The sequence below is a fragment of the Prionailurus viverrinus genome, chromosome C1 (genome assembly GCF_022837055.1).
Source record: "Prionailurus viverrinus isolate Anna chromosome C1, UM_Priviv_1.0, whole genome shotgun sequence".
NCBI classification, from domain to species: Eukaryota; Metazoa; Chordata; class Mammalia; order Carnivora; family Felidae; genus Prionailurus; species Prionailurus viverrinus.
Window position 1 is genome coordinate 112,305,965 of NC_062568.1, and position 144,179 is coordinate 112,450,143.

Here is a 144,179-nt window from a genome sequence, read left to right on the forward strand (position 1 = left end):
TTTTATCTTCTCTGTTCAGCACCCGTTGCGTTTCACCCCCGGGAAAGACCAGATGGAGCTCCTTTTATCTCCTTGCTCACAGGGTTGCTGCGCTCAGGCTGGGAAGGCCTTCTGTGTGCATTTCAGATGGGGTGGGCTTTTTTCTACCTCTGTAAGCCAACTCCATCGGTGCCGTCTTCCCCACCCCTGCCCCCTTAGCCGGGGTCACTTCACCGCAGAGACAAACTGGGTGTGTGAATTGCACCCAGAGAGGCTGTGGGTATAGGGATTAAGCATTCAGGCTCTAAAGCTATAATACCTGCACTGAAAGCTGTGAGACCCAGGCCAAGTTATTTAATCCCTTTGTGCCTCAGTTTTCTCCCCTGTAAAATGGGCCTGGTAACACTAGTTCTTGGTTCACAGAACTTGAAGTGGGTGGAATAGGTTAGTTTATGTAACACGCTTAGCACAGGGCCTGCCACAAAGTAAAAAAGGCTCAGTTAATATTAGTCCTTCGTACGTGGTGCAGAATAGAAAGAGAGGAGATACAAAAATGAGACGTGATGGCGTGAGAGGAAGACTATGGAAATACATGCTTCTTATCTTTTCTCTCTGATTTTCCTGGAAGCAGGGGCCTCTGGATGGCAATGCCTCTGCTGTTTTTCGAGTTGGGTCAGAGGTTCTCATTTCCTGTGAAAGCAATCTCGAGAACAGCAACACTGGGGGCAGGTGTCAGTGGTGCCATGGCCCACCCTGGTGCCACTGCTCTCTGCTGTTGCCCCGCCGAATCTCCAAACCTCTTGGGCCTTTGGTGCTGCAGACACAACTGAGCTCTAGGAGACTATGGACGCACCCGTTTGTTCTGCCCCGGCAGCGCCTTCATTTGCCTGGATCTGTGGGCTGTCCTGTGAAGTGTTTGGAAAGTATGTAAAGTTAAGCAAATATTTTTCCTGATTAGGGATAGATAGCTTTCCTTGCCCCTGGCTTTTTGGGGTACTTGGCTGTGAGCCAGAGTGCAATGCCTCCTGCTGCTGTTTGAATGCCTCCAGCGTGGGACCGCCTCCCCCATCCCCAGCGGTAGGCCCTGTAACGGGCAGTGTTGGCCTCTCCACAGACACCCATCGTGTGTCTTTGCTCTGAAAGACCACTGGAATAGACAACTATATATATAGTAGAACATATAGTAGAGCATATCATATATATATATATATATAGAGAGAGAGAGAGAGAGAGAACTATATATATGCATGTATTTGTAATTAGTCTTATATGCTATGGTATATGTTTTATATGTAATCATAACATATATAATAATACATATGTGTGTATGTATGTGTATACATATATACACATACATACACATATCTTTTCAAGGCTCCTTTGCTGGGACAATGGGGCTCCCCGTGTTGGTAATCTCCCTATGCCAGCTCGTTTCCAAGTCACCAGGGATGTGATGCACATCACTCATGAGTTCTGGATATTTTTCCACCCCTTTTGATTTGGTTTCACTCAAGAAGGGTGGAAGGAGGCGGCTTATGAATTATGGACCAACACGAATAAAAAGCCTCCCGTGACCTAGCTCACACGCCTCTCCCCAGCTCCTGCTTCCCCAGCTGGAGGGCAGAAGCAAGCGTAGGTCTGGCCCTACCTCTGCAGGATTTAATTCCCCAACCGCTCCTTGGAGCTGTGCGGTCAGAGAGCTGTTTTTCCACTCTTTGTGTAATGGACAATTCGTTCCTCACTCCTGAAGAGAGAGAGATTGATCCGTAAGGAGGCTGTAAAAATCTACTTGTCAGCTTAGCCGGTGCCGGCTCAGGCCCAGCCGGCTTGCCTAGTTCTACCAAGGACGTTTTGCTCCTGGGTGGCCAATTTTTATTAGTGACAAGTGAAATCCAAACACACTTCTGGCAAAAAAAAAAAAAAAAAAAAAAAAAAAAAGCCTTTAGCTGGTGGTTGTCGTGGGCGGGCCCCATTTCGGTGCCCTCCTCGCTCAGTCCCCAACTGGGAGCCCAGGAACCCCTGGTATCCTCTTTAGGTTTCAGGGCTCTGGCCCACTGTGTTCGACTGTAGAGCCTGGGGCTTCTCCCCCCTTCGCCCCCATAAGCTTTAGATAATCCTTCCTCTCAGTGGAAAAACCAAAGTGAAGTCTTAACCTTGCTCAGCCATGCACCTGCAAAAACCAGCAGGAAGAGAGAGATGGGGTCACATTTAGGGGCAAACCTGGAAGAGCAGGGAGACCATGGATCAGAAAGAACTCAAAAGAATCTTCTGCCTGGGAAGCATCTGGCTCCTGGGGTTTGGCGTTCTGGTCGAGGCAAGCTGGCTGAAGGGTCAAAGGGGCTGCATGCGATTAAAAACAAAACTCGACAAAACACTGCTATCCCTGCTAGGTGCCATTTCTCACTGACCCATCTTTCGGTCCCTGTTGGGTCTCCAGGGCTTTGGGGACCCCCTGGTCTCTCCCGGGCACTGGGTAGGTTTCCCAAGGGTTGAGGCCTCGAGGCTGGGTGCTCATCATTTTCCCCTTCTTTTGGCCCCTAAGTGATCTTCACCACAGATGAAGCTCCACGCAGATGAAGGAGGAGGTTGTGGGGACAGCCGCGTGGGTTAAGCTTCTGGAGGCCGGGGAGAGCTCAAGGGAGCTGTGGAGTTGGGAAGGAGAGGCAGAATCCCGGTAGATTTCTGCAGACTTCGGGGGTAGCTGAGTGTGTGGCCCAAATGCTTCCCCATATGGCTGTGCGTGATGCTGCGTTTCTACGTGCATGTTGGATTCTAGAAAGGCATGTGCGTACATGCATGCAGCGGCACTCCGTGACAGATATAACCATGGCTCCGTACAGTCATGATGGTGCAAACTAGATGCACGAACCTTGTGCTTACAAACTTCCTATACAAGTACATAGCAGTTACTGATGTACCCACGTTTACTTGGGGGTGCGTGCCGGTGTCCTCAAAATCTGCTAACCTTGGGTTGGTTGCCTCAGGTAGCCAAGCGGCCCTGAGCTCAGGAGGGTGCTGGGATGTTGCCTTGCAGCCCAGGCCGAGCAGGGCAAAGGCCAGGGGCAGGAGGGCCTTCAGGGAAGCCCCCTAGCCTCACGCCCCGAGCTTGCCTTTCCTAGCGCCTAGGTACCCGGAGGCTGGCTCCTCCCTCACCCTCCGTGGGCTCAGCGCAGGCTCCAGGTTTCGCTTCCTGCGAAGGCTGGCAGGGCAGGAGCCGGCTGCCCCCACGGCGGGGGCAAGCTCAAGGCGAAGGTCCGGCGGCCGGGTTGCGCGACTCGCCCGGGGAAAAGAGGCGCTGGGCCTGGGGGAACAGGATTTCCTCGCCTCCTGGGCGCGGCCGCTCCGGGCAAGGCCACACAAGGCCCCCTTTGTGGAGGGGCCCAGCTCCTGCGCAGACCGAAGGCGGCGAACAATAGCGCAATGTTGCCGCTCGCCGGGCCAGGCTCTCCCGGTTACACCACGGCCGCCGAAGGCGAGGAAACCGGGTGGCGCTTTTTTATAGTCACGAGTATAAAATCGGGGCTTTCTCCCCTTTCGCTCGCCCCCTACCCCAACGCCGATAGAAAGCAGATAAATTTATGAAGGGCGAGCTAAGAGAATAATTACAGGGTGAAGGCCGTTAAATTTTATTTCCAGTCCCAAAGGCAAAACCTGCGATTTTATTGCAAACATCTGGAAGGACCAAGAGGTGGGCACGCTGCTGGTTTAAAATAAAAACAAAAGATTTTATTTCGTGAAAACAAAAAAACATCATTAAAGACCCTTTCGCCCCCACGGACATTTATTTTAAAAAGTGTGAGGGGGTTGTTGAACAGTCAACGACGCACGCCGGTCCCGAAGCTCCTGGCAACCTGAACCAACCCAGAGACTCGAGATGCGGTCTACCGGAGCGGGCCTGCCAGTGGGCAGGCGTTTCCAGAAATCGACCCCCTCCCACGTCCTCCCCGAGGGCTCCAGGCCAGTTTTGCCACCCTGTAACTGGGCGCCAATTTGGAAGAAGTGAAAAGTGGGTACGTTGGCCTCATATTCCCCGAAGAGGCGGTCACAGCAACCATAAGACCTCAGGTCTGTTCCGCCTCCCACCGATTATCTTGCCTGCTTTGCCTAATTGTAAAGTATTTAGGACTCCTTCACTCTGCCCACAGGGAAACTGAGGCACCGGTCATTCATCAGCTTGCCTGAGGTCACAGTTTAGAGCTGAAGGGGACTTTCAGCTAGGCTTCACCTGCCTTGGAGTCCGGAGGGTCACCTCCCACCCCATAGTCGCCTCATAATGTTTTATATCTAGTGCCTAGACAGGCTCAATTCATTGTAATTGCCTCCCCCCAACAGAGTGTCCTGCCCAGTGTTTAAGGGCACACTAACATGTCCTGCTGGTAACCGTTTTTAACATTGTTTTCAATTACTCAAGACTGCAACATCACACAGATCACCTTGTATTGAGGCATTAGCAGGGGTGGGACTTAGGGTGGTATTTAGTGGGGAGAAACCCCAGGAAGACTGATTCGTGGTGGGGGGGGGAGGGTGCAGGAGCTGTGTTTCCAGGACTCCGGTTTTTACACTGCAGAACTCTGGTGTTCCTTTGAAAAATCAAAATATCCGGACATGGTCGATTATAGGTGAGCAGTCATCACGCTGCCTTTTCCTTCTTGGCTTTCCTCCTGTCAAGGCTAGGACCAGGCACCCATTTCCCATCTGTCCCTACCGGTAGTCAGTGAGCTTCTCTTCCCCATTCCCCCTCGATCCCCTCTGACTCCTCCAGTGCTCAATAACCTCTGCCTCTTGGGGACCCTGCAGGGGATGGGGGCGGGGGGGAGTTCCAGCTTGTTCCTTTGCCGTCAGCTTCAGGCCTGAAATCTACCCGTAGACTCCACCCAAGACCCAAGGTTGTTGGCTGGGAAATCTGGGGACTGCCTCAGGAGTTAGCCTCAGACGCTGGGTGCCCCACTTCTATTCCTAAAGGTTGAAGAAGAGAGAAACTGGGTAATGAGATTTTGAAAACATTGATATAATGAGGGGAGGAAAATGCACACTCCCAGATTTTTGCATTCAATCCCCCCAAACCTCTTTTTCTTCTTCTCCCCAATCACATAAATTTATACACTTCAGTCATAGACATTAAACCATCCTGCTTAAGATTGTCCCAGGCCTTCTTCCCCATCAGTACGGGTAGTGAACCAAAGACTGCATGCCCCTGGGGGTGGGGTGGGGGGCGTGGAGGAAACCACAAAGCACCTTAGATTGACCCCTACTGTCACAAAAAGGAAATATTCCTGCCCCTCCCTTTTACCTAGAGGAAAATTCCTGTTTTCCTGACAGATCCAAAACAAGCTGGCTTCATTACCACCTGATTTATTTTAATGGCCTAACCCACAATTCTAGGATATATGAATATATAATAGAGGTGTGGCCACATACGTGTGGGGGGTCCTCTAAGAACTCTATGCGGAGCGAAGGCTTTGGGGTGAGGTGTAGATGCATGCCATTGAAGCCATTGCTCCCTTCTCCATGCATGTCTCTCCCACGTGTGTGTATGGGCACCTACGTTGTGCAGGCTTTCTGGGCCTGCACGTCAGTATGTGAGTAAACCAAAAGTTCTTTTTTTGAGAAACTTTCACAGCCTCGGGGAGAGTGTATGGCCTAGGGTGCAGCTACTTCTCAATCCAAACTAGGTCTGTGAGAGAAGGTCAAGGCAAGAGGCTGCCAGAGGGATGGAGAAGAGGAAAACGCTGGGAAGGAATAGAGTTTGGCCCCATCGACCCCACAGGGCCTGGTCCCATCAGACCCCAGCCAGGGGCAGTCACACCAGAATCGGGAGCCTTAAGAGAGGTCTGAGCTGCCAGGAGAAGGTAACTGCGTGCTTGGGGCCTGCCCTTGTCTCCAGCTCTGTTGCTGAGGCCCGGTAGTGGTGATTGTGTTGTCACCGGAGGCCAAGCGTGGCTGAATCGCACACATCCCATGGCTTTTCCATTTTTCTTCCTGGATTTGCTGCGCCACTAGCTTCCTCTAGTCTGGCTGGAGCCCAATTTGAGGGGGCTCCAAAAGTGTTCTTTTCTGTTTTCCTCTGAAGAGGCCCGAGGTACATTCATGACACTGCCGATGACTCCAGCACCGGAGCGCTTCTAAGTGTAATATCAAGGACTAGATTCACCCTTCGGTCAGGAGGGGGAATGTGGCATTTCAGAGGCCCACAGGCCCTCCCTTCTCGCCCCAAGGTGGAAAGACAGATGGGCGCTTGTTCTTGGGGGGCCGGTGGTACGCAATGGGCCCCCCTGCCCTAAGCTTGCTGACTGTACTCAGGGCCTGGCTGTCCTCGAGACCTATCTGCTGAGCCTCTCTCTTCCGTCTGTCGCTCGAACCCGAGAGCTGGCTCTTTCCTGCCTCTTCGCCCTGGGACAGAAGCGTCTCCACCAGGGCATTGGGACGGGAAGATCGGGCTGTGGCTAGGCCATCGCCCGCGAAATCCGAGACCTTTTTTTTCTGCTTGGCAGGATCAACTTCTCGGCCCTCTGAAACGGCTGTGCGTTGGGATCCGCTTGGGGTCTCCGGCGGCCCGCGACCAGCAGCGTAACCCAGGAGGGCGGGTGTGGGAAATGAGAATGGCCTCAGTGCTGGATTGTAAGTTCCGTAGAAATCCCTGACGACCGCACTATCCTGAAAGATTTTTTTTTTTTTAAGGGTGGAGGGAAGATCAGCTGGCGGGCAGAGTCTGGTTCCCGAGATGATCAGATTTGAAGGGTATTCTGAAAAAGCTCCTCCGCTGTCAAAGTTACTGGCTGCCCTCGCCCAGCCCCTCTCCGTGGGTTCTCCAGAACAAGCGCCCCGAGCCGGCGAAGCTCAGATCAGCATCCACGCCGAAGCGAAGGCGAGCATTTGCTGCGTGCGGGCCCAGTCGGGATAAGTCTTCGCAGCGCGCGGTAAGCCGGGCGCCCCACGGCTGGCCTTTTGCTTTGAGCGAGCATACGTCTTCTTCTCCGCCAGGTAGCACTGGAAGGAGGAAGCGATCTCTAGATTTCCAATTACAAGACCCTGGATAGTAACGGGCGTCTTTGTTTGTTTCTTTCGTTTTGCCTTAGCCAGAGTTGATTGGAAATCGTACGACAGGAAAATAACCTGTGTGGCGAAATCCGGGCAGAACCAGGAAAGCTAATAGCATCTAGGAGCAGGAGCGAGATTATCAGAGGCGTTTTCTGGTGTTTTTGGACAGGTTGAGAGCCCCCGAAATCCAGATTGGTAATTTAAATGACTCTGAGCTTGCAGCATCTATGAGACCTATCAGATTTGGAAGGAAAAGATACGGATTTGGGACTTGCAGGAGTTTGGACCGGCACAGATCAGACCTCGACTTCCAGCTCTCCTCCCTCCCCCACGAAGAACCCGTGGGGGACCGGGAAGCCAGGGGTTAAAGTGGGCCCTGGAGCATCCCCGGGACTACCGGCGCGGAGCCTTGGCCCGAGCCTCAGTCTCTCCCCTCCTCTCATTGGCCCGCGCTCTCAGGGTTTCTCCTGTTCCCTCCTCGCCATTGGTCGGGGGCTGGCTTTTTTTCCCCTCAGTCTTTCTCTTCCTCCCCCTCCCTCTCCCTCGCCCCTCGGACAGGAGCGCACCGCCTGCCCCCAGCTCCTCGGGAAGGGAGGAATTTAGAAAAAAAGTTTCCCAGAAGTTTGGATCAGAGGGAGGACGGGAAGACCAAGAGAGGAAGAGGGAGAGGGAGGAGAGAGGGAGAGGGAGGAGAGAGAGAGAGAGAGAGAGAGAGAGAGAATAAAAAAAAGATGAAGTCCAGTCTGCACAGCCTGTGAGCGCCTGCCCGGGTAGGGTGGGAAGCAGGACTCGGGCGCTCATGCTGCGAGCGGGCGGCGCTCCGGGCGCTCGTTCCTAGCGGCTGGGGCAGCTAGGGGCGCCGGTCCGACCCGCGGCGGCGGAGGGCGGGGGAGGACGCAGGGGGAGGGTGCCGGGGACCCGCAGGGCCGCCGCCTCAGTCTCGGCCGCCGCGCCGCCGCCTCTCCCGGGCCCGGCCCGGCGGGCGCTCGGAGCGTGAGGGCGCGGGCTGCTCCCTCAGTAGCGGGGGCGAGCGGAGGCCGGGGTGCGGGCGGCTAAGATGAGTGAAAGGAGAAGATCTGCAGTCGCCCTGAGCTCGCGAGCACATGCCTTCTCCGTTGAAGCCTTGATCGGCTCAAATAAAAAGCGGAAACTGCGAGACTGGGAGGAGAAGGGGTTGGACCTGTCCATGGAGGCGCTGAGCCCCGCGGGCCCACTCGGAGACGCGGAGGACGCGGCCGCGCACGGCCTGGAGCCTCACCCGGGTGAGTGCGCAGGACCGGACCGAGGGAGGCGGGCGGAGAGCGGACGCCGGGCGGCCGGCGGGCGGGCGGAGCGGTGTGGAGGGAGGCCCTGCTCGCTGACGCCCTGCCTTGCTCCAACGCGGGTTTCCTTTTCTTCGCGCAAACGCCTTGAGCCTTCCCCAAATTCGCCGCAAGTAATTTGAGGGAACTGAGCCTTGCATTTTCGTCGCCAACCTCAAGCAAGGAGGCCTCACTCGCATCCCTTTCTCTTCTGGGAGCGGAGCGCAGTGTTCTGGTGTGCGCGGCTGAGCGGCCGCAGGCCCTTGGGGTTAAGGAGGGTCGCAGATCGAAGGCGACGGCGGGAGCGGAGAGGGCCTGGGACTGTCTTTTGAGAGCCCCAGAGAACTGGCGCGGAGCTGTCGGGCTCCATACCCAGTCTCGGGAAATGCCCGGTTTGCCCCATTTAGCTTTCGACCTCGGTCCTCGCCCTTCCCCCACCAACTTTCCGGGGACTCAAGTTGTTGTGTTTCCCCTACCCCGGCGACAACGGAGCATAATTATATTTCTACTTCGTTGGCGTTTATGGAAAGAGAATGTATGTTAGACCTCTCACCCTGCGCCCTGGGCCACTCTTCAGGGCCCACACCTCTGTGTATTGCGGGGGGAGCGGTGCGATTAATTTCTGTGCACATTATATGTACACAACACGTAAAACTCAGAGCGGATGTCGGTGTCTGTATTTTAGCAGAAACCTGGGCGGGTGGTTGAGGGGGGAGACAACTTAAAGTTCTGTATTAAGTGCCAAGATTTCAACTGTGCAAAACAGCCCCGGGGAACAGCTGTTGTCGGAAGAATCTTGCGCGCGCGCGCGCGCGCACACACACACACACACACACACACGCACACACACACACACACCCGCTCGCAGCTTAGGTTTAGCGGTTTCAGAAACTTTCCAGCCAGGACTTATGTAGCCATTCTGGAGGTGCTCCTGCTGACCAGCTAGGGCTGGGGAGTAAACCTGGGTCAGCGCGCCGGAAAGCGGAAAGCCAGGGTGGGGGCGGCGGCCCGCAAAGGGATGGGGGTGGCCACGGGTCGAAGAGCTCTGGGACGGAGCTTGGGGCCCAGGGGCTTGGGGGCTGGAAAGCTGGCCGACCCAGGGAGGGACAGCTGTCGCTTACATTTTCTCTTTCGGCAGTGACAGTTCAATTTCCATGCTCCTGAGGCTAATAATAACGCGATTAGCGTGTGACTTGCAGAGACAGGGTTTTATGAATTCTCCGTGTTCTTGTGGCCCGTTACGGTATTTGAGTTTAGTGCTGGGGAATTATTTTTATTAGTCGATGAAAAGAAAATTAAAAGGGAGATTTATTTCGTCCGCTCAAGTCTTTCCCTGTATTTGGATGCGGGTGCTTGCCCACGCGGACCCCTGTGTGGGCAATCCAGAAAAGAACGCGTGGCTAATGTGTGTTTCCCATCTCTGGCCAGACCCTACTTCCTCACCGCATTTATATGTTGTCAAAGTCTCACTCGGGCCTTCGCACAGTTTAGTGGAAGTTCTTTCAGGCTTCATGACAATTCACGAGTTGGGAGGTTAGTTTATTTTACTTTCCTGACGGTGGGAAGGCAGAAGTTACTTAACTGCGTGTGGCAGACGCCTTGTCCGCGGGAGTTTTCTTTAAGGAGGGGGGCCAGGTCGGCCAGAGCTGATCTTGGGTCGCACGTTCAAAAGGACCAACACGTGGGGTCATAATCAGAGGCTCAACTCGCAGTTTTCTCTTATCGCCGTTCTTTTCAGCCATAGTGAGGAGAGAAAAGGTTGGAGCAAGGTGAGACCAGTCCGGAGACATAAACGCGAGGGCCTGTTGTCCAGAATGCGGTTCCCTCGCTCCCACAGTATGGGGGCCAGAGGGTGAGGACCTAATCTAGAACTTTGTGGCACACAGAGCTCAGTTGACCGTTTTCCTTTCCTGTATCATTCTTTTTTTAAAGAAAAAAAAACATGTGCTTTTGTATTAGAGCAAACGAAATATGTTTGTGGGGCTATGGTCTGGGAGGAAGGAAGAAGCTGAAAGCGGAGAGCACTCCCGGGCCTTATGCGGGGCCGGCTACCAACCGGGCCTCGCTGCGAGGTGCGCCGAGGGGATCTCCAAGCTGGAGCCCCTTTAGTGGCCAAAGCTTTCTGACGAACCGGACGTACGAAGAGAAAAAAGATCTTTCAGAAAAACTGCGCGGTGTCGTGGAGCCTAGGCAGCCCCCGGAGTGGAGGAGGCGGGGCTGCAGGCTCTGGGCCCGGATGGTGGTGGAAGGCAAGGCCAGGGCTTGGGGTCCCCTGTAGGCCTTTCTTTCTTTTTCCTCTAATAGAGCGCCCTAACGAACACATACAGACTGGGCCACCGTTAAGGTGTGTGTATGGTGGTGGAGGTGGGAGGGGGCACAGGCGACTCCGTTTGTGCCCAGGGCCGTGTCTATGCCGGTCTTAGCCTCCAATTGTTTAAACTCTCTTCCCGGATTAGGACAGAGAGCAGGCTGGACCCGCTGCGTGGCTCAACTGCGCTAGGCCGGTGATAAGTCAGGAACTGGTATAAAAACGACAACAACAAAACCAAAATTGCCACGGAGCTTGGGGAAGGATTAAACAAACAGGCAAACATACACAGGACACCCGCCTAGAGCAACTCTTATTTATCATTTTCCCCCTCCCCCTCCCCCCGCCCCCCTGACTGGGACCTCCGTTTCCAGCCTTCTCTGTCCGTGCCTTTAAATCCGAGGATCCTCAGACAACCCAAGGGTCAGATTTTAATGTTTAACTTTTATTCAAAGACGTGGCCTTTTGCTTTTTCACAGCCCGTTTTTCTTTTCGCGTCCGGACAGAGCTGGCTTTAGTTGGCGCCGAGCGCCCCGCAGCCTGGGGCGCCAACCTGCAGCAGCGGGGGACCAGCCCGGCCTGCGCGCCGTGGGCGCTCACACATCAGAGGACACACAGTATGTATTTCAAACGTTTCCACCGAGTCTGCTGGTCCTGAAAGACCCTGAGGCCCTAAGGGCCTTGGAGAAGGGCCTGTGAGATGCCCTCATTATTGCCAGAACTCCGCGTCTTTGGAGAAGCCGCCAGGACGCAGCCGCCGCGGGCTCGGGAGGGTCTCCCAGGAGCCTGACTCTCCGGCCTGCTTGCCTCCGCCTCTCACCGAGCAGCAACAGGGAAAACTTTTGAGCCAGGATCGCCCGGAACAGCTGCTCCGGCTGCGGCCTTAGAAGTATATTTCAGGCACGCGGCGGCGCCATCTGCGCTCGGACCCCAGCCCCGGCTCCACCCGGCTTCCCAGCTCGAGTTTGGGCCTTTTCCCGCCCAAATCCACAGCCGAGTGCTGCCGAGGTCCGGTCTCCCGCGGAGCGAAATAATTCAAACCTTCTGCGAAAGGATTTCCCCCTTCAGGGCCTGCGGCCCTATGCCTTGCAGCCGTGGCGCTCCAGAGGCCTAAGAAGGTGGCGGAGTACGCGGGTGGGCACACAGAGCAGGCACACTCAAGAACGTGCGTGCAGAGCCGCACTCCGCGCGCACGTGCACATGCATCAGGCTCGCGGGGTCCCTGCACCCATCTACGCAATCCCTAGAGGAATGAGACGGGAACAGCCCGGGCGGTGCCCCAGGGCCCTTTCTTCTTCCGAATTACCGAGATCAGCTGTTCACGCGAATTAAGTTGCCAGTTTATGGCTTGTTTGCTCAGAGTAAAACTCCCAAGATTTAAATCCTGACATCACCCCTCCACCCACCCCCAATCCCCAATAGGGAAACACAGGGTCAAAACGGAGGAAGTGACTCTTCACTGACGTTTAAGTAATGGAGAAAACGCGATGCGTTTGAAGCCAGTGGGGAGAGTATGCTTGTGCTGGGCAAGAACCAGACAGGGCGCACGCCGGGGCTTGGACCGCAGGGCAAGGGTGTGGGGTGCGCCGGGCCGGACGCCAAAGCGTATGCCTGAGGTAGAGTCCGGGGCGAGGAACACTGGTTCCTCAGCGGTGCGTTCGCCCCATCGCCGGTGCAGGCCTCAAAGATGCCAGGCCTGGGCCCGGAGGATGAGCCAAGCGTGGTGCCTGCTGGACATGCGCAACGCTCTCTCCTGCCAAGTCAAAACGGCCTTCCGCGGTGGCCGCGCCTTTGGTGAGTGACCTTGCGTGAACGGGAGTGAGGGGGTAGGCGAGATCTGAATTCGTCCCAGGCTGGTGAGGACGGGTGTGTTCGAGGAGGGCCGCCGACGCCCTTTGGTCGAGCTGGTCGGACGCTGGCTAGGTCGCGGGGCTGGGAGAGCGCGCTGCACGGGCTCGCGGGAGGTGGGCAGGGTTCTGGAGCCTTCTGTGTAAAACACCAGCCCTGGTGCAGTGGCACAACAGAAGCCCCCCACCCTCACCCCCACCCCCAGGAAGAAGGAAACAGTTCTAACCCCCAGCATTCCGTGGATGGAACAAACTGCTGGAGGGCAGTGGGGAGGACGGGGAATGGGGGAAACACCCTAATGCCCAGCGTTTGGAATGTGATGGAAGGGGGGCAGACGGAGTGTGCTGTGCTTTGCACCCCCCGCCAGGTCGACCGGTGTCCCCCGAGCGCTTCACCGGTCCTTGTGATGAGGGTAACAGGCAAGTGCGGGGGAACGGTCTCTCGAGGACCGGCGGTGCGGGACCCCTCGCCCGGCCCCGCCGCCCACCTCTGCCGCTCGGAGACTGGTACGCCGCAAGCGTAACGCCGGGAGCAGGCTTTTCTGGACGTGACAGATCAGCTCACAGCCTAGGGGCGCAGCGCTTCTGAATTCGTGTTTTCCTTCCACGCCCCACCCAACGCTGTTTCTTATCGAACATTTTTCTTTGGGTTCAGAGCTGGACACATTTATGTTTCCTGATTTTATAGGTTAAACTCCCGGAAAGGAAAGTTCGCGGGGTGACGTTCATGCAGGGGGAAGGGGGAATTAAATTTCTAATAATGGAATTCGTATTGCAATTATATTGACACATAGCCGCTACGGTTTTTCTGGCCCCCCACTATCACTTCAAATGGTCTCACGACCATCTTTTAAATATTAAAGAAAAATTAGTTTAAAATCTAATTAATACGCCCGGCACGTGAAGAATGGTGTGAAATGCCTAACCCAGGGGCCCAAACTAAAGCGATCGGTTTGTGTTCCCCCATTTATTTGTATAATTTCCTTTGTGTGTGCAGACAGGAGTTTAATGGGAACAAGTCCCTCATCGTTAATCCTTCATGTTGGACCACAAGGAGAGAGAGACAAATAGGTTTTGGTTCAGAAGACCTGAGACGTTTTGTTCATCCAAGCCTCTCCAAGGGCAACGCTAGTATTAAAGAGTGAAATATTCCAGGTCTGTCACAATCGTTCTCTCTATTGCCAAAAAAATGTAATATTAATAAGACGAGAGAACTTTTTTGAGATCCCGATTATGGACTCTGTTAGAAGTTTATTTCCCACACCCAGGAGTAAAATCATTGCTTCTTAAATCTGTAAGTTCCTTCTCTAGGTGACTGTAGAGTTAAAAACAAAAACAAGACTGAACTGAGCAGATTCCACAGGGATAAAGAGCAGAGAGCAGATTGGCATTCCACTTTCCTTTCTGGAAATGCAGAAATCCATCTAATGATTGTTCTGGGGGTGGGTAGCTGGTTATTGCTTTTTTACTCCCCAAAGACAAAGACAAAGTAGTTCAGCAGGAGAGAATATTTAAGTGGTTTTCTAGTTTTGACCTTATGGGATATTTTTCCACAGGGGGGAAAAAAAAAAACTAGGGAACTGGTGGAATGTGAAATCTTCCCCCCTTCTTTCTCTCATCCATGTGGTTTATTTTTGCCTTGCCTTTTCTGGTTTCTAGTGAGCTTTGAATTTTATACGTGTATGACTGAGATACTCAGGGGTCTGCGCTGGGAACGGCAATTAGCAAATTTATAAATTAGGGTCTGTTTACACGTCTTTGGGCAAGGATAATCATTACTTAATTTAAGTGAGGCCTTTGCTCTAAGTGTCAGGATGGAAAATGAGACTCAGTAGGGAGGACAGGAGGTGAAATGGGAAGAGGTGGGGAATTAAGCAACTGGTGACGACAAATCAACATTTATGCAGTGCCATTAATGGCTTCACTTTGAGGCAGGACATTTTGCTGACTACAAACTGATGATGAGCTTTTGATACCAGAAATGAAAATAGACCTTGCAATTGATACTCTATTCTATACTCTTTTTACCAGCCAATGTTTAGCTATGCCCTTCATACAGAAGTGTATAAAATGTATTAAAGAGTATATAAACAACTGTATGTGATTATACACAAGTTTATGTGTGAACTTGACAGCTCGAATGGCACATAGATAACATCTCAGGAAATATTAGAAAAACATTAGAGAAAATAAACTGCTCTTGTTTTTTTGTGGAGCCAGTTAAAAAATCGGGAATACCTAAAATTCGGGGAGGCCAGAAATTTTGTCATCTGTACGTATCACTTGCCAGTTCAAGAGAATCCCAGACTGGAAGCTCCTGGGCACTGGCATTTTCACTTAACTGCCAGATTCAGTGAACATTTTGACCAAAGTCTAAGAGAAAACAGCAGAAAATGAGGCTGTACAGATGCAATTTTTAAAAGATCGGGAAGAGTGGAAGTTTTTTTCTAACTCACTTTGGCATTTAATTTTGTGAAGAATGCTACCTTCATTTCAGACGGGCAGAATGCTGACTTCTATTGAATAATCTCATGTTCTTCCATGCAGAGAGCTAACGGAATCACCAAGGGAAATCTGGTTAATAGAAATAACGAGAGAAACTGTGATTTGGGGGAAATCACTTAAGAACATAGGAGATACGTGCAAAAATCTTCTCCCTATGTGTCTGTCCTCTTGTATTTTCTTCAGAATAGTTGCCGAGGCTAAATGAGCCGGTTCCAGATTGCCACACAGCCCCTAAGTCTGAACTGCACCCGTAATATCCTAATACAGCCTTCTTTTAAAAACCGGAATACTGCAGATGAGAGCAGAGTTCTCTTGAAAGGTATCATTAGGGGTCATTACCTAGCCGGTGCCTTGGTGTTGCAGCGCGTGGTTCTCAACAGGGTGACCCGAAATGCTTGCTTCCAACACCCACCCGCTGCCTTCTCGGCTGTCCCACAGCCCCGAAGATATGATCGAAGCCCCAGTAAACCCCCGTAGTCCCCCCGCACCCCTCCCCCCACATCCTGTTCCCCTCCCCCCACTTCCTATACGTATGCTGAAACGCCCATATTTTCCCTCTCTCTTTCTCGAAAAAAAAAAAAAAAATTCAGATGAAGTTCCAGCGAGGACTGACTGGGGATGGCCAGCTCTTCCCGCGAAACCATCCCGGGGAAATTGGGGCGGCTCGGGGGACCTTTCCGACTCAGAGAGCGGGGCCGCGGCGGCGCCCTGGGGCGGGAGCGGCGGCCGGGTCAAGAGCGTCCGGTCCGGGCCTCGGTGCGCGCGCCCCGGCTCGGGCCCCGGCGCTCCGGGCTCCGTCCCCGCGGGCGGGTGCGCGCCGCCGCTGGCAGTCCCGAGGGGTGTCCCTACCCTTCTTAGCTCCCGCTACATCCTGGAGAAATGCGGGTCTCTGGGGCAATCGGGAAGGCCCCCTTCTCCCCGCAAAAAATCAAGGGGGAAAAAACCCTAAACAAAAACCCCAAACGGAACCCAAGAATCTTCCACCTCGCGCCCCGAGGGGAGTTTGAGCCTTGGCTTTCATCAGGCTCAGCAAATTTCCAAGGAATCAAACTGACTTCAAACATCAGCAATTAGAAACCAAGAATCCTTCGACCCGAAGAACTTTTAATCCCTAACCATTTCCAAATGGGTAATAATAGGGTCAGTAAATATCATAGCTAGTCTGTTAAAAAGGAAAGGCATTCTGTCGGTTGGAGGAGCGCAGGGTCCCCGGGTGCCTCAGAGGGTCATGAGGGTAGAGATGCCCCCTGCTCTCTGGGGAGCGGGCATTGCCCGGCCGAGACAAAATGACAGCAAACAATTGTCCTTTACGCTATTCTTGGAGATTAAAAACAGTGAGGTAATTATTTTTTCTAAAAAAACAAAACAAAACAAGAAACAACAAAAAACAACAATAACGACAAACCCCCGCCCATCTCTCCAAAGTGGATTGAGAAATGCCTATTAGTCACTCGGGGACTATGTTCGCAGGAATAGCTTCCCTGCTACAGCTCCGTGTGAGCTGAGAGGGAAGTCTTCCCTTGAGGCGCCAAAGTGTCAATCACACCAGGTCCCAAGGCCCAGAATTGTAACCTAGGGGCTAGGGGACTTGGGTGGTTCGGGGATTGTGTTCTTACTCCTGAAAAGTACAGAATTGGTTTTTACCATAGGGAGGGGCAAGCATTTGTGCCAATAAGTGATTGTGAGCATAGCAGTACTTTCTTTCTCTGGATTTGACAAAGCTTCCTCCATTTAGAAGCCTTACACACACACACACACACACACACACACACACACACACACACAATTTTTTTATTTATTTTATTTATTTATGTATTTATTTATTTGCAGGAAAGCTGAGGGAGGGTTTATATACCTATGCACTATTTAGAATTAAAAGGACTTATGAGAAGATTAATCGTATGAGCAAGTTTGCAGAAAAATACTGACTTGCAAAACTTTTCAGAAACCTTAATTGCTTATGTGGCTATCCATGAGTCTTCACTATACTACAAAGCTTTCAACATAGGCTCTCATAATCTAGATTATATCCATGCATTATGGTAGGAAGAGGGCTCGACTAGCTTACATTAGATCTAGAGTCTAGTGCTAGCTTTATCATTATTTTTTTGGAACCAGGAATATTTGTTCTAAAGGCAGACATACAGATGTGGCAAAAAGCGTTTCAAAGTTGTTTGATAGCCACTGATGAGGACTCAGTTCCTGGTTTGTGAAATGAGGCTCAAAGGCCCCTAAGGCCCCTTTAGCTAGAAGATTCTGTGATCCTGTTAACTTTAAAAAAAAAAATACTAATATTTTCTCCTAATGTACGTTGGCTATCACTGGACTCATCCCTTTGTTGGAACAAGGGGAGTATTACTGCAGTTGTAGAAAGTAATAGTGGGGCGCCTGGGTGGCGCAGTCCGGTTAAGCGTCCGACTTCAGCCAGGTCACAATCTCGTGGTCCGTGAGTTCGAGCCCCACGTCAGGCTCTGGGCTGAGTCAGGCTCTGGGCTGATGGCTCGGAGTCTGGAGCCTGCTTCCGATTCTGTGTCTCTTTCTCTCTCTGCCCCTCCCCCGTTCATGCTCTGTCTCTCTCTGTCCCAAAAATAAATAAAAAAACGTTGAAAAAAAAATTAAAAAAAAGAAAGTAATAGTAATAGCAACACAAGGAACCCCGTCCCAACCAGAAAAGGATTTTTACAGCTAGAATTGAGAGCTTCCATAAGGCTCTTGAAAAGTTTTTAGATTAATATCACATGTTCAGAAGTTCTGGATCTAGTCCTTTCTGTTTGATGTAACCTATTGTTGCTTGTGTGACTGCCCAGGACCCTCCTGCTGGGAGAGTTCTATGGCATTAGTGTATTTAAAGGAAATATAAGTTATTTATGCTTTGGACATTTTTTTTGTGCCATTCCCAGAAATAGCTGGAAAAACTGTGGATTTGAAAAATGCAGACTGAGAAGAGCAACTTCACTAGTAAATTGAGTTAGTGGGACCTCCACTCCCCCCAAGGAAATCAGTTGCCCCTCATTACTCTCTGAGCCTGATGGAAAGCACTAGTAACTATTTTCCATGTCTAGCCTGCTAAGCCGAGGTCTTGATCTGGCAGAGATGTGAGAATGCTAAAAGGATGACTTAGTAACGGGCAAAACGCTTGTCAACAAGATGGATCAGAAGACAGCTTAGCGTTGGAGACCTCTATTCATAGCTGCTGAACTTGAGGGCAGGGTCAGACAAAAAACTGGGCCCAGCATACACCTAGGAGGGTTTCTTGTATTTCTCTCTGTGGGACTGTCTCTCCCCTTAGACTTATATGGCTGGGCTAGTGACAGCTCCCCACTTAAAAAAATTTTTTTAATGTTTATTTATTTTTGAGACACAGACCGTGAGCAGGGGAGAGGCAGAGAGAGGGAGACACAGAATCTGAAACAGCCTCCAGGCTCTGAGCTGCCAGCACAGAGCCAGACGTGGGGCTCGAACCCACGAACTATGAGATCATGACCTGAGCCAAAGTCGGACGCCCAACCGACGGAGCCACCCAGGCGCCCCAACAGCTCCCCACTTTTATTTGCTGTCCCCATTCTCTGCAGCCCCAGACCTTAGGTAGACTGGAGTCATCAAGGAGCTTATGGATTTACTGGTCATCCTGTCTCACTGCCACCCTGTAATATACTGCTGAAGGGCAGGAACCTTGTTTTCTTTGCTTTTGTATGTCTAGAGCCTAGCACAAGTGGCTGGCACAGAGCAACACTTAATATATATATATATAATGATAATGAATAGCATTATTTGTTGAACACTATGTACCGTCTGGCTTCCTATGTTATTATATATTATATATAAAGTAATAAAATATAATGTATACCTATATATAATACATATAATAATTCATACAGTATGGCTGTATGTTATTATATGATATATGTATTCCGAATCACAGTATGTAACAGTCATATATTCCAGATAAATACAACTATATATATGGAATGTGTGTGTGTGTGTGTGTGTGTGTGTGTGTGTGTGTGTGTGTTATTCCATACAGATTTTGAGCTCTCGTTTCTGAGCCCTGATTCCAACACTTGCTAGTTGTATGACCTTGGACAAGTTTCTTAATCTCTCCCAACCGCAGTTTCTGCACCTATGAAGTTGTAATGATAAACATACTCATCAAAAGGTGGTTGTGAGGATTAAATTAGTGCACATAGAGGAACAAAGGGTTTAGCAGTGTCTATATTCCTATCAAGTGAATTGATAGTAATTACCTCAGTGACCAGCTTGGATAATAAATAGTTGCAAATTGTGAATCTAGCAGGCACCACCTCTCTCCCCCAGTCTTTGGCTTTAAATGGGATGTTTGGGACTTGGAGGGGATCAGCACTTGGTGCATAGCCTATGGTTAGAAACAGTGGAGAATCTGAGTACGAATGGCTGGCTAATGAAGTCAAATAGAACTTTGAGGGCTGTTGCTGTTTAGGGTTCCGCTGGGGCAGAAAGCCAGCATCCGAGTGAATATTTGAGGGAGGGAGAAAGGGCCTCAAGGGTGAGGACCAGCTGTCTGGCATGCGGTAGGAAGAGAGGGTAGGTGGAAGGGGGGGCGCCGGGGAACCTCAGCTTTACCAGCTCCCCAGGAATTGGGCTCTGGCAGAGGACAGAGGGGCCTTTCTGGATGTGGGGAAGTGAAAAAACACAAGCATGTTTCTCTGGTTAGTTTCTGATATTTCTACCTGGAGCCCAGAAATCCCCAAATGGTCAGGTTTTATCAGATGGGAAATAAGGAAGATTCATTTTCATAAGGCTTTTGTTTGTAAAGCCTGTGTTCCTCAAGGTTTTTTTGGGTTAAATGAGCTAGTTGTATCAATTAATTGAGACTGCATTTGAGTTACAAACCAAAAGAGTAAAGGGACTAAACTTAAGGAAAATCTGTAATAACTAAGCTGACTGTCAGGAAGAGGAGACTGAGGAGTCTTTTTTTAGAAAAACAGCAGAAGCCCCAGCCGTTGTGTTAGAACTTACATCTGGCGGCACGGTTTCGCAGTTTTCTTCCTTCCAGAAAACAGAAGCCTGGGTTTGAGCGTTTACTTTTTTTTTTTTTAAACTAGTTACACCCCAGACTTTGTTTATATTGATTCCTGGTAGCAGAGGGGGAAAGTGCATTCCCAGGGGAAGAGGAACAGAGGGAAGATCCCTCCCAAGGCCTCCTTCAAGGAGCCCAGTCCCCTTTGGGCACTGCCTGGCCATACATAGGAAGAGGGAGTTGCTCTGTCCTGGCTGGAATTCAGGTCTCAGTCTTCCAAACGGATCTGCGCACCACATTTCATCTCCAAGACAGCTGTTTCTGTACTTCCCCAGTCTTACAAACATCCTCTTATCTCAGAGTGCCCCCAGTGCTAATAACCAAGAAGCACTTTTATGGATCAAGGGCACACTTTGTACCAGGCACTGTGCTTATGGTTTTATTCGCATTTTCTCATTGCATTCACCCAATGGTCCTCAGAGGGCGGTACATGTTTCCCCATTTTATAGATGCAGAAATTGAGGCCCAATGAGATTAAATAACTTGCAGTGCCCTTAGCCACCAGACAACATTGACTTCTCCTGTAGATGACTCTTCAGTGCTCTGGGGAGATGGAAATTTATGCTTGCTGCCTGTGCTCCCCCCCCCCCCCCCAACAGAAATTATTAAATCATAAATGAGAAAGAGCTCATTTACAGTTTCTGGGTCTCTGTCTAAAGCTGCCTTCTCCATACAGGCTGGAGGAAGCCTCTGTGTCACAGTGATATGGGGCAGAGTTTCTGAACCATGGTCTTTGGAATAGGGCATGTGCTGCTACCCCAACCTGACTTGCTTTTCTTTGACTTTCATGCCCAGAAATCTCAGGGTCTGAAATGTGGCTACATATTGAACTTGATCTAGACACTCTTCAACCTAAATCCCCTCATGCAGTGAAATTCAGGGGAAACTTTAACTGCCCTGTTTTACCCATATCCTTCTCCATTCACAATGGGTTGGATGGAATCTTATTGGTAATTGATTCAAAATGGAACAGCTTAGACACATATCAGTTGCAGTGACGAGCAATTTGTGCATTTCTAAGTACTGTTGATTTTTTCAAACTCAGCAATCACAGCTGAAATCCCTTTGCCATGGATTGAATTTACAAAGGAAGAGATTCTGATTTCCACAGTGGCTTCTTTTTAATGCCCAAGGATTTGGTAACTGCCTTGAGGACCCACAGCAAGTACGCCTGCTCTCAGAGCCACAGCTTTAACTTTAACCTCTGAGTGACTGCTCTGATTCATTTATTTTGTAACAGCTCTATTTAGAGCAGCCTCGTTTGGTATGGGATCGGTTATTTGTAGAGATCTCTCAGCCCTGTACACACTTCTACCCCGTGCTCTTTCACTCTTCTAGCATGCTCTACGTGGACGCACCCCCAGCAGTGAGCTTAACAATGGGCCTCAGGATTTCTGGTCCACCTGTTCCCTGTCTTTCCATCACTTTCCCTCCCACTCCAAGTAACCTTCCTCTCTTGGAAGTCTGATGTCTCTAACAGGGATTTGGAGAAAAAACTACTCCTGCTCATTTCAGGGTGCAGACTGTAGCATTCATGTGGTTCTTGGCTGTGTAACTGTAAGGTCTATCAGATTCCTGCTTGTTGTGCCCAGTGACAGAAAAGTGGCTCTTAGACAGTAAAATGAGAGGGATGTAAAGTCTGTCTCTGTTTTAAAGCTTTGCTTTTTCCTACTGCCAGCCCCACTCTGTGCAGGCAGAAATTGATGGGTTTCAAGATGCTCTCGCATCAACAGAAGCATATGAATCTCCGGGCCCATTTCCTTTACCAAGGAACCCATGTGGAGCCAGACTCTTGAAATACAGAGTGTGGCAGAAGGTGAGGTGAGGGCTGCAGTCTTGGATGGTTTGCTGGGCCTCACTCAAGAGGCCTGTCCAATTAGAAAGGTAGATTCTGCAAGGCAGGAAACCGGCCAGCCTTGGCCACCTCCTTTTTCCTCCAGCATTCAGAGCACTGGTTGCATGGCCAGCACTCATCCTGGGAATGTTAGATTCCATCTGGTGCAACTGTGCATTACCCAGATTAGACTGTGACATCACAGAGATTTAAGGCATCTTTGTGATATTCTGACTGGGTGGTAGGTACTGCAGGAGACGCTTCCTGCGGACACAGGATGATGTGAGTGCTGTAGGAATGAGCAAATACTGAACAAATCCCTGGTGAGTGTGTGCGTGCATGTGTGTGTACGTGTGTGTGTGTGTGTGTGTGTGTGTGTGTGTCGGGGAGGGCTGACAGGGGTGCTGAGGGGGTGTTATGGAGAGCTGGGAGTAACGGTTCCCCCAGCCTGCGTGGGTGAATTGGTTCCGGATGTTAACATTTTTTCCTTGGGGCTTGACTACATTCTTCTTTTTCTTTGCCTGTCTGTTTTCCTGCCCAAACTGTTGGGCCTCCACAGCTGTGTGGCTCATTGCTGGTGAGTGTTGGGAATGACAGATCTGGCTTTATTGCAAGGGCAATTTGGGGGCATGCATATAGGTAAACTTTTGAGAGGTTTTCATCCAGCATCTTTCATAAATTTTGAGGGTTTGCTTTTTTGGCCATCATCTTGTCGGCTGAGTACCAACCTGTAGTGCATTGGGGAATGAATATGAAATGCTTTGGAAAGCAGAGGGTCCTTCGTATCCTAGAAGCAGAAGAAACTCCATCCAAATAGATGGAAGCCAAGGAATCAGCAGAACATAGTGAAGAGCATGGGGTGTGGGTCAGGGCACATAGTTCTGGTTTTGGGCAAGTGCCTTAACTCTGCCTCAGTTGAATACATGTAAGCAGAGAGTAATATCGCCTGCTGCAGGGCTGGTGTGAGAATTCAGTGGGATAGCAAATGCAAAGCACTTGGCACAGTGCCAGGCTCATGGACCGTGCCCAGCATTAGCCTTTGCCTCCCTTGCTCATAATTAGACTTCTAGTCAATTGCAAAAGCTCAGAAGCTCTTCGGGGTTCTTATGAGGAACGTTTTGGTGAGGGTCAGACACAGGACCACCCCAAGCTACCCTTCTTAGCTTGTCTCCACTGCTGCCCCATTCATAGCACCTCCCTTCCCATAAGCTGTTGTTTTCATTTATTTTTTTTTAATTTTTTTTAACGTTTTATTTATTTATTTATTTATTTATTTATTTATTTTTTAATTTTTTTTTTTTAAGTTTATTTATTTTTGGGACAGAGAGAGACAGAGCATGAACGGGGGAGGGGCAGAGAGAGAGGGACACACAGAATCGGAAACAGGCTCCAGGCTCTGAGCCATCAACCCAGAGCCTGACGCGGGGCTCGAACTCCCAGACCGCGAGATCGTGACCTGGCTGAAGTCGGACGCTTAACCGACTGCGCCACCCAGGCGCCCCAACGTTTTATTTATTTTTGAGACTAGGGAGAGACAGAGCATGAATGGGGGAGGGTCAGAGAGAGAGGGAGACCCAGAATCTGAAACAGGCTCCAGGTTCTGAGCAGCAAGCACAGAGGCCGACGCGGGGCTCAAACTCATGGACAGTGAGATCGTGACCTGAGCCGAAGTCGGACGCCTAACCGACTGAGCCACCCAGGCACCCCAAGCTGTTGTTTTTAAATGGATGCATATTTGACACATACATCGTGTAAGTTTAAAGTGTATAGTGTGTTGGTTCGATATGTTTATATATTTGCAATATGATTGCCACCTTTTGTGGTGAGAAAATTTCAGATCTAGTCTCTTAGCAACTTTAAAGTATGTAATACAGTGCTGTCAACTCTAATCACAGTGCTTTGCCTTCGATCTCTAGAGTGTGTTTATCTTCTCACTGCGAGTTTTGTACTCTTTGACTAACATTACCCTGATTCCCCCACCCGTAGCCCCTGGTAACCACCGTTCTAGTCAGCTTTTTAAGATTCCATGTAGAAGTGAGATCATACAGGATTTGTCTTCCTCTGACTTACTTCACTCAGTATAGTGCCCTCAAAATCCATTCATACTGTGGCAAATGTCTGCCTATCTCTCTCTCTCTCTCTCTCTCTCTCTCTCTCTCTCTCTGTCTATCAAGTATCTATCTGTCTTTATCCATTGATGGACACTTAGGTTGTTTCCATATCTTAGCTATTGTGAAGAATGCTTCAGTGGACATGTGAGGGCTGACATCTTTTTTGAGCTCCTGTTTTCATTTCCTTTGCTCACAGGCTTCTTATCATCCTTCATGCACTTGCTCCTGCTTCTGTTTGGAACACTTTTTCCCTTCTCTTCTCCTAAAATTCCTCCTGAAGAAAGTTTATCCTGCTTTCGAGACTCATTGTAAGCACCTAGTAGGACAGAAACATTTTAAGATGTAAAGGGCGATTTGATACAAATGTGAATTGGCATGATGTACAGATTCAAACGTGATGAGCTCCATAGGAAACTACATGTGTCCGTGTGGAGCTCACATACATTTTGGGCATTATGGTAATGGAAGAAAGTTCTTGAATGCCACCAGCTTTACCTTCACTTGGAGTCTGTTTTAGAGCTCCTCTTTCAGGGGACTCATTGTGGTTTCCTCTCAAAATGGTGCTATGCACTTCTGTCATTTTATAGTCACAAAGGAGTCTCAGTTAGGTGATCTTCAGCTGAGCAGCCAAGGTGGTAAAAATACAGGCGACCCCCATTGGCTCCATTGGCTGCCATCATCAGCGAGCTCCCCTGGAGAGGAAGTCTTCACCGAGGATCTGATTAGACCATTTCTGAGCAAGGCTTCTGTCGTACTTTTGACTTCGTATTACCAACAGGCCAGTAATTTGACTTTAGTCTTTCTTTCCTTGGCAGGATATATGCCTGCTACCTTCTTATTGTCCTATTAGATGGGCCTGTACCTTTAGACTCTTGAGTAACCAATGACCACAGTCAAGGAGACCGTGCCTGAATGTCTCTTTGTTCTGTAGTTATCTTTGCTTATATGGACACACACACACACACACACACACACACACACTGACGTACTGCTTGTGATTGCTCTTCTCTGCATTTTAAAACTGGGCACCGAAGAAGAGGTAAAGTAGAAGTCTCTAAAAATCAATGCTTGGTGCCTTTCTTATGACACTGAACACATTTCTGCCTTGACTGATAACATTTTGGAGGACCTATTTGTTTGATAAGTGCAATACAGTGGAAACCCCAGGGGAAGCACTGTGGCTTACTCATCTCTGAATCCCTGTTAGCTCTCCATGAACGCTTGTAAAATGGAACTGGTACTTGTCAAACTTTAGTGATGGGTTTTGTAACCACTGTAGCCACTTTGCAGATGATTTGGCTTCAAGATGGTCCTGGACACCCAGCATGACGTGTCTGCCAGTTGCCCGTAGGTGTGATCCTGGACGTGTCAACTGATGTCTCTATACTCTGGAGTCTCTCTATCTCTAAGGGACTTTAGTAAGGAGACTGTGTCTAACTGTACTATTAACAAGGCATTTTTGTAGCTAATTGCTGAATGCTTTCTGCACGGAGCCTATTTTGGAAGCTCTCTCCTGATGAAGCATTAGCATTCAGAAGCACGGTTAGTCTGTGGGAGTAACTTTGCCCCATCTCACCCGATTTGTTTCAGGCCTTATGTCCATGGCAGCCTCTGTTTTCTGCCCAGCATGGGAGAAAAAGAAATAGAATAAAAGGCAGTCTGAAAATCCCCCGTGCTACACAGAAGTGCAAAAATATATCCAAATGAAAGACAGATTGCATGAGTTTGCCCGAGAAAGCAGCATAGAGTTAGACCGAGCTAGAGCAGAATGATAGTCTTCTGGCGGTTGTTTTCCATGAGCAGTAGGGATATGCGAGTGAACCGACAGGAGGTCCCAGCTCAGGGCTCGGCCCCATGATGCGGGAGAAGCCAGAGTGTCAGGAGGAGAAAGAAGACCATCCTCTGAAACATAAGGTAAGTTTTGAGCGGGGTGGGGGCCCGAGGAATGTAAGGCAGGTCTGTGAAAATGTATTTCACATTTCAGAACCAGCACGTTCATAAAGAAGAGTCAGGAACTGAGACGTACAAAGTGCCAAGTACTTTTTGGTGCCTGTCAAATTACATATGAAATCCTTAGTACTGTCCCGGGTCTGACTCAGATCATCAAGGGGAAAAACAGCCTCACTTTGCTATCTCCCCTCATCCTACATGCCTTCACCATTACATGCCTTACAGCTGGGAGTAGCTGGAACTTGCTTTAGAGGAAAAGGCTTCCCAAACTTGTCTTTGTTTGGGCTCTCAGCCACCATGCCCATAGTGGCGGCCGATCGTTGGGACCAACCCACTGTCGTTACGGATTTTTCAGGGATTTTTCAGGGCTCGTGGCTTCTGAGCCATTGTTACATTGTGAACGCAGCCAAGTGGAGACGAGCTTACATGGCAGTCAATAGACCTGGAGCTCCAAGTTATGGGAAAGAAAGCTTTTCTGCACTTTATATGTAAACAAGTAGGATGATTCTGAGTCTCTTTCTCTGGTTGAATATCCTTGATCCTGAATCCTGAGGATGCTTCTTCAAGATGAGTCTAGTGGCCTCTGAATGTTCACTGCCAGCGGATTTTAGCAATTGTCCAGTGTCCCGGTGTCTTTTGGGAGTCCACCATTCCAACATAGGTGCTTATTCTAGATCCTCTTAGAAAGAGAATGTGCTTCAGAAACTCAGACTTGGGAATGGGGCACATGGCAACTAACCCCGATCTAGTTATGGGTCACGAAGGGCCCTATTTGCACACCTCTGAAGGACAACAGGGCTCTTCCAATGCTGTAGTGCAGCCTACGGAGTATATATTGTCCACAAGAGGTTTAAAAGTTCATTGTTTGTTCATTGACATCCTAATTCTTAATAGTATGACAGGCTTCCCTTAAGGTCTCTCATGGTCTTGAAGGTCAGGAGCAAATAACCACAGATAGTAACCCCAGGAGGCCACTGCCCTCTGGCCCTTGTACTAATCACACAGATGGAGCTCCTTCTTTTCTGTTTCACAAAGATGTGATATGAAGGACCGTGAGCTATCGATGAGGGGAGGGGCCTTTCCTTTGAGCTGCACTAGGTACAGGGAGTAAGTATATTCGTCCAGGGTGCTAAGGAACTTGGCATAGATACTCTGGGGAAAGACATGCTCTGACCATTGTGTCAGTTTCCTTTCATGGCTTGCAAACCCCTTTAACCCAGTTCTTGTTAATAGTCCCTGGTAGATGATGCAGTGATTATGATACCTGGGTTATTCTGTCTTAGGAAAACCCCCAGATTGACTTTCTAATGTCACCCATGTTTATACTTAAAAAAAAAAAAACCCACAAAACCTTGAGGCACCGGGTACTCAAGATTGAGTTTGAGGTCTTGTATCTTTACCTGGAAGGTGCTCTGGACAGAGAAGCTCCCCAAGTGTGGTCCAGGGGCTGGGTTCATTGCAAACTGGAATTCAACAGCCACGTCACATGCTTCTCTTTAGATGGGAGTGGTGGCACCAGCATCCTCTTTCAGAAGCCCAAGCCAGAGCCACCAGCCCCTCAAACTATGTGTGTTAAGAGCTTCTGGGTCCTTCCTTCCTCATGGGGCGGCATCAACAAAGCAGCCTGATTACCTACAGGTGCGAGGTATTATCAGCGCCAACTCTTCTACTGTCTGAGTAAACCCTGTAAATAAACTTACACTTAACTTTAACCAGTGGGACTTAACAGTTAGGGGCTGCTGTATCTTACCCTTTGAAGTATGTGAATTTTCACCACATGGGCACATAGAAGTTTGGGATGATAAACCCACTTTTCAACATACAAAGTTGTTTGCTGTTTTTAAGTATTCTAGAGTGAAATAATATGTGGGACGATAAAAGGACTCATTGATAAAATGAGTACAGATTTCTATCACTTCGGTAATGCCAGATCTTCACGTGTCAAATATGCCAAAAAGTAAGTCTCATCTTCCTGGAACAGACTCTGTGTTTTTTTGCTGGGGCTTGAAAATGGACTCATTCTGTACATTTGATGACTTGGATTTCACCTCCTGCATTTACCAGACTCACTGATTCTGTGTATTACTGCTTGAAAATGAAAGTGTCTTGTTTCAGGGAATTTCAAAATACTTTACAAGGGTCAAGGGCACAAACATGACTCAGGTTACGGTTAGGGCGAGGGCGCTCATCCTATTTTTGGGGTAGAATATTGCCTGGAAAGTCCTCTTCCAAGGGAAAAATGCCGAACACCTCCTAGTAGCGGGCTCCTGGCTGTCCAGGCAGATCACGTGCCCTCTCCGCATGCATATGTGTCCGTGTCAGTGGGGGATAATGCCACGTGCTGTCTTTCGGAGGTAGTGGAAAATAGCCTTGTGTGGCAGAAACAGGCTCTGGTTATTATGATTGTTCTCTTCCAGACAACTAAACGTTTTATTATGAAAATTTCTCATCACAGAAGTACCAGAAGCCCCCATGAGCCCTTCCTTCACCTTCAAAGTCATCATGATGTTTGCTGCACTTGTCCTCCATCTTCTTTTTGCCGGAGCATTTTGAAGCAAACCTCCGGCTTTATGGCATTTTACTGCTAAGTACTTTAGTACTTGAGTAGACTTCCAAAGAGGATCATCCGCTGACCTAGATACAATGACAACATCACACATACCATGGTCAATACGGATTCCTACATATCATCTTAGTCAAGCCCTCAGGGCCAACTTTTCTCCTCTGATTTGCCTACCTGTTTTTTGTTTGTTTTTTTAAAGGATGTCACACACCAAACAAAGGCCTGTAGTAGGCTGACTGCCCATTGTACCTGAAGGGTGCCTTTCCGGGATAGATTCTGGGGTCCCCAACGTGGCTGACTTCTTTCAGGAGATCTGAACAGGTGGTGAAGCCTGTGTTTTGGAAAATTCCTCAGATGATTTTTATGGGCAACCAGGTCTGGAAAGCACTGTTCTCTACCACTGTGTTCTCCTTAGGAATGCCCGGGAGACAAAGGACTGGTCAGTGCGTGTTTGGCATGTGACAAGAATGCTCTGGAACCTGTAGTTTTAAAACTATTGTTCTGCCAGCACCCAAATAAATGTCATATCTGAGAACATTTGTTATTGTAACAACATCAGAAATTTACTTTTTGTTTTAATAGGAATGACTAGTGGACATTGAAATAATGTGGGCCAGTAAGTAATATCTGATTACAGAGTCCCCAGGCAAATAAAACTCAGGATGTTTTTCTGGTTGTGGCAAATACAACTTGTCTTATAGAGGTCATGGAAAACGAAACTCCTTCAGGGTTTTCGTATTGGCAACAGAATACTATTCTGGAAGTGAATTAAATTAGAATTAAATTTAATTTTATGCAGGTTAATTCAAGGAGCTCAGCCCAACATTTGCAACTCTTCGACTGATATTTAGACCTGAATGAAATACAAAGTTGAATAAAACACAGGTTTAAAAGTGAAACATTTGGTAACCTTTCCTTTTGTCCACATGGCTCCAGACAGCTGCTTGGGGGACTTTATCTTTTATGTATTCGTCTCCTCCTCTTTTAAAAATTTTTTTTTGCATTTATTTATTTTTGATAGACAGAGAGAGACAGAACATAAGTGGCGGAGGGGCAGAGAGAGAAGGAGACACAGAATCCGATACAGGCTCCATGCTCTGAGCTGTCAGCACAGAGCCCGATTCGGGGCTCGAGCTCACAAACCATGAGATCATCATGTGAGCCAAAGTCGGATGCTTAACCGGTGGAGCCACCCAGGCACCCCTATTAGTCTCCTCCTCTTAACTGATGCATGGGATCCACTGAGTTGGAGGAAGGAATACAGCTATATTTTTCAGGCACATGGAGAACATCAAACCTGAGCTTGGTGGTGAACGTATTATTTGAAGTTATCTTGATTGAAATATTGCCTAATGATGCGGCTGTTTGCAGGCGATTTCTTTAATTTTTACCCAGGGTTCCTGTGATTGCGAAATCTGCAATGACCCCTCGTGGGAGGGTCATGTTTAGTCATTTAGTTTTGAGGTTGTTCAATGAGAACATTGATTAAATCAAAACAATACTGAAGAAATATGTTGATTACTATTGTTACAAAAATTGTTACTGATCACTTACAGACTTCTTACCAAATACATGTGCATTTTACTGAACAACTGTTATTAGTCTGTGTACCATGCATGGTATTTGGTGAGTCTGTGAGGATCACAGGGTCAATCCTTCTGTTTTTCTCCTGTGGCCCTCTGCTTGTACCTCTAATAAAATATACTAGTAGCGATGATATTGGAGTACAATTATTTGCTCATGTGTTTCCTTGACTAGACATGGCATTTTCTAGAAGTTAGGAGTCTGGCTTCTCTCTCTGTATCTCCAGTCCTGGCTTGCCACGAGTGCTTAATTTGCACGTGTGGCAGTTAGTGAGTGAATCGTAACCTCGATTTTTGTGTGTGTGATTGACTGTTTTGACTGAACCAGCTGACCGCACAATGGGGTCCAGTTGCTGTCTTTTCACCGAAAACATCGCTTGTGTAATGCTGCTAATATTTTACGTTGGTGTATTCTACGTTGCTTTATTTTTCTCCAAAAGTAGTGTCTGGCCTAGGATGGAAAATCATGAGGATCTCATTTGATTTTCTCAAAAACCACCCAAAACAGAGCCACTGGACATCTTAGGTTAGAGGTGGGAGAACAAAGGAAGACAAGTTGCCTCAAATCATAGCCAGGTATGAGTAGAGCGCTGAGATTTCTGTGGCTTTCCCATGAGCATTGTCCCCGCCCCATCCCCGCCCCCCCCCCCCCCCCACCTCAGTACACTATACTTTCCTTACGCTGGCAGTCCGGTGAGGGGTTAGAGGATGTGCTGGAGGCAGGTGGAACACTGTGTGAGGGTGTCTGTGCAATGGGTTTTCCTCTAGTTCTACAGGGGTTTGGCTGAGCTGAGCCTCAGGCAGGTGGTAGTGATGTGGAAGGTTTTCTTCACTCTTTTTGAAGAGCCAGTGTTTTTGGCCCCAAATACTTTTTTTCTTAATGTTCGTTTATTTTTGAGAGAGAGAGAGAGAGAGAGAGAGACAGATTGCGAGCAGGGGAGGCCCAGAGAGAGAGAGAGGAAGACATAGAATCTGAAGCAGGCTCCAGGCTCTGAGCTGTCAGCACAGAGCCCGACATGGGGCTCGAACCCATGAGCCGTGAGATCATGACCTGAACCCAAGTCAGATACTTAACGGACTGAGCCACCCAAGAGTCCCCCAAGTACTTACCTGTGTGTTTCCTCGGCTGCTGCCCAGTGGGCCCAGGAGCACCTGCTCTGCTATTTGTTATATCCCTACTGAATGACAGACATCGTCATGTACCTCCTTCTGAGGATGGGCCTCTGGTTACCTCTCTGCCTGTTGAATCTCTTTCTGCTCAGCAAGTGTGTTTGTAGGTTTTCCCTGAGAGACTGAATCAAAGCCTCAACATCACAAGATCAGCTCTAGTCTCCATTTCCCCTTAAAGTACCAGTATCTGTATCTGCTCATGCTGGCCTCTAAGATTCCATTCTCTGAATAGGCTGTGACGGTTGTTACTTACTCCCCTCTTTTACTTATAAGTTAAAAAGAAAAAAAACCTCAGGGGTGCCTGGGTGGCTCAGTCTGTTAAGAGTCCAACTCTGGATTTGGGCTCAGGTCAAGATCTCATGGCTTGTGAGACTGAGCCTTGTGTCGGGCTCTGTGCTGACAACTCAGAGCCTGCTTGGGATTCTCTCTCTCCCTCTCTCTCTGCCTGTCCCGTGCTTTCTCTCTTTCTCTCTAAATAAGTAAAATTAAAAAAACCTCAGATAATTTGTACACATATTAAACAGTTCCAACAGCATAAAAAGTAATTACTGAAAAGCATGAAGTGAAAAGGAGTCTCCCATCCCTGGTCTCCTAGTTTATCATCCCAGGACCAGTCACATTACCAGTTTCTTTAGCATGATTTCAGACATATGTAGGATGTATATGAGTCGTTATATGAATGATATGTGTGAATTATTATTTGTAAGTACATAACATGCAAATATGCAAACCTTTAAAAGTAGAACACTAATTGTGGCATAATGCACACAATTTTGGACTTTATGACTTTAGTTTTGAACTGTTATACTAGAGAGCATTAAATAGACATACTTAGGAGTTCCCTTTCCTGCTGTTTTAAAGGACACATAGCATTCCATTTTGTGGGTCTATCACAATTTTTATCGAACCTATGTTAATGGACCTTCAGGTTGTTTTCAGTCATTTGCTTCTATAAATATAGCTCCCTTGTTACTTTGGGTCCCCCTTGTGATAGCATTTATAGAATAAATTCTAGAAGTGGAGCTGTAGTTATGGCATTTAAAATTTTGATAGGTGTTCCAAAATTGCCCTCCCCAAAAGGTGCAATTTACACTTCCACCCACAAGGTATATGACAGCCTATTTTCCCACCCACCTGCCAACAATACATTAGAAAATGTTTCCATCTTTGCTAACTAATATCCTTGTCTTTGAAAAATGTTTGCAAATTGATCTTGTCATAAATTCTCTTCAGCTCTCCCCACCGACTTTCCAATTTTTTCCAGGTACAGAGCTTAAGTTTATAGGTCTATAGGGCAATTCCTTCTTCCCTTTAAACAGGCATAGGGTTTTGTTTAATCCCTTGGGCTTCCCTGCTCCTCCATTTACTACCAATCATTACTTTAACTTATTCTTTTAGGATCCTGGGGTGCAAGTTGTCAGTGCCGGAGGCTTTCAAGGTGTTGAGTAAATAAGAAATGGCAGCAAACATTTCTTGTTAGTGAGGGAGAGAATAAAAGGCATATCACTCAGGGTTTCTGGGGGCAACTTTGGTTCAATTATCTTCAGATGTTTAAAATCAAGGCTGTTTCCAGACCATTTCAAAGAACAGCAGGGCAACCTGCTGGGAACTGTGTGAAATGAACACCCTGTTACAACTAATTAGTGTTACTGTTTTCCTTGCAGTTGGGAGTGAGAGGAAATATATGAAGGGTGTTTATCCCTTCCTGTAGTAGGAAAGAGTTGGGACCACTGGAAAAGCCTGGAGGGGCACCCAGGGTAAGATTCCTACAGGACTATCCCCTTTTCCCAAAGAGTGGCCATGAGCAGTCGTGATCCATAGTGCGTATTCCATCCCTGTGCTATGCTTTCTTTGAGCCATGCGTAAACTCTTCAGGTTGTTTTTACAAGAGCCCTAAGACAAATAGTCCATTCAACTAAATTCAACAAGTATTTGTTGAACACTTACAGTATGTAGATGAGTAGGAAATGGTCCCAGCTCTAAGGACTTTAAAATGTGGGCACAAAGAATAAATGGCGGGGTTATTTGGAGCCCCTGCAAGATTTTGAGGAGAATAGTGATGAGCTTAGACAGGGTTTCAATTGTGACTTTGTCCTTTACTGGCTCAGAAAACTTGGGGAGGTCGCTTAACTCTCCTTATGTCAATTTCCTTACCTATAAAGGTTTCAGAGTTACATCAAGTTGTCCATGGTTAGTGATCAATTAATGTTAGGCCATCAGGCCTGTGCCTTAGGAAGATTCATGAGACAGTAGCAAATAAGATGATAAAGCGTGGGATGGGGAAAGCTAAGAATGGGGAGATCAGAGTTTCGTCAGGACAGGTCAGTCTGCAGGGCAGGGACCAGCAAACCCCGAGTCATGCTCCTTTGTCCTAGCAAAGATGGCTGCCGTATCCCCCTGCTGCTGTGCCAACAGACTGCTCTGCGGCACAGCAGCGCCCCCTCCGTGTCAGCAGAGGGAACGAATCACACTCGTAGTTCAGTGGCTCATTCAACAAGCAGGAACCTAGGCAGACAGGCTCTCGAGGTGCTGGGAGCCAGAAAGGCAGATAAACACAGTGGCTGTTTTCAAGAAGACAGATGGGTCACCAGATAAATGTGACGCAGGTGACGAGTACTCCCAGGGTGTATGTGCAGAGTCTGTGGGTGGACAGAGCAGGACACCTGACCCCGGCCTGGGCTGGGAGGGAGCCGGGCGCTCATTTATAGTCTCTTGATTCCCACCAGGTTTCCCAGAAGCAGGGCCTGGATGAAGGAAGACCTTGCGTGAATTCCCTGTCCTTGTGGGGCCACCCCTCTCCTGCTGTCGCCACAGTCCAAACCGCTGCCAGCCCCCTTCTGCTCCCAGTCTCTGCTGGCACGGCTGCCGCAGGTCGCTGGCTGAGGCTGCCCAGTGCCCATGACAGCAGCGGTAACAAATTGTTCCTCCCTCACACTGAGAGGACGGGTTGGACCAAGCCCAGGATGATTAAATTGCACTTCGAGCCACTGCTGTGTTGACCAGACCTCCGTTCCAGCTGCCCCCCTCCCCCCTTCAAAGCAACAAGTAGCAAACATTTGATAGAGTCAGAGTGGCCACCCGTCCCCGTCCCTGTTTCCTCACACCCGCTCAGCTTTGAAACACGAGGGCCAGGTCGTGAGGGCAACCGCCGGCTCACACACCAGCCTGCTTGGGACGCTGTGTCATGTTCTGTCAATTACAACCGCGTGCTTCCTGCCCTGGCCTGCATTCCCGCGGTCCTAAGGTTCATTCTCCGGTTTGGGCTTCTGGTCACCTTGCGCTGTTGTGCAAACTTCAGTGCTTTTGGGGACTGGCTCCCTCTTTGGGGGGGGCATGGGGCGCTGGCAGCGGTGGACACGGGAGCCTGGAGAAGCTCAATCATGGGATCTGCTCACCCAAGTCAGTCACCTCGAAGGTTAGATGGGGGAGCTGGCCACCGGCGAGTGCAGTGAGGAGCTGCAGCTTCGCATAGTTGTTTCCATGGGGCGGAGGTGGGGGGAGGACAAGTGCATCGGGCTCCCTAAACCAGAGCTTCCTGGTGTGAATCAGATGAAACCTGAACCGTGGGGAAGGTGGCAAGTTCTCCAGTGCGAGTCCAGGGAGTGTACGTGGGTGGAAAGTCACGTCGGGCCCATAAACAGCAAGATGGAGAGGCCGCCAAAAGCAGAGACAGAAATAGCCCAGGGGTCCCCCATCCCGCCTCAGTCAAACCCACCAGCTCCCGCCAGACATTCCTCTCCCTCGCTCTGCCTTCCCTCTTTCTCTTGTTTTTCTTTCTCTCTCCAAGTTTTGTTTTGCTCCAGGGACTCCTCAGCTGGCCTGCAGGGCTGCAGTTGGCTTGATAATCTTGGAGTTGCTGGGTCTTTTTTTGCAAGTGCAGGAGAGATGCAGAGAAGCTGGCCTTCTCCAAGGGTTTCTCCTCTCTGGGAAGCCGTAGAAAACATGCCTCTCTGTTCCACCCCAAGGCAATATCTTCCAGGTGTTTCTCCTACAAGGAGGAGGAATTGGCTCCTAACTCACGTTTTCATCAGAGTGCTTTTGGATATGTCGAATTCGTTGCCGATATTTGTGCTTTTTCTGGTTTTGAAGTCAGACTTCATCTCTTTCTCATTTGGTCTGTAGGTAGCTCTTGTAGCACGCTGAACTGAGCTCATCCTCTATTTGAAAATGATGAATTAGGAGCCTGCAGGAGGAGTGAAGCTGTTCCACCGACAAAGCTCTGTATTGTGCTAGTGCTCTGAGTTGGTAGGGAGATTGTAGGAGATGGGTAAAACACAACAGCAACGAAACAGGTGCTGCCGTAGCAGTCACTCCAGGGAGGGCTCAGCCCAGCTTGGCAGCGGTGGTGTGCTTTTTTCCAGGTACAGAGACTGGAGCCCCCGCAGTGCTGACAGAGGTCAGGTACTGGAAATATCAAGGACCATCATCTCTCAGGCACCAGCCCGAGACACCTCGTACATTTCATGTTAGGATGCAGAAGCACACCTGGCAGACCGCAGCTTTCTGCCTTCCAGCAGGGAGAGCTGATGGTCTCTCTCTCTCTCTCACGCCCGCAGATGTCTATAAATACACGCTCTCATTCGCCTGAAAGCTTTTGGCAGGAGGGCAGAGTGTATCCTTCCCGGCCCAGCTTTCCGAGGCGGGAGGACTCAGTGAGCTCATATGGGAAGCGCCTAGCACAGCTCCTGGTGCAGAGCAGGAACTCGATCACCAGCCTTCTTTCCTCCATTCTGCCTCCCCTTTCTTCTTTATTCCTACCTTCTCCCTTGAGGGAAGCTACCAGAACATGGGTTTAATTTCCCCTTGTGTGTATCTGTATAATAGAAGATGTTGTGCTCTTTGATGAGTGGGACGACACCTCTTCTCTGGGCGAGACTCCTCCTTAAGGAGTGTAAGTCACACTGGACCACTGATCACGGTCTTCTTCCCCCCCCCCCCCCCCGCACCCCCCCCATCAATCTGCCATCTCACTTACTATTCCAGCATCTATCTTTGCCCCTCCTAGGGTGAGACATCTGTTTAATATTTTCCTTCTTTGGAACCAGGCCATTGGAAAGCAGACGAGGCAGGGCCAGCCAGGTGGAATTGGCAGGGAGTTGGTGAGCACCTCAACATTGCCTAACGAGGCAAGACGTTGGTAATACACAGGCCGGGAACCATGGGGATTTGGCTACTAGACTGCGGGAGGGAGGGCTCCTGGCAGTACGTGAGGATATTTTAGTGGGAGCAGAGTTCAGCCCTAGACTGTGTTTCTCAGGGCAGGGCCAGCACATGGGTGAGGCAACACTTCCCTCGCTATCAAGGTGAGTAATGTTTTAGTGCAATATTAAAAATAATAGTTAACTAGCTTGAATTTAAGTAAAAAAATAAACAAATTTAATGTGAAAAGAACCCATGATAAACCAAGTATCAAAATATTGGGGTGATAGTAATACAGATCTTGTCTGTCTTAGTCATCTCGGGCTGCAACCACAAAGTGCCGACTGGGTGGCCTAAAACAATACTTATTTCCCTTGGTTCTGGAGGCTGGAAGTCCACGATCAAGGTCCAGCAGAGTCTTTCCAGTGAGAGCTCTCTTCCTGCCTTGCAGACAGCTGCCTTCTCTCTGTGTCTGCACTTGGTTGTGGAGAGAGACGGAATGGGAAAGAGACAGAGAGAGGGAGAGGGAAAGAGACATAGAGACACAGACAGAGAGAAGGAGAGAGACAAAGATCGAGAGAGGGAGAGATAACAGAGAGACAGAGGTAGGGAGATAGAGAGAGGGACAGAGACAGAGACATAGGGAAGGAGACAGAGACAGAGAGAGGGAAAGAGAGACAGACAGAGGCAGAGAGGGAAAGAGAGACAGAAAAAGAGCATTGGGTGTAAGTAAGAGAGCACACTTTCTGATATCTCTTCCTTAAATGGCACTAATCCCATTATGAGGGCCCCATCCTCATGACCTCCTCTAGTCCTAATTATTTCTCCTAGTCCCCATTTCCAAATACCATCACACTGGGAGTTAAAGCTTTAGCATACAGATTTTAGGGGGACACAAACATTCAGTTCACAATACTGGCTTTAATATTTTGATATTTTGTCCATCACTGATTTTTGTATTAATTTTTATTTTAAAAAATATTGCATTAACACATTGTTTATTTGGACTGTTGAAGTTTTCGTTGCCACCTTCAATTTTGCCTTGCTCACCTTGTCCTTGTCGTGGCTCTGCTGTAGAGAAACCCCAACTCCTGGATCTGGGGAAGGGACATTGGGCCCAGGCATCATCCTGAGCTAAAGGATCAAGGTCGACCACTCGTTGGACCAATCCAATGCTGACCAATTCTTCATTTCCTTTTTCTTCCTTAATCATTGTCAAGCGTATGGTTGCATTTTCAACACTTAATTATTTCTGTTGTACCACAGGACTTGGCATTTCATCCAACACTGCAATAGTTAGTTAAATGTAATGTTCCATAATCAAATCTGATATTTAAAAGTTCTCATATGAATGGAGGTAGTCAGGAACCAGAGAACCCGTTCTGAATCTTCAGCTTTATCAAGTGAACTTTTGCCGTAATTTCTGTAATTTTGGTGTGTCTGAAGATTTAATCTAATTTTAAAGACTATGAAAGTCTTTTCAGCTCTCCAGTAATGCGGTGACCTTTTTCAAAATCCTTTTGATGGTTTCCCCAAGTTAAACATTTTTTTAACTTTTGATTTTGATATAATATTGAATTTACAGAAAAGTTATTGGAGCTGTACAAAGAATTTCTGTCTGTATATCCTTTACTCAGTTTCACTGTTTATATTTTGCTTCATTTGCTCTCTTTCTCACTGCATGTATACATGCACACACCCACATATAGGTATGACCACACATGTATATGTATGAGCACACATATTTATATGTGAACACATATACACATGTACGCATGAATACATGAGTATACATATCAGCACACACCTATATACACACACATATATACACACACACATAAATATGTAATTGTTTTCTGAGCCATTTGTTAGTAGATTAGAGACCCCATTAATTGATATAATCTGTTATATAATCCACAGTCCATATTCAATTTTCACCATTTGTCGTAATGTTCATTATAGATATTCTTTTTTCCTGGATCCAATATCTAATATAAGATCATGCATCACATTTGGTTGTCAAATTCTTTTAATCTCCTTTCATTGGGAACAGTTCCTCAGCCTTTTCTTGTCTGTCTTTTCTTTTTTAATAATCCCACTTTATTTTTTCTAATTTATAAGAAATGTTTATTTATTTTTATTTTTGAGAGAGACAGCACGAGCAGGGATGGGGCAGAGAGAGGGAGAGAGAATCCCAAGCAGTCTCCATACTGTCAGCGCAGAGCCTGATGTAGGGCTTGAACTCATGAACCATGAGATCATGCCCTGAGCCGAAATCAAGAGTCAGACACTTAACCAACTGAGCCACCCAGGCACCCTGTCTTTCTTCACCTTTTTAGTTTTGAAGTGCTCATTTTGTAGACTGTTCCTAAATTTGGATGTCTGATGTTTTAACATGTTTAGATTGAGGTTTTGCATCTTTGGCAGAAATACCACGGGAGTGATGTGTTTTCTATTTACCATATCAAAAGTCTATTGGTTTATCTCCTTTTTGATGATATTAACTTCTTTTTTGCTGTGTGTGTGTGTGTGTGTGTGTGTGTGTGTGTGTGTTTTGTGAAGACATCACCCAGCTGCTTTTTTTCCCCCTAGTTTTTTTCTTCCCATTGTGTTGAGATTTTATTGACGTATAACATTGTGTAAGTTTAGGGTGTATGATGCGACAGGTTGATACCTATGTTGAGAAATAATTACCATAATAGCCTAGTTGCTTCCATCTTGGTCATGTTCACTTTGGGCACTTTGTTAAGGTAGGGCCGGACAGTTTTCTCCACCATAAAGTTAGTTCTACTTTGAAATTAATAAATAATGTATAGAGAGCTATTTTGAGACTGTGTATCTTTGTTCCTAATCAAACTTTCACTCACTTGTTTTAGCACCCATTGATAATTGTTTTCCGTTTTCATTTCAAAGTATTAGAAAAATTTATCTTGAGGTTTCTTCTTTGATTTATGTCATTTAGAAGTGTATTGTTTATTTTTTTTTAATTTTTTTTGACGTTTTTATTTATTTTTGGGACAGAGGGAGACAGAGCATGGACGGGGGAGGGGCAGAGAGAGAGGGAGACACAGAATCGGAAACAGGCTCCAGGCTCCGAGCCATCCGCCCAGAGCCCGACGCAGGGCTCGAACTCACGGACCGCAAGATCGTGACCTGGCTGAAGTCGGACGCTTAACCGACTGCGCCACCCAGGCGCTCCTGGAAGTGTATTGTTTAATCTCCAAGGATTTGAGGATTTTCCAGTTCTCTTTCTGCTACTGAATTTTAGTTCGGTTCCGTTGTAGTCTGTGAGCAGACACTGTGGGGCCGGGAGGGGAGTGTTCTATAGTGTTCTGTGATTGGGGCACAGGTGAGACTGTGCTCCTAGACCGTGAACTTCACCAGTACTTCCAGGGTTCCTCCTCCCGCCCCTGGGGGTGGGACAGGATGGCTAGAGGGGGACAAGAGTTGGCTATTTCCCTTCCCCAGGTAAGGTTAGGCTCTGGTAAATCATTTCTTCTGAGGGTGGGCTTTGTTGAGAAGAGAAGGCTGTGGGATATTTCAGAATGGTTCCTTGTTTTCTCCCGAGGCTGGAAATATGAGGGGACTTTTCTCTGATTTGTTATGAAGAGCTTACAAAAATGTGGGAGCCTCCTATGACTGGGTCCTCCTGGAGTTTCCAACTCTCACACTTGTCCAGATTGAGCCTCCAGCAATTTGTCAATTATAGTCAAATTTTCTGCCCCTGGCACTGTTCCTGCAGGGTTTGTGCTCGTGGGTTTCTGCTCCAGTAAGTTGACTCTCAGTATCTGCCTGTCTCTTCAATTCGGGGTGGGGGGTGGTGGGGAGCGGTTGCCCTGTGACCTCACTTCTGTGACACATCTAAGGAGAGTTGTTGACTTTTCAGTTTGTGAGGTTTTTAGTTGTTGTTCAGGTGGAGTGATGGCTTCTAAGCTCCTTACATGCTGGGCCAGAAACCAGAAGCCCATTGATAAATGATATTTTTATCTCTATCATTCCTTCTATATTTATTAGCTGTCTAGTGCAAGCAGGAGCTTTTCTTTTTTATTAATTAAAGAAAATATTTATGTATTTATTTATTTAAACAGACTCATAGACTCATAGGTTCCTGTATTATTTAAATTTTTTTTTAACATTTATTTATTTATTTATTTATTTTTTTATTTTTTCAACGTTTATTTATTTTTGGGACAGAGAGAGACAGAGCATGAACGGGCGAGGGGCAGAGAGAGAGGGAGACACAGAATCGGAAACAGGCTCCAGGCTCTGAGCCATCAGCCCAGAGCCCGACGCGGGGCTCAAACTCACAGACCGCGAGATCGTGACCTGGCTGAAGTCGGATGCTTAACCGACTGTGCCACCCAGGCGCCCCAACATTTATTTATTTTTGAGACAGAGAGAGAGCATGAACAGGGGAGGGTCAGAGAGAGAGGGAGACACAGAATCCGAAACAGGCTCCAGGCTCTGAGCTGTCAGAACCGAGCCCGATGCGGGGCTTGAACTCACAGACCGCGAGATCATGACCTGAGCTGAAGTCGGACGCTTAACTGACTGAGCCACCCAGGTGCCCCAAGTTCCTGTATTATTTAATGGATTATAACCTGTTCTTACTTATTTTGATACTCAGATCACTCCTGACTTGGCCAGTGGAAGTCTTTTCCAATTAACTCTTGAATGCTTTGACATGTTCCCATTTTTCTTTGAGTACTTTCTTACTTTCTGATGCAACAAGATGTTCCAGGCTTGTCTTGTACTTTTCCTGCTCCAGGCCTGGCACAATGTGATTCAATTGGAGTTCATGAGCTATTTTCTTTTTTTGGAGAGGTTATTCTAGCTGAAGATAGAGCTTGGATTCCATGTTATTTGTTATGTCCATTGTGCCATGCAGCAAATTCTGTGTGTGATGTCATCAGCATTTCCTATGAAAAGGTACCATCCGTTAGTCTTCTTTGAATTCATTGTTCCGCTCTAATTTAGCATTTCAGGCCGGGGTGTGATTCGCATGGTGGCATTCATGTATTGTTTTGATTTAGGTGATTGCTTTATTTGGATCTGTTTGCCAAGCACTACAATTGAAAGCCCTCAGTTAACTCAGTATGTCTGGTGATGGTTGGTTCTGTGCTTAGCCCTTGTTGATTCTCTACGCAATAAAATACAGTACCTACTCCCAAGAAGTGTATAGTCCGGTAGGGAAGGTGAGAAGACTCTATGTTAACCTGTGGCACACGCCTCATGCAAGTATATAAACCGTCACTGCATTTTTTGGGGAGCCAACAGTTAGTCTGTGCCAGATCTTATGGATGAGGATGGAGAAGGCAAGCAAGACCCCACAGCTCATAACCATCAGGACAGGAAGTCTTTCCAGACCTAGGAGGAACTCCGCATATTTGCTTTGCCTAGAAAGATGAACTGTTTCATAGATGACCTTTTAACACCTGGGCTATAAACCTCCATGGGACACATATAGGGAAGAGTGGGCCGGGTCTCACTAACTTTCCATATGTAAGCATTCCCTGGAGCCTAGAACAGGGTCATGAAGTTGAGGTAGGAGAGCATGACCTTATGAGATTCTTTGCCTGTATTGACTCCCGATTGTCCTAGAGCAGGAGGCTCTGGGGCTTTGTAAAATTGCTCTTGGGAGCAATGTTGTCAGACTCTTGCAGAAAGAATGTTACCTAGGAGAGAAGCATGACGAGGTTTTTTTCTGGCCCAATAATTTTATATCTCCATCCTGTCTACACCCTAGGTTGTAAATGCCTTGGGGAAAGGGCCCTGCATTCTACTTATTGGCATCTCCCATTGTATGTGCATAGGAGTTAGTCATTGATTGATTGTTCTTCTGAAATAACTCTAACTGCTTTGGGATGTGTGACACGGGAGATACAATGATGAGATTTGTTGAACTGTGTATATATAAAACTTTTGCTGTGTTAGCTTAAACTTGTGGCCCTAGAGTGGCTCTAGACTCCCCCCCCCCCCCGCCTTTTTTTAAATGTTTATTTATTTTTGAAAGAGAAGGTGGGGGAGAGAGACGGAGACAGAGGATCCAAAGTGGGCTCCACACTGAGAACATAGAGCCCAGTGCTGGGCTCGAACCCATGACCTGTGAGATCATGATCCAAGTTGAAGTTGGACACACAACCAACTGAGCCACCCAGATGCACCTAGACTTTCCCTTGTAGAAGCAAAATCACTATAGTAGTTCCAGACCTCACGTTTCCTAAACATTTTTTTTTTTTTACCACATTGTTCCTTATTTAAAAAACAGATGGCCTTTTAAAAGGTACTCTATATATTGAAAAGTCTCTTTTGGGTAAAAGTAAAGTTATGACCTAGACGATCTTCAGTGTTAAGCTATAGGCAAACTTAAAAAGCAAGAGAGGCCCTCCTGGCAACTCTAAAATGAAAGCATGTAGGTGACTTCTCTGCTGCCCAGAAGATGGCTCCTGGATGGTTTACATTCTTCATGCTCCTTTCTTGGGCCCAGCGAAGCCTGAAGCTTGGTAATTCTTCCAGCCAAGGAGGCACTTGGGATTCTGCCCTATTTATTTATTTTTATTAATTTTTTTAACGTTTATTTACTTTTGAGAGAGAGAGAGAGAGAGCAGAGAAGAGAGAGAGAGGGAGACACAGAATCCGGAGCAGGCTCCAGGCTCTGAGCTGTCAGTGCAGAGCCCAACACGGGGCTCGAGCTCATGAGCCATGAGATTGTGACCTGAGCCGAAGTTGGACGCTTAACAGATGGAGCCACCCAGGCACCCTAGGGTTCTGCCCTCTTAATGGTAGAGGTAGCTCTGGTAGAACTTGAAGGCTGTATTGAATAAGGAACTATCAGATCATGCAGTGCTCACAGCTGGGATGCCCGTGTGCATCAACTTTGGAAATCAGCAGTTGGATTAAGGAAATTCTCCAAACTGAAATGAATATCGGCTTGAGTTATTAAGCCCAGAAATATTTCCTGTCTTTGAGATTTGCTGGTAGGCCATGCTTGCCTTAAGTTAAAGGGTCAGATTTTCCCGTAAGCACTTGAGCTCTCTTGCTATTTTGGGTAATCACCTCTCCACACACATATGCTTAATCAGGAGCCCGAGCATAGGGAGTGTTGTCGACTTTGTCCTGTGCTGCATTAGGATCCCTTCCTTGGCCAAGCGAGTGCTCTTGATGAGTTCACTCCCATCTGCGATCATGTTGTACGGCTTGTGATTAGACATTGTTGTATGCAATCCAGCCCCGTGTTAACAGGCATTCCTCCAAGTGACGACAAGATCTGGCCTGTGGTGGATGATGGCTCTCCCCTGGGATCTCCTGGGGACAGGCTGGTGCTTTTAGAACTGCCGTGTGCCTTGATCTTAATTTATCTGTTGTATTCAATATCATTGGAAGCCGGGAAAAGGCCACATACCTGACCTCTGTTCCAGGGCTGTGATATTGCACCCACTCCGAGGTTTCTTTGATCCTGACTTTGGCAAGCCAAGTAGGGGAACTCCTTGGTCCCCAAAGGTTCATCTGACTTTGTACATTTGTGACATTTAGTCTTCAAATTACAGTTTGATTTGATTGCAGGTTGGAGAAAAAGAAGGCTTTGAGGGTCTGCCGGAAAGTAGGCTTTTCCAAGTGTCCACATGAAGATTAGTATTCCTCCCAGTTGTCACCTGGCTGTCATGTGACAATTCTTGAGGGAGAGGACATCGGGCTATTGGGCTTTGTTTGGGCTTCCTGGTTATGAGACTTGGAAAGGTGAGCAAAGCCACTATAGACAGCTTACAGTATTCACGTTAGGGCCACTCCCACTCCAAATACAGACCACTCCCTGGCCTTTCTAATTTTAGAATGCTTATTTAGAATGAATTCAGATTTGCTGAAATCATGTCTGCCTTTGTAGAGGGTAAGAGAATAATCACCAATTTTTACTGAAAAAATTTCATGAAGAGAATTGTTGACTTTGTTGAGTGTGAAGGCCAATAAACTGGAAAAGAAGGAAGGAAGGAAGGAAAGAAGGAAGGAAGGAAGGAAGGCGGAGGGAGGGAGGAAATTGAAACAGCTTTGTGTAAAATATTAGTGCTGAGTTAGGAGGACACAAGTTTCAGACAGTTGTGTGTAACATCATAGGTTACATCTCTCATTCCCATCTGAAATCTTATTGTGTGAACTGTGAAATAATGAAACTGCATTTTAAAATGTAGTTTATAATTGGAAGCAGTGGCCTTGATGAATTTTGTCACAAAATTAAGTCTTCAAGAGAACACTCTTAGCTGGCCACAGGCTGGAAACCAGTCCCTAGCAATGTGGAAAAAGGTCAGGATTGGATTTGGTCTATATATTAAAAAAAAAAAAAAAAAAAAGAAATGTCTCCTCTCTTCTAGTATCCTTTTGGAGCTTCTTTCTCTGTTTCTTTTTCTTTTTTTTTTTTAATGTTTCTTTTTTTACTTTTGAGAGAGACAGTGGGGGAGGTGAGAGTGGGGGCATGAGTGGGGGAAGTACAGAGAGAGGGAGACACAGAATCCAAAGGAGGCTCCAGGCTCTGAGCTGTCAGAACAGAGCCGGACGTGGGGCTCAAACTCGTGAGCTGTGAGATCATGACCTGAGCGGAAGTCGGAGGCTTAAGCGACTGGGCCACCCAGGCGCCCCTCTTTCTCTTGTTTCAACGGCTTTAAAATGGCTGACCTGAGGGTAAATCTAAACAAGAAAAGGATGTACCATTCCTTAATGTGCCAAGGGCTCCCCGCCCCCCCAATGCCCTGTGCTTGGTTTTCTGAGACAGCAGAATTTCAGGTAAAAGGTTTTTTTGTTTTGTTTTGTATGTGTGGGGGGCTCTAGAGCGGGTTCTTGGATAAGAAAAAAGTCTTTGTCAGCCTTCCCAGAGCCAAAGAGTAACTGTGATTCTATCTATGGAGCCTCCTATTGCTAGCCCACCTGGGAAGTTCAGCCATACTTCATGGGGGCACCAAGTCTGGGCATTTGTGGGTGTTCAAGCCTGTGTTAGGGCAGGCTGCCGAGGAGACAGAGGGGTTAAACAGCTAGCACTCACTGTTGGTTGGCTCCAGGATTTAACCAGGCTTATAAAAAGAAAGGGCCTAACAGGGTTGCCCCTCGGTGAGGGCCCATTTGAGAACTGAGAGTCTTGGGTTCAGTCTGAAGACCTGGTTGGTTTCAAGCACAGAAAAACTGTACATCATCTGTCGCCACAGCCCTACATTCCTATGAGCTGAAGGCACTGCTCGAGAGTCCAGTGCGGATTTCTAACACTGCTGGGGACAGGGCCCTGTCTCATGTGCAGCAAGGATGGCACTGAAGAGAGAGCCTTGTAGGGGCCGTAGGTCTGGAGAAGCAGCGAGGCCCATGTAGGGGTAAGAAGCCCTGACATCAAGCTGGTGACCTTTTGGAGTGTGTGGTGCAAATTGGCAGGGATGGGAGCAGGAAGCAGTTTTGGCCCAGGCCAATGGTGACCTTCAGGTGTACCCGCCTCTGGGATCAGGAACAATGGGGTGTTGCAACCAAGGCCATGAGCGGAGCAGAAAATGGCACCTGTGGTTGCAGCAGGTGAACTTTAATGACTGCCAAGGAGAGCTCAAGTGCCATTTGGAGACCCTACCAGCCAAAGGGGGAGGACCAGGGCCTGGGATTCCGCAGATCTCCTGCCCCAGGCTGCAAGCCAATGGCTGTTATTATTGTTACTCAAAACCCCTCTGGTGGCTTTTCTCCAGCTGGGAGAAGGGGGAAAGGCACAGGCTACTCCTGTTCCTTAGCGGAGAGACGTCCCCGAGTCATATTCTGGGGGATTGCATGTCAGCAGCTGACGGCGTGTGGAACTCTACCAACGCCCATGTAGAGCTCTACTAAGAACTTAGAATACCAAGCCAATTAGGGGCAGCATCTCTTACGGTGGAGATATAGATGTTGTATGATATTCCCAATGTGTTTTTTCCCCCTAGTCATTTGTGTTCTGGAATATTCTATACTCTATTGTATATTGTATATAGCTAGATGACACCTAAACAGTGTCATGATCCTGCCTGTTCTTAAGTTTACATGTGTCTTGGTATGAAAATTGCTCATGGGTGCTGTTTTTTTGGTGGCATAAATACTAGCACTCATTCCGAGTGCCACAGTGACGTGCTGGGCTTTCGTGTTTTGACTGCCTCATTTGGCAAAGGCCTAAGGTCACACATGCTGATGTTGAGAATGACCCCCCCCACCCCTCCCACCCCCAGCCTACCCTGTTCTCCAGTGGGAAATATGGAGCACAAGGTGCCTTCACACCAGCGGGCTTTGGGGAACAGAAGCTGTCCTTTCTTACTCTTCTTGGCAATAGTGTTTGAACTCTGGTATTCTGATTAAAGTTTACCTGTTTATTTTTTTTTTCAACGTTTATTTATTTTTGGGACAGAGAGAGACAGAGCATGAACGGGGGAGGGGCAGTGAGAGAAGGAGACACAGAATCGGAAACAGGCTCCAGGCTCTGAGCCATCAGCCCAGAGCCCGATGCGGGGCTCGAACTCACGGACCGCGAGATCGTGACCTGGCTGAAGTCGGACGCTTAACCGACTGCGCCACCCAGGTGCCCCTACCTGTTTACTTTAAAAGTGAAGGGCAGGCTCATAGTTCTCAAGATATGAGTATCGGATATTCATTTAAAAAAAAAAAAAAAAACAAAACAAACCCGTAACAGCAAAACCACATCACAAGTCACACAGCTCAGGCCGGTGCCACTTAAACAGGCTTCTCTGGGAAGGCCTCAGGCTGGGCGCTGTACTTTTTCCTTTACCCTCCCCGTCCACTCCTGCCAATTGTGCCATTTGGCCAGAATATATCAAATTGAACGTGAAGTATTTTATTGTGTACTTACGTTGAGGGATGGCTTTTCAAGCCAGGTATTAGGATGTTCCCTTCTATCTATCTGCTTCCAGTGCAAATGTATTGCAATGGTCACAGAATGGAGTATTTAAAATTAGGACTCTCTTAGAGAATCCGGGCTAGGTGATTGGTACAACCATAGGGCATAGAAAAGAAGTTGAAGACCATTCTTGCCTGGCGGTTGTTTGGAGATTTTGTGAACCTCCCTGAGAAAGATGGAGATGCGTGAATTGTGGATCACAGTGTGAATGCAGCTGTTTTCCTTCGATCTGCTCCTATTTCTCAGGATCCTGGAAATCTGGACCACCTCACACCACTGTACCAGTGCTTCCTGAGAGGCAGAAAAAGTCTGTTACCTTAAGACTCCAAGGCCATGGCTAAGGGCCTTACCACTAGCTCCCTGCCAAGGCCGTTGGCTTTTTTAAATGGCTTGATCACACCCTGATGTTTCAAGGCTGGGTGCTCCCCAGCTGGAGTCCTGAAAATGCTTGCATGGCATCCTTAGAGAAGGAAACCAACTTGAAAGAAACTCCCACAAAGTAAATCACCAGGACCGGATGGTTTTCATCCAAGAGTTGGGGAAGGAAATGAAGTGTGAAATAGCACAGATACTGATGAAGACATTAGTTCTCCATTAAAGCCACAACTGTGTCAGAGCAGAGGAAGTTTGCTAACATGATGATCTTATTGCTGGAGAAGAGAGATTACTGGCCTATCTGCTGCCTCCAGAAAACCTGGTCCACTTGGAAAGAATGGCACAAAGTATGAACAATAACACAATAGCCTTTATTCCTTGAAAGCAGGTGAGAGGGACAGTATGCTGATTCATGCATGACAGCATTGTAGTAGAAACCTTGGAAAGAATATAATAGTGACTATGTAACATGTAGGCTGCTATCCTCTATTCTGTGCCTGTGGCAGACATTGCTAATCGATCTGGTACTCTTCTCTTTGAGCTTGGATTGGGCCTCCTTAGTTCTGTGCTCTTGACTGTCACCATCAAATGACCAGAGTTGACATATGTGTTAAAACTCATTTTCCCTCTTTGCCTGAGAGGATATATTTTATCATGGACCACAAGGGCTCATAATTAAATTATAAATAATGACAAGAAGGAAGTCTTTCACAGATAGTTTAGTTTAAGAGCGTGACAAAAACATGTCACATTCTTTCTTCTAAAGACTGAGTTAGAAGAACATCCATCCCCAGCGATAACCAATTTTGCGAGAGCTGAATCCAGATGTGTAATCCCAACTCAGACCACAGAAGGGTCTTTTTGGAAGGAAGAGAAGTCACTTCCTCTGTGGCAATAAGCAGCATGCTCCAGAAAGTTCTTCTGAGGGATGGGAAGCAACAGCAGCCTCCTTCATTAGGCATTTCCCTGCAGAGTTGTCAACGTTGTTGAGTCCGGCCACAACAGTGACTCAGTGGGGCACAGAAGTGAGGTATGGTTTTGCGAACAGAGCTACACTGGAGCCCAGGGAGAAGAGAGACAGGAATTTTGGACCCTGGAGAAGCTGAGTAGCTTTATGGAAAACCTGAAGTCTCCATGGGACTGGCCTTCATTTCACACTAAGGAGCAGAAGACCAGTTCTGTGGCAGGTCTGGGAATCCTGTGGAATCCACAAAACGTTTTGCCACTGGAGTGAACAAAGCCTCCTGTCACTGATAATGGCTAAAGCAGTTTGGCTGTAAGGGGCGTCTGGGTGGCTCATTCAGTTAAATGTCTGGTTCTTGGTTTTGGCTCAGGTCATGATCTCATGGTTCGTGGGTTCAGGCCCTGTGTCGGGCTCTGTGCTGGGAGCCTGGAGCCTGCTTGGGATTCTCTCTCTCCCTCTCTCTCTCTGCCCCTCCCCTGCTCATGTGTTCTATCAAAATAAATAAACTTGAAAAAATTAAAAAAATAATAAAACAATTTGGCTATCCTATAGCCCAGTGATCTCCATGTAAAAGGGTGTGTGATGGAACAGATCTCCTGGAATATACTGTAATCTGATCACTTACAGATATTTACCTGCCTGCTGCCATTAGGGAATGGGCTATTTTTCTTGATCAATGAAAAGAGGCAACATACTTGGATTAACAGAGAGTCTGAATATGGTAAAATGCACGTAGCATGGGAGAGACCCTGACTGTACTGTGATTTCTCATTGATTATTCGGGATCTTGTCATGCCGCAGAGTGCTCACTCGGGCATTGGCCAGGTGTTGTAGCTCAGAGGCCGTGGCAGCCATGATACGATGGGATCCATTGGTCAGCAGACCTGGGTGCTTAGTCCTCACCCCACCAGCAGGTGCCCCGAGACCTTGCTCAGATCTAGCAGAATCACAGGGCATGGAATGAGATGCTGGGGAGAGTGTTTTGTCTAGACATTTGCCTCAAGGATTATCATCTCCGTTTTAAAGCGAGGCAGTAGTTGTTCAGCAAGAGTAAGTTAAGTGCACAACGTGCAGGGGTTGGGGGAGGGGAGGGTGGGGAAGTGAGAGGAGAGAGTGCAGGCTCCCAGCCAGCAGACCTTCTCACGTCACCTCTTTGCTTCTGAGCCTCAGTTTCCTATCTTTCATGGGCGTGGAAAAATAGGTGCGGGTTTAACATGGTGTTTAGAGCATAGGGAGAAATCTCTGCGGGTTAAATGATCACGTGTCATGCTGATGACTCCTATTTCGAAGGCACTTTATAGTTGATAAAGTGCTTTCGTCTACATTATTTGACCCTGCCGAGGACTCCGCGGGTGCGGTAAGCGGTAGGGTTCCTTATCCACTCTCCCCAGCCCAGATGCCTCAGCTGAGACTCAGCGGGATGAAATGTCTTCCACAAGGTCAGACCAAGGTCAGACCCAGGGCTCACACTCCTGCCTTCTGGTTCGGGACCCAGGGCTCCTTTCACCACATAATGATAGATAATGGAGAGTTTATTTATCATTCACTTCTGTGGCAGCGGAGACTTCAGCGTCATGGCATGGTAAAAATAGACCATGAGGGCGAGGAGGTTCTCAGGAGCAAACAAACTGAGCTCACCAGAATGTTCTTGTGGGCAGGCTCGGTTGCCGTGGCCTTTCGGGAGCCTTGGCAGTCCGGCGGCGGGCGGGCAGCGTCACCTACTCGCCTTCCCGGAGGAGCTGCCTCTGGGCTCCTGGGCCAGACGCAGGCCCTGCCCTAGGGGACACAGGGCGAGGGGTGGAGGGGAGGGCTGGGAGGAGGGTTTCTTCTGAGGTGCGGGAACCACCGACCTGGAGCCCATCCCTGGGCAGGGGGCCAGATTGTGTGTCCCACAGTAGCAACCTTCCTGTGGTTTAGCACGCGCGAGGAGAAACAGCCCAGTGAGCCCGGGCTTCTGTGTCACTGAGGGTTTTCTGAGGGGCAGGGGGAAGGGGAGCAAGGGAGGATGGATGAGTAGAGGTGGCAAGGCTGAAGGGAAAGCCCCATTAACATGCACTTAAAGATATACATACATTTTTTCATTTGAGAGAGAGAGAGAGTGGAGGAGAGGGGCAGAGGGAGGGAGCGGGAGAATCCTAAGGAGCACGGAGCCCGGAGCCCGACTGGGGCTCAGTCCCACAGCCCTGGGATCATGACCTGAGCTGAAATCAAGACTTGGATGCTCAACTGACTGAGCCGCCCAGGCGCCCCTTCTTAAAGATAATTTTTAATCCCCCTAATGCCGGCAAATGATTTGATTGTGCCATAATTGAAAAAAGTTATACATACCTGTATATGTGGTTAAAATACAGTTATTCGAGAAAAAAGGAATCGTACAGAGAAAGTGTAACACTCACAGACGAACACGGCCACTTTGTCTTTATAAGGGTGACAAAGAATGTGTTTTTGTGAAGATGCATCACTACTGTTCTGGGTTGTATTCTTTTGAATATTTTTCCTGTTGGAAATATCTGGTTAAGAGGACGTGCTTTACATTGTAGCAGAAGAGCTTAGAAAATGGATGTTTTCCCCACTTGAAGAAAGCCTATCAAACCAGTGGCCCTTGTCCTGTTAAAGTCATAGATTGCTTTGAGAATCCCATAAATACCCTACATTCCCTTCCTAGACAAACTCAAGCACTTACAAATTTGACACAACGTTAGGTCAGATAAACCACAAAAGCCCATCCGCTGACATTAGGTTAATATCTTCTTCATTGAAAAAATTAGAAATTAATATTTTACAAAATAGTTTTTTCTTTACAGAAGGATTCACTACATGCAGCTGAGACGGTTATAATTAAAATGTAGGTATACATCCAGTGACACACAAAATATTCTGATTCCTATGAAGTTCCCTAGCTGATAACATTTGTATTTTACATCTGTAGTCATTGCACGTTCGTATATGTATGTATACACACACACACACACACACACACACACACATATATATATTCAAGGAAGCTCTATGCCCAACATTGGCCTTGAACTCACAACCCCAAGATCAAGAGTTTCATGCTCTACCAACTGAGCTAGCCCGGCATGACCACATTCACTTATAATTTTATCTTAGTTTTTTATTGGTTCTTTTAAAGATGCTGTGTAGTGTTACTCCATTGTAATTTGTATCTGATAACACATGTAATATTTGGTATAACAAGGAAAATCTGCCTTCACTGTTAAATCAATTTTGATTACATGTAGAATATAGTATATAAAGTAATATTTTAATATATACAACGGCCCACACGCCATCAGTAAGATCTCATCCTCCAGACTTGTGAATTCTGGGAAAAAAATTACTTCCACATGTTTCTAAAACTACTTAGGATTTTTGACTGGTTGGTGGTCTATTGATTCTAAGTATCTGACCTGTCAAAACGCCATCTTTAAACTCCAGTGATGCATAGAGGCTTGGAATTAGCTGGGGCTGAATTTATTACAGAACAAAGGGAGGTGATGATTAACACACCCATCTGAGCAGTAGGGGGGAAAATAATCCTTGAATGGATTAGATGCCATGATCCTAAAACCACATTCTCTGAGTGTTGGGTACTTGCCCAGAAATGGGAGAGGCCAAACACTGATGCCTTTTAAATGACAGGGTATCTCCATGGGACTCTGGTCAGGGACACTGGTGCAGAGAGTTGAGGGTCAATAGGGAAGAAGCCTTTCTTTCTCCTGTGCTCTAGCAGAGTTGAGGACTAGACCCGCTCCGTGTGCAGTAACCCTCAGAACGGACAGCCCACTCTGTTAGTGTTACACAATTATCAGTCTGCCTGTGTGGGTGGGGATTACACTGAAGTGTAAATAAAAGAGTTGTTGTTTGTTTGTTTGTTTGTTTCTTTTAACCACTGAACGGGAATAACTTACAATTTTTTTTGGACTCCAGTAAGCTACTTTCAAGACAGACATAGAGGCTGCCAAGAAGCTGAAATGAATTATTATGTACTGTCCCCCAAGAAGTCAAGGGTGCTAGTCAGGCTTTCCCTGTTCCCTGACAATATCTGGTAGATTCTGTGCACTCCCAAGATGGAATTCCAGGGAAATTTATCTTTGTAAGAATAGTCCACGGACAGAGCACTAAACCCCTTTTCTGAAAGATTTTTTCGTTCTCTCTTTTCTCTAACATGGCTTACAAACTTTGTAAAAAGTCTGGATTTTTAAAATAGCATGATTTAATAGCATTGATGGAGGTTGGGTCTCTGAGACAGACCTCCGTCAGAAGGGTACCCTCCTGAGGAGGAAACAGGCCATTAGGAAAGTCATTTTGACCCCCCATTCCCTGGAGGGAATCACAGACCCAGGTGCTCAGGAAATCTCCTGTCACTCTGAGATGGGCCGGGACACGGTGCCATGTCCGAAGCTTCTAAATACAGTTCAGGCTGGGTCATCATGACAGATGCTGAACTGGCACCCCCACGGGCTTTGCAGTGGGAGCTCTGACGGCTTAAATGCCACGGCCCCTGGGCTCCAGGCCCTCCTGGGCTGGGACAGGGAGAGGCCCTGCAGAGCCTTATGGGGAGGAGGGCAGGAGCAACTTTGGCAAGGAAATCCCGCTGCCTCGACGACACCACCACTCTTTCAGAAAGCAACAGGCACCCGGCGACACACCAGCTATTTTAGAAGCTGTCAGATTCTGAATTGCTGACATACTTGGAGGACGCAGTCTCTTCAAGAGTCATTCTGACCGAGGTAGGTAGGCCTGGGGGAAAGCAGAGGCATGCTGTATGTAGCCAAGGTGTTGGCTGAGGAACAAGTGGAGTTCGGTGATCTGGGCAAGGTGACTAAAGGAGTCAGTAATGGAGTTAGGAATAACATGTTGACTTTGGGATTCCCAAATCAGCCGTTACGCAGAGGACAGTGTTAGGCAATCTCTTACCTTGCCCCACCCTCTTCTCGGCCCTCACCAGAAATCTGCCTGGGGTGAGCATCCTTTGACAACTCATTCTCTTCTGGAGAGGGCTTTGGAGGGAGAAAAGAAGACCAGAGAAGACAAGAGGGGGGCTTTTCCTGGAGGGCTCCGGGGACTTGGGATGGGAGGATGGGATTCCAAGTGTTGTAAGCATCTCCAGCTGGGGTTGCTGAGTTGTAAATATAAAGACGCTGTTGTGAACATGATTAATCCAGGGTGCTCCTTTCCCCCTCAGCACTTGCCCTGCAGCCCAAAAGTGGATTCTTTTCTCTTGTCAAGGCATTTGGCTCTAGGATTTCTGAAGATCATGTGGCCCAGTGGATGAGTTCAAGCTTTGGAGTAAGACACCGGTCCTTTTCTTTTCTCTGGTACTTCTGTACAGGTTACCTTGGCTGAGTCTCAGTGATAGGGTTATAGGGCACAGCTCTCAGACCTCATCCTTATGCTCCTTGGGAGACTCCTTCAGGCTCTAGATCTTTTCTGCCTCCTCCGTGTGTATTTTCCTTATCCTGAGACAGAGGGCGAGTGCTCTTGACAAGGGTGTAACTTTGGAGTCAAGGTACGCTGCAGCTTCCCTGCTCTTTCTTGTGTTTCCCCCTTCTCATGGAACAGTGCCCTTGGACTGCTTCTCTAGCCAAGGTTGACCTTTCTGCTTCTCTGCTCAAGGCTAGAGTTTGCTTCTCCAGCCTCATTTCCTTACTGAAGGTCCAGCATACATCTTTGCCCCGTGGTATTCCCTGTTGTCTCTTCTTTCAGATTCTGGTCATTTCCCTTTTCTACAGCATGGCAGCCATTGTGGACCAGGAGGGCATCACGCAAGCAGACCCACACAAAAGCATGCTTTCTTCGCTGATATTTTCACTTCGCTGATATTTCCTTCCTTCTGCTTTTCCATCATGTCTTCTAACACTATTCAGTTTTGGTAGTTTCTGCTCCAGGCCCTGAATTACTTTCTTCACCATGTGATCTTTTCCTGTTTCACATTTTACATTTTCTTTATTGGGATTTGCTTTTCTCCATTTGAGAGAATACAAATCTTTCTCTCTCTCAGATATGGACAGGGAATGATTGGGGAAAGATCTAACCCTTGTGGTCACTCCCCTTCCCAAACGATGGAAGGAACTAACATTTAATATACTCCTGCTGTGTGCCAGAAGCTTTACTGAGAGTTATTGGCACCTCTATTTTATTTTATTATTATTATTTTTTTAATTTTTTTAACGTTTATTTATTTTTGAGACAGAGAGAGACAGAGCATGAACGGGGGAGGGGCAGAGAGAGAGGGAGACACAGAATCGGAAACAGGCTCCAGGCTCTGAGCCATCAGCCCAGAGCCTGACGCGGGGCTCGAACTCACGGACCGCGAGATCGTGACCTGGCTGAAGTCGGACGCCTAACCGACTGCGCCACCCAGGCGCCCCAAAACCAACATTTTTTGAGTGCCTAGTAGGTGCCAGGCACTGTCCCAGGTGCTGAGGATACAAGTTCTAAAGCAGATGTGGTCTGAATCACTTGCCGTTTTCTAAGCTGTCTGGGAGACGTTACTGCCATGCTTCCCTTTTCCTGGAAGATCCTTCTCCTCCTTTCTTCTTATCTTGCAGACATCTTTTCATTAGGCCAGGAAAAAAAAAGACCACTGGGCTAGAAGGGGTTCTTCTCACCTCTAAACTTCCAGAGCATTTTGTTGAAACTACTCTTCGATGTAGTGCATGAAAGTTAGCATTTATCTATCCCCTTTACTATTGATAAGGTATTTACATAAACATACATACATACTTGGTTAGTGATTCATAAAAATTTCACATAGTAGGTATTACTACTGTGATACAGTACCTACTGTATCTCAAATGATAAAACTAAGGCTTCAAGAGGTTAAGTGACTTGTTCAAGATTAAACCGTTAGAAAGGAAGAGGTGAACTTTAGAACTCAGTCTTTTGAATTCCACATTCCAATCCCCAATGTGCTGTGTGCCCTATTGGATTTTGACTGTTCTACTTTTATTGGATTGTTTATTGCGCTGTCCTGTCTCCTAAGTGATTTTGTAAGTTCCTGAAAACATAGATCATATCTTAGTCAATTTTGTGCCCCTCTTAATACCTAGCACATTGCTAGGTCCAAGCTAGTTAATAAGTAATTATTTACTGAATAAATAAATGATTTATTGAATGGATGGATTTAGAAGATTATTGGGGAGATTGTTACATACTTGCTGGCCATGTAGCTCTCTTATATTCATTAAACAGGATGGTTCTGTATGTTTGGCATGATACATTGGGTTTTCAACTTAGTGTAGCTGGTGGTCTCTTGTGTATAATTTGAAGGGAATTTCACCTTCCTGGCTGTCCACAAATGTCTAACTTACTTACGCGTTTGAAATTGCCATCTCCAAGGGCACTGTTTATGGAAGTCAGAGCTAAATTATACTTACTGCTTGGAAATTGGCTTCTTACTCCTTCCCTGTTAGTGTATTAGCATGAATTTGTTTACTTACTGGTGCTCAGGGGGAATATCCTAACAAGGTAGAAGGCAAGTTCTTCTAGGGCCTTTGGGGGAAGGCCTCCTTCTCACTTCATGGAAATGTAAAGACCACTATGACAGATGTCTGATGGTGCTATGGTAGTGGCCAGGGTGGTGGTGGGAGGTTCAAAGTAGTTGTGGTTGCAAACAGCAAACAAGCATTGGCTTGGGGATGAGCTGATGTGTTACTTCACTCAGAAAACAAAATGCCAAGAGCCTCAAGGCGGGGCCTGTGTTGACAGCTGCTGGCCCAAAATTGACTGGTAAATCTTGAAGACCACCCAGTCAATTAGGATCAACTTTTGGAGGACCTCTGGTAGAAGAGGTATTTAGACTGAATATTGCCATGTGGCTTGTAACCAGTTTTTTATTATTTCTCTCATGCGTTTTCTGGGCTTTCCATTGGGAATATTTTGTGAACCAAAAGTCAGTCTGAAAAATTTTAATTCTGTAGGAAGAATTAAATAAAATATTTGGAATTAGGACTCTTCTGGAAAATCCAAGACCCATATTTGTCTTTATTTTTTCTTGGTCTTCCTGATTAACTTGCTCATTGGCATCTAATCTTATATGTTAATTTGATACTTTCTTGTTTATAAATGCTTTCACATACATTGTTACCTACCAGATGGATTCTCCTCAAATACAGATATCCATTTAGGATTATCAAAACTTTTGGGCTGTGAACTATGACCTGAGTTAAGCCTAAATTAACCAAATTCTGCACGAGTAGGAACTCCCTCAGCTGCTTTTTTCTTGTCTTTCAATACTGTCATTACATATTTCTCAAAGTCCAAACATTTTCCAAGTACCTCCTAATGTTGTTTTGCTTATGGTCTAGGCCAGAATGAAAGTGACTTGACATTGACAGTGATCTTCAGTGAACTTTCACCTTTGGATGTTTTCCCTAGGGTGGGTACTGGGGACAGGAAGTGAAATACAACAAAAGGGTGGGTACTGAGGACAGGAAGTGAAATACAACAAAAGGGGGCCTTGTGTGCTTGTACTTAAACTTATTAAATAATGTTCAGTTGGGGCAGACACCTCAAATATTCCTGAATACAACTGTCCCACTACTGAGAAAGGAAAATTCCTGTCTGACTTTGGCTTGAATTTTCTCCTCTCCCAAAAGAACTGACAATGTCTTAGTTTCCATAGAGTTGTCTTCTGACTGAGCAGCCTGAACATTAGCTCCGCATTTCCAAGTTCAGCGTGAGAAGCACCTAGCTCTGTAGGCCTCCTTCTGAAAATGGGGAAATCTTATACGGTGGAGAGAATGTCAACTCTAGTGTCAGTCTAACTCAAATCCCACAATGACACCTATTATATAATGTGTGTCTCTCAATCTTGCCAAGCCTCAGTTTCCTCATTTGTAAAGTGGCAACAGTATTGCTTACTTCATAGAGTTTTCTAGGAAGATTGCATGGGATGATGTATACAAAGTGTCTAGTGTAGTGCTTATAACCTCTTCCCTTTTTGCGTCCACCTTCAAAGTATGCTGGAGCATTAGAGGCTGAACCTTTAATGACATTGAGCCTTTGTCTGATCAAAGAAATAAATATAAAAGTTACTGCTGCCACTTCTTTGCAAAGCCTCTTTAAAAGACTGAGTTCTCAGGGATGACTTTGGGTCCTTGCCTCTGGTTCTGTGTATCACTGGGTGAGATGCTGGTTGTCAGGTGGAGAGTGCTTTAGGCAGCTGAGAGATAATGTGCTTTTGGTCTCCTTAATTGGCTTATTGGCATGGGAATCGCAGGCTTCAGGTTACCTCCTCCTTTTCCCAAATAGAACTTGGAGGGCATGGAGAGCTCAGAGACTTCATTCCATCACTAAAGTCATCTAACAGGCTTGTTTGAGTGTTTGCTATCATCATAATTTTAGTTTAATCCAACCTGGGTTATAGTTCATTCCCTTGAAGCTCTGGACTGGGTATCAAATTTGGGGTCAGTCCGTACTCGGGTCAGTGCCAAATGCTCTGCTTCTGCCATATTTAGAATTACTCTGTGAAAAATTTCGTCACCAGATTTTGCTAAGCTACCTGATAAAATCTGACATCGCAGAACCAACTTCAACGGCACAGGTCCTCTAGAAATAAGAATTTACTTGAGCATGGTACAGCGAGTGCTGCCTGTCCTGGTATGAATGAATGAGAGCCCTTGGATGGCTGTGGGGCTGTGGGAGTCTTGGTTTTGGAGACTTCAGGATTTAGGAAATAGACCAAGGAGTGGCTGCCCCACCAATATCAGATAGGATGTACCACTCAATGTAGTCGTGTCCCACTTACTGGCAGAAAAAAAATGATTGTTTGATTATCATCTGGGTTGTGTCTTTCTCCTTTGTTTCAAACTATTTTCTTCTTTGGAGTAAAATATGATAGCTGAAGTCCAGGCTTATGGAAGTGGCACTGTACATCTAATCTCAGAACATTCTGGATCTCTTATCTGACTTATAGCAGTCTTCTGTGACCCATCTTCCACCATGAAAACAGGCTATTCTACCTCATTCATATAGAAGATGTAGCAAAGCATTAAACTCAGCTTGTAGAATTCATAATCTGGAAGGGGAGACAGATATCATCACTTTCATTTGAAAGAAGACTTTGGAATAAAGAAAACAAAGTCTAAGCTCCATATTATGACACCCAAGTTTCTTCTGGAATATAAACTCCATGTGGCCAGAGATTTTTTTCCCCTGATATGTCAAGAATCTAGAAGAGTGACTGGCACATAGTAAATGTTAAATAAATAGTCATTTATTTGAGTTTGAGTTGAGCCTGACTTTCCACCTTTATCTCTTATCTCACCTCCCCTCTTCTCTTATGTATTTTAAGCTCTGGCCATATCAGTGTGCTTGTAATTCTCCAAAAATGACAAGTCCTTACTTGTGCTATTCCACCTACCTTAAATTCCATCTCCATGGATTCTTTGTGTGCTTATATTGAACTTATATTTCAAGTCTATTCTCAAATATCACCTTGTGAAGTCTTTTTGATCCTAAATTATTGACTTGCTTGCTTTTCTTTTTTTTTTTTAGAGATACAAGTATGTTGTCTTTTTTCTTTTTTTTTAATATGTGAAATTTATTGTCAAATTGGTTTCCATACAACACCCAGTGCTCATCCCAAAAGATGCCCTCTTCAATACCCATCACCTACCCTCCCTTCCCTCCCACCCCCCATCAACCCTCAGTTTGTCCTCAGTTTTTAAGAGTCTCTTATGCTTTGGCTCTCTCCCACTCTAACCCCCCCTTTTTTTTCCTTCCCCTCCCCCATGGGTTTCTGTTAAGTTTCTCAGGATCCACATAAAAGTGAAAACATACGGTATCTGTCTTTCTCTGTATGGCTTATTTCATTTAGCATCACACTCTCCAGTTCCATCCACGTTGCTACAAAAGGCCATATTTCATTCTTTCTCATTGCCACGTAGTACTCCATTGTGTATATAAACCACTTGCTTGCTTTTCAAAGCTCCTGGATTCCTTACTCCCATATTTGTTGGGCTGCCTATCAGTCAGTCTTTAACAGTTTGTGTGTCCTTCGCATCAGATTGTGAGCTCCTTCGGAGCTTATCTGTCTTGGTCCATTAATATATAACCTGATCTATGCAAAGCAGAAATGTTTAGTGAAATAAAAGCAGAATTAAATATAGACTCATACGCCTGAAATCCTTAGAAAATAGAGCTGATGTGATCTGGATTTTGGTGTCAATAATATATAAGATGGAGATAATAATAATAGCTTTTAGATTTGTTTCATTAAATTTGTTATATAAAGTCTTAGCAGAGCACCAGATGCATAGTAAATATGCAATAGATGTTGACCGTTAACTCTTTGGTGGGATAGTTCTTGTGGGCTTATATTCATCTCACTGTCCAAAGTCACTGGCATTGTTATCAATAGAATCGTTAGTTTCTGTTTTATAATAAGGATATAAATATAATTTTATAAGCAGGAGGGTATCTCCCACCAGCTCCTAATAGTAAAGATAAGGAAATAGTAACAGATAAAGGTAAGTGAATAGTAAAGATAAGGAAACGGAGCCTCCCTGAAATGAAGTGACTTTCCAAGACCCCACTCATGGTAAGTAGTGGAGCCCCAGGAATAAATGTGCTCTGTTCATTGTACTAATGAATTGTTCCCCCAAATTATTAGTTAAGTGGAGATGAAAATCACCTGGAAGATTGTGAAATATGTTTTAATAATGTCTGGTTTTGATATTAAGTCAAAATGCACATGAGTGAGGCATTTTCTACATATGTCAATCAACTCATCATGGTTGAGTTGCTGTTGTTTGACCTGGTGGTCTTTAAGCTGCACTACTAATCCATCCATGATTCATTAGACTTAAAAGGGACTTTGTAGCACCTCTAATTAAATGTGGATGTGCTGTGCTAAAACGATTAAGGGATATGAGGGTCAGAATAGTCATGTGACTTGCTAGGATCAAACATATTAAACCATTTCATTTGTAAGGATGGTTACAATAGTTGAGGGTTGTTACAGAATCGCTGGCTGTTTTGGCCAGGGTTGAACCTAATATCTTGGGAGAGACCTGGTCATTGGATCAGAAGGCAGAAGACTTCCTTTCTAGGCTATGTTCATTTTAATTTTTCTTAGTCTCAATTCCCCCATATATGTAATGGGCATAAGAATAAGCCATTTCTACCTCATCAAATGGAAGGATGTATTAAATAATGTGTAAAAGGTAAATTAAGAAACTTTTATTATTGCTATTATTTTGCATGAATTGAGAATTGAACTTGCTGTAAGCTAAACTCAATTTTCTTTCTTTCTTTCTTTCTTTCTTTCTTTCTTTTCTGAAAACTTTTATATTTATTTATTTAATTTAATTTAATTTAAATTTTAGTTAGTTAACATACAGTGCAGTATTGGTTTCAGGAGTTGAATTCTGTGATTCAACAAGTGCTCTCCTTAGTACCTATCACCCATCTAGCCCATCTCCCACCCACCTTCTTTCAACCCACAGTTCGTTCTCTATCAAGAGCCTCTTGCGATTTGTTTCCCTAAACTCAACTTGCTATGAGAACTTGGTGTTATAATGTCCATTTTATCAACATGAAACAGGTCAGAGAGAGAAAGCGAGTGACACTATGAGCTGATGGTTAGAATCTCTTTTTCAGGGAATTTTTTTGGATGATAATAGATAATGTTAGTTTGACTATATGAATCAGATGATGTTCTCCAGTGACTTGTAACTGGCTCCAATGAAATTTCCCAAAGACTGTTTTAACTTCCTTAGTCAGGTATAACATTATCATTTATGTTCCTGATTGGCTGAAACTTCCCTTGTTAAAATACTATCCACAACAAACATCTGACGGCCAAGAAGTCTTTCCAGGTCATGCAAACGCATTCCTAATGGTTATTTTTTGAAGGCAGGAAGTCACAAATTGCCAAGTATTATAAAAAAAAAAAAAAGCTTGAAAACACAGAGGTGTTTTCTGATTGTATTTTTGAATACATGACCCTATTTGATTGAAATAACCTGTTCTGCATTTCTTATAATCATGATTTAGTTAACTTGAGTATACATTCTGATTAATAGCTAAAATAACTGATCTGGTTAGCCTAAAGATTTTATATAGCTATGATTTAGCGATGTATTTTCCAAAGGATTAACTTTTATTTTTACGTAAGGTGTTGATCTTGACTCTGAGTTTCCTATTTTAAGAGTATTATAGGGTAGCTTAATTTATGTTATTGAAAATGTGAGCTGGTGCCTCCATTCTGTATATAAAAGTCACTTTGTGAGGGAGTGAGAATTCAGGAACACAGCATATTTCCAGGAAACAAATAAATGTATCTGAAAATGCTCCTCATGGGCATATACTACCTATGCCACCACATCTTGTCCATTTCTTTTCTAGTAAGCATGAGTTTCCCAGGGCTGTTCTAGCCCTAGCAAATCCCTCTCTTTTCTGGATTCCTAGGAGACATCAAGGCAGTACGTAACGGTGTGGAAAACTGCGTGGTAGTAAATACTACCTTGGTCTCTTGGTCTCTTGGTCTCTGTGAATGCACTCAGTTTCCACTTGTACTGTAAATACCTTTAGGAGGAGCCCCACTCCGTACTTTGGTATTTTCCAGAATCTAGCACAGTGCCAGGCACATAGTAAGCACCCAATAAACACATAATTAATCAACACTAACTGGGAAACTTCTCAAGGTCTGGGATTCTGTTTCAAATTATCTACATGGTACCTCATATAGGGCCACATGCTGATAGGTGCTTATTGATTGATTTGATTGAAACTATAAACAGAGTACCCACTGAATTTTTTAACTTCTGTGATAATCTGCGCCCCTAGCCTTTTTCCTCATTCCACTTGTCTTGCCCAAGCAGTTTTCATTTTATGCTTCTAATTGAGGTTGCCTGAGTTATCACTGAAAGTTACATTAGAAGAGATTCTGACATTCTTTAAGTCATTAGAGGTTGAAGAGATTATGAAATTTTCAGCTCAGTCCTTCTAAATACATAATAAGGAAATAGGTCCATTGTAATTAAGTGACTTGTTCAAGGTGACTCATTAGTTTAATGTTACACTTTGAGCTCCCATTTTATTCCAGATGACATAGGGAGATAAGAGCAGAATCTCTGGTTTCCTAATTCTCCAGCCACAGTCCCCATTCCAATCCCAGACCCTATTGTCGTCATTAAAAAGTTATCGTTTAATGCAGTGATCTTTTTCCCTCCCCTCCCTCTTCCTAAACACTCCTTAGAGAAATCACACATCCAAAACCTCCCACCTTTTCATAATTTTTGCACATTGTGGTAAGGGGGATTTCATACCACTTTGTTCCCAAAGGTAGGACAAGACTTTTTTTTTTTTTTTTTTAATTCTTGCTTTGAGAAGTTTTTTTAAAGTTCACAAGACTTGTGATAAGTGAGGAGCTCTTGGCTTATCACAGAAACAGTGGGATGTGGGAATCCGTGACTCAGGGGATCTGAATTACTGTGTGTGGCCACGTGTGTGAGACCATGCCACGGCTCTGCAGCGGAAAGGCATATAGAAGCAGGCTGGGACAGAGATTTGTCACTCAGCAGCGGCTCTCATCTTAGATGAGAAGCTCCACTTTTCTGTGCTTGAAGGGGACCAAAATTAGCCCCTGTGTGGCTCCAAGTATAACCATTATGTGCTTAGGCACACAAAACCTAGATATAAAACTTTTTTTTTTCTCTTCTCATGAAGATGGTGACTTTACTAGTGAGTGATGAGAGGTAAACTAGTTTTGGGGCAGACTTTCCTGTGGCCAGAGCTTGGTTCAGTTCTGCAGTTCCCTGAATGTCTTCAGAACTGAAGGGTGATGAAAACTGAGGAGGATGGAGAGAAATGGCACTTTGCTCCCTGTGGGTGCCAGAGGTGCTGTGGGAGACTCTTGCCAGGAGGGGTGCCTGGGTGTGAGAGAGGAACACACCAGGGGTAGAAGGAAAGAAAAGGGAAGGTCTCGTGGGAGGGGTTTTCACAGGCCTAGAAACCTGCTACGGGTAAGTGAGGATGGCCACAAGATGGTCTGACTTTCTGTCCTGTCTTTCTTCATCCTGCTCATCAGTTGAGGACTGATGCCCAGGAGGCCTTGACCTTTGACATCAATGAACAGTCAGTTGTCAGCCTAAGACACTGCTGTTTCCGGCCTCTACTCATGTATGCATTTATTTACAGGGGAAGCAGTCAGAATCCTAGATGGTAAGGGTGGGTTGGAGAAAGAGGTTCCCAGGCTTAGCTTGCAGTATTTGACCTAAGGAGATTGCACCATCTGAGTTTGGAAAGTCTTAGGAGACAAGCTTCTTGGCATTGGGCCTTTAAAGCTTTAAAAATTGTAGGAAATTCCCTGGTAAATCTGACTCCAGCCTTCTCCATCAGTCTTCATGCCCCCCCACCCCCTCCCGCCCGCCCCCAGCCCCTTCGTTGAGTACAGAAGACACAGGAAGAAAGGACCATCTGGCACAGCATGCCAGCTTTTTATTTGGTTGCTCTCAATCCTACCTTCCTGTTTGGATCACCCCTCCCCTCTGCTCATACTTCAGAAACCAATCAAGGTGTCTCCTGAACTCATTTATTCCCTTTGTTTCCACCGCCTTCTTGGGTAACTTTTTCCATATGCTTATATCCTTGCCTTACAACAGACTTTTTTTTTTTTCATTTTTCATCCAAAATGGCCTGATTGGACTCTTAGGAAAAACCATTTACTCAAATATATGACCAAGTGTTTCTAAAAGCCCCAAAAAACTTCTACTTTTGATGACCAAGATATATAAATAAGAGGGGAAAATGCTGTGTTTAAAAATAGCTGACTGGTGGGCAATGATGCTGAGTGGTATGAAATTAAAGAACACGTTACTGTTGGCATTGAACATCCCCCTCCAAGTGAAATTGTCTAGATTTGGAGCTGTGTGGTCTCTAATTATTATTATTATTATTTTTTTTTTTTATTTGGCATTTATGTATTACGTTGTCCCAGTTTGGCTTCAATGCCTTCACCATGCTGTCATTGGTACTCTTTACATCGCCTGTTGTGGACTAGTTTTCTTCAGCTGTTGCTAAAACTTACTAAAATGCCAGATGTCATGTTGGAAACATGAAACCTAAAAGATGGTCGTAAATCACAAAAACAAACCATAAAAAAAATAATAAAATACGCCGAGTGCTGTGCTCTGGAGCTTCCCAGCTTTAAGTCTCCTTTTGTTCAGCTCCCCCCCCCCCCACTCCATGCCCCCCATCCAACCTCCCATCTTTTAGGGTGATGGGCGGGGAGTAGCTCTGAAGTTTCTCACCTAAGACTTGCTTGTTTATTTTGCAGATTCCGAGCAGAGCACCGGTTCAGACTCTGAGGTGCTCACTGAGCGGACTTCCTGCTCCTTTGACACTCACACTGACCTGGGCCCTGGTGCTGCAGGCCCTGTGCCTGCCGCCATGTCTTCCATGGAAGAGATTCAGGTGGAGCTGCAATGTGCTGACCTATGGAAGCGGTTCCATGACATTGGAACTGAGATGATCATCACCAAAGCAGGCAGGTAAGGACACGTTCCTTTGCACCACCAGCTTCCAGGAATGGAGAAAAAAACTAGGAGCCATTACATTTTTCTTTCCCATTATTTGTGGTAGGTAGCATTGGTGAAGCCAAAGCAACTTGTACTCACTTTTCTGCATGTGGACATCTTGGTAAAGTGATCTTGTGTTTACTGTGATTTTGCTCTTTTCCTCCGAGGGCCATTCCAACCTCTGAATCACCCCTAGGCTCACAAACATTTTCTGCCTACAAATGTATTTCAGCTCGCACCAGAGATCCGTGGTACGTAAGGGCCAAACGGTAGATTTCCAAAGCAAGTATTATGTCACCATCCAATGTTTTCAAGAGAAAAAGTTTGCTCCCCAAGCAACAGCTTGCATTTTCTAAGGCATTTAATACAGCCAGATGTTTTTGTAAGATTTTTTTGGTAAGAACTGGGCTTGGTACACGTCTGAGCCCTGCTTATTGATCCATGTGTTTTATTGTTGGCTTGAAATTATTACAGAACTTTAATGGTGACCCCGTGGAAACTTTTGCAAAACTATTTGTGTAGAATGATAGATGTTTTTATACAATTCTTTATTATTTTTTTAATGTTTATTTTTTGAGAGAGAGAGAGACATGGTATGAGCTGAGGAGGGGCAGAGAGAGAGGGACACAGAATCCAGAACATGCTCCAGGCTCCGAGCCGTGAGCAGAGAGCCCGATGCGGGGCTTGAACTCACGAACCATGAGATTGTGACCTGAGCCGAAGTCAGATGCTCAACCAACTGAGCCACCCAGGCGCCCCGAATGATATAAGTTTTTAAAATACAGTTTCTCTTAAAATAAGCACTTTTTATTAAGCTTATTCCTTCATTGGCATCTTTCAGTTTTTCATAGTTAGGTATCTGTTTTGTGCTGGATACTCAACGTATATTATGTTATTTAGACACCTTATAATCCCATACATGGATGGGGATTAAAAGGCTTAAAGAAGTTAATTAACTTGACTAAGGTCACACGGGTAGTAAAGGGCGGCTCCAGAATTCCACATACATCTGTCTGGTTCTAAAAACAATGTTCTTAACTATTTATAATTCTGCACTGTTAAGAAATGGTTGTAATTTTTGCCCCTTGGATTAAAACAAAATGATTTAAATAAAAATAAATTTAGACTAAGTTTTTGAGTATATAGGAATAGTTAATTAAAGTTAAAACAATTATGCTGCTTTCATATTTTCAAAACCAGTCTACATAGTCTCACATCCTGGGGACCAAAAAGAGCCACCCAGCTGATCATAAGCTGTCATGCGAACATCGACATTTAAAGTAAAAGAATATTTGAATGCATATAGAGAAACCTTCCAATTCAACAAGACACCACAAAAACATGAAGTCAAACTGAACCTTAAGTCTTGTTCATTTTGTTTCTCCTTTAGAAGCTTCTTCCTTCTTGGGGCGCCTGGGTGGCTCAGTCGGTTGAGTGTCCGACTTCAGCTCAGGTCATGATCTCACAGTCTGTGAGTTCGAGCCCCGCATCAGGCTCTGTGCTGACAGCTCAGAGCCTGGAGCCTGTTTCAGATTCTGTGTCTCCCCCTCTCTGCCCCGTCCCCGCCATGCTCTGTCTCTCTCTGTCTCTCAAAAATGAATAAACATTAAAAAATTTTTTTAAAAAGAAGCTTCTTCCTTCTCTAAGTTTTAGTAGTGAACGAAACCATTAAAAAGCACTTTAGGAGAACACCTATGAAGGGAAATTATTTTCAATACCATCTCTTGTCAGTTGGCTTTCAGTCTACTTCTGTTCTACATTTTGAGATGTTATGGCTTAGAAGGAAACAGAGCAATTCAAGGAAAAAGTTTTTATTCTTCTTTTTTAAAAAAAAGTTTGTTTATTTTGAAAGGGAGATAGAGATAGAGAGAGAGATACAGAGAGAAAATGTGCAAGTGGGGGAGGGGGAGAGACAGAGAGAGAGAGAGAGAGACAGAGAGAGAGAGAGAGAGAGAATCCCAAGCAGGCTCTGCACTGATGAGGGGCTCAGACTCACAAATTGTGAGATCATGACCTGAGCCGAAATCAAGACTCTGACCCTTAACCAACTGAACCACCCAGGTGCCCCTTTATTCTTCTTAGTTTTTGGCAAGGCGGGGGGTTGGATAGAAGGGAAAATATTACATTTTTTTGTTTGTTTATAAGATTTTCCAGTTTTATTTGAGGTTTTCACTTACTACTGTTGAGTATGTGTCTTCCAGTCATTTTTGTCTCTGATATCATTCCCTTGTTTTTTGCACTTCAGTGAATTCAGTTTACCCTGACACCTTTTTCACAGCTCTCCTGTGACCTCATTTCATGATTTGTACTGCAGTGTTTTCTTTCCCACATCTCTGCCTTCACAAATTCACTTGATACCTGGATGCACCCAGATATTCCCAGTACATACACAGTTTGTTCTTTAGTCATATCCCTTTGTTTAGGTTTAGAAATGTTATTCATTGCTTCTGTAGTGGGTTGCCTCAGCCTTTGCTATTGCTACATGTAACTCTGCTCAAGTAATTCTGGAACAACTCGGAAACAGACAAATAAAGCTTTCTCTCTAGCTTTCTCTCTGTGAATTTTCTTCATTTTCTCCCCTTTCCTCAAGTCAGTTTCTTCCTTTTCACTCCATTTTCCTTCCTTTGTAGTGTCCCTTTCAATGTTAATCTCAGTTTCCATTTTCTTAGTTACATTTGTTTTGTATGACTCTCTGTTCGTTTTCATGCTCAGAAGATCTTAGTCACCATCTACTTCTTCTGACACCTTAAACTGTAATCCTGTTGATTCAGAGCTACTGCAGTCTACAGAGCCCTCAATCTTTGAATGTACCAATGGAATCTGTATAATCAGCACCATGGACAGAGGTTCTTATAGGGATTAATGGGTTTGGAAGACACAAGAATTGGCCTAAACGTACCCATAAAATTAAAACCAAACACATCTCATTTTCTGAACATGAAAGATTAATTTTTCCCTAGGGTGTTATGACTTCACTTGATATTCTGTGCTAAAATACCGGCAAAAGAAAAAGCAACTTTTGGTAAGTTTTAGGAAGAGAATTCACATGTTGTCATAGAATTTTAAACCAAGAGGATACCTTAGAGACTAGATAGTTCCTTTTCTTTGTTTTATAGGTAATAAGGTTAAATAACTTCTCCAAATTCATTCATTTTAGAACTTGAGTATTTATTGGTAAAGGATGTAGCTTCTCCACTCAAGGTCATATAAATGTTCCAGACAAAACAGGTATTGAATTTAAGACCATCTAACCCTTTTTCTTGAAGTCATGAAGAAAAACATTCATCTTTTGCAACGTAAGCCTCTCTAGGTGACTTAGAGGAACCACATTTTCTTACCTCAGATAACAAGTGAGAGGACTTTTCTTTCCATCCCTGGCAAGGTACTCTCCAACTATTTATAAATACCAGGCAGCCATAAGTCATTGTTATTAAGAAGGGAATTAATGGTTTAGATTGAAATGTATCAGGGCACCCAGGAGGCTCAGTCAGTTGGGTGTCCGACTTCGGTTCAGGTCATGATCTTGCAGTCCCTGGGTTCAAGCCCCACGTCGGACTCTCTGTTGACAGCTCAGAGCCTGAAGCCTGCTTCAGATTCTGTGTCTCCCCCCTTCTCTGCCCCTCCCGTGCTCATGCTCTGTCTCTCTCTGTCTCTCAATAATAAATGTTAAAAAAATAAATTTAAATGTATAGATCAAGGTTCCCAAATTTTGGAAAAGAATTAATGTGTATCAAAGTGCCTAACCTATAGTGAATCCTGGATTTAGTTATTATGAGAAGTTCACCATTGAATTTCATTAGCTGACTGTAAGACTAAAATATAAGGCTTTCTAATTAAACTTGTGAGCTAGAGGGAGAAAATCTAGGATGATATACCAATAGAAGCTTCTGAAAAGTTATAAAGTAGGAAAGAAGGAATGGTTATACATTATTCTTTGCAAATATTTACAAATTAGCCATCATCCCTATTGAAGGTCTATGGTCCCCCTTGTCCTCAAATATGATTATGATGTCACTGACCTATTACCAGAGAACATTTGCTTTTTGAGTTACTTCTGATGGGCAGTGCAGTGTGTGACTAGCACAGAAGGCCCCTCATGTAAACAACTAGGGCACATATGCAAGATGGCTGTCTGGGGTCAGGGTATGGTCTATGGCCGTGAAATGGAGCAAAGCCAATTAGGCTGTATGTGGATCAAGCCTGTGACCTTGACCTCATTAGCACCGTGCTCTGCCCAGCTAAACTAACTGGCCCCAGATGGTTAAGCTTAGTGCAGCATTTTGTGTACAAGTATCCTAGAGCACATTCAGGCAATGCAAAGTTTTGAACTGAGCACTTTTTATGTCTGACTCCTAAATGAATGACATACAAAAGAGCTTGATGTTTTCCTTCTTTCTTATGGTTAAAGAAGAATGGAGAATTTTATTCTAGACCCCTTGAAACTCAATACTCTTCTGGGTTGCTCCCTCTCCTCCTCTTCAATTATGAGAGTAGTTGTAAAGTGCCATATCCTGACCTTGCTTGCTTTGGCAAGTTTAACAAGCCATTGTGGTAGAAACAAGGTATTGCCCAGAGGCCACTAGAATTCATTTGGTATTTGCTCCCTATTCCACAGGGTCCTCCCTCTGACACACATGTTGACAGCCTGAGAACTTGCAGAAATTTTTCTACAGTTTTATGCCTTAAAAAAACCCCAACTTTGTTGGCCCTTTGTTTGGGGATTGGTAGCCTCTTCTATTTTACTTATTTTCTCAAAAGATTACTTTTAAATAGACTCAGTCAATCAAAAACTATTTCATGATCACCTACAATCAACTGTGATAAGCTACTTGACTAGTAAGAGCGTAAGTTATTCAAGTACATTAAGTGTAAGAGTGTATTTTCAAAGATGTTATAGTCTAATAAGAAATACATGTGTGGATGCACACACATTGTCTATCTATCTATCTATCTATCTATCTATCTATTTATGTATCTTTCTGTCTAATCACTTTAAAGATGAACTAATAATATAAATCAAGGTAGGTATGAGCATTTGGAGTGTATGAATCATCAAATAGTTCAATTTAAGTTAAGACGACATACTATTTCAGCAGTGAATCCTCAGCATATTTTATAGCAATGATTTCCAAAGTGTGAAAAAGCAGCCAACTTTGAGGATTAGAAGAATTGGACTTTGGTGTGCTTAGAGTTCGAAATAAGAAGAGACTGTCTAAGCTTTTATTCCTGCTACTTCTCCCGCTCTGATTGTTGAGCTTACTGTCTATTCCCCTTCATAGGAGGATGTTTCCTGCCATGAGAGTAAAAATCACTGGCCTGGACCCACACCAGCAATACTACATAGCAATGGACATTGTGCCTGTGGACAATAAAAGATACAGGTAACGATGACTCTGGGGTGTGGAACTGTGGACATCACCAGCATTCCAAGACAGTTCTTTAAACTCATTAGATGAAGCATTTTAACAGTGCACTGTACTATGCACTAAACAGGGAACAAGGATGGCAGATATGCCGATAACCCATAGCAGAGCACCAGGCGGGAAGTAGTCACTAGTGCTTAGAAATCAGGACTTAGTAACGGGTTAGAGTGGAATCCTCCCTTGTCTCTGGAAAGAGTGAGCTTGTATAGTGTCTGCAAGGGTTGCAGAAATCAAATGGATGTTAAGTCTAAAATGAAGTCAGTTAAACATTGAAAGTGATTAACATATTGAATGATTCGGTTTATGAAATGCTAAATGAGTTGAGATGATTTATTTTGGAGAGGTGGAGGAGAAGTGGACCAGTGTAGTATATTCAGTCATATAGCTGATGGCTTGCCCTGTGGATGAGGGAGGGCAACAAGAGGAGGACTGGGTAAGATTTCAAGAATAACTTTTAGTTAGGTGAATTACTGTTTATCAAACTGTGTTGTGAGTGAGTTTGTTAAATAGCTTTCCTTCAGAGTCATTAAAGACCAATACAATGTCTTTGTCTCTTGGATGGCTTACACGTATTTATTTATTTATTTATTTGTTTATTATGTAGTTCTTATTTAAAACAAGTTGTGGCATAATCAATCTCTTGAGATTTCAATCAAATCAGTGAATCATGACTCATTTTCAAAATATTTGAGTACTTGGCTTTAAACCCAAGAATTAGGAGGCAAGAGATGAATGAAGGGGGAAGACCAGGACTAGTATGGTAGAGGGAGAGAGCTGGCTAAGAGAGAAGTGATCTAGATACAGGACTCAGGACAGGAGATGCTTCTGATCTGTTTCAGAGGATCATGGGAGTTGTGATTTGGACTGAGTGTCTCTGTTTGCTAGGGTCCAGGTCCCGCATGGTCCTTTATAAGTGAAAAGCAGGGAAGTGTCACATCCACGGAGAACTCTCTTCAGAACTATATATAGGGCAATTGGCAAATTCTGGAAAACTGACCTCCTTTGCTACCAACAACATCTCTTACTTTCAGTGGCTTTGTGGGAAAGTAACATGGAGGATGATGACATTCCAAACTGGGTTCATCAAAGAAACCCTAAAACACTAACTGGGAAGACTTGGTGGTGTTTCTGGGAATGGTTGCACTAAGACAGAGACCCTCTATTTTCATAGAAATGCCTCAAAATTCTGATTCTCAGCAAAGAAATGGTTAACAAGTGAGAGGCTTGGAAGGTCTCTGCACATGGCTGTGTTTTATAGGACAATATGGAAGATGTTTTTAATAAGGAACCAAATCCTGAACAAGTGGCCAACGGATTATATGGTTTGCATTTGAAAGGTGAAAGGTTGCAGTAAAATACCTTTTCCATAGCTAGACACGTGGGTTCAGGATGCCTGTGTGCACACAGGGGTGCAAGGCAAGGAGAGGGAGAAGAAAGAAAAAGGACTGTGAGAATGTTTTCCTTGTGAGGGCTGCAGCTTTGATCATTAACCACAACACTTTGCTGCCCTCCCCCACCCCACCTCATTCTCCATTTTCATCTCTGTCTGATTGTCCCTGCTTATCTGCCCTTCTCTTTTTCTCCTTGTATTCTCTCTTTAATCCCTACTGTTTCCATCTTGTCATCTCTCTGTCTCTCCCCTCTCCTGTCTCTACTGGCGTCCTGGGCTTCTCTTCCCTCTGTATCTGTCTCTGATTTCTCCTCTCTCCCTCTCTGCCTCAGATATGTGTACCACAGCTCCAAGTGGATGGTGGCTGGCAATGCGGACTCCCCTGTGCCCCCAAGAGTTTATATACACCCTGATTCTCTAGCTTCTGGAGACACTTGGATGAGACAGGTGGTCAGTTTCGACAAACTCAAGCTGACCAACAATGAATTGGATGATCAAGGACATGTGAGTCAAAGAATCCCATCCATCTCCCTCTTCCTCCCTTTTGGCTCTAAAGCTGACTAGCCCCAGGCTTTTCCAAATGTGTAAAATAAGAATCTCTATGCCACTTTGAGTCATTTTAAGTGAGTAATCCTAAAAGTTCTTTTTTCCTCCTGCGAAATTTCATTTATTACAAATCTAACATTTAGCAAATGTCTGCTGTGCATCAGGTTGTGTTTACCAGACCCCGTTCTCATGCTCCAGGGACCCACAGTCTAATCAAGGGAGAGGTTAAAGACAGAAGCACAGGACATGTTTTAAAATGGTGAAAGAAATCACACCATTCAGTGGAATAACTTACAGGGCAATAAACTCAGAGAAACAATTAAGGTGACAGTTTGGATGGATTTGCCAAGTAATTTATGCATTTTTAAGAGAAGAATAAGTCTTAAGACTTTCCAGGTATAATTAGAGCCCTTGATGTTATTAATTTATCTTTATAACTTTCACTGGATGCCAAGATCCATACTGAGTGCTGCATGAAGATCAAAGAAGGAAAACCATGGCTCCCATCTTTACGGAAATGACGATAGTCTGAGGAATACCATTCACTCTCACAGGACATAAGGAATGTCCATAAATTTAGTAACAAGGTACAAATAATAGCTGATAGAATTTAAAGATGGCACGAGCCCATGATGAACATTTGAAGCAGGAAGGAGCAGCTGTCACATAGCAGAGGGTCTGAGATCTTTTAGCAGAGTGTTGTCTTCTGGGATTGGGACAGTTGTTCAGTATGTCCGGTTAAAGCAAGCGTACTACATCACCACCTGTGACTGGGGTACTCTGCTGTATGGTTCCGTGTAGTGCTATCCAATCACTTAGTCCTTCCTGTCACGGGCAAGAACACTGACTTCCGGTTTCCTGTACATCCCAGTCCCAGTCTCTGTTCTTCCTGTGATGCTTCTGTCCTACGATTGTATTTGCCTGCGAGTTCGAAACGCTCTTTGAGTCTAGCATAATGCTGCCCCTTCTCATTTCAGATCATTCTGCATTCTATGCACAAATACCAGCCTCGAGTTCACGTGATCCGTAAGGATTTCAGCAGTGACCTGTCGCCCACCAAACCTGTCCCTGTTGGGGATGGAGTGAAAACATTCAACTTTCCTGAGACCGTGTTCACCACAGTCACAGCCTACCAGAACCAGCAGGTAAGAGGCTGCCTTTGAGAGTCTCTTGCTGCATCAGCTTTTAAAGGAGCTTATTCATGCTCTTGGTAAGAAATAGTCCTTCTACGTGATACTGAAGAGCTGGAATGAGCGATGCCAGGCTTGCTCTGCAAACACCATGTTGGTGATGACAAGCCGTGATGCCTGGTAGCAGCTGGTATAGTCTAGATTTAGATCAAAGACAAAATCTTTGACCAGGAGGACCGAATCTCCTCAGTCATTTTCAACCTGTACTTGGACCTGTGTTCATGATCTCCCCTGCATTCTGGCAAATGTTCTTCATCATTTGCAAGTACCAAGGTTTGATTCATTCCTTCCCTCTTCTCTGCAACTTTCTGTGTATCCCTGCATCGGCTACATCAAAGTCATCAAGCCTCTCCAGCTCCACTGAAGACCCAACTGCTTTCATTTACACTATCAGACTAAATTTACCTCTATGTGATCACCAGCCACACCCTAACATCTGTGTTTTGATGTCAGCAATATGTTCCTTCATTCCATAAATATTCTAGAACTTACAATATTGCACGTTTAGTAGGGAGATCGAGCAGGTGAAGACTTATTTCTCCACAAGGAAAGAAGAGTTTGAGTTGAGTGAAAGACACGTAAATACACAAGGATAAAACAGTGGACTAATTGAATGACAGAGACGTGGAGAGGGTGCTTTTGGGTTTGGGGAATGAGGGATGTTTTCCCGGAGGAGTCGATGCTTTCTCTGATGTTGAGACGTGCATAAAAATTGGCCAGACTAATGGGGGAAGTATGTGGGGACGGGGCATAGGGAGAGGGGGAGAGATGGTGAGTCTGCAATCGTTGTTGGCATTCTAGACAATGTTCTTGTTTTGAGGAGGGTGGCTAGATGGATCTACAAGTGATTTCACTTTATGCAATTCCCGACAGTTGCATGTGAATTTTGTTTTTGTAAATTAGAGTGTATTTCATCTTTTGACAATTTGTCTCATCAATAGGATCCTGCAGTGACTCCCTTTCTGAAAATAAGAGTTTTCACTTGCTTATTTTAATATGCCTGCATATTTTTATTTTGGGCCTGCTTGGAGCAAAATGAACTTTCTACCACAACACTCAATACCTTTCGTACTTGGATACTATGCTTAGTGCTCTAAGAAAGAAATAGAGGAAAAATAATCATTTACTAAATATTATTGAGTGCTTACTGTGTGTCATGCAAGTGAAAGTGATATAATCTTTGGTTCATAGAGAAAGAATATTTTAATCTTTCTTTTTTTTTATTTTTATTTTTTTTTTTTATTTTTGGGACAGAGAGAGAGGGAGACACAGAATCGGAAACAGGCTCCAGGCTCCGAGCCATCAGCTCAGAGCCTGACGCGGGGCTCAAACTCACGGACCGCGAGATCGTGACCTGGCTGAAGTTGGACGCTTAACCGACTGCGCCACCCAGGCGCCCCTATTTTAATCTTTCATAGCGCATTTGGATAAGACTTTTTAGATGTTCTTTGCCTCCAGAGGCATTTGATATACAACAACCCCTTAGTCTGGTAGACAAGTACTGTCTGCTTGCTGGGCTTTCTCAGCAGCTGTAAAGCATTCCCAACTTCAGATTTTCCTGGTGGATGCCACATCTGATCTAAAGTAGAGGAAGAGTTTTAGTGTGCTTTGGGTGCTACTTAAAAACTATTGAACCCTCTCAAACGCCTTAGATAGTAAAAGAGCAGAGGCCATCGAGGGTCCTTACAGGAAACTTTCATAATCAGAAAATTTTTTGCAAACTCTGAAACAAGATAGAGCATCAATATAGACATGCCCGTTGCAGCGACTGGGACCTTGGGATTAACTGTGGTTCAGGAGAGGGGGAGCACGAGTCTAAGTTCTTTGAGTCACTGATTGGACTTTTTTCCAAAACACTCACCCACCATCTTAATCATTAGTTTCTCATGAAGGCAGAGATTGTGGCAACAAATACTACAACTTCAGAATTTAGTGTGTGCAGCAAACTAGGACACTGGCGAATGAACATTCTACTGCCTCGCCGAGATCGGTTGTAGAGGCTAATAGGGTCAGTACTGTGACCCAAGCTGAAATTAGAAAGCCACAACTCACTGTGACAATAAAAGAAGAGCTAACAGGGAAGCCTGAAATCCCTTGCACTTTTCTACCTTCTTTCATAGACAGCGTTCCCGTGTCTGAGTACATTCTACTTGTATGAATATTTTGTCTTTTTCTGGACCGGGTGGGGGGGGCAGTGGTGGTTTGCTGGGGGCAGGACACCATGATTAACTTCATGGCATTCAGTGGCAGACATACCTGGCTTGATTTCTGACCTTTCCACTGACAAACTGTATGACCTTGAACAAGGTTCTTAACCCCTTTCACTCGTGTTTCCTGGTCTGAAAATGTCCTGGCCTCATCGAGTTAGTGACGAGGACTCGATGAGGGAACACGCGTCAAGTTGCTGACGCAAACCTGGCATCTGATTCATAGCAGTCAGCCTGAATTGGTAAACAGCTGGGTCTGCACAGGCATGAAGGGGAGTGGCGAGTAGAGGCAATTTTACAGAATAGATTGCTCGTTAAGGAGAAAGTGGATCGTTGGGAGTTGGAGGACGTGCATTGGCTCTTGAAGGGATTATAACCAATAGGCAACTACTTTGATCTTTCTGTTCTCAAGTCACGTTGGTGAATTCATGATGTGCTGACATTCAAAATAGATGAGTCACACATACTCAGTTCTGTGCAGTTTGAAATCAAGATAACAGCTTTTGCCTGTTTAACAAGTCTCACATCAACAGGCACGATTATTTAACATTCCCTTTGGCTGTGTAGATATGATTTCATATAACACAGTGTCTCCTAATAAAGCAAACTAACCTCAGGTCTCTCCCCCAGGCATCTTGGGGTCTGCATCCTGTTACCTAGCAATAATTTTCAGACTTGTCATGAAGATGCCGGGTAGTATAAACTATTCTCTTTTGTGAGCTATATCACCTACTACTGTTTTTATCTCCCTCAACTTTCTTGAATGGGAATGATTAATATTTTATGGCAAAAGTATTTACCTCATGTATTTCTTTTTAAGGGAATGGTTAGGAGGCCTGTGAGAGAGGAAAGAGGAAAAGTCAGTGGGCAGGGGGTGGGTGGGGGGTCCTCACTGTTCTCAGGAACTCAATGAAGGAAGGACAATGGAAGGAATGGAATTGAAGTGAAATGTTATTCAGTCAGATTCAGGCAGTGTCCTTTCCTGGATAGGGAAGGACAGCAGTGGCCTAGGCATTTAGAGACTTGGGTTTTTGTCCTAAGTGTCCCACTAGCTATCTGTGTCACTCTGAGCAAGGTATTCTCTTTCTGGGCTTCGATTTCTTCTTCAGGAAAACGAGCAATTGGCCTGTGTTTTCTAAGTTCTCTGTTAGCTCTGAAATCGTAATTTCTTCCTCTTTTTTTTCTGCATGATTTTTAATGAGGGTTGGAAACAATTTCTTGTTTTCAGGCAGAGCCAGTCAACACACACAAGTATTAAAAATTATTAGAATGTTCATGTCTGTCAACTATTTAGTAACCTCCACAACGGTCTAGACCAACAGAGTTGTAGCAAGTCCACACTTGAAAGGCGGGAACTTGGTGTTTTGTTGCTGGTCAGCAAAATATTCCAAGCGATACTGTTCATTGTCACTCCTCCTAGCCCTCTCCTTTGTTAAGGTCTATCTCCTCTTGGCTTCTATCTCGTCAGCCAGACCAGCTGGACACCTGACTCTCCACACGTCCGATCTGCCATTACGCTGTGTTGCTTCTACTAGTGGAATATCTTCTACTTTCTACTCTCATTGCTTGTGCCCTCGTTCTGGACCTGCCCTCCCTCCAGCTTAGGCTGTGGTGACAGCTTCCAGCTGAGTCACCTGGACTGCACGCTTAATGTCTCATGAGCCATCACGTATATTCACTGAGGGATGGATCTTCCTAGAGCACAGTTCTGATTGCATCCTTTCTCTGTCACTAATTGTCTATGACTCCCCAGCGCCTAAGGGAGTAAAGCCCGAGATCCCAAGTCTTCCTATTAAGGTCCTCTGCAGCTAGTTACCAGCTACATTTCTAGGCTCACTTTCCGCTCGTCTTCGTCATGCATCCACAAGAGTTCAGCGGTCTGGTTTGAGTTTTACCATGGTTTGCGCTTTGTAGCCGCCCTGCTTTTGCTCGTGCTGTTGTCTTTCCAGGAATGACCTCTCCGTTCCTCTTTGTCTAGATTCCTTCCACTCTTCAAGTTTGGTACAGATACAAACCCTCCTAACATTCCCTCCTACAACATCCCTTACATTTTTCAGCTGCAGGTGAGCTCTCCTTCATTGAACTGTTAGTGTGCTGTCCCTCTCTCATGACCCCATCACCAGGTCAGGGGTGAAAAGACTCAGGTTCTAGACCCAGCTCTGTAGCTGAAGGATTGTACTGCCTGTGACAAATCACTCCACCTCAGAATTCTCGTTTGGGAGTTGATGGTTTGCTCTGAATCGGTGCTTCTCAGCCACCAGTCTATGGAGAAATTTTTCATAATCCATTGCAAGATGTAACAATAAAGACAGTATAGGGCCGTTTTATACCTGTATGCATTCATTTAAATAGACCATATGTGAATTTGTCCTTTTCACTTTTTTTGATACTAAAATGTCATTTATTTTATAAAATAATGATGGCAGGAGGTAGTAGATAGATGTAGCTCTTTTCGTTTGGTAGAATAAAGAACTGGAATATCAATGTTGATCCCTCAAATGTTTGGGGGGGTATTAAAATTGGCCTGAAGCCCAGAAACCACTAATTATGAAGAAGGACCCTTCCATCTCCATAATGCTAAGGTATTTGTGTCTATCTCATAGTGCACAGCACTGAATGTGTGCCTGGAAAAGGACTGCATGAATAATTAGCCAACACACCTTCACTACCAGTTTCCTTACAAATCTGTGGTTCGCTTCTTTGGATATAAGTAGTAGTGAAATGTGAAGAAAGAGTTTCTATTTTCATAAAATATCTTATGCTTTTCTTTCCCCCTTCCCATCCCTTCCTCCCACCCTTGCTGACTGACCCGTAGACTCCCAGGGCTGCTAGCATACTGAAGTTATTATTACTATTATTTGCTCTTGGAGTGCCAACTTGGCAGGCCTAAGGCAGAGAGGAGGGTACGCCATGCCCAGAATCTCATCGTGGAGAATAAAGTGGTAGAGGTGGGAATAAAGGCGACTCTGCGCTTTATGCTTTTTCTTGGAAGAAGCTGACGCCAGCATGTCCTCATGGAATTAGCAGGAAATTTCCATTGCAGAGTCTTTGTCTTCTCTAAGGGGAAAAGACTGCTGAACCTTGATTTTTTTCCCCCCCAAACAGGAAACTAGATTTCAAAAAGACACAGCCCTGTTCTCCTCAGGTAACACAGTCTTATTTCTTGATGAGAATTGGCTACACGAACCAGATCGGAAGTCTGAAACCACAGCCAGGTCTGTGTAAGCAAATCCAATAGGAGTTCTGAGCTGCTCATTATGTACTGAACTATCGAGCCAGTTGTGTTCTCACGTTCCAATCGAGTCAGTGCAGAGGATTTTTTATTTTTTATTTTTATATGGGCTAAGTTTTTTTTTCTTCCCTGATGAACACCCTTCAAGCAATATAGTAAAAAAAAAAAAAGAATAACTAAGAGAGTGTTCATAAGGGAAGGCCTTTTCAGCCTTGATATTGTAAAATCATACTCAGGATATCGAAGTTTCCTTTTCTTTGTGGGTTGTGCTGTTTATGTCTACGCTGTGTACCGTGAGGCGTCCCTCATTTAGTAATTGCCTTGGCGAAAGGTCAGTGAAAATTATTCAAACCAATGGTGGCAGGCCAGCAGCCACCTCTTCGTGTGCTACAGCCCCCAGTGACACAGACTCTACCAATCAGTAGAAGGTCGTGGAAATCAAATCAGTGAGGAAAAACGCTTCCCCAACCTCTGGACTTTCCATGCCTCCTCGTTATCATTGGACCAAGTTTGAACATGACCGCTGTAGAATAGCTTTGGATATACGGAGAGTTACTAATCGACCTCTCGTTCTGCCTGGTGGGACATTGAAGACTCTCGTCTGCAGTGCTGCAGTGAAAGCAGATAGAATCAAGGGAGTTGTTTGGTCTGTGTTCTCTAGGGCCGGTTACCGCTCTGGCGCTGGTGATTCCTGTTTTCCACATTATTCATTCATGCTCTCACGCACTCATTCATTCGTTGAACACAAATAGCGTGTCATGTTCAGTTCTTGATAAAATGATATATGAAATGGATGCGGTTCCTACCTGAAAGCACCCTGTTTGGAGGGATGATCAAGGAACATCTCTCTCAGGAGATAACATTTGGACTGAGACTCATGACTAGGCAGCAGCTGTGTAAAGAGTAAAGAACATTTTCGTCTGGGGGTTGAGTGAGCGTGAGGGGTCTGAGCAGGGAAGGGCCTTGGCACTTTCCAGCACTCAGAGCAGCTTGAGCTTGGCGGGAGCCTGTGGCCCAGGCGTAGAGGAGTGTGGGTGGGGATGGAGAGCTAGGCAGGGGCCACGCCGGGCCCGCAAGTCCAGCCAAGGAGTTTGGATTTGGTTCTGAGGGGGGTGGTAACCACTGAAGAGAATGACACGATCTATGTACATGTTCACAAAGACCACTTTGGTGGCTGTGTAGAGAAGAGAGATCAGTTTAAAGGTTATGTAGAGTAGTTTAGTGAAAAGATGGCGGTGTATTGGTGGAAGGTGGGGAGGTGGAGACTGACAGCCATATTTGGGTCTAATTGATAAACAGAACTATGGAGTAGAGTTGAAAATTATTCCAGTGAGCCTTCTGCACTATCCCAGATGGCCACATGTGTGGCGTGTGTGCAGAGGCGGCAGGGGTCGTGAGTCCTCAAGTGGTTACTTGTGGGTCCCTGTGCTGTGGTCCTCACTGGCCTCTGCTGGTGGCTGTCATTATCTGCTCTCGACCTTGGGTCCTTTGTGTGGACATGCTCTACTGAGAGAAGACTACTCAGCTTGTGCTTTTGTGTTTTTGCCTCAGTTGGACCTCCTGGGCCTCCCTGGCTGGCCCCGCCTCCCCGCAGGGCTCGTCTAGGTCCTCTGGTTCCTGCCTAGGCTGTAGCACCTTGTGGTTAGGGCCACCCTGCCTTCCCTGGCATGGCAGGTGAGGACCTCTGAGTCCCTGACCCCCCATGGAAGGGCAATAGGAGGCCTGCAGATGCTAGCTTGGGCCTCTCTCTCTTCCTGACTCATCAGACCAGGCGGCATTTTCACTTCGATGCGGCCAGCCCTATGTATGTATGGAGGTGGCCCTGCCAGGCTTCCTGTTTTTCCCTACTCCACTGGGGTGCGAGGGGAAGACCTTTTACTTCTCTTTCCACTTGATACGAATTCATCTTGTGTCACATCCTTGTCTTCCGCAGGACAGCAGGCTTTATGGCCCAGCTGTCATTCGCATCCCTTCCTATGCTATATGAGATATTCACAAGATCTGAGGCTACCAGGCTGGCTCTCCATATGGGAACTGTGGGCCTATGGATTTATTGAGGTTGAGAATACATTGGTTTGTTCCTCCAAATTATTGTCCTTGTTACACTTGGTATTGGTAGGCACGGCCAAAGTTGTCAGCACCAGCATTAACTGGGGTCATAGTTTGGCTTATATTGTTAAATGGCTCTCTTCTGCCTGTAGGGTGTGTAAATGCCTAAGCAGGGCAATGAGGGCTTTCTGTGATAGGGCCTGAGGGCAGCCTCTAGCTGTCTCTCGCTGCCCCTCTTCTCCTACCCCATGCCCTGGCCTAATTGGACTTCTCAGTGTTTTTCCAGTATGCTTCATTCATTCATTCATGCTTCTATACCTCGGTGCACTGGCTTATGTAGGACATTTCTTAGTAAATGCTTCCCTTGTTCCTTTCTCCCCTTTTTGCATGTTTCATGAAAATCCTACACATCCTTCAAGGCCTGGTTCATGTGCTATATCTGAGAGATAGCCTCAGAGACCTTCAACTTGGACCCATTGCTACTTCCTCTTATGTTCTTACGGCACTTTGCCTTTGTTGTGAACCTTATCAATTTCTGTTTTGTGTTGGTGTGTATATCTGCTTTTTACTTCTAGATTAGAAGCTTCTGTCTGGGGGGGAAGGCCAGACAATACATAGCCAAATACGGACTATATATCACTATCACCTATGCATCTTGTCACCTTGCTTTGCACACAAAGGCACTTGATAATCAACAAATAATGAGTATACACTACATAAAGCTCTGTAAATCTCACATTAAAAGCTTTGAAACAAGTATAGAGGTGCTGTTTTTCCTAACATTTGGTGGCATTTTTCTATTAAATCGCCATGCAGACCTCTTGGCTTGAGATAGAATGAGCTGTGGCAAACAGGTTTTCAACCTTTTCTCCCAGGCCCATGAAATAGAATGTCATTTTATTTACAGGGGCCTGTGGAGGCCCCCCAAACATGGCAGCACAATCATATATCAGGAGCCCCTATCATAAATGAGCCGGACAGGATAAGCCAACTTGAAAGAGAAAATAAAATATTATAACCCCAACTTGAAAAGAAAATATGGTGTGTGGTTTATTGCTGCGGATTATGGAGGAAGAAAGAACGGATTTTAAGTCAAAAACAGAAAAGCAGTGACAGTCTTTAAACGCAATACAATATTCACAGGCAGACACTAGACTTTAGAAAGCCAAAGGCTTCAGGCTCCTGCTCTGGTCTATAAAATAGATGTAAAATTGCTTTTGCTACATTATTAGTGCTACATTATTAGTGTGCCATTCTAGAGGCAAGGACTGTTTTAGGGGAAAAAAATTAACTTTGATACTTTCAAGTCAGAGTCTGTTGGTTGGAATCTCACGTTGCATTTTAAAGACCTTTAAAGACTGCGGCTTTGGGAAATTCCACTCTGACAAAGTGAGCCAAAGAGGGACTTGGAAAGACTTGCTCCATAAGAAATAACTGTAGCCATCCTAGTTGATAAGGTCTGCAATGAGCAGAAATGGGAAGGTGGTCTTAAATAATGAGATTCCCTCTGTGTAGAATTACCTTCCGTTGAGAGTGCCTTTCATCCTTTCCTGAGCTCCCTCGCCCCCACCCCTAAGTCTCTGTTGCTTGAAGGTAGTGAGTCATTCACATCTGGTTTAGACACAAAGATCTCGAAAGGGCCTCCCATGACCAAGGCTGAGAGCGGAAACGAAAGAGCACATGTGGAATTTGTTGGTCAGGCTTGGTCTAGTCTGGAGGCATGAGGGTGATGTGTCCAAACCTCGCCGAGTTCGAGGGGACTGAGGTCAGATGCAGTAGGCAGGGACTTCTGCACTGAAGTGGAGTTTGAGCCAGATGCTCCAGAGGACCTGCCCAACCTGGGCCACACAGTGGTTTGTGTCTTCTGATTTGCTTGTGAGCCTTGGAGACTGGAAGAAATGCACTGTAGCCAGCTCCCTTGAGTCCCCGTTTGCAGATTTTGCCTTGGGTGCAACCTTGATGAAGGTCTAGCTGCTTTTTGTGTCTTTTACAAGACCACTTTAGGTCATTAAATGAATGATCTCTAGGGACAGGGAAGGGGCAACTTAAGTGAGATGGGATGTGCAATTATTTGGGTCTTTCAGGCTGAGGCAGTTGTCTGGTGCCCTCATTTCACTGGATTGGATTGAATCCATTCATTCATTATTTACTCGCTCAGCAAACACTTTTCAGGTGCTCCCTGTGTGTCATGTTCCATGGACTTAACCATCGCCCAGTTTTCCATTTCCATGCCTTTGTTTGTCTAGGCAAATGATTTAGCCTCTTTGGGGGGGGGGGCAGGAAAGGTGAGCAGAGGAGTTTACAGTCACATACCGGGAAAACCTGGGTTTTTTAGGGAGAAGTGTGTCAGCGGGGTCAGACATCTGTGTGCCAGGCCCGAGTCCTATCTCCATTTCAATTTAAATCTCAAACTTAATGGAAACTAAATAAAAACAAGAGCCATTACTAACAGAGTGATTTTTGTTATTTTTCTAGGAGCAACCGAAAAAGAAATCCGTTAATATAAACACAACTTATGTTTTTTGCTTGTTTCCAGATCACCAGATTAAAAATCGATCGAAACCCTTTTGCTAAAGGATTCAGAGATTCTGGAAGAAACAGGTAAGAATAATTGAGAAAGAGACTCACCGACATTTCTCTTCTATGTGACATTTCCCCCCCGGCTCCCCATGCGTGGCTTTTGGCTCCTACTTGTCGGAGACTGCTTGCGCGCTAGCCGCTCTGCTGACTCAGGCAAAGAGAAATGGACAGCTGATCCGAGGATCAAAGAGCTGTCCCCCAAAAGTTGAATTTTCCAACTTTCTGTTAACACACTGTACATCAATACTTGGTAATCCAGTCACTTAAAACAAATTTTATGGTGCTTTATTATCCTCAGAAGATTTTGCCACTTTTTCTGATAAGTGCATGGGTGGCTATAGCACTTACACTGACATCTCATTTATTTTGCGTTATCAGGAAACAAGGAATTGTGGACAAATAAAAATTATCAGAAAATTATTACCTTTAAAAATTTTTTTTTAAGTTTATTTTGGGAGAGAGACAGAGAAAGAGAGCATGAGCAGGGGAGGGGCAGAGAGAGTGAGAGAGAGAGAGAGAATCCCCAAGCAAGCTCTGCACCGTCAGCGTGGAGCCCAATGGGGGCTCGAACTCACAAACCATGAGATCGTGACCTGAGCTGAAATCGAGCGTCAAATGTTTAACCAACTGAGCCACCCAGGCGCCCAGGAAATTATTACCTTTAAGAGCTAAAACATTGGTAAGAAATTAGCCATTTTTCTCCTAAGACATGTTCCCAAAATATATTAGATGTTGCCTACCTTGATAAAGACAGTTTCTAAAACCCAACCTTTCCTGATGGCCCAGCATCATTAGGATTAGGTTGTCATATAGGGAAATTCTGAGGAACAGCTGACGTTTGAGGGACTGTTTGCTCTTATTGTAAGTGGACTTAGCGACATGGCATTTTTCTGGTTAATTCTGCTTCTGTCTAAATCCTTTGTTTCTCACCCTTCCTCTGTAAAATTAAAATCTGTTATCCAGAGAGCTAGGTGAGAGCTGAAATGGAAACACAGATCTACCTAAAGTTATGCAGTCAGAAAAATTCACTTTATATAAACTGTACTGAAACCACAAATGTGACACGCATGTTTTATAAAGTGTGCAGGTTAAGGGGTGCCTGGGTGGCTCAGTTGGTTAAGCGTCCAACTTCGGCTCAGGTCAGGATCTTACGGTTTGTGAGTTTGAGCCCCGTGTTCAGCTCTGTGCTGACAGCTCGGAGCCTAGAGCTGCTTCTGATTCTGTGTCTCCCTCTCTCTCTGCCCCTTCCCTGCTCCCTCTCTGTGTCTGTCAAAAATAATAAACATCAAAAAAATTTTAAAGTGTGCAGGCTTTGCAGTAACTATTTACATTAGTGTTCAGACATTTTCCTCATCCGGGGGGCATTTCTTTACATCGAAATGACACAGATTGTCAAGAGTTATCTGTGCTATTTTCCCTGCAAGAGTTTTCAGAGAAACTGTTTAGTATTATATTTAGAATCACTTCATGAACTTTATAGCACATTCTGTTAGAACCCAGATGTATGCTAAAAGTCATCTGTAGTGATCATTTCCTTCACAAAATGATTAATGGAAGCACTTCTTTTTTTAAAACATTATTTGCTTTTTAAAATTCTAGGATAATTAACGTATAGTGTTACCTTAGTTTCAGGTATACAGTATAGAGATTCAGCAATTCTATATATTACTCAGTGCTCATTGTGATAAGTATATTCTTCATCCCCTATGGAAGAACTTCTTTATGAAACTCTTTTTTTGTATATTTAAAATCCATTTAAATTTCTAGAAATTTTTATTTATCTCAGAATTTCTTGAGGTTACACCTATTGATTAAGGTAGAATTCAGTTGAACTTCTTTTTTTTTTTAATTTTTTTTTCAACGTTTATTTATTTTTGGGACAGAGAGAGACAGAGCATGAACGGGCGAGGGGCAGAGAGAGAGGGAGACACAGAATCGGAAACAGGCTCCAGGCTCTGAGCCATCAGCCCAGAGCTTGACGCGGGGCTCGAACTCACGGACCACGAGATTGTGACCTGGCTGAAGTCAGACGCTTAACCGACTGCGCCACCCAGGCGCCCCAAATTCAGTTGAACTTCTAGCTTGAAGATGACAAAAATTGAGTAATGTGTTCTAGATCAAGCAACTGGTTAGTGGTGTGGCCACACTAGAACTCAGGCATAAGGACTCCAGGCCAAATACTTTCCCTTTCAGGAAAGACCTTTGTCCTCAAAATGTAGCCAGTGAGGAATGGGTACTCTCTCTGCCAGTTAGTTTATATCCCATGTTCAGGTTACAGAACTTGCCTGTGAGCTGTTTCCCGTTGCTTCCTTTTCAGGGCTCTGCATTTTAGACTTACTGAGGACCTTGCTAGTGATGATGTTCTCAGAATAGAATTTGGCCTTTGATAAAGAAGTCTTTAGGGTATTTAAGATCTTTAGCTTAAGAGCCTGTGGCTGGATTTTGGGGGTTCTGTGAGTTCCCAGATACTATAAGGAAAATCGTGTGTGGATGAACAGGTATGCATTTTTCTTAGGAGAGGTCTCTAGCTTTCTCCAGATTTTTGGAAGGTTCTGTCACCAAAAGTTAAGAATTTCTGCCCTAGACACAGCTGGGGGTCAACCCTAATGACTTTCGTTATTCAACCACTTTCTCTTTCTTTCCTTCTGTATCTCCAGTGGCATTTAATTATGTGTTTATTTTCTTCTTGGCACTCCAAAGGTTGTTTTGATTTCTTCTTTGCCTTTTACTCCCATTGGAGTCCTTGTTTTTCTGAGGCCTGACCTAGGACAGAAAATTGGGATAGGCTGTATTGACCAGTGTTGCAGCTCTGTTCTAGGAATTGAAGCCACACTTCAGTCTTGGGAATAAGTCTACGTGTCTTGAAGCATTTGCCTTGGTTAGGAAGTTGTGATGACATCTTGGTTCAGGTCCTGAGATTCTCCTATCCCCTCACTGGGCTAGAAGGGAGTTAGACACATCATTTGGTCCTGGCCTGGGTCTGCTTTAGGGCTGGTGAATGTCTTACTGTTCAGACAGACAGTTATTTGTCTTCCCTAGTGGGCTACTCTTCTTTGTAAGGACTCCAGGAGGGCAGAACTATGGATCCTCATTAGCCCATTTCAGTGGCTTATTTATATATAATTTTTCTGGTAGCGTGGTGTTTCTTCGTTCTGTCCCATTAAAACCTGCAGGCTATTTTATTTTAAGTAATGTTAATAGTTATAGAAATGATCTCAGATCGAACACTTACTGTGTCCAAGATCTTTTACTTCCATGTTTTCTAATCTTTAAAATGACCTATATTTTGTGTATATTGTGGGAAACTGAGGCTCAGGGAGCTAGTGTCACACAGGAAAGCTGGAGCACTAACTCCCAGGTCCACCTGTGCACTCTGTGCTCTATCATAAGTCAAGAGTTTAAACTTGACTTATGTTACCTTCGACAGATTTAGAGACTAGAACTCTTCCTCTAATGGCCAATAATGTGTGTTCTCTGTCTGTCTTTGTAGACTTCCCCGTGGCTTTGTCATTTGCTTGCTGTGCCCCCCGTAAATAAGGAATTCCCTAGTAGAGGACAGGAAGTCAGGTTGATCTTCCCTAGCAAGTGAAACCATGACATGATGACCCTGAAGTCCCCTGTCTCACAATAGGGAAAAGATGAATCATTAGATATAGAAGCCATTTTTATCCTCCGGTGCTCTGGGAAGCTAGATTAAAATGGACCTCTGGGGGCTAGTACAGTGGCCCTTGTATTTTCTCTTTTAAAAAGGTCAAAATTACCTGATAATCAGGCTTGAAATCTCACTACCTGCCTGAAGGATCTGATAAGGACAAGAATTATTAATGTCAAGTTGCAGATGAGAAAGACTGATGAGGATAGAGGGGATTATTTGTAAGTCCTCTGGGATCTGGGGGCTCTGTGCCAACACCAGAATCCAGTTCATCACCTTCCAGCCAGTGCCTCACCTACTGCCCTGCTTGTGCTAACAGAGTTCTTATAAATCTATGATCTTCCTCATGCCTTTTAGACATCAAATGACTCATACAGAGGAGCATGGTTTGACGAGTTGCATATAAACGTACCCAAAACATACGGATTACATTTCCTTTAAAAACACATGGGCTTAAAAATTAAGGGGGGAAAGTGCTTGGCCAATGTTTTTTGGTTTTGCAGAACACAAAACATTTGTGGAATACTTTGCAGTTACAGAATTTGCCAAACCTCAAACCAAAACACGTTTAGGTTTGTCGATCTCAATCTATCCCAGCGCGATCCAAAGGCTCAGGAAGGGAGGGGTGTAGAGGGCAGATGGGGAAGACACAGCCACCCGCTGCCCTCTCTTCAAATGCCTCTCCAGACTCTCTCCCACCCTGCCAGCCTCTCTCTGCAGCACCCTCTGAGTGTGGCCAGGCGACCGCAGTGTCCTGAGCACAGAGAAGAACTGAGGAGGCTCGGGTGAGGACACTTATTTCCATTACTGATATATAGTTTTTAAATGTTTATTTATTTTGAGAGAGAGAAAGAGAGAGAGAACCTGAGCTGGGTAGGGGCAGAGAGAGAGAGAGAGAGAGAGAATCCCAAGCAGGCTCCGTGCTGTCAGTGCAGAGCCTGACATGGGGCTTGAATCCACAAACCGTGAGATCATGACCTGGGCTGAGATCAAGGGTCAGATGCTTAACCGACTGAGCCATCCAGGCGCCCCACCTCATATTTTAATATAAAGAGACATCCATGGAGAGTACTCCTGACTCCCAGCCCTATCACTCTCTCCTTCCCCTCACTGGGCACCGCAGTGCCCCATCTGATTGCTGAGCCTGGGAGAGGGGACTCTTTAGGACCTGCTTCCCTAGAGCGAGTGTACATTCTGGGCTCTTGCCATTGATGGTAAGTCCAGAAGAGGCAGCCTGCCATTCTGGGGAGTGGTCCCTCTTCAGGGCAGTTCTAGCCCACTCGTTCAGCCTCCACACCTACGCCTTAGTATCCAGACACCTTTGTCAGTAATAAAGCTGGTATTTCAGTCTCCATTGCTTCAGGCTCCCAGGACTTTCTTGGACTTTATTCTGAGTTCAAATGAGGACAAGAGGTGACATTAATTGGGCCTTTCAGAACCCCACCAGAAGCCCCAGTGAGCCAGGGTGTCATCCCTGTGGTGTCATCATCACCAGAGCCTGTCACAGTCCTCCCTGCTTCCTTAGGAAGTGCCATTCACATGCTTCTGTGTGACAAGGTCACCACTCCTCAAGCTGTACTTATGGCGCTGCTACTTTGCATTGCCATGTGATTGTGCCCCTGATTAGAAGTCTCCACCAGAAGTATGTGTGTGTGTGTGTGTGTGTGTGTGTGTGTTCATGTTGAGAAGAGTGGTAGACAGGTGGTCCTTTGGATGGAGACACTCACAGATTTTGCTTCCAGGCATTGTCTCTGCAATGGGAGGGCAATTGTGTTTACTTCTAAATTGTTCCTCCTAGATTTCTCAGAAATTATGTGGCCCAAATCTGGCTTTAGGGAGGTTGGAGGAGATCCATGTATATTTGCTTTTAATCAGGCCTAGTCCCAGGCACGATATCCAGAGTTAGCTCTGGGAGATTTCTCCTTCCAGGAGGAGATAGTAACACCTTCCTGTTCCTAGGGAAAACAGATCCCCTCAGCTTGATTAGTTTATGTCTTGTGGTCTGTGTTCCTGGGCTCTGCCCAGTGTTAGAATGTGAGTTCCATGGGGTGCCTGGATGGCTCAGTAGGTTAAGTGTCCAACTTTGGCCCATGTTATGATCTCACAGTTTGTGGTTCGAGCCCCATGTCAGGCTTTGTGCTGACAGCTCAGAGCCTGGAGCCTGCTTCAGATTCTGTGTCTCTCCCTCTCTCTCTGCCCCTCCACTGGTTGTGGTCTCTCTCTCTCTCTCTCAAAAATAAATAAACATTAAAAAAATTAAAAGAAAAAGAGTGTGAGTTCCTTGAAGACTGTACCTATGTCAGGTAGTCTTAAGCTATTTCCTACAGCGTCAGGTACACAGAGTAAAATGATAATTGTTCATTTACTTACAAAACAGCAAAAAGATTTGATGAGTGGCAGAGAAATTAAAAACCAGGAACTCTGGAGTGAGAAAACCTTACCCCAACCAAGGGTGAATCAAATGCAACAATAGTGGAGAACTAGTTTTGGACACGAACTAAGAAGGGAAGGAAGAGTGAATCTATAAATAGGCTTAGTCTCAAGACTGGAGGCAATGTTGTTTCAAATCTGAGATCAGGTCCATCTGAGATGGACTGATGCTGTGGACACTGATTTAGCCTCATCCTAGATTAGACACACACACCCTTCAGGCCGTCAGAGCTGGCTCTGAACAGTGGGAACATGCTTTTTGCTAGTTTCAGAGTCTGTGAGTGCAGGAAAGGAGTCCCAGAGACTGAGTCCAGGCAGAGTGAAGTTTAGTTGAGAAAGGTTGCTCAGTAGCGAATGGAGAGGTAACATTACATCTTTATGGTTGGGCACTCCAGTGGACAGTGTATTCCAAAGAGAAGACAAAGGTCACGGAGCTGAAGAGAACCAAGTGTTCGCAGTGTGTCCCATGGTCAAGAAGCAGCCTGGGGAGATACATCTGTCCACAAGCCTGACGAGCCCACTGTGCTCAGCTAGGGGGAGCATTACACCTGCAAAGACCTTGCACTTGAAAGGGATAGCAGAGGAACAGAAGGAATGAAGAGTCTCTGGGTCTCTCAGTCCACATCTAATGTGAAGGCCTTGTCTCTGCTAGGAGTGGCTGCCAAGATTTTACAGAAAGCCCAAGTCAGCTTGGGAAATTTTATACAATTCCCAGGGACTTCCTCCAAAGCAAACACATACATAAAAAGGAGAGGATTAAAATTATGATCTGTCTGGAGAGTGAAAGGTTCTATGAACTTGTCTTAATAGTAGCATGGAGTGCATGACTCTGGGTTCTCTCAGTAGCCTTCATCCTGTCTTTGACCTTGGGTTTTACCTTACTCCCAGCCTCCATTGCATCTAAGACAACTGCAAGGGCGACTGTCCCACGTGATGTGGTTTCATCCGGATACTCCCAGCTCGTGTGGTGCCTCAGAAGCCACTGCTGTTGGTTCCACTGCTGTAGGTCCCCAGTGGAGTGGCTCTTCTGCGGTCCAGGGAACTGGTGAAACTTTTTAGAAGGGTATCTTTTTCTCTGGAGGCCACCTGTGGAGGCTTCTACCACGACACTCAAATCCCACTTAGGAACTATCAGAAAGGAGCTGGAGGCAGGCCTCATATCATGGGGCACTTGGTTCATACAAGTAACTGTAGGTTGTCCCTCGCTGAAAAAACAAGAGGCACTTCAGGATGAGGTGTATGAGGCAATGTGTGTCTAGGCTGATTCTCAGCCAGCACTGCTGTTTGCTGGGAACGTGGCTGGTGGCTGTCCTTCTTGGTGCCTAGTGTCCCTTTACATAATATTTCAGGGGAGAGTGATCTAAAAATGGAGCCATTAACTGCATTACGGGAATGGATATATTTGCTTGCAGGAGGAGGATGCTTAATGAGGCTAATACTTAGCACAAAGGAAGGAATCTCCATTGATGGGGCGGGGGTGGATATTTGGGAGTAAAAGATTTTCCTGTGACCCCCCTCTTCAGCAACTGCTGTCCCAAGACCATGTTCATAGAGTGAAGAATCACCTTCTTGAGCACAGACAGGAAACCTTGTGAAGGCCCAGCCCTTTCTCACAAAACCCAGAGTGGAATCAGAATGCCTCCAGTGAATGGAAATGAAAAGGAAGGGAAAGGAAAAGTCAGCCAGACACTAGCCCCAGGGCCAGGTCATTGGTGCTTAGGTCTGAAAGAAACCATTTTTCTTTGTGAGTTGGGGAAGAAGTGTGCAGGGTGGGTCTCTGTCAAAGTCTGTTAGAAGAATTCTGTTACAACCAAGTGTTTCCAGTCTTGTCCACACCCTGGCCTACCTCTTAAGCTGAACATATGAAATTACTATATTTGTGGGTCAAAGAGGTAAAATATCGGCAGTTTCATACCGTTCAACCTTGTATATTCATTTCCAGGAATTTGAATCATAAGTATACGATAACATTAGTAATAATCATCTCACGTAGTATCGGTGGTCCAGGTTTTCCCTTTCTATCTCCAAGTTGATTGGTATTGTTAGAGTGTTTCCCATTTGATGGATGGTAAAGCTGAGTAGAGTGAGGTACTAGCTTTCAGAATTTGCAAATCCAGCCAATGGCAGCATCCAGAGGGTGATGTCACTGTCCTCTATTAGGCACAGCTTGCCAGTCAGCAGCTTTGCTCTTGTCCCTCTCCGGGTCCCTGTCACTCATGAAGGCTCACATAGCAAACTTAGAGCCAATGCACTGACCACTTGCCTTCTTTCAACCAGCATGACTTCCAAGTGTCTCCCTCACTTTCAATTTCTATATTTTTATTTGTTCTCCCCAAAGCCATTGACTGTGTTTTTCCAGCCAGTCTCATCCTGCTCATTCCTGGCACTCTTACTAGCCCCTGTAGATTTTTCAGACTCTTTTGTTATCCCTGGCACGGGTGCCATTTAGCAGATCTAAAGTAAGTAATCGGCACTAGACTCCCTCTTGGGAACTGCTGCATCTACAGGTCAAGGTAGCTGGCCCTGTACTAGACTCTGGTGGCAGCGTCCTGCCAGACTCCCCCTCTTCTTCCAGGCCATGGCTGTTTATCACGTCCCTTGGCTTTTGGTCTTCCAGCCAGTATTTAACATTTTTCTCTGCCTTGTTATTTGTTCTCTCTCCTCCGTCATGAACCTTTTCCACCATTGTCCTCTTGGCTCCGTTGGTTTGCCAGGGAAAGTTGGCAGTTGTTTTATTATCTATGGCTCTCACCCAGGGATGGTGTCATCTAACAGAGTGACGTCTTTTTAATGGCTAACATATTGGAGTCTGAAATATCTGCAAGATAATGAGGCCTACAGAGGCTTGAGGGACACGTTTTCAGTTCCTTGAGGAGAGAATGAGAGATGGAATTAGGTAACATGCAGGTCCCTCCACATTCAATCCAGAACCAGAGGGCTGACACAGTTTTGAATTCCAGGGAAATAAGAGTGTTTTCTCCTGTTACAGGTCACAACCTGAGCTGACGGTGGGATTTTGTTTGCTTGAGTTAGACCGATGGCCCTCAAACTTTCATTATGTTTTTTTCTCTTGTTCCGATGTATTTTGTCTTTAATCAATCTGCATTTATTAAGTAACAATGAGGAGGGAGTAGTATCATTATTTCCGTTTTATTGAGAGCGAGGCTGAGGCATGAGAAGGTTGTATGGCCTGGTCAAGATTGCGATGATAAGCAGCCGGGTTGCAGTTTAGGCCCAGGCAGTCTGGCTCCAAAGCTCTTGGTCTTCTTTAAAAAAAAAAAAAAAATTGTTTTTAACGTTTATTCATTTTTGAGAGACAGAGAGAGACAGAGTGCAAGCCGGGGAGGAGCAGAGAGAGAGGGAGACACAGAATCTGAAGCAGGCTCCAGTCTCTGAGCTGTCAGCACAGAGCCCAACGCAGGGCTCAAACCCACAGACTGCGAGATCATGACCTGAGCCGAAGTCGGCCGCTCAACCAACTGAGTCCCCCAGGGGCCCTGCTCTTGGTCCTTCTTAACCACTGTACTAATCTGCATCTCGTGTGATTACCAAATTAAAGTTTGACCATTCCAGGCAAATGCAAAGAAACTTACTCTTTTAGTTAGCCTGCTTTGTGTCATCAGGGATTGTTACTGTACTTCCTGAGGCAATGAAAACTCCTTCGAGAGTCCCACTGCTACCCATTCAGACTCCATGTGGGGTGGGGGGCAGGGTTCCCGAGCTGGGAATCCCTGGGAAGGAACAGTTCTGACTCAACTCCAAGCATGTGCCCATTGGACACCTGTTCTTCCAAACCACTGTAAGGCACATCAGTGACAGCCAATCAGCGTGTAGATATACTTGTTGTACCATCTAAAGCCAAGTTTTGAATGATGGCTTGTTGTTGGTGTTGTTTCCAATTTGCAGACCTCTGTTGGGGGGCCTTTTAAAATATTCCTGGACAACAAATACGTAGGAGCCAATTCCAGATCCAGGAAAGAAGGAGGTGTGGAAGGTTTGCCCTCACCTCAGTGGATGAAGGACAGTGTAAGAAAAAGGATTAGAAAGTTGAGATATGGTAATTAGATCTGAAAGAACAGTGTATTCTGGTTCTGTGTCTTTTCAAATGCTGGAACAGGAAGAGAGAGGAAAGATCAGAGGTGCAGTACCGCCCATGGGATAAAATCCAAGCACCTAACATGGCATAAATATCCACAGTATCTGCCCCATCATCTCATCTTGCACCTGGAGCTCCAGTCACCCTGAACTATTTTCAGTTCCCAGAATGTGCCTTCCCTTCCATACCTCCAAGGCTTTGCGCACACTGTTAGTTCTCCTAGGAAAGATCTTTCTGCCTCTTGTCTGTGTGGGAAACTGCTGAGTAACCTTTAATAGGAAGCTGAAGTCACTGGCCTATCATGGAGTGATCCTGGAGTTTCCCAGGTGTAGGAAGTACTTCTTGTTCAGGGCTCCATGGCATCTTCTATGTATCGTCAGTGTAGCACTGATCACACAGGTCAGAATTAGTCATTTACATGTTGTTCTCTCTTTCTTCTAAGTTTGTTTATTTATTTTGAGATGGTATGTGTAAGCAGGGAAGGGGCAGACAGAGAGAGGGAGAGAGAGAATCCCAAACAGGCTCCATGCTGCCAGTGTCGGGCTAGAACCGTGAACCGTGAGCTCATGACCTGAGCCAAAATCAAGAGTCGGACGCTTAACCAACTGAGCCACCCAGGCACCCCTACACGTTTTTCTCTTTTTGTTAAACAGGACACTCCCAAATTACAGTAAAGACCCTCTGCTCTTTTTTGTTTTTAAATCTCCTGAACACGGCACATTTACTGGTTGGAAAACTTCTTTGTGACTTCAAAACCCCATCTCTGTATTTCTTGACTGTCTGTTATTGACAGATGGCCGATGGCCTTATCAATCCCTAGTATAGGTTCCCTTTGTTGCCAGAATCACCAGCAAATAACTTGGGGAAGAGTTAAAAGTCAGAACTACAGAGAAAATAAATAGAAGAATCATAAAAAGCAACCCTGTCCCTCAACACAAATAAAAAAACAAAGTATACATCAACGTGCTACCTAATAGATTCATGAATGTAGTTATAATTGTTATAATTATCAAATATTTGCTGAACTCCAAAGCGGGGCAATCCCACATTTTATTTTTAATTAGAATTTGGAAGAATAATTCTTTGCAGTCTGGCTTTTTTTTTTTTTTTCAAATCAGTTGATCTTGAGGCATCATCAATTTGTAAAAGAGATCTTTGGCTTGCTTCCTTTCCTTCCTTTTCTCCCTCCTCTTGAGCACATTCTGTTGGTTTGGCCAGTGAGCAGACTGAAAAGTCTAAAGAGAAGAGGCCTGGAAATCAGAGAGATGATTCCAGCCAAAGCACTGAACAAAAAGGGTTAGATATGGCCTCTCTTGTCACTGGAGCAAACAAGGAAAAGTAAGCAAGAAGGAGGCACTTGCCAATATGATCATCTCTGATTGGAAACCTCAGACGTGACATCAGGTCTCTGGTGTGCAACGGACCCAGAGAGGCCCACCATGTGGAACATGTTAATGACGTGAGGTTACCTAAGACTGCCTTTTTTTTTTTTTAATCTGTTAGACAATAAATTCACTTTTAAGAACCTTAAGATAAAATTTTACAAACCCAGCGTTTAATGGTGATGAATAAGTAAACAATGTGCTGCTCACGCTAAACTTTGAATAGATGTCCAAGTGGCCGAAGATGTTAATGGGTAGTTGGCAAAGACTCTTGTAAGAGAAGATGAGGGTAGAAATGATGGGCCTCTGATAGGGGACTCAGACTTGCAGGTCAGAAATTCTGTGACTGGAACAGAAGAAACCAAAGGAAAAGTGAAACTCCTCTGAGACCTGAGTCAAGAAAGGCACAAACAGCTATGGAAACAAGTCCCACTTCTCCAATACCAAAGGAGTCCTTTTGTCTTCAGAGCCCTGATTTTCCATCAAGTTGTTTTTTTAAGTTTTACGCTGGCTACAGTTCATGAAACAATGGCTCAGTAATAAAACACAGGGTGAAAATTGACTCCTTTTTAATGAATTAAGTGCACGTAAATTGAGTCTTACCAGGCAATAGGCATCACCTTAAGCACTGGGACACAGAGAAACATGGGATCCAAAGCAGACATGCTAGTGATGGAGAGGGAATTTATTACCTGGATTACCTGGAACTTATCTTGCCGTGGCCCATCACCCGAGCCTGATACATAGAACTAGTACTTTCTAACAATTAGATCTATCCAGTGAAGCTTAATGGAGTTTGAGGACAAATAAGATGTGGCATATAGTAAACAAATAGGATTAATTTTTCTAAAAAGAGACATGCTTTGCATATATAAATAGATTCAGGGAGTATCCAGGAAAATTCTATGAAGGATGGAGCCACGGCCAAGTGTGGTGAGGAATGTGTGGTCTTAGTCATTATTTTTTGGTAGTCATGACCCCTCCCCCACCACCCCACCACCAAAATGAATCTTGTGACCGACCCCTGGACTGGATAGACCATGGCTGTGTCCATATGTGGAATCTCGTGCATCACATTAACAGCTAAGGAAAGTCTTCCTGAAGGGGATGTGGAAACCGTCTGGCACTGTCACCATTTTCTCATTGGTAAAGGAACCAGAGGGTAAAAGTTACATCAGAGATTTCAGCCCAAGGTCAGAAAGAACTTTCTAATGTCTGTTAGAAAACTGAGTATTTTCCTTGGGAAATACTCCAACAAAGGCTGAATAACCATCCAAGCTGGCATCACAGGAAGTAGAAGTAGGTGATACCCAGGAATTTCCCTTTTGTTTTTTTATTAAAAAAAATTTTTTTTAATGTTTATTTATTTCTGAGAGAGAAAGAGAGACAGAGCACGAGCAGGGAAGGGGCAGAGAGAGAGTGAGACGTAGAATCCAAATCTGAGCTGTCAGCACAGAGCCTGACGTGGGGCTCGAAGTCACAAACTGCGAGATCGTGAGCTGAGCTGACGTCAGATGCTTAACCGACTGAGTCACCCAGGCACCCCAACTTTCCCAATTTTTAAACCTATTGATTCCACGACTCAGTCTTTCAGTTGGATTTTAGACTTGGATAGATGGGCAAATGGCCACTATCCTATAGAGAGTTGACTGCTTAAATAAAATCATGAATACCTTTGCCACAATCTTTTTGCCTGTTGTGAAAATGAAGTCAAAGCTTTTTATATTTCTTTAATAAATACAATATTGGCAAGTATAACAGTATATTATTGTTACTTCAGTCTTCTGTCACTTTATTAGGAAATGAGAAGGGACTGTTCTTTGTCCTTGAGCTAATATTTTGCCCCTCGTTAGTGCATGTTCCTGAGAAGAATGGAATTGGAGGTGGAGCAACAAAGGCCTTGCCATTTGCAGGGAGCCTGCCGTGCCATTAAAGGGAATCCTAAGATGTTCTGGTGGGTGGCCAGCATTCCAGAGCAAGGCAGTGAGATCTAGGCCCGGCCTATCTCTTTCTTACAATCATCAAAGCTCGGCATGCCTTTATCTGCCTATCCCCTTATTATTGTGAACTCCCTAATTGCCTGGACTCTTTCTCTCCACAAATAGTTTCATGTACTGTATTCAGCATTGATGTAGGTGAGTATGTGGACACGTCTTCTATTCCTACTTTTAACAGATTAACAGCTAATAAACACCATGCAACACCCTCTCTTCTCAACCTCTTCTAAAAATACAGAGTTCGATTTGCCAACATTGGTGTATTTAAAGCCTCCAAGATTCCAGGGAAGACTTTAGAAAGTTAACTGTGCAAGTAAGGGCTGTTCAGAGAGGAGATTTTCCAACATAAAGAGCCAATCAGTGTATCAGCAGCTCATCTGAGAAGAACCTCAGGGGATCTTATAGTCATTTATAAGGAAAGGATATTTGTTCTCACTTAAAATAAAACTTTTCACTTTGTTCTTGGTCTGAAGGACTGAAGACAACTCTGGAAATGTATTGCCTAGGGAGCAGGACAGGCAGCGTGTTTTCATCTCAGGAGGGAAAGCTTGTTTTTTCTGGGAAGGGACGCCATGTTACCTTCCAGTAACTTTGCAATGAAAGGACTATGTCACCTCGTTTTCTCTACCCTCCTTGTCCTGCCTTCCCCGTAGTCCCTGAACTTCCCTTCCCTCCACTTAGATAGAAGTGAAGCAGTTAATTTTAAAGAAAAGTCAATAATCAGAAGCTATGTTCAAAGCTTTAAACGAAGCCCCAGCCAGGACTCTGTTCCGAGGACTTGGAATTTCAGCAAGAATATGTCTGAGATAACTTGGACAGTTATGTTGAAATTGTGCCCATCAGCACCTCATATATATGACAGAGAGATAATTTATTGACGGGTAAAGTAGGCACTGTGTGCATATTTCAATTAATGGAACCTCCAGGATCAATGAAACAGAGAAGCCTTAATGTATTCATAAAATCCTGGATGTTTCCTGTGGTCTGACTGTCTCAAGTAAGTGACCCTCAACGACCAGCTTGATTATTAGATGATAAAATACAGGTAAATATTTACAGAAAGGTCTTGGCCTTTTTGCTTGAGGTATAGTTTCTGGGACCAAACCCTTTCTTTGCCTTCAGGTGGGTGTTTTTTAAGGCAACGGAAACTCAAGTGTATCTGCCCTGCTTGCCTCTGTTGATTTAAGAAGCCTGTAAAGCCACAGCGATTTGACAATTTCATTGACTCCACATATTCACTGATAGAGCTGGGGCAGTCTGTGTCTGTGTCACTGTGGTAATGATGACGACATCGTCCTGTGCTAGAGAAACCGGCAGCACTACTCTCTGTTCAACTCCATTCATGATATTAGTGACCTTGACCTTTAACAATTAAGGTGGGTTTTTTTTTTCCATGCAGACCAGACATCCTTTGAAGAAAGCTCAGAGGAAAAGTCCATCATAGTTACGACTTACTCGCAAATAATCTGAATTGGGCTAATTTCTTCTTCCTTTTGCATTTCAGTGTCATCTATACCTTGCGCTCGTCCAGACGAATTGCCCCTGGTGGTGATATCTCTCAGTGCCTATGTCTATACCACTTCTCAGACAAATCACCACAGATCTTTAAAAAGTCAGTGCATTTCTTGGCGTTATTTACAACTCCCTTTGCTGACTTTTCTCCTTGGCAGGACTGGACTGGAAGCCATCATGGAGACTTACGCGTTCTGGAGACCCCCTGTGCGCACACTCACCTTTGAGGATTTCACCACCATGCAAAAGCAGCAAGGTAAAGTCGTGGGGCACGGCCTCTGCCTGGTGATAGTGCCGAGGAGAGTGGGAGCAGAACTGAATATAGCACATCTGGCCCCAAGCCAAGCCATGAGTTACACCCGTTCTTCTAGAACGAAGAGTACTTGGTAGCGCCCTAAATAACCAAAGCATAACCACTTGCGCAAACAAGCCACTTCCAGAGGCAGCACGCTTTCACTCTTCCTAAAAGCAGGGTTACGTTCACGATTATGATGGTGGTGAAATTATTACTTCTACCCCTGAACGTTCACATAGCCCTTGGTACTCGAAGAGATCTTCGTAATAACATCATTTATTCCTCATGCCAGCCTTATCAGTTTTCTTAATCTAGTTTTGTAGATGAGAACAAACTCGGCCCGCACAACGGCAGTGAATTGCTCAGGTCTGACAGCAAGGTGGGGGGTGCTGCCACAAGCCCGTCGGAGTCTCTCGACTTGTGTTCCCTCCTGTTCTTGCTTACGTGGAACAACACCTGCCTCAGGTTGATGGGCTGGGTGGACTTTTTCCTTGCACTGCTTTGTCCTTTCTTCCAGGATCTGCCCTCTCTGGCAGCTCAGGTCGGGAAGCCTGTGGCCTGCTCACAGATGATTCGTGGGCTGACCTCAACTCTTTTCTTCAGTCCCATCGGTGGCTCTTCCCAGCACAGCCCCCGTTCACCTGGGGAAGCTTCCAGAGTGTCAGATGCTTTATAAGCCTCCCTCTCCAACCTCCTCCCGTCCCAGAGTGGCACGGGCCAAAATTACAGACATAGCTTATTCTGTTCTGTCACATGGCTGCCGTTAATAGAGCCCTGAGTTTTGAAATTGTGGCTCTGCCATATGGGAGACCCTTCTAGGACTTGATGATACGTTATATTACATTCCCCTCCCTGGGGAGCTTCTGGTGGTTTGCACGCTAAATTAGGTTTTGTAACCTATATTATTGCGCTCTCTCAGATTGTAAGATAAAGCGATTGAAAACATAGGGTCTGGAGTCAGACCGCTTGGGTTAGGCTCTTCCTAGCTTTGGGACCTTGACCAAGTCCCTAATCCTTTCCGATACTTAGTTTTCTCATGTGCAAAGTGGAGAATTTTTGTGAGGATTAAATGAGACAATGGAAACAGAGGAAGCGCTCACGACATGCTAGCTCTCGTGGTGGTGGTGGCAGTGGTCGTCATCGCCACCATCTCTGTCCCTCTCTGTCCCTGTACATGGATACCTGAGAGGCAGATGCATCAGGGACAAGAGATACTGCCTTTCTGATGATTAGTTATTTAAAACATGATTAGACCATTCACCTTCACAGGGATCTGGTGAGGCAAGTGATCCAGAATTTCTCTCTCTCTTTTTTTTTTTTAATAAATGGAGGAGAAATGGAAGCCCTCTGCATGAAGCAGCCTTCTCCTCATAATCCTGTGAGAAAAGAAGGGTCAATGCATCTTCAGGGTGTTGCTATTGCTTCTAGGCTCTTGTGGCCCTTAGGAGGCAGAGGTATTCTGACAGTTGGGAAATCTGGGTCTCCATCTTGGATGGCCACTACCTCTCTATAACCTTGAGCAAGGTACTTCTATGAATCTGTTTTCCTCACTCACCAAAGAGGGGTAATTTTTTTACAAGATCATTTATGTAAACATGCTTCATAAAGGAACATGTGTCATTCTCATGCAAAGATACTTACTTGATCCTGTTTATTTCTGAGGTGGCTCCTTGCTTCTTTGCCCTTGCTTTATGTCGATTTTGCAAGCTCTAGCTAAGCAAGAGTTTGTATCATTGAGGCTGGTGTGAGAATGTTGGCAGGGGTATTGCCAGTTCTTGAGAAGCAGGCATGGGTGGGGACATTGTGTTCACTGCTGTGTTCTCAAGAACTGTCACAGGGCCTGGCACCCCGGAAGTACCTAATGAACAATGCCAAGTGAAGTCACTTGGTGGCACTGTGGCTCAGGTAGGCAGGGTCACTGTCTGATACATGTGCTTGGAGCACAACTACCTAATATGTGTGTAGATGTGGATGTGGAGTGATGACTGGGGTTGGCAACCTGTATTTCAGCAGCACGTGGGGCCGTTAGGCAGGCACAGGCAGAGGGAACTGGCGTGAGTTGCTTAGGTGTGTAACATGGCTGGTTTCATGGTGTTTCTATCGAAAATTTATCCATATGATAAATTTATTGTTGACACTTGGGAAACAATGGTTTAAGAGAAACTGGACTTTTGAAGTAAAATGTCACATTTAATTAGGGAGTCCATTTTTTATTGGTGGGGGATGAACTTGGAATTACTAGATACATATGGTAGTGGGATGGGGCTGGAGGGAGATCCAAAATTCTATTCAATTGTTTAATTGGAATCCATTTTTGAACTATACATTGAACTTGATCCAGATTCTCATTATTAAAAAATATGTGGCTTGGTTTCTTCACATTAACAAAGGACATAAAAGAAACAACATTCACTCCCTCCTCCCTTAAGAACTAAGAATTCCGGTAGCTCTGGACAGTATCACGCATGAAACAAAGAAAAGAGACATAGCCACCTGTGTTGAACTGTCTCGTGTCTTAGAAGGAGTAGAAAGTGATGACCTTCTAGAGGGAACTTCGGTGGCAGACTGATCTTGTAGTAATTCCCTTTTGGTGAAGAGAGTATTGGCAGTGTTGACATGAAACCTAAGCTCCACATAATGACTAACTTACCCAGTGTCCATATAACCTCACTGCTTCAGACATATGAATATCTGGCATGTCAAATACATGGCCCTAAGACTGTTTTCTACTGCTGCTTCTGCTGTTGTTGCTGGAAGCTAGACTCTTCTGTCTTAATGAGGTTACAGATGCTTTTTTTCATCCCGTCCTTGCTGTCATTTTTATTTCTCTTTCATGAAGACCCATTTGTTGATAACATTGCAAGGAAAGCCCTTAGTTGAATTAGCCACAGTTTTGCAAAAACCCAAATCCTTCTGTTTAAAAAAATATATTGAATGGGTATTCTATATAGTTGTTTTCTCCTATGGAGAAGCATGCATGGGATTCATTATCCTCTGCCTTTTACACAAAGAGAAACCGAGGCACAGAGCAAAGTCTGCTCACATATCTGCAGGTAAATGGTGGAAGAAGTGAGCTGAGGATTCCAAAGTGCGTCTCCATCTTGACAGGGCAGTTCCCTTTCCATTAGACCACATTTGATTTCTTCATTCTTACTAGAGCTTTGATTGTCCACAATGTTGTTTTTTAGTTTACACTTCCAATTGATGTTTCCTTGCCAACACCTTGAGCATTAATTCTAAATAGGTCGATATTCTATTTTTATGAAGTCAAGTGTATGGTCTTACCTTCAGATGTCTTCATTTAGAATCAGCAAGGGAGTTCACATGTTTGGAGAGTCTGGAGATAGGATTCTATTTCAGGAGGGGCTTCTGCCTGAACACTGCTAGTGGCAGGGACAAAATGAACTAACCAAGTAGGTGATGCTTGGGGACGTTGACTGAGGCAACACAGGTAGAGAAGAAAAAAGAAGAGCCCAGGTCAGTTATGGCCAAGTGCAGTCCTGTTGTTCTGATGATATATACAGTGGAGCTGTTTGTATGGCCCAAACCGAAAGAGCTTGTGTGAGCACCATCCGTGTCCAAGGGGCTGACAACTCTTGTACCAGGAAGGAACCATCTTGGACCAGTGACACCAGAGCTGGCAGTCCATCTCCATCTGTGGAAATAAGGAGACCTGCCATTTATGGAACACTCCCTCTTCCTCAAATGGTAGCAGACATCACCAGAAAAGACCTCAACACTATTGGGTCTTTTAATGTTTGTCAGGCAGTTAAAAGGATATGAGCATCTCTGTTGGTGCTGGGATTTTCATCAGCTTGATTTATAACAATTAGAGGTTGGTCCTGGAAAGGGATCAGAAACTGAGAAATTCAAACCAGTAAAACACAGGGAAAGGGGACAGTTCAAGGGACAGCTTGTCTTTGAATTACTGTGGATTACTCTGTAATGATTCCAAGATAGCTACTTACGCAGATCTCATGTATCACTGAGGTGAGGAAGGATGGCTGTGAGGAGCTCGTGACAGAGATTGACAGGGTGTCTGAACTCAGTCCACTAAAACAGTGGCGACATACATTTTGTTTTGTCCCAAAGTCCCTGATGCTCAATGTGTCCAGAAATCTAGCACACTATTTACCTTACAGACTTGGCGCCCTCTCCTGGGGGAAGAACACCACTATATATATGCATCATCCTGGGTATTTCCCTGCCTTCTTCCCCACCGTAGGTAGCCCCCATCTCCAAGTTCTGGAATCCGTCCACACCTCTAATCTCCCTTGCCACCACCTGCTCCAGGCTCCCACCTGACTTCATCCTCAGACCCCCATGATGGTAACATAGCTGTGAGCAGCAGTAGACCTACATCTTAAGTTTCAATTTGAGGGAAAGGGTCATGTGCCCCTCTTAAGGTTTCTAGCAAAATCTCTGAGTCTCATTGACTCAAATTGCGTCACCCCTGAACCAATTACTGTGGTCAGGGGTGGGGAATATGATGCGTGGACCATCCAGCTCTTAGTCACATGCCTTCCCTGGAGGTAGGGGTGGAGAGCTGAGAGTGGGGGATGGGGGTTTTCTCAGTGGGAAGCTGGGTACTGTGGCCAGGAGACAGGCAGATCGGCCCTCAATGGCAATCACAATTGGTGTGTACATGGCCGACCATGAACTGGTGTGGCCGCAGGGAAGGCAATAAAACAAGGAGCAGAGAAAACAGACCAGTTCATGGAATGTGAAAAAACAGGGCCAGCCCAGCTAAGCAAGGTGGTAGGTGTGAAACAGGGCCATTCAGGAAACAGAGAGACTCAGAACCCAAAAGACCAATGTGAAAAATGAGAATTGGGTGAATATATTACAAGCTAGATTAGGGGCACCAGGTAAGCATCTGACTTTGGCTCAGGTCATGATCTCACGGTTTGTGGGTTAGAGCCTTACATGGGGCTCTCTGCTGTCAGCGCAGACCCTGCTTCTGATCCTCTCTCTCTCTCTCTCAAAAATAAACATTTTAAAAAAAGGAAGAGGTCTGGATCTATGTATATCTTTAAGCTTTATGGAGAAGGATGCATTAAGAGTCTTTCTAAGATTGAAACCACACAATTCTCATTAGCACTATAACGTTTCACATTTGCATTCTAAGAAGGGTCCTCATTTCAACTAAGGGTAATTCCATAGTAGGGAGGAATGGAGTTGTTATCCTTAACTTTATGGCTTTTGGGTTTATTCCCTGGGATCAGTCCACAGGGTGCTGACATCTTACCTTTTCCCTGTTTGAACGCCTCAAAGGCGGCTACTCAGGGACACAGTGATCCCACATTCTCCAAGGGACACATGCCACCAAGTTATATGAGAGAAGAGTCTGGCTTACGCAACCAAGTAATTACATGGAAATTTATTCTTTACTAGCCCAGATGGGGTCTTGTTTTTACTGTTTTTCAATTTTTTTGGGGGGGGGGAAGCACAACAAAATAAACCCAAAAGGAAACTGTATGTGAATGCCTCCATATTACAATCTGGAAGTGATCAATTTAAAGATGCAAAAGTCAGCAGGTTTGGTATTCAGGATTTTCATGGTCACATTGTACTTGTCTTCATGGTACACAAGTATATTCTAGGTTATTGTCCTCGTATGGAATCACTGCTAAACATGTATTCTTTTTGGTTATTTTGGCTGTGAGCCTTGAATATTGGAACAAGTTAATGTTGAATATGAATTTCAATGAGTATCTCCTCACTTGGGTCCATGGGTAAAACAAGATGCAGGGAGGTGGGGCGGGTGGGGGATTGGTCCTGGAATACCAGAGAGTTTTCAGCTACTTAGGGCATTACATTTTAATCACCTCTCAGACATGGATTAAGGCCTCTGGGGACAGTGGGAAAGACACCAACCTACCTATTTGTGTTCAATTCCGATTGCTTGATCTGAGAATAGAGACACAGAGCAGGGAATTTCCATTCTAGGCAGGGGTGAGGCGAGAGGGAAAGATCGTTCAGAGAGGAAACAGAGCTGGTTTAGCCTTTGGGAGTACAGGCTTAGTGGGCCCATAGTGGTCACGGGTCCAGTGCTCTGTCATTCGCAACCACGGAGGCTCCTCCAGCCTGTTACATCCGGGCATCTAGCTGTGACATATGCTCACCAGAGTGCGGGGAGGCCAGACATGCTCAGCTCCGTGGACAGAAGCCAACACCTGAGAGTCTCCCCATCAGAACTCAAATGCCCTGTGATTCCTTTCTCCTTCTTTCACTCCTTCTTCACTGACAGAAGGGAAAAGAAATGGAAATAAATATTTAATGCCTTTGTGCACTTTGTATTATATGTTATTTCATCCATTTCTCAGAACATCCCTACAAAGGTAGATACCTGAAATTCCATTTGTATAGAGAGAGGCTAACTTGCAAGGTCCCGTAATCAGTAAGACAGCTGGGGAATCCAAATGCTACAGCCCACACTCATCTATTAATAAAGCTTCAATCAAGACCCTGAGAGCATTCAGGACCTGGCTGTGGCAGAGGGGTGAGGTGAGAATGTTATACAAGAAAGGGAGGTGTGCTTTTCTCTGAGAGGCAGCTCTGCCCCCTTTGTATCAGTGTCGCCTGGCTTTCCACTCTGCCCTAGCTCTTCTGTGATGAGAGGCCTCAGGCAGCCGAGTGTTGAGATGCACAGGGAGGGCAGCCTGCCTCCTTATGCTTATTTAGCGCTTGGCTGGCACTTCCGATCTTGTTTAACAGCCGACAAGCTGTTAGATCATGCGAGAGTAAAGACTTCTCGGTATCTCGTTTGCTTCTCTGCAAAATGAGTGCCACAGTCTTCTCTATGTGGACTTTGAAAACTGTCGTTTGTATTGAGTACTTTAAGTGCACAAGAGCACTTCTTCAAAGTGAATGGAAGCAATGTGACCTCCTCTTGGACAGGCTTGCTCCCCGGCTTCAAACACTGGTTCATGTGGGGGCTCCCGCCCCCTGAAACTCTGCAGGCCACCAAGTCTCATTTCCAGGGAGTGTCATCTAAAAGCCAAAGCAAGCCGACTACAAACTTTTTAACATGTACCTCTCATCTGCTCAGCAGAAATCCCTGTGACTTGTTAATAGCTCCCTTCTTATTTTTTTGTAGTGAAACCAATTGAGGCCTTAAATCAGTACCATTCGTTCCATCTCAGGCCATCTGAGAAAACCATTTAGAGTTGTAAAAAGTCATCTGTTGCATCTTGCGCTTCCTGCTGCAGGGCGAGGGCCAGTGCCTGACAGAGCGAACCCACAACAGGACGGTACAGTGTGCCGAACAGGGGGTCTCTTCGGGGACCCCATAAACACCAGATCTGGGAGAGCAAGAACGGACCTTCAAAGAGAGGAGACCAGATACATATCCCATAAAACACAAACCTCTTTACAGCTGGAGTCAAGTTTCTCCACTTGCGCCACAGCGCTGCTTTCACCGAAGCTCATAGTGTTTAGGGTGGAAGAGGAGGAAGATGTGTGCAGAATGCCGCTTGCAGAAAACGAATCTCTGACCTTCCCCGGCCGGCCCTGTCGCCGAGGCCACACAGTGTTCCAAAAACAAGAAGTGGGAGATGTTCTTCCTCCTCCTTCTCAGCTGTCCCCTTCCCAAACTCCTTTATATTAAAAGGATTCCTTGAAAAGTCCTTGTTGGCCATGCACACTTCTGTGTAAGTTTCATCCTCAGACGCAAATATAATTCTGCAAGGATAGAAAGTGAAGCCTTATCAGTTTGAGACCGTCTTTCAGAGATGAGGAGAACGAAGAGGCAGGACACGTTGCCTGTGGTCATGAGCCGGGTGGAGGCCGGCAGACCTAGAATTTGTCTGGGTGCTGTTCCTATGACCGTCAGCTGCTGGCTTCCTTCTCCCAGGGGTGTTGACAATGTTGGCCTTCTCTCAGTTTGTGGAATAAAAATCTTTTTGCGAACCCTCTTAAAGGAACTTAAGGCATGAAGAAGAAACAAAGAAGGAGAATTTCCTGAAATGACTTTAACTAAAATCAGCTCCTGTTTGTAGTTCTACCTTGGAAGTTTCATGGGGGAAATTTTTGTGACCAAGGAAGAAGTGACACTAGTTGGGTTTTGTAAAAATTTAACTCTGACAAAGCTGTTGACAGGAGCTAAGTTTGTACTTCAATACTACTACCATATCTGTGCACGTAGGCTGAGGCTAAAAATTAACTTTGGGTTTCTCTTTGAGGTATCTGTGTCTCGGTGTGCACATCTGGATCCTCCTCCCTGGCACACTGTGGATGGTTCCTCTGTATCTCAATATCCCTGGAATCCTGCTGGTTTTCTTCACATTTCTCTCATGGATAAAAACCTTATTCCTGTTCCTTTCCACTTAAAATGTCCTTTACCCTTTTATAGCAGCTCAGGTTCCTCACATGAGTTGTGGATGACCTGAAGATAACCAGGCTCGTGGGGTGGGGGTGGGGGGAAGCTGTGCTTTTAAAGAACTCTGGGAAATTCCCAACCTTGCCCTGAAGGAGGGAGTCCATCATCGGAGGGTCTCTGTGGAGGACAAAGCAGCCTCCTGTTCTGGAATTCAGATGACAGGTCCAGCGGCCCCAGCAGTCCCCACTGTCTTTGCCAGTGGGCGAGGCAAAAATCGGTTGCTACCCTGCTGCTTCCTAGCCCTGGGAAAGGAGAAGCTTGGAAAGGCCATTTTTTTTTTTTTTTTTTTTTTTTTTTTGGCTTCTGAGAACACATTTGAAGTAGGTTGGGTTGAACTGGCCCTTCATCTGTTGGTGCATCAGCCACCAATCCAGTTCTAATATCCACATGTCAGAGAAGCAACTCTTTCAAACACAGATTCGGGGACTTTAGGAGATGAAAGGGAGCTGGAGTTCCTCTACCCCAAAGTGTGGTCTCTATGCCAGTAAGCAGCATCAATCTCAGAAATGCATGTTCTCAGGCCCTGCCCCAGACCTGTAGAATCAGAAACTCGGGGTGGTGGGTGGGGACAGTCAGCAGTCTATTTTAACAAGCCTTCCAGGTGATTCTCATGGCCCTTAAAGTTTAAGGATTGCTATTCTGGGTACTTTGAAATAAGGAATTTGGGTTTTATCATTGCTTTTCACCCTTGGCTGCACATTAGAATCATTTGATTGCTGTTTAGTTGGTCTGAGGTGGGATCCTGTCACTTAAAGCTTGTAGCTTCTCCTAACTTATCCAATTCAATTTCTCATCTTCTGGATAAAGAAACAAACCCAGAGAAGATAAGTGATGTGCTCAGGGTCAGCTGTGGGGGGGGGGGGGGGTTCGTGTGGCAGAGCTGTGAGGGCACAGGTCTCCTGACTTTGTGACTGTCTGAACCCCTGCCCTCACAAATATCCCAAATCCACAGACTATATTTACAGTCCTTGTTCCAGTCTCTGAGACTGGACAGGGTCTTACAGAGGGAGATTGGCAGACCCTCTGGATTATGATGATTTAGTTACAGGTTAGCTCTGCTTTATGCTAACCTAGCTTTTCCGGTTGTACTCATAATACCTCTCATATGACAGAACTTCAGGCCAGTGCCTCCCTTCCCACTACCTGGGCCCCTCTCAGTCCTCAACCTTGACCTAGTGCCCCATTTCCTCTGTGGGTACGGTCCTGAGATTTGGTATGCTGTGTTTTTACCTGGAAGACTAAATATGGCAAAGTCTGCAACAGTCCCTGGTGAAAACATATATTTCATGCCTTTCCACTGAGAACGGAAGAAGTTTTGTGGGGGGATTTTAATGCTGAGTACCAGAGGTCTTACTGGAAAGTGAATTTGTTTCTTCTTCGTGCTTCAAGTGAGAAATGGCAAAGTGAATATTGGAAGGGTTTTTTTTTTAAAAGAAGACTTTGAAGGCATTTACACACAAACAAAAGTTTAGTGTTCTTTTGTGTCATCTCTGTCTTTTTTGGAGAGTGTGTGTGTGTGTGCCTATGTATGTGTGCACAGATAGAATCACTTAGGTCTGCTGAGTTAGGAGAAAGCTGTGGTTCTGTAAAAATCAGCCCGTCTGGGACATTTGAGGGTACCTCCTGCATGGCTTGCCTCTGGCCTGGACGGGCCTCTGTCTCAATGGCATTTACCTTTTATTTTTCAGGGGGCAGCACAGGCACTTCCCCGACCACCTCCAGCACTGGGACACCATCGCCTTCAGCTTCTTCTCACCTTTTGTCTCCATCCTGTTCTCCTCCAACATTTCACCTGGCCCCCAACACTTTCAACGTGGGCTGTCGAGAGAGCCAGCTGTGCAATCTGAACCTCTCTGATTATCCACCATGTGCCCGAAGCAACATGGCTGCCTTGCAGAGCTACCCGGGGCTGAGTGACAGTGGCTACAACAGGCTCCAGAGTGGCACTGCTTCAGCCACTCAGCCCTCCGAAACCTTCATGCCTCAGAGGACTCCATCCCTGATCTCAGGAATACCGACTCCTCCCTCGTTGCCTAGCAACAGCAAGATGGAAGCCTACGGTGGCCAGCTGGGGTCCTTCCCCACTTCCCAGTTCCAGTATGTCATGCAGGCCGGCAATGCAGCCTCGAGCTCCTCCTCACCACACATGTTCGGGGGCAGCCACATGCAGCAGAGCTCCTATAACGCCTTCTCTCTCCACAACCCTTACAATCTGTACGGATACAATTTCCCCACTTCTCCGAGGCTAGCCGCAAGCCCGGAAAAACTGAGCGCCTCTCAAAGCACTTTACTCTGTTCTTCTCCTTCCAACGGGGCCTTTGGAGAGAGGCAGTACCTGCCCACGGGGATGGAGCACAGCATGCACATGATTAGCCCTTCGCCCAACAACCAGCAGGCGACTAACACCTGTGACGGCCGGCAGTACGGGGCGGTCCCAGGCTCCTCCTCCCAGATGTCCGTGCACATGGTTTAATGGCCAGGCCGAACAGCACGGAGCCGGGGCCCCAGAGTCTCCACGGGCAGATCCTCCTCTTTGGGAGCCCAACGCCTTTGAAAAACGGGAACTGTGTATATTTTTTTTCTTTTTTTCTTTTTTTTTTTTTTTTTTCTGGAGGAGGAAAGCACATCCCGAAGAAGAACAAAAGACCTTTAAGCCACTGAAGGATACTTAACCGTGTGGAATCATCTCCGACTCAGTGGCCATTCTCCTGCCTTCCCAAACCTTAGTTTTATAAAGCATTGTCTACTCTAGAGTGGCCTTTGAAGAAACTGAATTAGCATTTTATAATAATGTTAAGGGAGATGCTAGCATGTAGCAGCCATAAAAAGTTACCCCCACACAAATACAGACCTACCTATACGTACACACATACATACATACATGCGTGCATGCATGCACACACACACATACATATTCGCACACAAACTTACCTACAGCGATACACACACACACACAGACTTGGAACTGGGCGAACTCTGTGGAGGGGGGCCCAGGTGGGTGCTTTCACCAAGAATCGGTCTATGTACAATGCTAGATGGACTGGGCCAGCAGTAGCTGCCAACCTTTCTCCCCTGCAGCTTACCCTGTTTCTGGAATGAACCGTGTATCCTGGAACCCCCTCCTATTCACAAGGGTGGACAGACACCACCACTACAACTGGACTTGGCTTCCTGAAAAAGATGGCTTTTGAACTTTGGCTCTCCTCACTCTGTGTTCGATCGCTGACGTTTCCAGTGGTACCTGTGAAAAGGGAGTAAGAGTAGCCGAATGAGAAAAGAGGAGAAGGAGTAGTGGGCAAGAGAGAGGCGGAGAGCGAGACTGAGAGAGGAAGTGTGAGCAATGGTGAGAGTGACAACGCACCGAGGAGATTGGTTTGGGGTCGTTTCTCCCCCTCCCCCCCTACAGGTGATAGAATCATGGCGTTACCGAGGAGTAAGCCTCTCTGGGACACTGTGCAGAGTCAGGGCACTGGAGAGAGGACCCGGGCAAGGAATGCACTTGGATCCCACAGCTCTGACCAGCATGATCTAGAAGAGGGGTGCGCTGCCTGGAAAGTGCCCATTCCAGAGCACGAAGCCTGGCGGGGGAGGGGGAACAGGAGTGTGAAGAAGGAAGGGTGTTATAATCCCGACAGATGATACCAAGAGCAGAGGCGACAAATCGAGGCCGGGCCGTCTGCATGCCAGATCCAGACACCTGACCTGGATTGTCTGCCCCGCAGCCCCCGGGGCGGGAGAAATCCAGTCACGTTCCAGGGAATTACAGATGGGCCTTTCTGCATCCTTCCACATGCCCTTAGGTGTCCATTTTTATCAAATAGTTTATTGCATTTTGAAGTTTGGGTTTTTTTCCTTCATCTTTCCCTTTCCCCTCAAATCCTTTGATGTTAAGAAAACAAAGTTTGGTGCAAGCTAAACTTTTTAAGTGGTGTGGAAATGCAAATAATACCAAGTAATACAGATATTATTAAGATTTTTGGTTTTGAGGTGTTGTAGATAAATGTATTTATGTGCCTAGTGGGGAATCCAATATTATGAATATTAAAAAAGGGGGCAATAAAAAGGGTATGTAAAATATGTATGAAGTAAAGGTGTATAAAAAATTTGCCCTTATGCACGGAACTGTTTCTAAGTGCCAAGCACAGAAAGCCGCTAAATAAAATCTTTGCAATTGTTTCCTGTGTGTTTGTATGGAAAAAGTAAAAAGTCTATGCGTTTCCATTATGCTTTGTAATAAGCACAGCACGGTCATCTATACCACTTTACGTGATCTCTGTGTAGACCTCATGAAGTAGATATTACCATGCTCATTTTATGATTAGTAACTGCGCTCCAGAGAGGTTGAGCGGATTATCCAGGATCACAGAGTGTCAGAGAGGGAGCCAGGACTTGAAACCAGGTCTAACTCTGTGGGATGTTCGCCTCTCACATTCGCTGCAGATGTCAGTGAGTCTAACAGTGATCCTCACCCTGGCTATGTGCCCGGCGTGATACCATTCTATGACTATCTCCTCTCATCCTCCCACTGTTCTGTGAGATATTAGTTTATCATTTCATAGATCTGGAAACAAGCTTTAAAAAGTTTCAGTACTTGATTAAGGCCCTCAGGTAGCAAGTGATTGAGCTGGTGATTTGACCTCAGAGCCCTGCAGGGCCCCAGCAGTCCCATGAAGCACTTGGGCAATCAGGAAAGAAATTCTATCCAAAGGGAGTGAGGGGAGAGTGACTCTGAGGCTGTTTAATCATAAATTTATACCCCCCCCCCTTAAACGCACCACCGCAAGACCAGAGGCATGATTTTGAGTTCTCATGCACCAAATGACTGATAAGAGACTAATAAAGTGCCTCAGGCTGTTCACTTATAAACACTCCCATATTCTCTCATTTGAGCCTCACAGTGTCCAAGGACAGGGTGGGAAGTATTGTTTTTGCAAATGGGAGATGAGGATTCTTAAAGTTGTGACCCGCCAGTGATTCAACATGGATGGGAAGCAGCAGAGCCAAACAGCAGAGCCCCCTGCTCTCCCTCCATCTTGGATCATTTCCGGTTGACAGCGACGTTGGGAGTCCACTGACCCATTTCATCGGGGCTCGATTTCGGGGGTCAGGTTGTCCATGAGCACACCCATTCACTGGAAATGGAGCTTGGTTTGGGGGAGTAAAAACTTCTCCAATCATTGCATCAGTTTTATAAATAACTTCAAAGACTGGCATGCCAAGTTAATTCCATTAGCTATCACGTGGTTGCCAAAATAGCTGAGATAATGGCTGGATCTCCATTGGGCTAGATCCCCAATCTCAATGGATTGTGGGTATGACATATCTCAAGATTTAAACAGGCATTATTTACTTGGAAATCTTGCAGTCAATCCTTGGCTTCATGATGGTAGATAGAAAACAACTACATATAAAGCTTACAGTTATTTCTTTCTGATTTAACAGCATACCAAATATTATGCACTGGCCTAATAGTGTTTGAGGTTTTAGGTAACAGATAATCCTAATATGCTAAGAAGCAAACTTTACATAGAAATTTCCATACTTTCATTGAGCATAATAATAATTTCAATAATCACGAGTGTTAATTACAGAAAAACTCCTGTAATTTGTATTAATTAGAATGGTCCAAATCAATTACATCTCAATTATGGCATATGTTTCTATCTATAAATGAGAAAGTAATAAAAACATTTATTTTAACAAACTGGATAAAGAATTTGTCAAGAATATGCCTTACCCCATTCTCTTTAAGTAATGGTGAGAATTCATTATAATTGGCACACTGATTACATACATAGAGGTAGTAGAAAGCTATTCTGCCCTCATTCATGTTTCTGGAGGAAAGGCTGTCTTGTTCCTCTTTGCATCCCAGGAAAGTTTGTGACCTAGTATAGAATCTCAATACATAGCCATTCTTACTGCTGAATTTGTCAACCAAACCCATTTTTCAAGGACAGTGCAAAATGGTTGCATGGCTGAATTAGCATTGACGCCAAATGAATGGGCCCATATTAACAAAGATTTATTCTTCATCTCGTATTCCATGGCAGATTAATGTAAATTTAATTTTGATACTAGCCTGCCAGGATCCCCTGTACATAATGGAGTGCTGAAAAGAAAAAAAGGCATGTCATAGTTTCTTTCTTCAAAGCGTTCACTATTGAGGCAGTCATGCACCTTGTGGGGCAAATGATATAAAAGACCAAAAATTCAGAGGAGATGCTCAGTGTAAGAAGGTGACATTGGAACTGTTTTCACGGGTTGAGCTTTGAACGATGCTCAGAATTTTTATGGAAGGAATGATGGGTTAAGAATCAAATAACTTTGGGGTGCCTGGGTGGCTCAGTTGGTTGAGCGTCAGACTTCGGCTCAGGTCATGATCTCGCAGTTTGTGGTTTCGAGCCCCGCATTGGGCTCTGTGCTGACAGTTCAGAGCCTGGAGTCTGCTTCGGATTCTGTGTCTCCCTCTCTCTCTGCCCCGCCCCCTCCGCTCATGCTCTGTCTCTCTCTGTCAAAAATAAATAAACATATAAGAAAAAGAATCAAATAACTTAAAAGTCAATAAAATAAGTAACTTCTGGAGGAAAAATGATAGCATCTCAATTCAAATCTAGTAATTTAATAAAACAAGACATTCAGAACCTTCTTGTAGCCTATAGACTAATACCCTCTTCTATGAAATCTTTTATCATTAGTGGGGGTATAAAGGTTGAGATGAAAGGGCACAGTTTCTTGGCTGATGCTAAACGTTTGATTTATTGCTTAGTACTTGGAGGATTTCGGAGAAGCTCTGCTGTACCAATGTGCATTCAGTAAACTAGAGTTGTCCTCCTAAGGAAACCCAGCCACAAAGGTAAATTTTCACAAAGCTTTTGTGTTTATGATTGTCAATTGGAGATCTGATTTCCAGAGAGGGCTATGCCTGTGACAGCTTCATTCATTCATCTGGATCAATTTCAATAAGCATGTATTTCATGCCTATTCTGTGTCAAGCACTGCCCTGGACACGAGGGTGTAGAGGTGAACAATTGGACACGTTCCTGCCATTGAGGAGTTCGTGGTCTGGTGAGAGACTACTATGGGATACGCTAGCAAACGAACAATGTAATTCCAGGCTCCAAGTATCATTTTGAGGTAATTACAAATAATAAGAATGTTAGAGAGTAATTGGAGAATGAGGATGGAGACTCCTTTAAATAGGGTTTTCTACGAAGGCTGCTCTAAGGAGATGACATTTGAGCAAGTACAAATGCGGAAGTTGCCTCAGAATTTGCTTCTCCAACTTACACCGAGGGCAGCCATATCCTTACTGGAAGATGTGCTCTGCTAGTCTTCCGTCAGCTGAGGCTGGGTATTTCGTTCTTCCCTGGGCTCTGTAGTATTATTCCTTATTTGCTGAAGCCTGGATGCTGGCCTTCTGGGATGGGGGCCATTTAGAGACTCCTCAAATCTAAATCTATCTTCCACATGGCCCCAGTAATGTCCTATTTTCATGACTAAACAAAGGATCAATTAATTAATAACAGTCAGGTAAATGGTGAATAACAGATAATTAAAAAGTATTAAATATGGCTTGGCATTCTATAATTTTCTCAGAACTGTTCTATGTAATATGGAGATGTAGAAAATGTCTACCTTCACAAAGATTTCAGCTTAGTTGAGGAGTCAAGATAATATGCATGTGAAACAGTGAACAGTGAAAGTATTGCATTTGTTGTAAAGACCATGTATTCTAGAGAAGTTTAGAAGGAAACACATTTTTATTGAGTTTTTATTACATGTTCCGCATTGGGCAAGTTTGTCCTATAATCCTTGCAACTACTCTACAGAATTTGTATTTCAATCCCTATTTTATAGATGGGGAAATAAAAACTCATAGAGGTTAGCAGTGTGCACAAAATCACAAGAGCTTGTAAGTAACAAAGACAGGGCTCCAGCCCAGGTCTTTCCACCACTATGTTTTTCTGAGAATGAGATTCAAAGGGACTGTAGCAAAGAGAGGAGTGTTCACGGAGAAGGCGGAATTTGAATTGTTTGCAGAACTGGCAACCGTGTAAACTGAGGAGAGGGTGGGAAGCGGCACATTAACGACAAGTATTTTCTATATGGGACAATGAGTTATGGCGGTTGGCAGTGGGGAGAGGATGTTCACCTTCTTAAGTCAACTCTCAAATGTCTTAAGTCAAATGTTCTCCCTCCTGCTCCTGGTACCATGAGTCTGGATTTCCTTTTTGTATGTGAGCTGTCCTGACTGTAACGTGGGCAATTCAGGATTTCCTCCAGGGTCTCAGTGGGAGTCTTTATCCTGGAAAGAACCAGTGGGGGCTGGGAGGCCACAGAGGAGTCAGGCTACAACCCCCCCGAAACCCACCAGGGCCCCTAGGCCAAGCTTACTGCCACAGTCCCGGCGTCGAGCTCTGCACAGAGCCCCTTGATCCCACAGCCAGCCATGCAGCGCCACGTGGGACTGTGAAAGGGGATCTTGCTGTTTAAGGCCGAGAAAACATTCATCATGTTTTCCTTCTTAGCTCATTTTACTGCTCATAGCACTCATCTTTTATGGGCCAGCCTAACAGCATTTCCCACTTCAGATGCTTCCTACTCACACTTTCTGCTTTTATTAGACTTTACTGCAGGCCCTGCAGAGGCACAGAAAACCAAAGAGGTTTTGAGTCCTTTTTAGTATTTTCACCCAGTGAAGCTGAAGTGGACAAAGGGGACTGCCAGAGGACTGCCAGGTCAACCCTCCAGCAGTTCTCATTCTAGGAGAAATTTCTGGACTCCATGAAGAGAATTTGTGAAGTTTTTCCCTTCTTGCCACACTGCCCATCCTTCCTCCACCCATGGGCAGGGAAAGCCTCTCCTAAGTTGTCTCTGGATGATGTAACAGCCAAACTCTCAAATAGCAACACATTATTGCTTATTTCTCCTTCACCTTGCAATCCTACCTGGGTTTCCTGATTAGGTGGCTCTCTTCCAAGCAGTGATTCCAGGAACCAGGCTCCTTCCAGGCTCCACTATCTTCAACACACAAGCTTGGTTCCTCTCCATTCAAGTAGCAGATGGAGAAAGAATGGAAATTTGAACATGGAAGATGTTTATAAATCAGGCCTGGAACTGACTCCATGACTTCCTCCTGATTTTGTAGTTTGAACTCACGTGCAGTTTGGCCACACGTACCTACAGGAGAAGGTGGGAAATACAGTCTAGTTGAGAGCCTAGGAAGAAAAGGAAATGGATTTGGTAGGTATCAGGGAGTGCCTGTAAGCCCCTGAGTGATCTAGACTCACTTTCGAAGATCTGCTCTTCCTGTAACCCCAGACTGGTAAAGGTAAGTCTAACTTCTAGTCCCAGCTTCTTGAATGTTTGGCAAAACTATTTGGAGCAGTTGACTTTACCCCACTAGAGGTCAGTTATCCATAAGAGGTACCTTTCAGTAGGCGTTCTTTCCCATTCTCTTAAAACATCTTGAGGATTTATGCAATGCAGAATGAGCTTCTCCCATGTGGTAATAACTATAGAACAAGAAACATTTATCAAGTGCTTATTATTACCTGCCAGCATTATTATTATTATTATTATGCTAATATAATAGATGAGAGAAAAATTACAGATGCTAAAAATCTTACACAAGGTCATACTCAGGCTGTCCCATTCAGAGTTTGCACTATTAATTACTAGAAGTTAGCTAATTTACAGCAGGATTTTTGTTTTTATATTTATTTACTTGGGCAATGCTGAGAATGCTATAGGTAAGTCATATTCCCCGCCCTAAGAAAACTTAAAGTATAGAAGGAATCCGTTCTTACTGTGTTTCATCCAGAAAGATCTCAAGCATGACACTGTGGTGTTAGGTGCCTTAGAATTAGCTTTTTTTATTATTGTAATGTAAGTGCCCAGGTGGTAAGCTTTTGATTAGTGAGGCATCCATTTCAAAGACATCCATCTCCAAATGTATTGCTAGCTACACGACTAAAATAAAGGCCGTTCCGCCCATGCCCACAAAGTTCCCCGTTTTAGAAAAGCCTACTTGAGTGACTCTGTTTTTCTTTTCCGGTGTTCCAGTTCCTGCTCTTATGTTTTAAATTCACCAAGAAAGAGTGAACCTGTGAAACCCTAGGCACTCCACCTGCAGCCCCAGCAAAGGCGGAGCCGCAGGTCAGGTCCATGTCTCCCATGACCTCACTGTGGGGCTCTGGCATGCCATGTACTTTCCAGAACCTGGAGGTTTATTCAGTGTGCCCTGATGGTTGTTTCTGAGGTGCACCATGCAATCATAAGAAGAACCACAAGGGCTGGTGCATCCACAAAATTGGCTCCAGTCAATCAGGGAGATATCTGTGGGGGTTCAGCAAGAGTAGTAGGGACTCAAGCGAATGCCCCAGGCATCACTATCAATAGGCTGAGGCGAACACAAAATGAACGTGGATATGTAAGCCATCTCTAGAGTGTCAGGATCATCTTCTACTCAGCTTGTGGTTTGCAGGTCTTCAGATGACAATTTCTGCCCCAAAGTAGGATCATGGAAAGCCTTGTCATGTAATGTTCTGGGCAATCCCAAAAGAGCCAGTAAAATCCTCCTATGTGACTCCCAAACTGGGTTTCTGGAAGTAAGCTTTGTCTAACCCTGTGACAGCACCAGATTTTGGCCTCAGAATGCTGCCAGTGATGCCCCTCAGAACACTCACAGAGTGAGGCCCCCAGGACAACAAGCCAACAACCATCTTGTCCCCTTGCCAGTCAGTCTTCTTTTCAGGGAACTTGATTAGCAATCCCATCATCCAGAAATGGTTCCCAGAAACACCTAGGCAACCAGCCACAGGTTCCATATCCCATTACCAGAGTCTGCTTGTCTATGGAGGATTTAATGCTCCATCAATGGAGCCTTTTTCCTAAATGTTGGTTTTGTTTCTTTGCGATATGGGTTACATACATCTTCTCATTAAGGTCTCCAAGCCCCACCTTAAATTGGGCTCATTCTCCTGAAACATGGCCAGGGAAAGACTTCCTTAACCATTCAGAATTAGAAAGATTGAGGTCCTAGTAAAATAATCAGGGCAAAAGTCAGTAAGTCCAGAATTGGAAAGACTCATTTTTCTACTCAAAGCTTTAGGATGTGAGACTCCTTGAGACTTAAACACTCAAGGACATCCTTTATTATGTAGCTGAACAGAGCTATCCTCAAGCAAACTGAAGTTGCTGAGATCGGCAAAGATGATCTTGGCAGCTCCCAATCTGTATCTAAGACTGAAGCATGCTTTTATGGTAGTAGTGTGGCTGGAAAGTTGATACAGAGGGTTAGAGGTTCATAAGTCATATCAGGCACTTTGGTTTGATAATGTCTGTGAAGATCAGCAGAGCCTTTAGGGAGGATTTAAAGAAGATACTGTCAGAGAATATTGAGCTGTACACCAAAGTAAAGGACAACCCAAAGTGGCTGCTAAATTCCTTGTCTCTTACAAGGTGAAAGTATGGGAAAAGTCAGTCATCTCTGTCAACATGGCCCATCTACAAGACCTAATAAATCAAATTACCCTTTGAGTGCTAAACGAATTAGTCTTTCTGTAGTGACAACTTCAGTTGGATGTGTGTTCTCCTATTTGAATGTCAGCGCAAGCCATACTTGACATATACCATGGGAAACTAATACTGACAACAAAACGACTTTCTGAAATAGAAGTAATTCACAGGCCTGGAAATAATATTAACCCAAACTCATTCAACCAAACCTTCAATAATGGCTCATCAGCATGAACAACTATTTTGTGCAGGACATGGTGGCAGGTGTTAGTAATGCATAGATAAATGAGAGCTAGCCCATACAATTTAGGAGCTCACAGTCCAGTATGGAGACAGGCCATAAACAGAAACAGTTGTTGTAGTGAGGAAATGCTATGATAGAAAGAAACAAGGATGCTATGGGAACACAAAAGAGAAGCAGTTGGGTCAGTCCAGAGTTGGAGGAAGACTTCTTGGAGATGATGATGGGTGGCTAAAAGTAAGAGTTCTTGTGCTTAGCATAGACATAGGATAAGTGGAGGACCAGTGATTGTCATCAGGTTGGCCTACAGTAATGTTCCAAGGAAATGCAGTGCCCAGTGCCACATGATGCAGTAGGCCTGTGGAATTCTGGGAAATTTCGTATCAAAGGAAATGGCTCTGGAATGGTAGAAAATAATAACACATGGTCTAAGATTTAGAGTCCAAGGGAATGGGCACCACTGGATATGTGGAAGTTCATTTTGATATAAAGTGCTGGGCAGCTCAAAGAGCTACAAGAGGCAGTGTCATGGAGAAAACGTAGGGCATACATCATCTTGTCATATCCTCTTAATCCATAATTATCCCAGAAAAGATTGCAGGAACCAAAGCAGAACTTCAGCCCCTCTTGCATATCTGGAGAGCAATACCATGCATGACCACGTCATCTTCACACCACGAACCTGATGACGCAAATGTGTGCAGACACTTAACCCACCATAGAAAAGCCAAGCACAGAGTGAAAAGGTCACTTGTGGGAAGGTGTGAGATGTGTGAGGAAAGCCAAATCACAGAAGAGTTACCCAAGCAAGGGCCAAGTCAAGCAAGATTCAACAGGGGCCGTGTTGCCTGTTCAGGCATTTCATAAGCCTACACTCAAGAGTGCTAGCAGGACCCAGAGATCCAAAATTATGAGTTATTTAACTTGGCCTCTAGCATGACTAGCTCTTTTGTGACTTGGCTGTTCTTGGGGATGTCACACCTTGATTCTGTTGCATTTTACCAAAGAATATTTTTTTAGGTGCATTTTATACTTTCAGTGACATAGTCCTTTCTGTTTAGGGAAATAATTAAAGAAGAACCAGCAGTAGGGGATTTATTCATTCCAGGTCATTATCTTAGAAAATGCTGCTTTGCGAAGAGTTGTACCATAGAAGCACGAACTTTAATGGGACCTGCTGGTGCACACAAAACCATCCTTTTTCTCCCACTACATTAACTGGTAGATCGCATCAGAACCAGGAGACATTAAGGAGGAGATGGGGGGATGGTAGAGTAACCCTTAGACTTAACTGAAGCACATTAATTTTTGTTTTCAGCTCTCCTCAGTGGATGGGATTTATGGGATTTTTAAGCCTGAGACCTATCATCTGCTCCAAGGGAGCACAGATTTCACAGACTGTCCAAGCACAGAATGGAGTGCCGCTGTGATTAGAAGAGAGCAGGAAGCTGGCCTGAAGACAAGACCCAGAAATTTGGAACATTGAGAAATGAGCAGAAACTCTTGTAGAGCCTGGAGGCAATGACTCTCCAGGAGTCTCGTCTTCTAACTCACTTTTATAGGTCAGGAGATGACAGAATGAAATGCACTCTTATTTGATTTCCATTGACTCCCTCCTGGAAGCAGAGATTTTATTAGTATGTTTTGCTTCTAAAGAAGCTACAGTCTTTGGGCCATATCCAATGTTTCTTTTTCTTCTTCTTCTTCTTCTTCTTCTTCTTTTCTTTTCTTTTCTCCCCTGCTACATGCAAGGCAGCACACAGGGAACATGACCTGGGCATATTTTTTAAAAAACCTGGATTTGAGCCTTTGGTTCTATCATTAATTAGCTGTAAAATGGAGATAATAATCTACTTCCTAGATTGTTAAAAGATAATGTAATAAAAAACCCTACTCTCAGTGAGGGCTGTAGGACAGCTACTTGTTAATAAATGCTAGCTGGGCTAGCGGTGGTCCTTCTGTCTTCCTGATAGAAAATAACATGATATCAAAGGCTGTTTCCAGAAAGACATGATTAAAATCAGTGACTTCTTGCTCCATCAAAGCTGGTCTGGGGGACTTTGAACCAGTGAGGATCTTGCCAAGGTCAGACAGCAACTGGAGTACCTGCTTTGTCAACTGGGATACCTAAGAGTGATGAGTCACTGGGTCATTCATGAGGATGAGCGAGGCGTGAATGGGTTGAAAAGGTAGTAGATTCAAGTTCTAGTCCTGCCTCTGGTCAGCTGTATGACAGTCTTCAGGCCTTTCTGGGCCTCAGTTTCCTGTCTTAAAAATAGAGATGTTGCAAGAGGTGATTTTTAGGGTCTCTGCCATCTCTAATGGCCCATGAAACATAGCTGGATCTCGTCCATGATTTTTGGTCAATCTTTGCAGTGAATTCTGTTTAAAGAAATAAGTGAAAATCAAGACCAACCATAAACTGACAGATTTCACTTGTGTAGAAAGTCATACTTGACAACTCGGGTATCTCCTCTTCCCCAAGCACTTCTAAATGCTTCTCGATCAGTTTTTATTGAAATATTTTTTTCTTTTTCACAAAGAAGACATTTACTTTACTTAAAGGCATTCAGTAGCAAAGATCCTTGGGTTTAGAACCAGCACTCAGTTCCCTCCCTTGCTGGTACTGAGTTTCCCTGAATCTCAGTTTCCTTCATCTATGAAAAAGGAATAATAAACTCTTTTATGTATAAAATGGGAAGGACTCAATTACTTGGGCTTGACTAGTGTTTATAAACTATACACACATTAGATAGGCTCTCCTAGTAAATCATAATATTCAAGGATAGGAGGAGTTTTTCTTTTATGTTCTTGATGGCATATAGCACAGTATTGGAGTCACAATGGATGCTGTAGTAATTATTAATTCACTTGATAAGAATTAAATATTTTCTTTCTTTCTTAAGAATTAAATACTTTCTTTACATATTCACCTTTTTAATTTACAAAAGTATTCTTGCTTGCTGTAACAAAGTAAAATGAAAAGCATATATTCAATAAAATTATTTTTCCCCTGGCATGCTGTTATTAATTGTTTGGTATGGATCTTTCTAGAGTCTTTTCCTGAGACTCTTTAGCCTACACACTCACATGTCCGCTCACACTTACACATGCATTCACATAGGTTTTTATTTCCTTCTTTTCTTCAACTGTTTTTAACCTAATAGTGATAATACCATACATATTATTCTATAAATAGCTGTTAAAAACTAATTTAATTTATCCCATAACTGGCTGTATACTATTTCATTAGATGAATGCACTATAATTTATATCCAGTTCTCTCCAGATAAATATTTAGTTCGCTTCTATTTTATTTATTTGTTTATTTATTTATTTATTTAGCCAACACAAACAATGCCAAAATAAAAATTTTAAATATATATTTTGGCCACTTGTAGGCATTAAACCTTAGCTAATCCTAGCTCTAGCCTTTATGGGTTGAGTCTGCTGGAAAATTATGTTGGATTCCAAAGATAGACTTGGCTCTTAGCAACTTATCAAGGCTTCTTCAACTCTCTCATAATCCTCAAATGAGTAAGGCTTACTCAACAGCTGCTACCAGCCCTGGTTTCCCCAAATGGATCATCTTGTGGGCTTCAGCAGGCCTGACCGTGAACACATTGAGTTCTGGCTCCAATGACCGCCCCCCTCTCTTCCACAGATGCTCAGGCCCAGGGCAGGGTTCTGTCTCTAACCATACATAGACAATTTTAGCAACAGCTTGTCTGGCATCTGTTTCACCAGGTTCTTAATCTCAGCACCATTAGTAACTGACACCATAAATAAGATCACCGGTGAGTGCCTGGAATCTTGGGATGGGCCAGGAATTTGACCTGGAGATTCTGGGGGATCCGACAAGAGCAGTCTTGTGGTAAATTAATATCTGTGGCAAAAAAAGGGTGACTCTAGCACATAGCTGAGTGGACACGCAGGTTTCCCATCCTGGAGGTACTCCATAAATAAGATAAAGTTTCCTGACCTATCTCTGGGATTATTTGTAGTCATGGTTACAGCATGTAGTAACTACAAGTCCTTTCTGTGACTAGAGGTGTGGGGCTTCAGACTTCAGGCTTTAGGCCAGAGACTGCCAACTGCTCGTATGTTGTTCTCAAACATGTAAAATGCTAACTTTTTAGAAAATAATTTGCCAATATTTAAAAATTGGGAGATTTTACATAAAAGTCTAGATATTTGGTATCTCTTGGGAAAAACCAAAGAAAGATTTGGGACACTGAGGCCTCAGTTTCATGTGGGTGCCAAGTAGGGCCATCCTCTCAGAAGGGTCATGAGCAGGGTCTTTAACTGGTCTGCTCCACTGGTATTTGAGTCTGTAACTTCTGGCCTCTGGCTTCGATGTGATGACATTTATAGCTCAGAAATTCTGTTGCTACCCATTGCTAAGCAGAAGAGCTAACCACTCGCACAGTATGAATGCAGTGGCATTCATTTGACTTCAAAGCTCCCAACTCTTCAATATTTCTTTTTTCATTTACCTAGAGGCCCAAAATGCCAACATTAAGATTCACCTGATGATAATTAATAGCCAACATTTATCCTTATAAAACCATTATCCCCATCCTAGAAATAAATGGAGGCCCAGAGAGGTTAAGTAAATGCCAAGGTCACATAAGTAGTAGGTAGTAAAGTTGGTATTTGCATCATTCTCCAGATGTTGTGGTGGGAATCATTATACCTCACTTCATCAGTCCCTTCCAAAGACGAAAATGCCTCCCAGTAAAGGGAGGTTTGGAGTGCTCATCAGCTGATACCAAAGGACTGTTGGTTGAAGGCCATGTTTTTAGATTATAAGTCCATGAGGGCACAGAATGGGCCTGAAAGAAGGTGGATGAGGCATTGCAAAGAAAGGAAGAGGAAAGTTCCATTTGTAGATTTGCCTTGCACAGAAAGAAGAGCATGGAAAGGTCCCCAATGTTAGGAGGATAGAGTCAAAGAACAGTGTTGATATAAGAAATATGGACTTCTGATAAAGAGTAGACTGCATACCCTTAGGATCCAGAGGAACCAAGGCTCACCAGCATGATCAAGGGAATTTTTGATGAAATATGGGGGGTGAGGTTGGGGTCAACATAAAAGTGGAAGTTGAAATGGCGAAAAAATGATAAAGCTCCTTCTGCTAGAACACGCTCAACTATCTGATGAATGCTTAAAAGTAAGGACAGACAGGAGAGGGAAGAAAGCATCTCTGTTTCTGACAAGTTCCCATTCTTTTCACCAAGGAGAGGTGTTAATACTGTGAAGTGCAGAACAGATAGAATCAAAAGGGAACTGAAGGCCAAGGTAGGTGGGAAGACAGAATGAGAGTCCCAGTGAGAAGGTAGGTATGGCTCAGTGGGAAGAACCTGGGTTTTGGAATTGAACAGACTTGGGTTTGGCTCCTGACTCCGCCTGACTCTGGTTGTGTAACCTTGGTCAACTTTCTTCTCTGAACTTCTGTTTTCATGGTTGGGATTAAATGAGGTATGTGTGTTAAATGCCTGGCACATGGCAGACCCTCATCACATAGCTGAGTGGATACGCAGGTTTTCCAGACTGGAGGTGCTCCATAAGTAAGATAAAGTTTCCTGACCTATCTCTGGGACTATTTGTAGTCATGGTTACAGTATTTGGTAGCTGTAAGAGCTTTCTGTGACCAGGGAGTCTGGGGGGTTGGGGGGGGGGGTACTTCAGACTTCAGTAAGTTCAATTCTTTAGATACAAGTGAATTGTACCCTGGGTACTGGAAGAATTTACAGATGAGATTAATCAACTGTCATTGGTAATGGTTAAGAAATCATGGTTACCGAGAGGATTCCTAGAAAAACTGGAGAAGGGCAAATGTCATTATTTTGAAAGGGGAGTTGGAAGGAAGAGGGTTTCAAAGGCACACACTTGGTGTCCAACCCAGGCAAAATTTTGGCATATGTTAACTAGCAGAAAGTTTTAGAGAAAGACAGCAAATGGTTTAGAAAAGACAACAGATAGTTTAGAAAGGACAGCAATGATTAGTAGGAGTCAGCTAGAATTGCTAAAGAAAAAAATGATTGCAAGTAAATACCATTCTAACTTTTTGTCAAAATTACTAATTGAGTAGGAGAATGCTATGGATTAATCACACTATTGATGTAACATTTGACAAAGCTTGCAAGATATTTTGTGAACGAGATGGTGAGACTGGATTGAATGACAATATAGTCCAAGTGTGTGGACTACTCTCAATTCTTGAGGGAGCCCCCAGGGCCGCACCACAGGGGTCTCTATTTGGCCTTCTCCTCGTGACATCTTCATCAGCAATTTGTATGAAAATAGAGTACATGTCAGGAAGATGTGTAGTTCATATGAAAACTCAGAGAGGAAAATAGTATAGTGAACAAGAGGATCAAGATTGAAAAATAATTGCCAATCTTCAAAATGGGCTAATAATGAAAATTTGGTATTACAATAAAAAACTTAATAAAAATGTATACACATATATATTGCCAATCTTGAAAATGGGCCAATAATGAAAATCAGCCAACTCATCAGAGGTGCTTGTTTATTTGTACTTCTAAATTCCAAAGTTTTCAGTTCTTCAAAGTACAGGAAGGGGGAGGACTATGTCACAAGAAGCACACACACACACACACACACACACAAACAATAATAATAATAATAATAATAAATCAGTTTCTCTTTCTTTTCAGAGTTGGCGATTGGAATTTCAACATAAGTCCAAGTCTGTTGTGACTCCTCAAGTCGTAGATTCAATTTCAGGCTGCAGTGACTAGATCAAGTGAGATAAGACCTTGGACTCCAGTCAGACTATGTCTGCGGTAGGAGTAATTGCAGAGGTAGTAGTGATGGAGGGGTTTGCCTGTGGTAATGGTAGCTAATATTTATCAAGCACTTTCTCTATACCTGGTACTGTGGTTTTACATGAATACATTAGCCTAATATACATAGCAGTATTAGGCGAATGGCTGAAATAACTCTAAAATCATAGTGACTTAATATAATACAGTGTTATTCTTGCCTATGTGTCACAGGGACGGGGGAGAGTCTGGGGTGAGGGGATGCAGTCATGCAGAGACTCAGGTTCTTTCTATCTTATGGCCCCATCTTCTTCTAAGCCCTTGAAATAATCCTCATTCAGTAGGCAGGTGGAAAAAGAGAAGGAAGGTCCCACGCAAGAAATTTGTGTGTGTGTCGGGGGAAGAGAATATCTAAAAGTGGTAGATATCACTTCTGTCCACTTTCCATTGCCCGGGACTCAGTCACACGGCCTTGCCTAACTTCAAGGAAGACTGGAACGTGTACTCCCACTGTGTGCCCAAGAGGATGAACAACACACACACTGGTAAGCACTAAAAGTCTGGATTATTTCTTTAAATATTCAACACACACCTAGGAGGTAGATAACTACTGTTAATCTCATTTTAAAGAAGAAACAGATTCAGTGGTGGCACCATTCAGATCTATGTATTAATCTTAAAGAAGAATAATGACAAGTTATATATTTCGAAGAAACAGGACCAACCTCTTTATAGATGTCCTGTGAGCTTGACAGAATTGTTTATATATAACTTGGAAAGGAGAAGCCAAATGGATGGGAGGATAAATACCTTCAAATAGTTAAAGAGTTGATTTGAACTTGAGGTAGAAGAAATGATTTTTTAGAAGTTGGACTCATTCTGTAAAGCCACAATTCCTGGCATTGCTAAGAGCTGTCTGTCCCCAGAGAGTTCCTGTGGAGGCAGAAGGGGTAACTTTGAAAAATATTGTTGCAGTGACTCCAGATTGGGTAGAAGGTTTGGTTCTATGATTCTGTGGGGAGAAAAAAAAGACACTATGCCCATTTAAAATTTTTGCCATGGGCCTCCAATTTCTCAGTTGGCATCATGGACGGAAACAGGCTCCTACAAATTTGCCATGCAAACACAGTAAAATGTCTTTAATTCTGGTTAACTGAGCAGGGTGTGTATGTGTGAAGTTGTGGGGGGTGGTGACGAAGAGGAAGGAGGATAGAAGAAGGCTGGTCTGAATGAGGTACTAAGAATGAATAAAATAATATTTAAAAAAAATGGTTTCATTCTATGATTTTCAACCTGATTAAATCTTACCTCATTTTATGTATGCTTTTGGTGAATAAGCCTAACTTATTGTGTATGTTTCTTCTCTGACAAATAAATCAAGCTTCTAAATGAGTAAATGGCTTTTAGTTTTCACTCAAGTGGGTTAATGACAAATTCCCTCTTATTCTTGTTTCCTACTCGCCCCCACTGCCCCAAACTAACTGCTTTAGACTATGTTTCTTAACATGTACTAGAAATGCCAACTATGTTTCAGGCCCTGTTCTAAACATCAAAAGCTCTGAATTAGTTACATTTGAGTGAATGAGAAACATATTACAATTAATTTTTTTCCTTAAGGTAACTCTTTGAAGAATTTCCGCTAAAACCTCATTTAGGTGAGAAGAACAAAGTAAAACAGAATTTACTTTGAAAACATTACTTTAGATTATTTGGATTCATGCCTAGTTAGGGCCAGAGCCTTGTCCTCTCCTTCCTCTCTCTTCTGCTCTGCCCACCACTGCTTGTTTGACTTTGTTTTTTGGTGTGTGATTTCTCCCTTCTCCCTCCCATGAATGGGCTCTAGAGCCTAAGAGAGGTTGAGAGGAAGTGTATGGAGCTGGGGGAGGACATCACACTGCTAGAATAATGATCTGTTGAAATGACTAACATTTTCTATGAATCATTTGAAGGACTTTACTGGTGTTTGTCGGTGATCCAGTCTTACTGGAAGAGGGCAGAAGGCATGCGCGGAAGTTCCAGCTGGTCTTTCATAAACTATGAAAATCTGGGAACATGGCTTACTGCTCGTGAATCTCAGTGTTTAAGAATCTCACATTTTAAGAATGGGAATAATAAGATCACCCAACTTATCTTCACCCACTTGTCAGAGTAATGGGTCAACATTGTAACACATGTGAACATTCTTTGTAAGTAAGAAGCTGCTTTCCTTCTCCCTCACCCTTGTGTCCTTCTTTATTTTCCCTTCTTTTATTTAAAAATCATTTCGTGGACGCTTACAGCCAAATATTTCACTTTTGAGCATTTTTTTCCCCCTGAATGTCTCTTAATGTATGGAAGGAGTTGTCTCCATGGCTGAAGGAGTCTCCTCTTCTGGGCTCAGGAGATAAGTTGAGCGTCAATGGAGGCATTCTGTGGAAATATTTTGCTTCCTCAGAGACTGGACAAAGGCATCTTCAAGCAGATAGATCCTCTGGGTCCAGGACCAGGCAGAGTCGCAAATTCAGAAAGGTCTTCTGATCTGCCAGAAAGCAGGGGCTCAAGAATCACTTCTTTCACGTTCCAGGAAGATACTAGACTAATTGAATTCCTTACGGGTAAAAGTCAAGGGGGATCTGGCTTTGGCACCAACTCAACATCAAGTCTGATGTGGAAACTATGAAAATGTACAACCCTCCAAATACAGGGAGACTAACTGACCAAGGGCCTAAATGTTGCACCCTGAAACCCACCATGCCATTCATATGGAGGCCACACTTCCCACAAGCTGCTGCTAGGATATTAAGGCAAGCCCATTTCTGTGAGGCATGGGACTCTGATGACAAATGACTCTTGCTGGCTCAAGGATTCCCCAGTGGTCTTAAATGATCTTCCTTAGATGGCACAGGACTCTAGGACACTCCCATTCAACTTTTTCTCACTTTTCCTTTCCCTCAGGATTAGATTCACGTCTTGCTCTGAGGGTTTCCTGGTCTGACAGTTCTTCCGTCTTTTTTTCTGGCCCCCTTTCCATTTCGCTCACACAGGCGTTCCCCCTAATAAAATCTTTGGACACATAGTCCCAGCTTGACTTCTGCTTTTCAGAGGACCCAGAATAACACACTTGGCAGATCATGTAAACCTCTCAGTTTCAGTTTTTATACCCTGCAAATTGAGTGAGTCGGGGGACAGAGAGAAGATCTAGAAGAGAAGAAGGGAAAAGACTCAGTGACTACATTGTGCCAGACAACATCATGCATTTTTTTAAACATAATTACCACATCAACTTCAATGCGGCCGGTAGCACTGTTTTACAGAAGCTGAGGATCACAGGAATTAACTCATTAGCCTAAGATTACTGCAGAGTCTAGACGTGACCCCAGATCTCTTCTAACTTCAACATTATGTTTCCTCCACACTTCCTCTTCTTTTCTGACTTAGTTGTGAGGCTCACATGAGATAATGGAGGTGAAAGCACTCTGAAACTGTAAAGTTGTGTTACTCCAAAACCAGAGATTAGTCTTTCTTTGGCTGCAGTCAGGATCACTACATGATATACAGGCAAGTGCAAAATGAAAATGTGGGGCTCCTTGTTCAAACGTTATTGAGAATTTTAAGATGGCATGGCAGAGCGTTAAACCAAGTGTGGGCCCTTCTGAGTGTGGGACCTATGAAGCCAGCCCTGGTAACAGATGAATTGTCAATACAGGGATATTTGAATTGAGCTTGTAGTAAACTTCCTAGAAGAATCATTCAAACATTTAATTGTTCATCGAGATCATGTAGAAAAGAAAGCCCCACATAGATCCCTGGGACTCTCAGTGTCACAGAAATGATCTCCGGTTGTCTTTAGGAGAAGTCACATACATTTCAAACAAAAACAGAATTCTGAACCAGAGGGATTCAGTAATGTTTACGACAACATATGGGCCAGAGGGCAGGATGTACCTGTAGTAATTTTTTTTTTTTACCAGCTCCAGTGTTTCTGGTGCTGGATGCCTAGGTTTCTTCTGAAGACATCCAGGAGCCTCCACTCCAAGCTACAGCTCATGGGAAAGCACTGGGCCCTGCCATCTCTCCCACTGAACTCCATAAAGCCATGCCTGCTAAATTAGTTCTGGGTTCGGTTTTGGGGGCAGCTTGCTTTCTTGAGGGCGGTGTTGCTTTCTTCAAGTGTGGGGCAAATCCTAATTCTTGTCTAGCAGAAATTCACACCCACCTTGCTTAACCAAATGGGAGGCACCGTGGTTCTGTGGAGACTTCAGATTCAAGCAGCCTCATTAAGGATGGCTGGCTATGGTATGATTATGAAATTTTAAGGTAGGCACAAGCTAGTATGATTTCTCCTGCGGCTGGGGATATTGTTGGTTGGCTCAAATATCTATTATCGGGAAAAACCTACATGAGCTTCTTTGTAAGGCAGTATGAGGTGTATAGGCACATTATCCTGGCCCTTGGTGCAGTTAGTTTCCAGTGAACATACGGATCCTCTTAAACTGGGCAGGGAAATCCATCAGCATTGTCCTCATTCCTGCTTGGGTCTGACCTTCCACTTTGAGCTTTTGACATGGTTACTAAGAGCTACTCTATCATTTCATGGCATAAAAGCTGGTGACAGCCTGGAGGAAAACAGTCATGAATCTTAGAGTTATTGAATTGTGGGGACCTCAGTAGTCCACCCTTGTGCCTTTGGGCAATCTAGCACCAGCCTCTTCTCTCACCACTTCCCCCATTTGTTCTTTGTGCTATTGCCATACTGTTACACTCTTGTTTACTTTTGTGGAATTCATTTAATTGGGCTGGAATGCCCTTGTTTGCCCACAAGAAGAACGCTTACTTTTTGAAGATGTTGTTCAAAATCTCAGTTGCTTGCTCCGTCCTCTGGGCTCCCACTCCTTCTCTTAGTACTATGCACGTGTGCACTAACTCACATATGGCCACCATTCACTTGCATACTGCCCTCCCAACTAGTCGGTGTGTACCTAAAGAACTGGAGTTGTTCTTCTTGGTCTCTATAAGCTTGGACTTGTAGAGGACTACAGTGTCCAAACCATGGTAAGTTTTCATTAAGTCACTGATGAACAAGAAGTAAATGAGTGAATTATCCCCCGTCCAGAGTGTCTTTCCCATCATCCTGCCACAGAACAAAATTGCTTCCTACTCCCAACTTCCTCTTACGCTGGTTTCAGCGGAAATGTAGACGTCATTTCTGTATAACAAGCTGTAGACTATCCTCATCCTTCACCTTCACAAAGAAACAATCCTTGTCTCTTTAATAAAGTCATGCAAGCCTTAAGTTTTCAACCATTCAGCTACATCCAATGCTCTTCCCAGAAACTTCTATAGGATGGAGTCATACCAAATAGCAGGGTTCTTTCTTCCAGTTTAGCCCTCAATATTCAGGAGGCCAGGATGCAGTCAGCACGGCATGACAGGGCAAGGAGAGTCCAGCTGTATAAGTTCTCCTAGTATTATGTAATTTAGTGTTCACCTCGGCCCAGAAAAAAAAAATTCCCCAGAAGATTAAAGGGGATCTATGTCTTAAAACTTAGACTAAGGTGATTCGGTGTTATCAAATAATATGACACATATTGTATGTCAATTATAATAATAGTCAATGTCAATATAATAATAGTTTAAAATAGTTTTAAATATAATATGTTATTATAGTAATTTATGATTATCACAGTTATATATTATAATAATTTATTTTAAAAAATAATACCATTATAATGGACTATGATAGTTGATAGTATATTATAAAGAGGCTATAATAGCTTATGGATTGCCAGAAGCCCACCTCCAGATTGTGTTCTTATATCATCCCCTACTTATACCCAGAAATGTTCAGAGTCCATACTATCTCACTCTCTCTGCTGAGGATCAGGGGGAAGTCATTTTATAAGAGGGGGTGCTGGCACATCACCTATGTACCATTTAAGACTTCAGAGGAACATTAAAGATGATATGTAAAACTATGAGCAAACCTGTCACAAATGGAAAAAGGGCTTCAAAGCCAGAAACATTTTACTTATGGATATTCTGAATGGAGAAATAGGAGATTATGATGGAAACAAAGGAGGAGAAAACCCCTAAATTGATGACTAAGAAAACATAGATGTCCGCTTCTCCAGGCTGTAAGTGTCTTCAGCTTGTATGTGCAGATGCCTCCTATGTCTAGGGCACTGCACAATAAGGCTTTAGCTCTTTTAGACATCCAGATTTGTCAGTATAGAAGGCTTTCGTTTGGTCCCATGGCAACAATTATAGGGTGGGTGGGCAAGTTCTAGTTATTTCTATCTTTACCCCATCAGAGAGGAGACCACTGTGACACCATGCAGGGAGGCCTCCTGCAGGGATGTGTGAGCTCCCTTCATGCCTGAGCAGTTGGCCTCTTAGTGGATGACTTCTGTGCAGTATAGCAAGCAAGGCTCTGGGAGGCTGGGGCATAGCAGTGGCACCAGTCACACAGGTTTCTGGTAAGAGGCTGAAAATCTGTCCTGAGGCTGACCTGAGGGAGAATGGAGGCAGGGCTGTGTATAGAAGACTCAGATTTGTGTAGGTCTGTCCCTTCTTCAAATCTCGTCTCTTTTTTAGACTATGTGTCAGCTCACACTGCCAGGTTTTTAGTTCAAAAAATATGGTTATGACCAATGTGGATGATTGCAAAGGGCACCGTCTACCCCTCAGACAAATGCGTGCTTCTCTATGAGGATTATCTTTGAAATCTGGTATCTGAGAGGAACAACACATTAGGTCTCTAACACTGCAGAGAAGCATTTCCCAACTCCTTTCCAAGAAACTATTAATAAATGTTTGTTTGTTTGTTTGTTTCTAACCAGAGTGTGGTTTAATACATATTGGGAACACCTCTACTCAGGGACTTCTGAGAGCTTAACATGAACTGGAACTAAGACAAGGTGTATGATATTTTCCAAACTTACTGCTCTGGACACCTGCTGGTACAATCATTCAGAAGAACACTCTTCAGAAAACACAGTTTGGAAACAGAATGCTCTTCTCATTTGTCATCCAGGCCAGGGGAATTTGAAGAGAAAGGGGGCACCATCGTGTCTGTAGAACAAGTGTATACTAGAACTGTCTGAGGCGAGCCTCTCGCAGAATCGGCTGACTGGGACGGCTCCGGAGCCTTGGGATTTTCTTAGGGAGGAGGTGGTACTGAGAGAGACAGTGGCTGGCAATGCAGGAAGCATCAACAGCAAATTCACAGTTGACTTAGAGATTCTCAGTGCACAGTGAGGGAGGAGGACTTTGGGAGGCTCCTTGGCAGAGCCGCAAACAGTAGCCATCAGTAATGGAGGTGGGAAGTACGTTGCCATCCTCGGGCCAGGACTTTCTGCCACTCAGCTGACCCTACCCGCGCCCTGTATTTCAGCGGAGAAATGTGCTTGCCGGTGGCATCAGGTCTCCGCGTGAGTGCCTATGACTCCTACTTGTAAAATGGCCAATTGCAAAAACAAACAAGCAGCTTCGAGGACCCTGGGAAAAGAGGATGCCATTTCACCCAGGATCTGCCAAATAAAACAGTCTGGGAAAAACAAAATAAATAGATTTCTCAGGCCTAATGAGAAACAGCAAATGTTTCTAATTCAGGCTTCCTCTGGGCCTCCTCTCTCTGATGTGCCATTGGAACCTGGTCTTGCAAAAGTTGCTGCTCTTTGCCCAGCCGATTGGGCCTCCTTCGCAGTTGGCTTAGTTGTCCTGGGTTTCCTCTGAATAGCTTCATGTATTCCATGCAGCACAGTGTCCACTTCCTTCTCCAGACATCAATTTTTCAAATCTTTCATCAGTTAAGTTCTTCTGTTTATTTTGCCTGACTCTAATCCTGGAGCCTCAGTGAGAGGAAGATTAGCAGAAGACCATCTCAACCTCCCTCTGTCCCTGGATCAGAAGTAGGCAAGCTCTGTGTCGTTCATTAATTCATTATTTAAATACATCTTTCTATCTCTCTCTATATATATCAGGGAGCAAGGGACATACTTGATTTTTAAAAAAATTTCTGAATAACCCTCAAGCTGCAGTGGAAAGGTTGGATTGAAAGGGAAAGTTCTTGGGGCGCCTGGGTGGCTCAGTTGGTTGAGGGTTCAACTTCGGCTTGGGTCATGACCTCACAGTCCATGAGTTCGAGCCCCGCGTTGGGCTCTGTGCTGACAGTTCAGAGCCTGGAGCCTGCTTTCGATTCTGTGTCTCCCTCTCTCTCTGCTCCTCTTCTGCTTGTGCTCTCTCTCTCTCAAAACTAAATAAACATCAAAAAAAAAAAAAAAAAAAAAAAAGAAATGGACAGTTCTGGGGTAGGGAGTTCAGTAGGGAGAATTTTGCAGGAGTCCATCCCAACTGTGCCAGAGGTTGAGAGATCCCAGATCCTCTAGCATTCAGAGTGATTCTCCAGTTTCTCTCAAAGCTAGAGAGAAAGGACCAGAGTTGGCATCCTGTAACACAGGCTTACATTTGCATGTAGATTAAAAGCACTTTCATAGTTATCCAATGTGATCTTCACAACTATCTTGCAAATTTGGAGGTGAAGGGGACAGTACCTCCACTGCAGAGACAGGGAAATGCTGCTGATGGCTGATGATAGAGCCAGGGCTAGAATCTACATCTCCTCATTTCCAGCCCTGAGTATGTTTTACCTGAGCAAGCTCCTTATCAGGCAGTAGTTGTTTGGGGGTTCTTGGTATGAGTTTGGAAAGGGATACGGCAGACATACCTCACCACTCCATGATGAGAAAATGTGTGTTCTTCGTGGTAGGGAGGCACAGGCTCCTTTTTCCTTAAAATGACAAGTTTAGCCATTACATCGGGTTGAACATTGTCCCCCCTCCCCAAATTCATGTCATTCTTGAAACCCTAGCATATAATCTCGTTTGGAAATGGAGTTTTTGCAGATGCAATTAGTAAGTTAAGATGAGGCCATACTGGAGTAAGGTGGGTCCCAAATATGATGAGTGTTCTTGTGAGAAGAAAAGACACAGACACAGAGACACATCAGGAAGAAGGCCATATGACAACGGAGGTGGAGATGGGAGCAATGCTTGTACAAGTCCAGAAATGCCAAAGACTGCCCAACCACTGAAAGCAAGGAGAAAGGCATGGAACAGACTCTCCCTCAGAGACCTCCAGAAGGCAACAGCTTGGTTGACATCTTGATTTTAGACCTCTGGCCTCCAGAATTATGAGAAAATAAATTTCTGTTGTTTTAGGCAACCTTGTTTGTGGCACTTTGTTACAGCAGCCCTAGGGAATTAATATAGTTATGTTCTGGAAAAGTGTTGTCCGATAGACGTATGTGACTCATATGTGCAATTTTAAATATTTTAGTAGCTGCATAAAAAGTTAAAGAGATAAATTAATTTCAACAATATATTTTACTTAACCCAAGTTTCAATTATGCAAGAGGAGTAAATTATAGAGATCTGTTGTACAACATTGTGCCTATAGTTACCAATGCTGTATTATACATTTACAATTTTTGTTAAGAGGGTAGGTCTCATGTTAGGTGGTCTTATCACAAAGCAAACAAAACAACAGCAAAACAAAGGGGCATGAGGAAACTTTTGGAGGTGATGAGTAGGTCTGTTACATTGATTGTGGTAAGGATTACACATAGGTGTTTGCCTATGTCCAAACTCATTAAATACTTAAACATGTATAGTTTTTGTATATCAATTATACCTTAATAAAACTGTAAAAAAAGATCAGGCTAAAAAAAAATGAAAACAATTATTTAAACATGTAATCAATATAGAATTATTAATGCTATTTGTTTTACAATCCTTTTTTCACATCAAGTCTGAATTTGATGTGTATTTTACATGTATAGCATATCTCAAGTTCAGACCAGCCATTTCAGGTCTTCAGCTGTCACGCACGACCAGCTGTCACGTACTCCATCTTGGATAGCACAGTGCTGGGCTCTCCCCTCCCTGCGCCAGGTCGGTGAGCATTGTATTGCACTGCTTTGGTGGCGGCAGGAGAGGGAGCTAGAAAGGAAGGCCTTTGCCCTTTGCACTGTGCCTTCTGGTGCTCTCCCAATTCCTTCTGATTTGTCCTAAGCACAAAGCCTTGCAAGGGCCCACTGCTTCTCTACCAGGGAGCATCAGGTCCAGGCCTGCCCCTGGTGCCACTAATACATCTGAGATAGATGGGATGGGGCAGAATTCCTTTCCAGACATGCTGCTTCCTCACTATTGTTCCAGACATGTCCTAGGACCTTCTCCTTGGCTTGGCTGAATCTTGCTTCAGCTTTCTGCTGTCTCCCAGGGACAAGGAATTCTCAGGCTTCTGGCTTCTTCTTGGAGCCCTGAATATCCATCGTCTTGAAGCATCTACTGTATTTAAGCACAGGTTCTTCCTTCCCTCCCTTACACTGTTGCCTGGCAGTGAGGCAGCAGGCACAAGTCTGAATCTGACACTGACGGATTCTCATGCTGATTCCAAAGAGATGCTCAAACCAAATGTTACAAAGACAAACCATATGGGAGCCCCGGCACTCTGGGCCATTAATAGGAATTTTTAAATGACTGTGATTGATGGTGTGGCTCTTACAAGTCCAAGATCAATGAAAGTGCATCTTGATCTTTTGAACTCCTTCGTTTTTCCTTAGATCCTTTTCCTGTACAATGAGGCCCATTTCTGTGATGCCTGAAGGCATCTGGGGGCCCCTCCAATGGATTTGCCATCCATGCCTTTGCCAGCCGGCCTGTCGTTGGAATGGCAGAGGGTGAGGTGAAGGCCTTGGAAACCAGAATTCTCATCATGAGGTTAAATGCCAAATCAGGCCTTTCAAAGTGGAAATTCCATATCATGCCTAGAGAAGGACTCTGGGCCAAATGAGGAACATCATTTGCCTTGTCACAGACTAGGGGGATACTATTAAGGTAGGCTTAGTTCTTGAGCTTGTTTCTGGCATGCTTATCTACCTGGGCATAAAAGGAACTCTTCTCTTTCACCGTCCACCTAGAACTAAGGTATTAAAGAGGGCTTGAGAATTTGCCTTACTTTGAGTCTTGAACACTTCCTCACATCTGGGGATCTCTCTGCCGAGAATACATACAGGAACACAATTTTGCATGCGATTTCAGGGCATTCACAGACTTCCTGTAACCAATCCATGGATCCCACATTAATGACAAACGGTGCCAAATAACTATTATGGGATCAAAGTGAGACAGTCAGATTGAGGTAGAGTACTATAAAAAGGCAGGAAACCGTTTCTTTTTCTTATTTTATGCATTTCTCAGAAAGCCTCAACTATGCTTTGCAAAAACAGGTTCCTTGGTAAAATGAGTTTGGGAAACACTGTACCTGGTCCTGTCTCCACTCCCACTTTGGAAATTCACAATGCAAAATAACATGCTCTCAGAAATCCTGGAGGAATCCCAGATTAATTTGACCAGGGAATCTTATATTTTTAACACCTTAAATGTCTCACAGAATATAGTGTGGAAAATACTGGCCAACATTATTAAATCAGGATCAATGTGTAGACCGCTCCACATTTCCGAGGAAATTCCTAGGTCCTATTTTTCTCTCCTATTTTTCTTCAAACTACGGTGTGTCTCCTGCTCCTGCTGTATCCTGGGTAGCATGGTGATCTATGTACATGGCTAAGTGTGAGGAGGTAGGGCCATGAATGAGTACAGCGTGGCTGCCTTTTTGTGTACCTCAAGAGGCATCATGCAATTGCACTTCGCTATAGAAGGTGCCATTCTCACAGAATACAAGGTTACGAGTGTCCCCTGGAGTTGTGCAGTGGGGATGGAGTGCAGACTTAGTTCTCAGAGGTGCTCACTTGTTCTTGCTCTTTCTCTGGTTTGTGGACAACTAGGATCTCTCTTTGGTGGCGGCTGTCTGGAGCCACCCAACAGGAATCACGGTTGTCGTGCTGTGTGGGAGACCCAGCTGAAAAACGATCGAAGAAAATGTCTCCAGGAAGTTGGCATTTGAGGTGCACCTTGAAAGACGTGAAGGTTTAATTCAGCAGTGAAGGACCTCCTTGGCAGAGAGGATGGCATGAGCAAGGCATGGAGGTCTGAATCTCGTGGAACCAGAGGTTTGTGGAACATATACTGGGAAATGGATCTCCACAACTAAGGGGCATCTGACTGGATCTTTCATGGTTCAGATTTTGGTGAAGGCTGCAGCTATATACAAACTCAACTTCATTTGAGGCCCCACAGTTGTGGAGTGGTAGAAAATAAAGGACCTGACAAAGCTAGGTGTTTGACAGACCGTCACAAATCCTCCTTCAACGATTCTGACTTGGACAATTGCCAAACACAGCTTCCTTCTCCCCTTTTTAAAACTTTTCTTTTCCTTGTTAATTGTTAAGCCCTGGGTATTCTGTAGGAAACTTAATCCATCTGTTTCTGATTCTTTTACACTTGACTTTTTGAAATGTTATTTTGTAAGAACTTTTGGATAGCCAAGCATCTTTCAGAACCATTTCCATAAGCCTTTAAACCTATTTACTTTGAAGCAGGAAGTTGCTGTTTTGCCAAGAGAACATGGATCTTGGGCCTGAGAGCCCTACTGTAGGACGTTTGCCCACCTCATCGGGTTCTCCACCTGGCCAAAGTGTCTGCCCATTCTGGACATGAGGCTGCAGGGTTTCCCCCAGTTGTGACTTTATAGGCAGAATGGATCCAATATTTTCTGTGTTTGCTATGGGGGTCATAGCACCTAAGAGATTGATCAGTTTCTTGGCACCTTCAACTTGCTTAAAGCACCAAAGGAAGTGAGCTCAGCATGCAATTTTCAAATGCTCCTTCCAAGTCAGATTTCTTCAAACAAGGTAACTCATAGCAACATGTGGATACCCATTTAGAGGGCAGCTGCCTGTCCAATTTCCTTTTGGCCATGATGTCAGGAACCACTTCTTACTTATCTTTGAATGTCCAGTATTTATCGCATGGCTCAGCATAAGATAAGTGTTCAGGAAATGTGTGCTAACTGCTGGCTCAGGGGTCATTGTGTGAGAACAAAAATCATAGAAGTTCTCTTCAACTGAACTAAACTAAACCTTCTTTTTTTTAATTCTCAAGGGATCCTTGGTGTAGGATATTAAAGCATGTATCAGTTCTTAGAGGCAAATTTTACTTCTGCTATATAAAGAAAATAATCAGTGCTTCAAGGAAAAGAATACATGCTTCCCAGAATTCCAGGCGGTTTAGTTTCTATAAAGAAAGATAGAGAGACTTGGAAAATCTAACTATTTTTTTTTCCTATGGAAAGTGAAAAACTTGTTAGGCTGTATTGGTTCATGGCCACCAGTCTTACGGCTTTTTGTCATTATGGTTTTGATTGGTTTACTCAGAATTTCCAGGGGAATTTGAGACTTTGAAATATAAATGCTTCTGATCTGAGGGAGTAAAACACTGAGCAAAGTAAAATCAGGCAGAAGTTATGGACAGAGGCAGCAGATAGAGGTGTCTGCCCCATAAGACTGAGTTTGATGATAATGGCAAACTCTTATTAAGCACTTGCCAGCTGCCAGACACAGTCCTAAGTGTCTAATTTGTAATTTAATTTAATTTAATTTAATTTAATTTAATTTAGTTTAATTCTCACAACAACTCTATGAGGAACCATTACTTTTTCCATGTACCAATGAGGAAACCAAGGCACAGAGATGTCACTTGCCTGAGGTCACACAGCAGAGGCAGAATTTGATCCCAAGTAGCAGAACTCCAGACTGTGTTCATAACCCCTGATTAGTTGCCTGCACTGCTTCTGAGCTAAGCAATATTGAGGAGGCATTTTGAACCCTTTGACCCTCGGTACTCAGGGCTACAATGGGAATAATAATAATAATAATAACAATAATAACAATAACTATGATTGATTTATCATATCTATGTCATAGGACAATTTTCTGAATCATCGCAGGTGATGAATATGACAACATTTATAATAAGCCCTGAGACACAGGTGCCTGGCTCAGAATAATGGTTCAATAAATATTTTTTGGGTAGCAAACTGAATAATGGATTTATAGTAAGTGACCTTCTCCCCAAATCTACTATGGTATCTATTCACACCAGGTCTTTTAACAGATAACTCTTGAAGGCAAGCCCCACACTTGCTATAAAAGTAGCATAAACCTAAACATCTCTCAAGGATCATCTGCATTTCAGATGCATTTCAGAGCCCTTGAAATCATCTCATTTAATAGCGAATGCCAGGTAAGGTGGCCATTTATAGACTTCTGACTAGAGAGAGGCAAGACTGAAACTGTGTACCCCAAGTGTTAGTGAATATTATCATTCAAAAAGTTAAATATACATTTGCTGAAAATTATTAGAACTCAAGAAGCCAGTATCTCAGTGAAGACCACTACAAGCTCTATGAGAGCAAGAAATGTGTCTATCTTGTTCAGTGTTGAATCGTTGGAGCCTAGAATAGAGCCTGGCTTATAACACACTCAAATATCTACTAAATGGATGAATGTAGTAGAGGTCATTGCCCTGTCCTCCCCTTCCAGCTAGAAATGGGGGCTCAGGATGGGGTCAGAGCTGGGGTCGGAGCAGTAGGACACTGCCTGAGCAGTGCTGTCGAGGAGGCGTTCATCCCAGGCTGCTGACCCTGGTGGCCTTCCTACTCCGCCACAGGGAGCTGTTTCTCTCTTTATGAATTTTCAGACTTTATTGTGCACCCAGAGGTCTCTTTCCATAACCAAGAGCCAAGTGACTAGGGACTGGTGAAATGAGCTTGAATAAAAATCAAGGTATTATATCATACTTGATGCATACACATCCACACATACAACACACACAAATCTATGAGCTTTAACTGAATGAAACCAGAAATCCCTGGCAGAATTGCTGAATTTAAACAGAAACCACCTATGAATCTCTTTCTGAGCCTTGAACTGGATTGAAGCTTCTTCTCCAATAATAATGATCAAAAATCCCCCAACACACACACACACACAGAGCAAAGAAATAAAAATACTCCTAATGAAACAGTTTGAACTAGAACTGACTCTCATATTTATAAAAACTGTTGATCCCCTAGATCACATTAACCAAACTCATATTTCATTCATTTAAATTCATTTAAATACAGCTACGCTGTATTTTATGTAAAAGGTACATTCAGTGAAAGATGGATGGATCTAGTTTTTGTGAACCAAGCATATTTTTAACAGTAGTAGGGAATAGGATAATCATATATTGAGCAGTTTTATAGAGAAAGATTCCATTTGTGACAAGAGGAATTGGCTGCTGGTTTATATTTTAAATCAATTTAGATTTCCATACCTTGACTTTTCTTAAAGTGACCCCACCAGCATACACATGTAGCTACATTTCAACATCTGAATCAGCCTGAGTCTTGGTTTCCATCATTCCATGCAGCCTCCTTTGTTATTGCGCTCATGCTTTGACGTACTTTACAAAGCCAAGTCCAAAGAGTTTTCACAAGTATGGCCCTCTGTCCAGGTTCTAGTTGAGGTGTCGGGGATAGCGCAGCCACCTGAGTCTTGGACCATGATGTCACTGTTCTCAAGATGTGAGCTAAAAAATGTTCAAATACCATAATGGTGGTATTGCCTCCAGCCCTGATCCAAAGGGAGCTGAGGCAGGACCTTGAGAAATAGTTGGATGATGGTGGTATTCAGGCTCATCCCAGGACACCCCAGAGACTGCTGGTAGTATTACATCACACACAGAGTTGATTTCTGGCTCCTGGTCAGCTTTCAGTGAATCATACACAAGTGAGTAGATGATCTGACCGCCCCACTGAGAAATGTCTGTTCATAGATCTCGGGGACAATGGAACTATGAAATATATGCCTTTTCTAATCACATTGCTCAATCACTGAAATTCACCATCCTGACGCCTTCCTTTCTTAAGACTCCCCCCCACAGGCTATTTTCTAAACTTTGTGAGTTGTTGTTACATAATATCTGTCAACTGTGATTTCATGAGGTTAATGTGTTTTTCACTCCGTACTATCTAGACACTTTTTTCCCACCATGAATAGTTTTCAAACTGAATTTTTTATTTGTTTTGTGATTGTAACCTTAAAAACAAAACTCAGGCGGGGCGCCTGGGTGGCGCAGTCGGTTAAGCGTCCGACTTCAGCCAGATCACTCTCGGTCCGTGAGTTCGAGCCCCGCGTCAGGCTCTGGGCTGATGGCTCGGAGCCTGGAGCCTGTTTCCGATTCTGTGTCTCCCTCTCTCTCTGCCCCTCCCCCGTTCATGCTCTGTCTCTCTCTGTCCCAAAATAAATAAAAAACGTTGAAAAAAAAATTAAAAAAAACAAAAAACAAAACTCAGGTATTTTATCAGTAAACATGGGTGTAATTGGGACTAACAGTCCAGGACATGCAAGCTGCAGTAAAACCATGGGCAAGTTGGGAGAACAAAGCAGAGGAATGTTCTATTATAGAGGAAAGGCAGAGTTGGGAGGGGCTGCTACATGCAAAAAGTCCATTGGAGTAAACTAGAAGTCTGAAGGGTAGTGGGTTTTCATTGGCTGAGTCGTGACAGTCTCTTATTGGCTGGGCTGTTGCCAGGCAAGGAGAAAATCTTTCTTCCTCTTGCTGGAGTAGTAAAGTACATTCCTCTTGTTGGGAATGTAAATTACTTTGTTCTTGTTGGGGTCTGCAGTTGACTATGAGTGGTAGGGAATAAGAGCTCCTGACTTCTTCTGGACTTCTTCTGACTCCAGGAAGATTTCCTTTTATTAATTTTCACATGATCATTACATTTCTTTTAAAACAATTTCCATTAGAGTGTATGTCCTCAATTCATCTGTAAAAATTCGCTCCAGGAATTCTGCTGAACCTACTTCTTTGCTGTATCCCACTGTCCAAATTCATAGTTTCTGATAAGATTTCCCCAGGAATTTTTTCTGGGTCTATTCTAGAGGATCACAGTAAATGAACTGTATATAATTGCCAACTTTCAGGCAATCTTAATGTTCAATCCTTATTTCTACTATGCTGAAAGCATTAGTTCTGGAATTTTTTTCTCCATGGTTTGCTTAAAAGTTAAAAATAACTATGCACTTAAAATATTTAAAAAATTCTTGCTGTTAAAAATTCAAACTATACCTTTAATAAAAAGTTATAGTATTCCTTCTTTCTTCAATTCCTTCTCAAGATACATACTTCTAGAGGCCCTTGTGACTAAATAGTTACGTTTATTTGACTTGTTGGGAGTTATTGTGAGGATTTCCAATATAGGAACCCTTGGCTACTCATTGGGTCTTTACAGTAATTATTGATCTTTTAGCTGAAGTAACTCATCAGTAATACCACCATCTTCCACCATTTAATGAGTGCCTATCATATGCTCAACACTATTTTCTTTAAACATATGTTGTAAACTAAGTTTTATTTGCATTACCCACGTTTAAAAGACGAGGAATATAAGGCTTTGAGAGGTTAAGTAATTTGCCAAGGTCACATACTTAGTAAGGGACAGACCCAGCACTGGGGCTGAATCTGTTTGGCTCCTAAAATCAGTGTGCAGATCAGTCGTATGATGAAGCCAGCTTCTACTAGCTTGCGACCACTGATTCTGATTACTTCTTCCCAACTCTGCCTTTAGTGATATCATGTTGGTAGTATTTCACGTTGGAAAATCTGCAAATTCTACCCACTGATGTTTCTGCTCCCTTTGGAGACCTGGTTTTACCACTCTCTATGTTGTACTTTGACAAACTACTCCTCTGAAGAGGAAGCCCATAGAATTAAGCCATGGGAGTGGTGAAGGGAAATAGTTTCCAGCAACCTTTGCCCAAATATGTCATAGTATTTTTTTGTGACTGAATGAGCTATAAAAATTCTACAGCTAGAGAGCTCCCATTGACAAGCACTCAACATCTATCCTCTGTCCCCCATAAAGCACTTCTTATAGAAGTTGTGTCAATGTTTGCACACACTTAACAAGGCAGTGTCTCGACTCCTGGTTCTTTACCATCTCCTCTGGGTTTCTCACACATTCATGGGTAGAAAGGGGATTCTGCAAATCTAGTTAAACCAAATCTTCAGGGACTGATTATACAGGTCATGGATAATCCAGGCTCTCTTACCCCCTCCTCCTCCTCACCTTCTGGCCTTTTTACTGCTCATTAGCACCTCTTCCAGAGACCTGGGCTGGGGAAAGGAG

At 44.6% G+C, this 144,179-nt stretch overlaps 1 protein-coding gene and 1 long non-coding RNA gene across 6 annotated transcripts; one reads left to right on the forward strand and one right to left on the reverse strand.

Annotated features, from left to right (window-relative positions):
- Positions 1–8,074: 8,074 nt before the first annotated feature.
- Positions 8,075–109,983, forward strand: TBX15 (T-box transcription factor 15). Of its 2 annotated transcripts, none has more exons than XM_047871309.1 (8): positions 8,075–8,279; positions 64,909–65,122; positions 70,429–70,530; positions 72,295–72,466; positions 73,486–73,653; positions 83,723–83,787; positions 98,994–99,091; positions 109,199–109,983. In XM_047871309.1, exons 1-8 carry the CDS (start codon positions 8,075–8,077, stop codon positions 109,981–109,983), a joined length of 1,809 nt encoding a protein of 602 aa, XP_047727265.1. The 2 variants fall into 2 exon arrangements, with proteins under 2 accessions (XP_047727265.1, XP_047727264.1); XM_047871308.1 differs by lacking the exon at positions 8,075–8,279 and adding an exon at positions 12,114–12,420.
- On the reverse strand, positions 101,414–109,349 carry LOC125172789 (uncharacterized). Of its 4 annotated transcripts, none has more exons than XR_007154834.1 (3): positions 109,267–109,332; positions 105,256–105,373; positions 101,414–102,785 (listed from the first exon to the last, which is right to left on the reverse strand). It is a non-coding gene; the product is annotated as an uncharacterized LOC125172789 (long non-coding RNA). The 4 variants fall into 4 exon arrangements; XR_007154833.1 differs by having other exon boundaries at positions 109,185–109,285; XR_007154836.1 differs by lacking the exon at positions 105,256–105,373 and having other exon boundaries at positions 109,267–109,349.
- Positions 109,984–144,179: the final 34,196 nt, after the last annotated feature.

Bases quoted from the DNA above. Each gene is read 5' to 3' on its own strand.
- TBX15 (XM_047871308.1), top strand. From the start codon at position 12,114: ATGCGTTTGAAGCCAGTGGGGAGAGTATGCTTGTGCTGGGCAAGAACC. The intron at 70,531-72,294 runs GTAACGATGACT...TCTCTGCCTCAG, and splicing joins GTGGACAATAAAAGATACAG to ATATGTGTACCACAGCTCCA. The intron at 99,092-109,198 runs GTAAAGTCGTGG...TTTATTTTTCAG, and splicing joins CACCATGCAAAAGCAGCAAG to GGGGCAGCACAGGCACTTCC.